Consider the following 124980-nt stretch of genomic DNA (forward strand, 5'->3'; position numbering starts at 1 on the left):
AGAGAGGGATAGAGTTGGGGGAAGGGAAAGTTCACAGTTTTGGAAGGAAAGGAGCTCTGGCCTCTGGGAGTGGACGACAGTCCAGGTCTTTGCAGAGAGGTCAGAATGTCGGATACTCGAGCTAGGAACAATATTTTTTCAACTGGACTATTTTGTCCCCATCATCAACTTTTTACTCGTAGAAAGAAAATTATTCCTAGAACTTTTATAGCTTAAAATATTGTTATACAAGTAAGCTTATATTTTTTAAATTTTATATATCATATTAACTCAAATTTATATTTATATTTTTTTATCGAGTTGGATTTTTAAGTTCACAAAAAAATTATTTAATATCTAAATAAGTTCGAGTTTACGAGTTACTTCACTTTATATTATATTTTATAAATTTATTTAAAAATTTTGGTATATTAGTTTTGACTTTTGACTAATATTTTCTAAAGTTTATATATACATATATCAATATGTATACTAAAGTTTAAGTAACATGTTTAATATTATGATTAAATACAAAATTATTTAAATTTATAAAAGTCGAGTCGAACTTTTATATAAATTGTGTTAATTAATAATGGACTGTAATTTTGTGTTTATGAACAACTTATTAAATAAACGAATCAAGCCAAACTCGAGTTTAACATAGTTGCTCTCGAGTAGTCTTATTTATTTACGACCCTATTTCAAGTGCCTCTCTTTTATTTTTGACAATTCATAAGTGCTTCTCTCTATTTGGTATGCATTATTTTTATATATATATGATTTTTTTTCTTTTATCACATTTATACATTCATATATAAAAAAAAAAATATTATTATTATTATTATTAGAACATTGTATTCTAATAAATAGAAAAATAGTCATGATAAAAGTTTTGTAAAACATTAAAAGAGGAATAACATTCACAAAAAAGAAAAGGATAAACGATTCTTTTCATTTTTATTAATTTTTCATTTTGACAATGAAAAAGCGTTGCAATCACGTTAATGTATGAAAAGATATTTAAAATATTGAAAGATTTGAGAATATATTATAAAAAAGGCTATTGATTTTTTCATATGGTTATATATATATATATATGTATATATATATTTTGGTATGGAAAGGCATTTTCTACCATCAAATGGGATTGCCAATTATGATTATGAAAAAATAAATGGCCTTATTATTATTTTTATTCAAATAGTTGTTTCCAGAATATATTTAAAATATATTATATTAATGGGTATGATTTGAAATAATGAATCTATAATAAAGAGTAGTAAGTAATTAGTCTTGGCAAATAAATAAATAACTTAATTAGGGTATTCATCAAGATGCAATAAAGAATACAATGTCTAGATTCCACAGAAAGACCCCTAAAAACTCAGCAACAAACTGCCATATTCCTTACCCATTAACTGGAAGAAGTATCAAATTTAAGAACAGAACGATCATTTCACGATATACAACACTATTCTTATTTGAGAAATACTTTAACTATAAAAGAGTTACATAAAAATAATCTTACAAATTAACATATCTTGATATGATTCGTCATATTGTAACATGACGAAGAACAAAAGAACAAAAAGCAAAACCAACAACAATGGTCCATTGTCCATTCTACCCAATTAGATAAAATGTATAGGGAATTTAAAGAGAAAACATTCTTATATTACCCCACATTGGATTAGCCACTAATTAACTTCAATGAATTTGAGCTAATTATATGTTATTTTACTACCCGGCAATCATGCTGAGTAGATAAAAAAACAAAAAACAAAACAAAAGAGCGGTATACCATTACATATTACAATGTATATGTTTCGAATTTATAAACATAAAATCTTTATATAATAAAAAATAGCCTTAATAAATAAATTTGTATCCAGAGTGTGTTTCTGTTTTTTTTTTTTTATTAATTTAGATAATATATTGTCAATGCAATTGATGACCAAAAATAAAAAATAAATAATAAAGTGGACCAACTCAAGAGCTTGTAACTAATTTCATGTATATGCAGCCACATTTAAACAAGAGGAAAATTTCTATGGTTCATGTATTAAATACATACTGCCACACAGACTAGGCAAACTAAATCCACAAATATCAGTTCCAATCCCTTTCACACCCTGTCTTTTTCCTTCAGGTATTGATTTGATTTGCATTTTGTTTATTTCCCCCAACTTGGAAGAAAATAAAAGGCATTTCCCTATGAGAATAGAAAGAACTCGACAAACTCCTCCCCTGTTTGTCCACCCATATTTATTTAGCATTTAGTAGTCTCATTTCATTGAGTTTTTTTTTTTTTTTTTTTTTTATTTACCAAAACTTATTATGAAATTACAAAATAGTTATATATTGATGTATCCAAAAATTAAATATAGATATCTTATAAAAATGAGTAATGTTATATACAATCGTAAAGTGCACAAGTGTCATACAGTCACTTTGAAAAAAAATAGGATCCACTATCAAAAAACTAATTTTTTTTATGTGAGTCTAATATTTATTCATTTTTTTCAAAGTGATTATACGACGCTTGCACACTCAAGACTACAATTATCATTTCTCTATGAAAATAGGGTTTCAAATAATATATCTTTCTAAATAAACATAAGACTAGCATATCCTAAAGTTGTTCTAAAACTCCATACTGGAGAAGTAGTTTATAAATCTTTATTCTAGTCTTAGAATCAATCATCATAAACTTTTCGATGCAAAATGAGTCATACAAATCTTGTATATAACTCTTGAGGAGTAAATGCCGTCGTCCTTCATAAAGGGGTTGCCGTACATATAGTATGAAGCTAATATATTAGTCTTTAACCATGTAAAACTGTTAAATAGAATAGCTAAATTCTCTTTAAAGGATTTAATGGTTTCATTCTGAATTTTGCTTGCATTCTAAATTTCTGCTTGCATTACACAACTTGTTGGAAGTCAATAATCATAACATTTTGGGTGTTGTTATAGGAATTTCTTTAAGAACTATTTCTTTTTTATAAGTAAAGGAATTTCTAGAAGAACTAATTATCATACTTATATAGTTATGTTTTTTTAGCTCTATTGAGACTAGAGCTCATTATGTTGAGTGTTAATCGTTATAATCCAGATTTCTGTTCAGTGTCGGCACTTTATGTTTGATAGATGGAGTAGATATGCTTTGGAGGTGTCTATGAATACTGTTATTGCATTAACAAAGGATTATTTATGCTTTTCATATTTTTCTTGTGTTTCTCTCTTCAAATGCATTTCACTGTATAATTTCCATGGTTTATTTTCCACTTTCTCTTCTCCATTGTGTTGTTGAACTGTTTGAAAATGGGCTTCATTGAGCAATTTCATATTATATGGGTAATTATTAGTATTTGATTATTTATTATATTGTGTTTGGTGATTTTTATTACTTAATAACAGATGGAAGAAAATTCTGTAAGTTGTAATGTCGGTGCAACCTAGAGGGTTGGTAGTGACTCCTCGTCTATTCCAGCGGATGTGGAGAAGCATAAGAGTCTTCCAACCACTTCATCCACATATACACAACAACCTACCTATTCCATCTCAGCTTTACCCAAGAAATAAAAAAAAAAAAAAAAAAAAAAAAGACCTAGTAACCAATAGATGGTTTGGGAACACTTTACTAAAGTGTAATCTATTGACCACGATAACTCAAAAGCTCAGTACAATTATTGCGCTAAGCTATACAGTTGCCGGCCACTACAAGAATAATACTTCATTTATGATACACCACGTCTAGAATGCATGTGAAACTTCCCCTCTCAAACTTAAAGGAGTTAGAAAAAATCAATCATCTAGTGTTAAGAGAGATAAGGATGGAAGAGTGTGTAGCCCACAAGGTCTAGTGAAGTGATGCAAAAAAACTTAGGGTGTCAACCGCTAAGTTTTTTTATTAGGTATGAATTGCATTTTAGGCTAGTGAAGCACAAAGGGTTGGTTGAGTTCGAGTGTGAGGGGCTGGTTAACAGAAAAGAAATAGATAGCCTCTTTGAGGGGGCTGAGTCCTCCTAATACGAGTATTGGATAAAATTCTGGATACCTTTTCATTCATAATAACAACTTAAATAACATTACAAATAACCAACAGCCCACTAACTTACAGAAATTAGGTAACAATTAACAACCCATAATTAATAACTACTGCGTAAAAGACTCTGACTTAACAACCCAACAATTAACTGCATATCCCAGACTACAATGACTACCCAAAGACTCAGGCAACATTAAAACTAAACTTTTCACAGAAACGACTAAGTCCTATGAAGCCAAGCCGAAGGCCATACATCCAAGACCCACGTCCAGATCACCTATGGCCCACCCCACGACCTAACAGACCCATGACAATCCTTCCCCCATCAGAAGACCTTGCCCTCAAGGTTAGGGAAGTCTTTTTGCAGCTTATGAAATTCAACCCAGGAGGCATCGTCGATTTCTAGACCTTTCCATTTGACCAACAGCTCACTGATGGCTCGTCCATTCTTCTTCCTGAGGCGCCGCTGCAAGATTTCTTCAGGCTCAGCTTGTGGCCCACCCCCAACAGCCATGGGAGGAATCGTAGCCACCAACACATTTTGAGCACCCAGCTTCTTCTTCAAGACCGATACATAAAACACGGGATGAAGGAGGGAGGTGGAGGGAAGATCCAATCGATAAGCCACACTACCAATCCCCTCCACAATCTGATAAGGACCATAAAATCTGGGTGAGAGCTTGAGATTTTTGCGCTGCACAACTGAATGTTGTTTATATGGTTGGAGACGAAGGTAGACCCAGTCTCCTATTTCGAAATTCCTTTTAGTTCGTTTTAAATCAACAAAGAGCTTCATCCGTTCTTGTGCCACTTGTAGGTTCCCCCGTAAAAGGCACAAAATCTCATCCCGGCTCCTCAATGTGTCCTCCACCGACTGAACCACAGCTGTTCCCGGTGAATGTGCCAACAACGGTGGAGGTGGGTATCCATAAACTGCCTCAAATGGTGTTATTTTTGTGGACATGTGAATATTTATATTATACCACCATTCAGCAATAGGCAACCTCCGAGACTAATCTTTTGGTTTATCACCTGAAAAACAACGTAAATACTGCTCCACACACTTGTTAACGAGTTTGGTTTGACCATCCATTTGTGGATGATAAGCTGAAGAAAATTTGAGCTCAGCCCCATGCAACTTGAACAATTCTTTCCAAAATAGGCTAGTGAACACTGGATCCCTACCACTGATAATAGAACTAGGCATGCCATATAATTTAAAAATGTTGACAATAAAAATCTGTGCAATTTTAGAAGCTGAGTAAGGGTGCACTACTGGAATGAAATGCGCATATTTACTAAGCCTATCCACCACGACCAAAATCACACTAAATTTGTTAGAAAGAGGCAGTCCTTCAATAAAGTCCAATGAAATATCTGACCATACTTTAGTAGGAATAGGCAACGGTTGGAGGAGTCCCACTGGGTGAATATTTTCAGTTTTATTGCGCTGGCACACATCACACTCCTGAATGAATTTCTTGACATCTGCTTTCATACCTTTCCAGTAATAATTGGCTTGAGCTCAATGGAGAGTTTTATGAAGCCTCGAGTGGCCTGCTTGAGGACTTCCATGAGCAAGATTGAGCATCTGATTTTTTATAATAGCGGAATCACTAATATACAGCCTACCCCTGTAAAACAACAGACCATCTTTCATGTGAAATTTAGACTCATCCAGGAGTTTAACTGCAAAATCAGAGATTAGTTTCTGTATTTTAGGATCCTCAGAATAGGATATACGCAGATCTAAAATCCAACTAGGAGAAGGAAAGGACACTGCAGCCAACTGGGCTGGTGCATCTTCAAATTTCCTGGATAGAGCATTTGCTACCAGATTCTCTTTTCCTTTCTTGTATTCAACCACAAAATCAAATCCCAACAGTTTAGTAAGTCATTTATGTTGCATTGGTGTTCCAACCTTTTGTTCAAGTAGGTACTTGAGGCTTTGATGGTCTGTCTACACTTTAAAAGTCTGCCCCAAAACATAAGAACGTCATTTCTTTACTGCCAACACTAAAGCCATTAATTCATTTTCATACGTGGAGAGGTGCAACGCATTTCCATGAATTGCTTGGCTCATAAAGGCAATGGGCATGTTCTGTTGCATTAATACAGCACCTACACCACAACCAGAAGCATCACATTGAATAGTAAATGGGTTAGTGAAGTCAGGAAGAATTAAAACTGGGGGATTGGTCACAGCTTCTTTAAGGGCAGTGAAGGTTTCTTTGGCAATAAGATTCCATGCAAATGAATTTTTTCAAAGTAGAGAAGTCAAAGGAGCAGCAATAGACCCATATCCCTTTATGAATTTGCGATAATACCTCGTAAGACCTTAGAAACCCCTTAAGGACTTAAAGGTCGAAGGAAAAGGCCAATTTAGCATTGATTCAATTTTTTTAGGGTCAGCCCGGACTCCATTGCTTGAGATTAAATGACCAAGATATTCAATCTCATGACACCCAAAAGCACACTTTGATTTTTTTGCAAAAAGATGGTGTTGTTGTAAAATTTCTAGCACCGTGGTCAAATGATGCCTATGCTCTTCAAGAGTGGTGCTATAGATAAGTATATCATCAAAGAAAACTAAGATGAATTTTCACAAGAAGGGTTTAAAAATATGATTCATGAGAGATTGAAAGGTAGCTGGTGCATTCATAAGGCCAAAGGGAATTACGAAAAATTCGTAATGGCCTTCATAAGTACAAAATGTCGTTTTTGGGACATCATCGGGATTAACCCGAATTTGATGATACCCAGAACGTAAGTCTAACTTGCTGAAAATAGTTGTCCCATGCAATTCATCTAGAAGTTAATCAACAATAGGAATTGAAAATTTGGCCTTAACGGTTTCTTTATTTAAAGCTCGATAATCAACACAAAGATGCCAACTACCATCCTGTTTACGAACTAAAAGAACTGGAGAAGAAAAATGACTATGGCTAGGACGAATAATACCTGAGGCAAGCATGTCATGAATAAGTTTTTCGATCTCAGTTTTTTGAAAATAGGGATAACGATATGGACCAACACAAATGGGTTTATAATTAGCATGAAGGACAATATTGTAGTTGTGGTCACGGTTTGATGGGAGTCCCGTGGGTTCCTGAAAAATTTCTTGAAATTGGTCAAGCAATTTTGTAAGAACGGGGTCAATTTCTAGAGTAGAAATGTTAAAAGCTGTAGGATGAAGAAGCTGTAATACCAAACCCCGCTTGTCTTGCTTCATAGCCTTTCCAAATTGATCCTCATCCATTAATGAGACCTTGATTGGGGTGATGCCCTGTAAAACATGCTTAGAACCCAAGAGATTAAATTCCATATGCAATTGAACAAAATCCCATAAAATAGGCCCCAAGGTACTGAGCCATTGAACTCCTAACACAATATCACATCCACCCAAAGTCAAGACATAAAAATCTGTGTGATAATTGTTACCCTGCACCTAAAACTGAACATCCACACATTTGCCCATACTAAGCAAGGTGTCTCCATTGGCTACTCTTACCAAAAGTCCTTGTGTTGATTGTGAATGCAAATGCGCTCGATGCTGAATTGAGGGGTCCATGAAATTATGGGTGCTTCCGGTGTCGATGAGAATCACTACAGCACAACCGTTGACATGCCCTAGAATGCGCATGGTTTTGGGACTTGGTGAACCTGCCAGGGCATGGATGGAAATCTCAGGAGCTGGTTCCAGCTGCACCTCATCACCTCCGGTTGGGCATTCGGTTTCTTCTAGAAGTGGTGGTTGTTGAACTGATTGTGGTTCCTCCTCCTCCGAGTTAGCACATTCCATGATAAATAAACAGGCTAATTTGCATTTGTGGCCTGGCCCCCATTTCTCGTCACACTTGTAACATAAGTCATTCGCCCTCCTTTCCTTCATTTGTAATGGGGATAAATGTTGGACCGGAACAATCACCCTTATATCCGATGCTGGGAGATTGCTAAATGGGCGTGTGGGAATAAAGCTTACTTGTGAACCCCGCCAGAAGGCAGCGACATTTTCATCCTGCATTTTCGCCATACCAAAAGCCATTGTAAGGTTAGAGGGATTAAGCATACGAACCATAAACCGAATATCCTCTCGTAAGCCGCTTAAAAAATAGCTGAGCTTGTAAGGTTCTGCCAACCCTTTCAACTGATTAGATAAGACCTCAAATTGGGATTTGTAAGCCTCCACTGTTGTATTTTGCCTTGGCCGTGTAAGATCCTCCATCGGATCATCCAAAATGGAAGGACCAAATCTGGTGAGCAAGGACTGTGTGAACCCGTCCCAACTTGTAATCCCACCCGAAGCCTCCAAATCTTGGAACCAAGTGAGGGCTTTACCCTCCATGTGAAAAGAAGCCAAGAGGACCCGATGATGAGGGTTAGTTTGATGACAAGTAAAAAATTGATTAGCACGATAAATCCAACCATTAGGTTCTTCGCCATAGAACTTGGGAAAGTCTAGACGAATAGCCCGTGTTTGAATGCCACCATGCTCATCAAACAAAGAATTCCCAATTTGAGATGTTGACCCAAATTGAGAGTCTTCATTATGCTTCCCTTTCTGAGGAACCAAGGTCTCCACATTAGTCACCACAAGTTGTAATTGTGTTGTCAAGCCTTCAACCGCCTGTTGCAAGGCCTCTTGATTTTGTTGTTAAATTTCTTGAGTTTGTTGAACTGTAGCCAAGGAGTCAGCAAGGTGGGAATAATGTGTATTATGCCCTTCAGCCATGGAACGACTAGCTCTGTATACCACTTGTGAGGGGTTGGTTAACAGAAAATAAAATAGATAGCCTCTTCGAGGGGGCTGAGTCCTTCTAATACGAGTATTAAATAAAATTTTGGATACCTTTTCGTTCATAATAACAACTTAAATAACATTACAAATAACTAACAGCCTACTAACTTACAGAAATTAAGCAACAATTAACAACACATAATTAATAACTACTGCGTAAAAGGCTCTGACTTAACAACCCAACAATTAACTGCATATCCCAGACTACACTGACTACGCAAAGACTCGGGCAACATTAAAACCAAACTTTTAACAGAAAAGACTAAGTCCTATGAAGCCAAGCCGAAGGCCTTACATCCAAGACCCACATCCAGATCACCTAAGGCCCACCCCACGACGTAACAGTCCCATGACATCGTGACTGATTTAGAGTCTCAATTTACTTTGTCATCCCGAATCATTTTAAAAATTGATTGTATTAAGCTGTATAACAAAGTGAAGATACAACTAAAGAAATTGTTGGATGGTCAAAGAATCTGTCTAACCACTGATACTTGGACATCGGTGTAAAATATAAACTACATGTGCATTATTGCACATTTTATTAATTGCAACTGGAGATTGCACAAAAAAGTAATAAAATTTTGCCAAATTCTCAACCATAAGGGCGAAACTATTGGGAGGATGTTAGACTTAGGGTTACATGATTGAGAGATTAATAAGATTTTGACCATCACATTTGATAACGCCTCCTCTAATGATGTTGTTGTTGATTACATGAGTAGGAAGATAAAAGATAGTGATTGTACCATATTGGATGGTGAGTTTCTTCACATGTGATAAGCTGCTCATATATTAAATTTGATTGTCATGAATGGTTTGAGAGATATTTATGAGCTTGTAACAAGGATTAGAGATGCCGTCAGATATGTGAAATCTTCACCGTCAAGGTTTGCCAAGTTCAAGGCTTGTGCGGTAATGGAAAATATTAGTGCGATGATGATTTGCTTAGATTTTCCTACTAGATGGAACTCCACATATTTGATATTGAGTACCACTGAAAAATACAAACAAGCCTTTGAACACTATTATATATATGTGGATAATGAATTCGTGAACCCCAATATTGATAATTGAAAAAAAGCACAGATTTTTGTAAAGTTGCTGAAAATATTTTATGATGTTACATTGAACATTTCTGGTTTTTTTGTATGTGACGACTAATGTATACTTCCAGGAACTCTGCACAATTGAAGATACGTTAAATGATATGTACAATAGTCATGATATTATCACTAGGACCATGGGCATAAATATGAAAAGTATTGGGATGGTATTGATCCACGATATAAAATGATGACAATGAAGTTTTGGTTGAAACAGTGCAAAGGGGATGAGTTGGCAGATAGGATAGAGGCCAAAGTTAAACTCTTGTTAAGACACTTGATTGAGCAGTATAACAAATTTTGTATGGGTAGTGGGGGGAGTTCTAATGTGGCTCAAGGGAGGCCAAGTACTACTTCTACTTCTACTACTACATCGACTAAATTTGATATCAAGTTATAGAAATACCTTCAGGAGCAAGGGTTTATGGAGTCTAGATCAGAACTAGATAGGTATTTGCCAGAGAGGTGTGCACAAAAATCACCCAGTTTTAATATTTGGGATTGGTGGAGAGTTAATGCCACCAATTATCCTATCATTGCTGAGGTCGCATGTGATGTGTTAGCCATCCCTATTTCTATTGTTACCTCGGAGTCCGCATTCAGTACTGAAGAACACATCTTGGATCCTTTTAGGAGTTCATTGTCTTCAGAGACTGTCAAAACCCTCATTTGCACCCAAAATTGGTTAAGGGCTAAACCTGTCGACATCCGTGAGTTTGAAGAATATGTACAGTCCATGGACCTTGAAGGTAAATTTGAAACTTGAAAAAATATTTTTTTAATATCTATCTATCTCAGTTTATTATATATCTAACTAAGTTTTTAATATTTTTTTAGATGACCATCTAGCTTCATCTTCAACAGAGATTGTTGTGAGTCTCCCTTCCCATTCATGCTGAAAAAATCTAGAGTAAATGCTTTCTTCTTGCATAATTAGCCAACTCTTTTATTTGCATGATCAATATATATGTGTGCGCATTAAAAGATATATGTTGGCTACTATCTATTTTAAAGTTTGCTTCTTTTTTCAGGTCATACAAATCTTATATATACCTCGCTCATTTAAGAAGCCATGAGCAATATGAAATATGGAATTGGGTATATTTATTTTGGGTAAGTGGTCCATTTTGGGTAACTAATCTGTTTTGACAGACTTACAAAAAAAAAAACACTGCATTATAAAAATGTGAATTGTAAATAATACTTGGTAGCATTTCTACTTTGCATTGCTGCTTGTTGATAATTCTTTTATTTGACAAGTTAATTAAATTATTATTCTTTTTAGGAGATTGGGGAAAAAAGGGCAAAAGGAGAATTCGTAAAGAAGAATGCACCACAGTTTTGTGAGGTCACCATTATTGATGAAGGGAAGAAGGTAGTGGAAAGTCAAGAGATTTGGAGATTGAATGTAGAAACTATTGAGCTTATTTTGTTGGTTTTAAAAGTAAAACATTTCTTAGAAATCATTTTGTTTTTTCATGTTCCTTTCTCATGACATGTAAATGCAATTAGTAAACACTTCAAGGGCACAAAAGCAGCCGAATAGATGGTAGTTTCAAAGTAGTTTCAAACTTTCAATTAAAGCATTTTGTAATTTTCATATATTATAATTTTGTATTTTGTAATGTAATCTAATTTAATGTAATATGTAGTGAATTGCATACATTTTACATTATAAATATTGATTTTTTTTAAAATGCATTTAGTTAAAAAGGCAATAATTGTTTTAAATATAAAAATATGCTTTTCAACATTTTTTCTTAAAACAATTGTCATAGAATATATGCTTTTAGATTAAAAAAAAAAAAGCTTTTCAGCATTATTTTTTTCCTAAAAAAAATTTAATACAATAGGCTTTTATTAAAAATTAAGGAAAAAAAAACCGGTTTGAAGACTCCCAACCTGGATTTCCGGGTTGTAAAAAACCCAGCTTCATCCGGGTTCCAGCACGGGTCATAACCCAGATATACCCAGGCTGAAACCTGGTCCGGGTTTGAAACCCGAGTTCCAGGCCGGGTATACCCAGCCCAGAACCAGGATGAACACTCTTAATTAAATCCACAAAGATCAGTTCCAGCAAACAAAGAGGAGGGAGGGGATTAAAAAACCATGTTCAAATCATATAAGTAATCCTTATCTGCAGAATAGATGCGAAAAGAAGTGTTACCTGGATCATAAAAAGACTAAAGATAAAACAAATGAAGTTAAATAACATCCTGCAGAGACTTCCATAGTCACACCTTCGAGCATTTCATGCTGCAGGAATTTAAGTATTTGAGATAGAAACCACTAGAAAGTAATTTTTTGCGCATCCGCGATCATAGAAGTCTTCCAAGGCAATGTAGTCACCAAGACAACTTCTTAATGCTCTGATAATGATAACTAGAATAGATTACAGAAAGGCAATAGGTCATAACTCAGAGCAAATTGAAGTTAAGTAAAACAACACACTAGGCGCATCCAGAAAACAAAATTCACCGCAACCACAAATCGGTTTAATAGTACAAACAAATAAACAAGAGTTGCATACAACAGACAACTGGGACCAGTCAAAAACATAACCAGGCGGAACACCCATGGCGCGACCATGAAGGCATACCATATACCAGCAAAATTACAATGACATGGACAGTAAGAACTTGACAAATAAAAGTAAGACAAGTGCAGATGGAGAAGTGGCTAACGACTTCCTCAGGGAGCAAGCATGAGAAGTACTCCCAAAAGGACTGCTGGCAGGGGGAAATCCAGGAAGTGAACCAGTCGTGGTCGGAACCACTGAAGACTTGGGTGTTGTTCCAGCACCATCAGACAGAGGTGAAGGCGAAGGCGAAGGCGCAAACATTGACTCCCGCACCACTGAAGTAGGTGGGTCTATAAGTGTAGGAAATTGCTGGCCCCCTGAATTATTCAAGAAAGTAACGCAAACACAAGTTAAGAGTCACAACAATCACATGGATGATTTCCTACACTTGTAGATGCTTTAATCAGTCAGATTGCCCCAACCTCGTGCTTTACATGGATGCCTTAATTGAATTTTCACATAGGAATGAGATTTATCAATTTTAAATCAGTATTTAAACTTGATTTTGCAATTTATTGATTTCCTATGACCCTGTTTAGAATAAATAGGTTAATGTTTGCATAAATGCTTGGAAACCCAATTGATAGGAATCTCAATTTGAACTGCAAATTTCCACTATGTAAAAGGCTTTTCCAGAATACCATTCTTGCCAAAATGAGTAACAAGAAGAACTTAACCGAAAAGCTTGGCCCGGGAGGGGGGCTATCTAATTAAGGGAAAAAAAGAAAGACATTCATATTCCACGGGTAGGTAAACAGCAAGTAACAATCAATTACCGGGGCATCGAGGTTGAAGATATGTAGACAAACTGCAGAATGAAAAAGACTGAATCAGCTAAACTTTCAGACACGGCTTCAATATGAGTTAACATTTCAAAATGAACATATGAAGATAAAAAATAAAATGAATCATCCAATTATAAAGGATGGCATACCTAGTGATAATGGACCCATTGACATAGCCACCATAACTACAAGAAGTAACATTGCACCCACCACTAGTCTGCTGCACCGTGACATTTCCAAGCATGAGGTTACTGTTTCGACATTGCATGCTTGAACAAGAAACAGCTAACGAAGCAGGCATGCAGTACAATCTGTGTAAACACACAAGAAAGTCGATTAACACTAGAATCTAAGAACCTTAGATTGTTAAGAAGATCAAACTTAACAACAAATTAATAAAAATGCAATCAAGGTTGCTAAATTACTTGAGGTTCCCAGGCCCACAACTGCATTGCACACAATGACTCCCTGTAATGGCATAGCTTCCATTTGGTACAATCAAGCCATAATCCGAGGAATATCTTGGAAAATTAGATGCGCAGGCTGTAACACAAGAACCGAGCAGAACACCTTACTACCACGGCCATTTCTTTCATAACCACCACATGAGAAAGCACAAATTTTGTACAAAACCAAAGCTCCAACATGTTTAAGGGGAAGCACAAGTGAAGCTATCACTTTTCTTTGCTACCAAAACAGGCAAATTCATTACATCCAAACTAATTTCAGAAGACATAAAAGGTACCACCTGTGAAAGCACAAATTTTTGTACCAAACAAAAGCTCCAACGTGTTTAAGACCAATGGAGCTCAAGTTAAGTCGTCACCCATTCTTTGCTACCAAAACCTGCCAATTCATTATATCCAAACTAATATGGAAAGATATAAGGTACAATAATGCCGAGCTCTTAACACAAGTTCCACACAATAGAGCATCAGCATTAAATGAATCTATCTGAGATAGGCAACACTATCACCTTACTTTAAAGCTGAAAATCTGAAAATTAAGAGCAAATGTTGGCATTTAAACTAAAACCCCTGAGCCCCATACAAAAATTCACATCAAATTCAGTTAACACAAATATAGAAAGTTATAGCAATGCTAAGTACCAAAAACAAACAGTTGCTACAAACAAAAGTAAAATGACAACTATACCTGGCAACGGAACTGCAAGTATATCTCCTGACTTGATAGCTGCACCCCCCATGGCATTCACATTCATCAAATCAGTAATAGTAGTCAAATACCTCGCCGCAATCCCGGTTAATGTGTCCACCGGCCTCACCACGTACGACAAATAGATAGCGGGCAGGGCATTGTCGGTCCCGTTGAAGCAAGTACACGGGAGCGGCACCACAAGGGTCTGCCCCACGTCGAGAACAGACGGGTCCGTCACCGAGTTGGCTTCCCCAATCTGATCGGCAGAGACCAATCCCGAATATATGGAATCGGCAATGGACGATAGCGTGTCAGAGGGGCGGGTCTTGTACTTGGTGGAGACCGATTTGCGAATGCCGTCGACGCAGGAACAGGCGATGGGGATTTTGACGAAGAGCTGGGAGGGGAGAATGTGGTTCTCCACGTCCGGGTAGGAGATATCAATGGCATTGGCGGTGAGGATAGCAATGGGGTCGACTTGGAAAAGGGAAGCCACCTCGGAGACCTTGAGGTCGGTGTAGAGGGTGTAGCCCAGCAGGGCGTTGCACGAGTCGGAGTTGGAGCAGGGCTCAATGGTGGACTTGGAACTAACAAGGCCTACATTGGCCAAGATTGAGAGCAAAAGCAGCAAGCAGAGAGTGTTGTCGGAGATGGGTTTTTGATCTGGCATCCTTCCCCCTAACAGAAAAATGGGTTCTTTTGGCTATGTTAAAAGAACAAGTGCATTTGAGAGAGAGGACTGGAACTAAAGATGAGTTCTTTCTTGTAGTTGTGGAGGTTCTTTTTTCCAACAAAACAGCAAGGAATATAGAGAGACGGGTCTGAGATTGGTACGAATTTTGGCACCAAAAAAAAGATGTGCTTGTTCTTGGCTTAGGTACTGGTAAAGAGAATTTTGATGAGGTTCCGGATTTCTTTTAGGGTTTGGGTTATGCTTTTTCAGTTCTTCCTCCGCACCGAGAGAGGCGTAGAGTCGGGGGAAGGCAGAAGGGAAAGTTTTGAGAGGAAAGGAGTTACTGGAGTGGACAACAAACAGTCTTTTGCATAGAGGTCAGATTGTCGGAGCTATGAACTTTAATTTCTTTTTCTTTTTCCTTTTTTTCTTATTCTGAGCAGAACATTATTTTTTTCAATGGGACTATGTTGTCCTCTTCAGTTACTTTACAGTTTACTCCTGAAAGTTCCCACATTAAACTATTTTCGGATTCTATTATATGCTTTTCTTCGTGCATGCCCAAAAAGATGTCTGGTTTTGTAGATGGTTGAGGGGATACATATATTCTTGCAACTTAAATTAGGGTATGTATCTTTGGTCTATGATGGATCGTAAAAGTTATTTTTTACGATTTTAATAAAATGAAAGGTAGTTATATAAAATTAAAATTAGATAAGTGTTACGATTAAAAAGATTTTGTAAAAATAATCTCACAAATCGATATGATTTTATATAATATATCACATCAAATCACGTTAATTTGTAATTTTATTTTTGTGAGATGTTCTTTGACTAAAGTATATTTCTCTTAAAATTATTTTCAATAAAATGGCATAGATTAGTTATTAATTAGCTTAAATGATTTTTAGCTAATATATTATTTTACTGCCCGAAAATCATGCTGTATAGAAAAAATAAAATACAAAAGCATACCATTATTTATTACAATTTAAATATTTTCGAGTTTATAATCATAAAGTCTCTATGTAATAAAGAAAAGCGTTAAATAAATTTGTGTGCAGATTCATAATATATTTCTGCTTTTTTATTAATTTAAATAATATATCAATCATTGTAATTGAGATTTTAAAGGTATGACAATATCTTTATTTTCCCTTTCAACAAATAACCTGTCCATGCATGCCTTGCATTATTTTCATTTCGGACACACATGTTACACAACAACACCAATCAAATTAACTAACTTTGGCATGAATTCCCTCTCCAAGATGTAGTATTTCATACACATTGATGACTAAAAACCATAAAAAATAAGGTGGACCAACTCAAGTATCTACAAATTATAAGGCGGTATACTGCCACGTCAGTTTATTGGATATTTTTATGAGATGGCTTTTTATTTGGAGTGTGACTCTTTTTATTAGTATTATTTGTGGAGCTCCATGACCAAATAGGCACAAACACAGCATGCAACTCGGAAGTCTTTAAATCCAGCTGCTGTTGCCAATGACCTGAACTCGGGCTCTGTTCTCTCCTTTCCAGCTCCAAGCATATTGAATACTATATTGTCACTTTGTGTTGCAAACTTGCAGAAGTTGGTTGCCTCTGGGGCTACAGGCAACACTGGATCGATGATAATTACCTTTCCGGTTTCCGGCAGGGCTTTGTAGCAATTTTTCAGTATTTTCAAGCATTGATCATCGTTCCAATTGTGAAGAATAAGCTGTCATCATTAATGCATGTATAGACAAGTTACAAAATTATGAAAAACACTTGTTTATTTTTGTACAATTCCTCTCAAATTCATCCAAAGCTGCATGGTTTAGATTTAAAACCTTACCTTCAACAATATGGCATCTCCCTTTGGGACTTCTTTGAACATATCTCCTCTGACATGTTCTATGCCTGTGTGGAACCATCACTCAATTATCAGGTTAAATATAAATAAGAGAATTGCTAGCTAGATCTGCAAAGTAATTTTACTAAATTTATAAACTAATGTAATTTGATACGATGTGTCAATATACTTTATCGTAGAAAATGATTTTATAATATGACATACAATGTCAAACAGTGCCAATTCGTGAGTTTATTTTTGTGAGATCGTTTTATTTATGAACGAAACAGTTCTCTGGCTAGGCAAAAGTTTCTATATCTTAAAATGTAATACATACCATTAAGAGGTGGGGCATTGCGCAATACTTCAGGCACATCAAAGTTAATGCCTTTAATGGAAGGGTACTTGGAGATGATCAAGTTTAGGGTCCCTCCTATTCCACCACCAACATCTACAAACGTTGACAAGCCCTCAAAACCCATGTATTTCTTGAGAATTTGTTTGACCACAAGGATGGAGTATTGACTCATGGCGAAATTGAAAGCCTCTCCAAATATAGGATCTTTGTCGTTGTACTTGTAGATCGACATTCCATGAGCTTTCTCAAATGGGAACCCACCTTCAAGCACTGCATCCTTCAAGTGAAACCTATATAATCAAAGTATATAGTATTACTGTGACGCCCCGACTCCCACGTACAAAAAAAATAAGGGAATCGTGACGTCAGGATGGTGACAACACGGTCACACATCCCAACGAAGTGCCAGTGTGTGTACATGCAACAGTGTACAAATAAAATAACGCAGCGGATAGTCAAATAAGTACCAGAATTTAAATACAAATATTTAACACAATTTATCTTTAAAAAAATAAATATACAGTCATCCCAAATATAATACAAAAGGTAAATACATAAATTGATAAAAACACATAACTCACTAAACAGGAGCAATCCCAGATCACTCCTCCAACGGAACCAAGCTAAGGCTCGTCATCATCATCTGCATCAAAATCTGCGATACCATAAAATGGTACCACAGGTAAGTATAAACCAAACAACTCTTGGGATAAAAATACATTAATGCAACCAACAAAATAGCAAAATACATTTAGCCATAAAATATCATTTTTTCCCAGAAAAATGATTATTTCCAACACACGCCAAAAATCTCATTTTGGCCCAAAATAACCGTAAAACATTTTCTCATAAAATGATTCACACAAACAATCCATTTATCGGACACTGTAGGCGGGAATCGCAGGCGGGACTCTACCACCGTCCCTGCTTACCACCATCCCTACCGCGTGCACCGTAGGCGGGAATCACAGGCGGGACACAACCACCATCCCTGCTTACCACCATCCCTATCGCGTGCACCGTAGGCGGGAATCACAGGCGGGACTCTACCACCATCCCTGCTTACCACCATCCCTACAGTTCCTTTACACACAATGAATACTTAACAGAGCACTGTAGGCGGGAATCACAGGCGGGACACAACCACCATCCCTGCTTACCACCATCCCTACAGTCTCTTTTCCTTTTACTCATATGAAAATCCAATTTCCAATAAACACATGAACATGTATGCAATCATGCGAAAACCCAGTTTTCTTTACAAACATGATCATGCATGCAATATGCGATGTACGTGAACAAGTCATAACCAACAACCAACAACCACAATTCATAATGCAAACAAACACACAACTCCGTCCACAATCCATCCGACCCCCGAAACTCCTCGGACTCAGTCCGGCAAAACAAACCAATTCACAAATAATATGTGTTAGTGCAAAAATATATTTAAATCACGAAAGTTCTTTAAGGAAAATACTTACAGTGCAATATAATAATTTCCGGAGGATCTCGAAGTTGCAAGTGGTGATTTCTGAGCAACACCACAGTGTAAAATACACTGTGGCCGTGGGTCACAGATACCCACTTTTCAACGAGGACAAACGAAGACCCAAAAATGGTAGGGTAGGGCCTAGAGAGGTCGGTGAAGCCAATGGTGGCGGTGGTTTGCCGTGGGTGGCGGCGAAATGGGCGGTAGAAGACTAAAATGCCCAAATCGAAAATGTAGTTGGTGGAGCTTCACCGGTGACGGATCGGAGGTGGGGTTGGGTCCAATGGGTTGCCAAGAGGTCGGGGATGAAGTGGTAGGAAGATGGTGGCCAATGGCGGTGCGACGGCGGCGCAACGGCGGAAAGAGTGCCGCGGCTTCGAAGAGCTATTGGTGGTTAACGGCGGCACGGATGGAGGTGAGGTTGGTGGGGTGAGGTCGCCGGCGGCTGGGGAAGCTAGCGGGCTGGGCGGTGAGGACCACCGCCGGCTCACGGGCGCTGGCGTGAAGGTGGCCCGCGGCTTCGTGGGGGGCGTGTGGGCTACTGGCGGCGAGGTAGGGGCTGAGATTTGGGAGGTGAGGTCGCCGGAGGGAGGGGGAGCTGGTCGGCTGGGCGGTGTCGACTACCGCCGGCGGACGGCGGCGCTGGGAGGGGACGATGGAAACGGGCGGAGGAGAGGAGAGGAGAGAGAGAGATCGCGCGGGAGAGGAGAGAAAATAAAGAAGAAAAAGAAAAGAAAGAAAAGAAAAAGGAAGGAAAGAAAAATGGAGGGAAAAGAAATGAGGTCCAATCCTCATAACTTGGGTCACAAAAATGATCCAACGGAGATGATTTTAAAACCACAAGTTAAATAAAATAATTTAAACGTAATGGTAAAGTCAACTTGAAATAATTAAATCCCACGGTAATTAATTTAAATATTAAAAGCAATTTAAATGCATAACAATAAATAAATATTTGGAAAGCACATAAAAATAATTTTCACCAAATTAAAATCATAGAAATAAACTTACTAAAAATCCAATCAATTTTAAAATAAGAGAATAAATTTTTAAACAATAAAAAATAATCCTTCAATAAAAATACACTGAAATACGGGGTGTTACAATTACTCAGTGTCGGTCCAGTTCTCACTGTTTCTTTCTTGCATACTATGATTATCACAAGTGCAGGTAGGTGAACAAAGAATTCAAAAAGAAAGATAATACCTACTGTATATACGTACCGCATGTCCATAATAGCCTGGTGACGAGTGAGGAGAGAAAAGGGAGCCATGGATCCTCTCTCCTCGCTTCTCAAAAAGCAACTCCCAGCAGAAGTGAGACCATAACGTCTCTGAACTCCTCCACAATCTTCGAGGCTCTCCACAGAGCAAGTGAGGATATTGTAGCTAGCAAGTAGATACAACATGCGGTCCAGCAAAACAGCCGGCGCATGATCTGGATTATTATTGCGAATTGGAAGCTGAGCAGCAATGGCATGGGACGAGAGTTGGGCGCCTCGGCCTGCTTTGTTAATGATCTCAAGCACGTCGAGCTCTATGCATGCATTAAACACCATTGGGAAGATGAAAGAGCTGACCAATGCACCTGCATATTCGACTCCTCCATCTTCTTCGTCAATTGAGGGGTTGTTATCATAGCTAATTTGGTTTGCAGGGGAAGCCATTTTTTTGTTTTGAGGAAGTTGCTGTGGCACTAAGACTTATTTATAAGGGAAGGGAACGCCCCAGTGATGGTTTGGGGTGGCTCATGCATGACTGTCTCTCATGATACCAAAGATGAAAAGTCTAAGATGACGTTGGAGTCTTGGACTAACCAAATTTTGAAAAGTAGCCTTGCTCTGTCTCAATCCCTGGCCGCTTTGGGTACCAATTGTGTACCGATCCCTAACGTGGCTCTTATTATATTTAAAAACAAAAAATAAAAATAAAAACAAAACACGAAATCGGAAGAGAAGAAGACATGCACAGCAAGACCGGAGCTCTTCGCAGAAGAAATCCAAGTTAAAATTCAAAACTGCAGTCTCTATTTTTTTTCAATCACCAACATGGAAGTCAAGGGTTACAACAGTTGTTCTTTAAAAAGTTCTAACCGATTTTCATCTTCCCTATTCTCAACTCGCACCTCAAAGAAAATCTTTAAGAATTAATAGCAACTTAAGTCCTTGACTCCATCCATCCAGGCAAGCTAAGTTTTTTAGTGGAAAAAAAATTGACAAGGATCGGTAAGCTGCCTTTGATTTTTTAGGCCTATCTGCACTTGTTCCCAGAAGCTCCTAAGGCAAATGATTCCAATCCATTGAGGAAAAGAAAAGCAAGCTTCTGGAAAAGAAAATCACGGAACTAGAGAAACTTAAACTAACAGATCTTGAAGTATCGTCCAAGAAGAAAGTCACAGGTAGTAGAAAGAAGAGACCCCAAAGGGGATGGAATGAAACTGATATCCATTTTTTCCTCTTCGAAAAAGCATTTTTTTCTGCTCAGTAAGAACCATTTGGTTACTTGACAACCCAGTAAGATGAAATTGAAAATAAAATTATGTTGTGGTCCATCATCCCTTATGTAATTTCATGAAAAGGATTTTCAATGGCATTTTTGTGAGAGTCCATTGAGAACTGGTTCATTTTTAAAAATGGGTGTTTTTCTTGAAGTAAAAACAGAATATAATGCTATGCTTTTTTTTTTTTTTCGAACAAAATGCTATGCATTTCTAGTCGCTCTCCAACAAGTCATTCCAAAGATAGAAGAAAGATCGATATTGGCTTAGGCCAGAAACGATGTTTAAGGGAAAATTTCCCCTCAAGCATCCCCTTCTAAATAGATATACTTTTATATATACAATTTTTAACTTAAATCTACAATTTACTTTATTTATTGTAGGCATGTGCAGCGTTGTCTTCCAAGTTTGATCTCATGCCGTAGCTTTAGCGAGAGGAAGAAGAAGATGGACCCTGCCATAGCGGTTGTTGATTAAGCTTTTGGTTTGCAATGCCTCCGGTACAGGATAAATAGATGAATCCAGGTTCTTTGATATTTGAGGATCACAATTTCTGAACTTCTCTGACTTCAAATTTCCTCAAATATTGTTGTAAAGTGTGAGATAATCGACGAAGAAGTCCAGGCTTTAGATCTGTCAAGCGCGGTCCCATGCCTGACGGGTGCGCAAAGGTGGCTTGCGTTTAGAATTTTTCAAAGACGAAATGTGTTTTTATTTTGTGGGTCCCATGCCAGACGGGTGCGCAACGGGTGCGCAAAAGTGGCTTGCGTTTAGAATTTTTCATTAATTTCACTATGAAATTCAGGTCTTCTGCAGACAAGCGCCACTGCACAAGCGGGCACGTAATCGGGGGAACGTGGCATCTGTAAGGGGAAAAAAAACAGAACAAAAATAAAAAAGAAAAGGACAAAAAGCAGACTTTTACGTAAAGTAATATTCAGTCAATGAGTGCGAAGTGTGTCTAATTATTTTTAAAAAGTGTATGATTTATTATTTAAAAATTAATTAATTTTTTTTATTTAAATATTACATTTTTTCAATTTTTTCAAAAAAATTTAGAAGAAGAAAAAAAAAAAAATTGGCCTTTCTATGAAAAGCATTTATCTCCCAAGGAAACCAAACCTACGTCTAGAAGTCATCTCTTGTCGTGGCAGAAAGAGAAGGACTTGGATGGGATCGAACATCAACACCAACCTCATTATTATTTATAATTTATCTTATTATAATTTATAATCTATTTCAATTCCCTTCAATTTATTTTCGAATCTAAACGATATCTTGAAAAAAATCTTGTTCTGAATTTTCAACGGTAAAGGGAGAAATTTTAACACTTGAGTTAGGTGAAACTTGGAATCTTGCTTGCATCGAAATGGACGGAATTGGTTTATGTCAAAAAAAAGAAAGAAAGAAAAAAAGATAGGCAATAGCATATGTAAGGATGATATTGTTTATCCATTTTCTTATTTAGGGAGAATTTGTCAAGATTTTATAAAATAAAGATTATTCGTAAATATTTAATATTATGTCTATCTCTTTATATTATTATTATTATTATTTTATTGGAATGAAACACAATGAAATTGGAGGGCTCTTTTACAAGAACACAACATTACTCTTGTATACATATTATTTCCTTTGTTTAATGATGTATTTTCATAAAAAGTAATATTAAGTACAAGTCTCAATTAGATAAGTTTTATATAAATTTTTTATATAAAAAAATAGATCTCACTAATTAATAATAATTTTATTTACACAAGTAGAATTCACTTTTTTATAATAACTCATATGAAACTTATCTATTTAAGATTTGTACATATCGTTTCTCTGTATACAATTTAAAAAACTATATCTAATTTACCATAACTAATTTACAATTAATCAATGCAATTATAAAACTTAATTAAAAATAAATCTTAATTTTATAAACTTATACTCTATTATAGAATTGTTTCCACTTTATCTTCATAAATTGGATTCGTTTTGTTTGTATTCAGAAAATGAAAATACTACTCTTTTTTACATTTTTATTTGACCGTTGGTCAATTTTTTTTTCTTTTTTTTACTTAATAATTAAAAAAATAATTCTAAATATATTGATATATTTTTTTTTATTTTTTAAATATATTTAAATATATTAAAAAAAAATTACGCTAGACGGTCAAGATGGGCGGCATGATAGCCGCACCCATCAGAAAAATGTAAAATATTCGGATTGTAGACTTGTAGTAGCCAAACAAGGCTAGTGTGCAGAGCACGTCATTTATATTATTTATAAAAGATTTAATTTATAAAATTTAAAATTTAGAACACAAATGTCGTAGTTATGTCGCTCTTTACTACTTAGGAGGCAGGAGGTTGAACACTAATTTGTCTGTATTCTGTATGAGTCTTGCTATACCATACCGTAATTTTTTATTTTTTATTTTTTTAAAAAAAATTTTATTTTATTTTTCTTAAAAAAATTAAATTATTTTATTCATTATCTATATATCACATATTTGATAAAAAAAAATTTTAAAAAATAATAAAAAGAATAGTATATTATATGTGAGGCTTAAGAATAAAATTTTTCTCTATCTTTCTCACTTTTTAACATTTGAGGGGCTTCATGTATTGGGCCCATTTCTTGAAATCTAAAACATAAGAGGATGGAAGAAAAAATATCATGTTGTGGGCTTTTTATTTCTCTATGAAGCCCATGCAGTTTGATTGTATTAGATGAACAATGCTATGTTGGGTCATTATTTTGGGCCAAACTTCACAACAAAGGACTCAAAAAGTTTCTTTCAAGTATCCATATATTTTTATCGAGCACATGACACGTACACGTGACTCACAGTCCATATCTAAATGGGCTCACGAGTGATTTTATTTCAACAAATCCATGGCCGGCTCAAACCATATTTGGACTCAAAGATCCACGGGGCGCACAAGTCACATTTAGTCATATGGGTTTAACCCGAAAAACTAAACGGGTCAAACATAATGAACCCAAACCCGACATGCTTATTTCCCAAGTTGACCCAACATGACTCATTCAAAAATAAAAACATTCAAAAGAGAAAAATGAAAAAAAATATTCCCCGTTTTAAATCATGCATTCATACTATTGGATAACAAGATACAGGCTATACAAGAAGATTTTAAGAAAGAATAATTTTACTTATCATCTTTACATATCACACGTCACAATTATTTTAATTTTTTTTTTATTTTTTCTATAATAAATATGTAGTGTATGAATAATAAGTAGAACAATTAAATTAATTTAATAAAAATAAAATAAAATAAAAAATAATTTTAAAATATATAAATCGTCATGTGTTGAATGAGCAGTAACATCACCTTTAAGAAAATATTTTAAAATAAGTATTATATTTTTTTAATTTTAAGTTTAATTTCTGATTAAAATTTATGGCAGGTCAATCAGGTGACATGGCCCAGACCTGAGTACCCCAAATAACTACAAAAGTTATTATTATTGCATTATTACCGCTGGAGTTGCAAGGGCGTTAGGGTCATTTGAATTATTGGTTGAAGCTTTGACTGAAATTATTATTACTATTGAATTATGGCTGCTGAATAATTTTTCCACTTTATTATTTTCTCATGATGTTCCACTTTAGGGTTTGAAATCCATGTAGGCCCCGATCTTAACAGCCTGATACCCACTTTTAATTATTGTTATTTGGGTTTTAGACTTTGACTCCCCCAACTGAATTTGAGCCCCTGCAACCGCTCATTCTCATTCTTTCGGATAGTGAGATAAAATATTTTTAAAATTTAAAAAAATTAATTAATTTATTATATTTTACGTAAAAATTTAAAAAATTTATAATGATGAAATGAGATGAGATAGATTAAAAGTGTTTCTATATCCGAACGGGATGTCAATCTCTGCCACTCAGACAACAATAAATTAAAGAGACCCTTCTAAATTATATAAGGGATATTAAATGTGTGTGTGTAAGCCTTGCTAAATTAGTAGATAAATATAAATATAAATATAAATATATTTTTTAAGAAAAGTTATTTATAAGATTTGAATTATATAAGGTTGCATTTGGAGATAATAATTTAAATTTGAATTTGAAAAGTTATTCACATTTTATTATCTTATGTAGTTTGAAATCTAAGATTTTAAAAGGTTAAAATCTTGTCTAAATTTGTCACAAATTCAAATAAAAAGTTTTAATTTATAATTCAAATATGAGAGTTGAATTTGGAAAAACAGAATTCAAATTCAAACGTCCATATGGTCCCTAGACATTGCCCTTTTTGTAATTTTCTTTTTTAAAAAAAAAAAAAAAAAAAAAAAGCTTTGGATGTCAAGAAGCCATAAAATATATCGGCCACAAAGAGATACTGCAAATTAAAATAAATTTATAAATTGAGATAATTTCATATGATACGTTATATCTACTTTACAATAAAATTAGTTTTATAATTTAACGTACAACAACAAGTCACGCCAATTTGTAAGTTTTAATAATTATTTTTTATTATTTAGATGATATAATTATAGAGAGATAAATACATCATATAATTACTATACATCATATAATTTTTAATGTTGTCATGATGTATAATTTTTTATAGAGAAATGATAGTTGTAGTCGTGAGTGTATAAGCGTCATGCAATCACTTTGAAAAAAATGAATAAATACGGAATTCACATAAAAAATTAATTAATTTTTTAACAGTATACTTACTCTTTTTAAAGCGACTGCATGACGTTTACGCACCCCATAACTATAGATAGCATTACTCCTTTTTACACGGGTCACCCACGTCGATAAGGGATACACAATAGCAACTGTAAGGATGATATTGTTTACACATTTTCTTATTTACGGGAGTTCTTGTAGACATCAAGATTTTATAAAATAAAGATCTTTCGCAAATATTTAATATTGAGGGGTTACATATATACTTGCAACTTTTTATAATTGTTTACCATTTAACTTAGGGTGTATCTTTGGTCTATGATGAATCGTAAAAGTTATTTTTTAACTATCCAGTCACAAACCAATACCTCCTGAGTTTACTATGATTGTGTATCAAATGAAAAGAAGTAATATAAAATTAAAATTAGAGAAGTGCTACAATCATAAAAATATCTTATAAAAGTAAATTCACAAACTGATATGCTTCATTTGATGCATTAGATCGATTTTACATAAAAGTTATTTTAATCCACCATCTTCGAGGGTCTCCACAGAGCAATTGAGAATATTGTAACTAGCAAGCAGATATAGTATGCGGTCCAGCCAAACAACCGGCGCAAGATCTAGATTCCTATTGCGAATTGGAAGCTGAGCAGCGATGACATGGGACGAGAGTTGGGCGCCTGGGCCTTCTTTGTTAATGATCTCAAGCACGTCGAGCTCTATGCTTGAGATCATTAACAAAGCAGGCCCAGGCACCTGCATATTCGACTCCTCCATCTTCTTCGTCAATGGAGGGCTTGTTATCATAGGTAATTTGGTTTGTAGGGGAAGCCATTTTTTTGTTTTGAGGACGTTCCTGTAGCACTGAGACTTATTTATATGGGAAGGGAACGTCCCAACGATGGTTTGGGGCGGCTCACGCATGGCTGTCTCTCATGATACCAAAGATGAATGGTCTAAGATGACGTTGGAGTCTTGGACTAACCAAATTTTGAAAAGTAGCCTCGCTCTGTCTCAATACCTGGCCGCTTTGTTAGACCATGGATTAGTCAAATTTGAAAAGAATATTTTGAATGAATATAAGATAAATTTAATTTTTTATTATTTTATTTATATAAATCTTTATATTAGAATAATTATTTTTTTTATTATATAATAATAAAATAATATAAGATAAATTTAGTTTTAATTATTCACATCAAATCTCCATATTAAATTATCTATTTATTCATTATATAGTAACGAGCAACTAATAATTTTAAAAATATTTAATTTTTTCAAGTATTAACTTATTTTATTTTATCATATTTTACTATTCTATCTATTATATATTAATTAATAATTATATTCTAATTAAATTAATATATCAAATTAATATATCAATTGTGATAAAATATGTAATAGAAAGAAAGAAAGAGAAATAATTGATAAAATATATATTTTATGTATGTACAATAATTTTTAAATTTAAATTTTTTTAAAAAAATTAATGTAAAAATTTAACTAATTTATTATGAGTATATTTTATTTTTTAATAATTAAATACTCAATAAATTTAATTTTTAACTACTCGATTAAGGATGCTCGAAGATATTATGAAATGGGAAATTCTTGTTGCAAGCATGTTCGTGCACTAATTCGTACACTAATATTAATATATAATATATATGTTTAACAAAATGATGTGAATTAAAGATAAAAATAATTTTTATAATATAGAAGATTTTTTTCTTCTTTTAAAATATATTTTTTTATTTTTTTTAAATTAAAAAAATTATCGATACGTGATATAGTATACAAACTCGTTTGTATCTAATAAAATTCGAAATGAAATTCAGGTCTTCTGCAGGCAAGCGCCACCGTACAAGTGGCATGTAATCGGAGTGACGTGGCATCTGTAAGAGAGAAAAAGAAAAAAAAAAAGAAAACAGACCAAAAAGAAAAAAGAAAAAGACAAAAAACAGACTTTTATGTAAAGTAATTCTATATTCAATATGTACACGTGTGTCTGGCTATTTTGAAAAAGAGTATTATTTATTATTAAAATATTATTTTTTTTTTATATAAATTTTTCATTTATTTAGTTTTTTTTAAAATGGATTAGAAAGAAAAAATAAAGAAAGAAAAAAAAAAAAAAAACTGGCCTTTCTCTTAAAAGCATTTATCTCCCAAGAAAACCAAACCCACGTTAGAAGTCATCTGTTGTCGTGGCAGAAAGAGAAGGACTTGGATGGGATCGAAGACCAACACCAATAATAAGAGTTGGAAAAAATCATGTTTTGGATTTTCAATGGAAAAAGGAGAAATTTTAGCACTTGAGTTAGTTGAAACTTGGAAGTTGGAATCTTGCTTGCATCAAAATGGACGGAATTGGTTTGCGGCGAGGAGGGTTGAGTTCGTTTTCAAAAACCAATAAAAATCTGACATGTCACATCATTTTTTTTTTTTTTTTTTATGTAGTTTGAAATCTAAGATTTTCAAAAGGTTAATTTATAATTCAAATAATATAGTTGAATCGAAAAATCTATTTTACCTCTCAATTTAATCGTTCAAGTTGACTGTTTAAGAAATTTTATTATTATTTTTTATTTAATGATTAAAAAAATAATTTTAAATATATTGATGTATTTATTTTATTTTTTAAAAGTATTAAAAACATATGAATAAAAAATAAAAAAAATACAAAATACCTATCAGTCAAAATGAGTAGCCCGACTCATAGTTGAATTTTGACAAATTCAAATCCAGACATCTATATGGTCCCTAGACATTGCCCTTTTTGTAATTTTTTTTTTTAAAAAGCTTTGGAGGTCATGAAGTCATAAACTAAAACAAATATAAAAAAATTTTACAAAAATAAATCTACAAATTGAAATAGCTTCATATGATACGTTATATCTATTTTATAATAAAATTAATTTTACAATCTAACGTATAATAACAAGTCACACCAATTTATAAGTTTCAAAAATATTTTTTATTATGTAGATGATATAATTATATATATAAAAAAAGAAGAAGATAAATACATCATATAATTGCTATAATATTTAATGTTGTCATGTATGATTTCTTACACCAGGCCACCCACAGACCAAATGAAAAGGGATACACAATAGCCAACTAGCATGATGACACAAGATCCACGTCTTCAAAATGAGATTATGGGTTCGACCTCCCTCCCCCAGCATATTAAAAAAAGAGTAGTATTATGTGTACTTACAGTTTTATTTATATTTTTACTTACAAGACTTATTTTGTTAGTTTTTTTTTTAAATTCAAATTTTAAATTTTAAATTTTATAATTTTTAACATATCAATAACTGACATGTGAAGAAGTAAATTCTCCTTTGTTTTCAAGAAACTTATCAACTCATTTCATCTCATCTAATCATTACAAATTTCTCAAATTTTTATAAAAATAAAATAAACAATTCAACTTTTTTAAATCTCAAAGTAAAAATAATATTAAAAATATATATTCTAACAATATTTTATTCAATTTTTTAACTTTAATTTCAACTCATCTCATCTCATTTCATTTGCAAAAACAAACAAGGCAAGTTTTTATAAGTTTTATTTAAGTACATTTATCATTTTTCTTTAAAACAAAAGATACACAATAACATATCTAAGGATGAAATTGTTCATCCATTTTCTTATTTAGTTGGAGTTCGTCAAGATTTTATAAAATAAATATTTTTTTGTAAATATTTAATATTGTGTCTATCTCTTTATATTGTTATTATTATTATTATTATTTTGGAATGAAACACGGTTAAATTGGAGGGCTCTTTTGCAAGAATACAACATTACTCTTGTATCCGTATTATTCCCTTTGTATAATGATATGTTTTTATAAAAAGTAATGTTAAGTACAAGTCTTAACTAAACAAGTCTCATTCAAATTTTTTATATAAAAAAATAGATGTCACTAATAAATAATAATTTTATTTACATAAATAGAGTTTATTTTTTTATAATGACTCGTATGAAACTTGTCTATTTAAAATTTGTACATTTTTCATTTCTCTATATACAATTTAAAGAACTATACCTGGTAGTACTTAAAATCTTGACACTTGAAGAATCCTTTCGTGCCGGCTTGCTTCCATGTGATGTTAGATCTTTGCATTTTGAGCGGCCCATGCCATTTATAACTCTGGAATTGCATTTGTGGTGCAATTAATTGAATCAGAATATATATATATATATATAGATTATTTTTTTTAAAGGAAAAACAAAACAAAAACGTTAAATTATAGGCTGTGAGGTCAGTTTTCATTGCTGTATTGGTATTATTTATTTATTTTCCATCTGACGACTGAAGGCTGAAGAAGCAAAGACAACTGAGAAGTTGTTTTATTGGAAAAATAATTATATTTGTACTGTCCTTCTCAATCTCAACTGGCTATAACATATCAGCAACAGAACCAACACAGAAAATATATCATAATTAAGACAGGCAGAGTAACGATAGATAGAAATTTTAAATAGATAAATTGTAATTTTTTTTATATAAAAAAAGTGCATTTTATTATAAAATATTTATTTCTTTTATATTTTTTTTAAGGTGAGATCTAACTTTAATAGAATTTGTCTATTTAATACTTATACAAATCATTTATCATATTGGTAAAATGTGACCAGAGGGAAACACATGTATCCTACACTTCATAACATTATTTAATTAATAATGTATTCTTTCATTTTACATCTGGCAATCATCTATATGATAGTATCATGTCATAAAAAATATTAATATTTTTTTATTTACATTTTAAATTTTACATAACTGTATTCAAATTATAAATAGAATCATGTGTCACACAATGTCATGGCCAATGATTCCTTGTTCTCTCTCTCTCTTTATAATCAAACATTCATTAAAATAACTTAGAAATACAAGAGGGGAAAGTGGGATACCCCATACAAAAACGCTATTACAATGATTGCAATGCTCGGAGGGAAAATTACAAAAAAATGGCAATGAACCATAAGTTCTGACCCATGTTCCTTAGTTGATCCAAGAAGGAGACTGCTGAAGCCAATTTGACTTACGTTGTGTTTTAGTAGTGAGGTATTCTGAAATATTTTATGAATAATAATGAAAAAATAATAATAAAATATCAAATAATAATAATAAATAATAATAAAATAATGAATACCTGAGAATAATTCAATACCCAAACTAAGCCTAATTCAAAAGGGTAAAAAAACACTATGCAAATGGAGAGCTAGAATACTTCCTTGCTTTTATCTCCATGGAAAGTAAACCACACTTTCCAATCCGACCTTCATTAACTTCCATTATTTTCATCTATTTCTTAAAAGCTCTTGATAAAAGAAAAATTACAAAAAGATTTGTATATATATCATTATTTAGAAGTTTAATTAATTAATTAATTAATTATACGTGGGCATGACCTATCTTTGTTTCAAAATGAATAAATGAAACAATACTGTTATTTGCGTGCGTGCATGCATGGATCAATCAGGATGACATGGACAAACAAAAAGTGAGGGAACTCCTGCACTCCTTGTGTGGAATCAGGATAAATCATGATTGATCAATTTAAACAAATTTAACCTGTCTCATTCAAAGCTGGTGGATTTGGGTAGTGAAGTATTTCGGGATATTATATAAAAAAATAATAAAAAAATAATGATAAAATATTAAATAGTAATAAAAAAATATGTGAAATATAATAATAAAATGATAAATAATTGTAAAGTATTCTAAAAAATGAGATATTGATAATTTGATATAGACCTAATGACATGACATAAAAAAAACTAGACAAACTGAAAGGCAAGTTCTACGTAAGGCTAAACACACAGCCAAAGCAATTCCTTCATTTAACCTCAGATGAAATGAAATGAAAGATCATGATGGTCACATCAAGAGTATGCAATGCTGCAATGGTAATGGGATTTGAAGGATCAAGATGGAGCACTGTATATCATGTGCAACTTGTGCCATGAAATAACACTTCAATATGATTCTGATTCCCTAAATCATTGCAAATTGGATGTACATAAAAGTGAAACTTCAATGCAAAAGATCTTCTATGGGAAATTGCTTGAACATGCAGATTGGATACGTGTCCAATGAAAATGAGGTCTAGGGACTTTTGGAAAAGGGAGGGAAATTTTCCTCGTTTGCCCTGCCATTTATATTTATATACATATATATATATATATTACCATAAATGAGGTTAATTAATTAAATTTACCTTTTTTATTAAAAAAAAAAAAAGAAAAGAAGAAGGAATGGTGTGTTTATTGTTAGAATTTCCTTTACAGATGTGGAGAACCTGAAAAATTGAAAATTGGACAAAAGAATCTGAAACTGAATTGTTCATCCTTCAAACAATTTTTTAAATTTTTTAAATTTTATTTACCTCCTCATTTTCATTTACTTTTACATTTCAATACAAATTCTTTTTATTGTTCATCATTTAAAACACCTGTATTTTATTTTTTTCTAAAAAATATATTCGAAATATTATTTATCTAATTTTTTCATATTTTGAATTTATTTTTAATTTTTATTTGGCTTAAATATTTTTCTTTTGTGTGTATAGGACTGAATTATATTACATTGTATATAACAATATATTGCAAATATAAAAAATTATATGAATATTACAAATTTATTGGTAAAAATAAAATGTTTAAAAAGAATAAAAAATATTATTTAAATGATATGAAGAAAAAATAAATAAGTTGATGTATAATATATTGTAAAAGTTAATACGTAAAAAAATAAAAAAATAAAAAAAAAAGTTTGATAATATATTTTAAAAGGATAAGATGAACTGAATGCTCTTACATACGTGGGATAACCTGAAATTGAAAATTGGGCAAAAGAATCTGAAACTGAAAGGATGCAAGAGACGTACGAAGAATCCAGCGTTTCATCATCAAAAGAGATCGTAGTGATTGTTTACCAGATCTCTCCCCGACAAAAAGCCTTAACTAGGCAGGGATTCCCGTGATACTTTAACCTGCTTAATGATCTTTATGCCAAAAATCGAAGGCATTGCATCATCACTTCCCCCACCACTTTCTACTCCTTTAACCCCCACCCATCCCTCTTTCTCTCTCTCTGCTCTCTCACTATAATAATCATACACAACTCCCCATTTCATTTCAGCTCCAAACCCCCCCCCCCCCTCTTTCTCTCTCTAGAATTCTACTGCTAGACCTCTACTGTATCTTCAGTTGTTCACGAACGTTGGGCAACCGGTTTGGTAAAAATGCCAGGTTCAGTTTCCTTTCTGAAGCAGTTACGTGGAAGAGAGGCTTGGAAATCAACATCCAGCAGGTGGGGTGGGACAAACAAGTATAGTGCTGGTGGGAGCTGTGGTAATGGCGGATGTGAGGAAAGTCTGAAGCAAATGGAAGGGTTGAACATGTATGGAGGAGGTGATCATCAGAATGCAGGTGGGTCCTCGGTAACGAGGAAGAGAGTGATGGTGGTGGTGGATCAGAGCTCACATTCCAAGCATGCATTGATGTGGGCACTCAACTACGTAGCCAACAAGGGTGATTTTCTCACTCTCCTTCACATCATTCCTGCAGCTGCTTCCAGTAAGGGTTCTGAAAGGGCCACTCATGAGTCCTCTTCTTGTTCTCCTTACCTGGCCAACTCTCTTGGCTCTCTTTGTAAGGCTTGCAGGCCTGAGGTACGTGTTTGTGTTTGTCCTCTTTGAAAGGGTCATGTTCAAGTGAGTATATTGTATGTATGCTTTGCTCATATCTTTTTGGGTTTTGGAGTGAACATTAGAATAAATAAAGAGCTAAGCTCAAATGGGTATAGCATTCTCTTCTCCTTCTTGCCTTTTCTTTCTGTTTTTGATAGATCCCATGTGTTGAGAATTAAAAGAGAAAGTTATAGGGGCATCCTTGCTGTATTTGATAGATCTTGCTGGTCTTCTTTTACCTTCCAATTCTTTTAAGGGGGGCATATTTTCATCTTTTTTAAAGTTTTGTTTTTGCTTTTGTTTTACCTTTTTTAACCAAAAAAAGAAGGGGAATTAGATACAGATTTCATTTTTCAGATGCTTTTTTAGTTTTCATATCAGTTGCCTTCTTTCTTTTCCAGAGCGAGAGAAAGAGAGATTGGTCTAGAATTTCAAAGTCTTCTAGCCAGAATTGAGTTTACCTGCTTGACTGGGTGTAATATTTCAGGTGGAAGTAGAAACACTGGTTATTCAAGGCCCAAAACTAGCAACAGTGATGAGCCAAGTGAAGAAGCTGGAAGTGTCTGTGTTGGTGCTGGGTCAGAAGAAGCCATCTCTAGTTATCAGCTGGTGGGTCAAATCCAACCGTCCGATCTTCTTATTCTTTCTTCTTCTTCCTATGCCCACCCTTTGATGTTTTGATCTCAAGCTTATAGATCTTGACTTCGTTTTTTATTATCATTTATTTAATAATGGCGGGATTTGTGCAGCCTATGTGGGACCAGCAGCACAGAAGAGTTTGTGGAGCAGTGCATTAACAATGCGGAGTGCTTGACTCTGGGAGTAAGGAAGCAGAGCCGAGGCATGGGTGGCTACCTAATCAGCACCAGATGGCAGAAGAACTTCTGGCTCTTGGCTTAAGTAATTATTATGTCATTAATTAAAATTAATATATACGAGAAGGTAGCCATCTAATATTAGCTGCCCAACTTAATGCCCTGTAACTGCTAACTACTAGATCCTTGATCTTTGATCTTTGTTTGTGATAAGATCCTTCTGTGAAAAATTAAGAGACGCCCCCCCCCCCCCCCCCCCTTCTTTCTCAAACGTGAAACGTGAAACTTAAATTTCATTTTTATTTTTAGATATCAAGATCTATCGAGAGGCTTCAAGAGAGATTGACATATAAATGAGTCATAAGGCCGGTTTTAGATTAGGGGTGAGCAGCGGGATGCCCGTCTCGCTTCTGCTCCCCCCACGCATGGCGGGGCGGGCAATCTCGCTCTGCCCATGGGGGGCAAGGCCCCCTGCCCCTCATCTAGGGCCCCTAGCGCAAATTGTGTATATATAAATATATATTACAATTTGTTAGACTTGTTCGTAAAATATGCATTAGTAAATTTAAAAATACATAGTTTAAAAATTAATACACTACAATTTACACAAAATATACAATAGCAAATTTAAAAATTATATAATTTTTAAATTATAGTCATATTTATAAAATTTAAATTTATAATTTTTGTCTAAAAATATATTTTTAATTACTTTTGTACTTAGAAATAATTTTTAAATCAAATAAAATGTAATATTTTTTTTTAAGTAGAAGGAGGCGAGAATACCCCCCACACCCCGCCACTGGGGTGGGGGACGGGGTTGAAAAACTCCCGTAGGGGGCGGATAATACCCTTAGTTTAGATTCAAAAATCACTCTAACTCATCTCATTATTAGAATTTTTTTAAAATTTTAAACAAAATAATAAACAATTTAATTTTTTTAAATCTCAAAATAATAATAATATTAAAAAATAATATTCTAACAATATTTTTTTAACTTTCATCTAAATTCATCTCATATTATTCAAATCTCATCTTAAGTTTCGTTTGGATTGAGAAGTGATCTCAACTTATTTTATCTCATCATTATAATTTTTTTAAATTTTTATATTAAATATAATAAATAATTTGATTGTTTTCAAATTTTAAAATAATATTTTAATAATATTTTATTTAACTCATTTAAAATCATCTCGACTCAATATTCAAATTGCACCTTAATACTTTCTGAAAAGTTTATAAAAACTCTACTTGCAACTGGCTAGGGAAACCCCTACTTAACCAGTTGCATAAAAAATTTTATTTTTTCACTCTTTCATTTCGTTCCCTCTCTCTCTCTCTCTCAATTTTTTTATTATTTGTTCAGTACTCGTTGTCCCCTTCTGATTTTTTTTCCTTCTCCCTACTCTCTTATTTTCTCTTTCCCCCAGCCATCGACATAGAGGCTCTTCCTTCTCAATTTTCTCTAGTTTCAGACTCTCTCTCTCTCGATTTCTTCCCTTACACTGCCACCACCGTTAGCCTCAAGCCATGGCAAGCCGAGAACCACTCAAGTGCAAGTCGTGCTCCACCCATCTAGAGTCAAGCATCCCATGGCAGCAAGGCCACCAGAAGCTCCATTTCCTCATTTCTCCCTCGCTCTCCATCTCCTCTGTGCCTAGCCATAAGCCTCACTACATTTCTCTCTCTCTCTCTCTCTCTCTCTTTCTTTTCCTCAGTCAATCTCTCTCCCAATCTCTGTTTGGATTTGAAGCAAAAATCCATCAAACTTGACTAAAAGAATCCAGAAATGTGAACCATGCAAAAGGAAATAAATATGTTACATTAGCAAAATCAATTTTTGCTGAGCAACCAAATACCCAGAAAAAAAAATCTAATTCTATCTCACTCATTTGAGAGATGATCTTTAGCTTCTTAGAGTCAAGAGTCACATTTGGCTGAGAAATTGGCACAACTATTTTTTTCTTTAACAGGTGGGTGTGAAAATTTTTCCATTGCATCTACTATAATTTTTCCATGCTCTTTGAGAAGGGCTTCAAGAAATGGAATTAGGGCTCTAAGTTGCTTCGCATCGAGCCTGGAGGGTGAAGAAGATGAAGAGGCCGGCAGATCCCATGGAGTTGGTCTCATGGAGTTGTACTCGTACCGAAAGATAAAGAGAGGGGAAGCAGTGGTGGTCCCTCTCTTTTTGGTGGGTCTCCTTTTATTTTAATCCAAGAAAAAAAAAAAAAAAAAAGCAGCCGGTTGCACCGCGGTTTTCACACCCGGTTGTACCTAGCAGAATTGAAAATTTATAGACAACAATAAATATTGTAATTCAAGTACCTGAACAATAGCTACGTGCTCTCTCTTTCCCTCTCTCAAATTCTTTGTGCCAATTTCCACTATGGAATGGGTGGTAAGTGGATACAGTCATGAGTCATAGGAGCCTTTTTTTTTTTTGGAAGGCTAAAAAGCATAAGAATGAATGGCAACCCATTATCTGAAAATTTCAGGCCAAAACCAGGACCAATGAGAAACTGAAGAAATTTTGTAGTTCTGTGACCGGAAAAAAGAGCATTAAGTTAAAAAATTTCAAGTGAAATGCACGTTTACACAACAAAGTGTGAAGTTTCTCTTTTACTTTTATGTACCTTTTTTAGTCCCCCTATTATATATATCCCCTGCAAATAACCTCACATTCAAATTCACCTCAGCATCAGACTTTATCATCTATTTTATCATTTACAAGAGGAAGCAGCTCGATCAGATTCCGTGGAGTCCGGGGTGTTTGAGGGGTACCCGGTGGCTGTTGTGAGAGCATGTGTCGCACATATCCGTAGAATGTACATCCAACAAGTGTTATTGCACATCCAACGGCATTCAAACCTGAAATCGGGTTTCGGAATATCAGCCATGATACGAGAACAGCAACTGCAACCTGTACATAACATGACATCAATCGTTAAAGTTGAATAAGGAAGTTGACTAACGAAATCAAACATATTGGTTTGCATTAGATGAATACCAGCAACAATCCAGTTGAAAAACCAATGAGTACATGCAACATCAAGTCATAGAAAGTCTCAAGAATTCATTCAAGCAAGAAGATGCAGTAAAATGAGGGTAACAAGATGAAGTTCTTAGTTGGAAAATTCAAAAATTCAGCAAGCGAATACAAGAGGCCTTGAAGACAAGGAATACAGCATTTAAGTAAATATCACCCATGAGATAGATAAAAGAGTTAAATACTAAATTAGTTCTTGAGGTTTGCCCTATTAGACCAATTGATCTCTATACCTTAGTTTTGAACTTTCTATTTCTTATATGGTTTCAAATTTGACCAAATCTATCATTCCGTTAATTACCCAATTTGGCAGATCCCACGTGTTACAAAAAACAAAATATAAGGAACTCAAAATATTTAAAATTAAAACTAAAAACAATTTAAATTAAAAAATATTAAAAAAACAAAATTCAAGAGGGGAGCCCTCCCCCTCCCCCTCTTGATCAAAAGGGCGATCGGGAGGAGCCCTCCTGATTTTACTTTTTTTTTTTATTAAAAAAGAAAAAACTTTTGTTTTTAAATTTTTATTAGTTTTTTTTATTCATGACACATGGCATCTAATGTGGCATGCCATGTAGCACTTCTAATGGTTAATTAACACGGGGTTAATGGAAAGATTTGATTTGACCAAAATTGAAACTAGAGAGTAAAAAGTTCAAAACTTGTATAGACAAACATTATGCTTCTAGACTTGCAAAATAAAGAAGAAACACAAAGCGCAGTGCATAAAACAAAACAATGACATCAGTAATAGCAAGAAATTAGACAGTTCAAATTATCTGAGTCCGCTAAACTGATCTCACCTTCAGGTTTCCAGCAACGTTAAATGTGACAGCAGTTGTGGAGTGAATCACGTAAAAGATGGAGAAGTTAAGACAGAAAGCCATCACCCCAGAGCTGAAGATAATTATGAGGGATGAACAAACAGATTGGTGGGTGTGAAGCCATTCCAATACCCCATTACCTTCGAGTAGCATTGCAGGTATTGCCAAGATCATGGTTGCAAAAGGTGCCATGTAGTACACCGTGTTTATGCTAAAGGTTACAGCCAAAAAAAAAGCTCAAGTTAATACATAAAAAATTTAGAATCAATCATGCACTTATGAAGCCAGCAACAAACCACAGTCGCACGCTCAGGCGCACACATGCAAGTACTTAGTCTCACACACTTAATTTAAAGCTCTTTTATTGACTATGCAAGCAAGGGAAGAAGACCAATGATATCACCACACATGTTCCCAAATCAGGGAACAGGAGAGGAAGAGAAACCATAGCGAGTAAATAATAATATAATAATAATCTTCATGATTCACTTCATTGCAGAAATGACGGGGGGAAGAAGAGATTTTCAAAATGTGCTCACGGGTTGGTGCTGGAGTGACAAACTCCCCACCTCAAGTATTGGACCATTAAGTGTCCCTCAGACTGCATCAATCCAGTATAATAATACTAATGTTTACATAGCAATACATTGAACAAGAAGTTACACAAAAGAAATCTAAATATAGAAAACACCATTAACATTGTTTATAAATTCAGATTAAGTTACTTCCAGGCATTGATATTGCCAGTAATTTTTTTTTTTTTTTTTTTTTTTTTAATGACTAGGGAACCATCCCACAGCAGAGCCCTTGGGACTCACTAAGGGAACCTAAACCCCCGGGGAGACTAGCACAGCAACCCACCACCATGGCCTCCTACTTAAATTGCAGTTTGACCCCAAGGGGAATCGAACTTGTGACATGGGGCTCATGCACATTGGAGTTAACATACTTTGGCAAATGGAACTATCGTTGTGGCAATAGCATTAGATTTTCACGAATCCAGTCACACTAACTAAATACAGATCAAATGCTAGAAATGCTGCTATAGGGAATCGAATAGTAATTTTCTAGAAGATAATAATGAATCCTTTCAAAAAATGAGATGGATGAGTTCCTAATACTAAGACAAAAGAAAAGCCATGTCATCCTAATTCATGAACATCAAGAAATATAGGAAAAATTAGTGCAGTAGGGAATCCAAAAAGGCCCGATGTTTATAAAAGTGTTCCCATCCCCATTATCTATCCCAATCCAGGCAAGGTATAAAATAGAATGCCATCAGTTAGGAACATCACTTGCGCGAACACCACAAATCATAATTCTTTATCCATTAAATTCCATATTTTCATTCACATATACCGAAATGGATCAATAAAGCAAACTCTATACTATTTGTGACAGTAATTTTCAAACTTAATATAATGTCAGTACTGGCCAAGTTGCTCCAAAATCTACCTGAATCCATTTTAGCCAGTCATTGCCAGGCTAGGAGGCTGGTAATAGGTTGTGTGAGGCCACACCAAGTTTTGACCAATATTAGAAAGAATTTTTCACTACACTGAACCCACATGGAAGCACAAACATTGATGGTACCATTCTAAAGACATCCAACTTCATAGTACAACAAGACAAGTCAAACATCACTTATCATGCATATACGGTTTATGGTAGTTTATGGAACTGAAAACAATAAACAAACAAAACATTAATGTATATTGGTTACAACTAAAGGAAAAAGTTGACCTGGACGATTATTCTAAAAATGGAAAAAAGTAAGAAACAAAAAAATGAAATCTAATAGTAAGGAAAAGCAAAAGGCCACATCAAAGACACTACCTGTCAAATTTGTATCCATGCAACAGAGACTCTGCAAGGATAGTTTTTGTGGAAGTAGCGAGACAGCCAAATAAGGCAGCACAGAATCCAAACATATTAAAACTAAGCTCCGTAACAGATGTAAGAAGAATTCCTCCAACAATGGGTACCAGAGAAAACCATATTCGCAAGTCGAAGTACTTTCTCCAAACAAGCCACTGCAAAACAACTGTTCAAATTGATATATCAGATGCAGTTAAGATGCAATTTAAGAATTATGCTAAAAAGCAAGGACAGAGGTGTTGGGAAATTTCGTTATCATACTTGAAACTGACCTGTAGTAGCTGGAGTGAACGATTTAATTGTTTGCATAAACGAAACTGGGATGTAACGTAGGCTCACATTCCCCAAAACAATGTTTATACAGAACACAAATGACATGGGAAATATTCTCCTCCAGCGATCTTCAGGATCAACTGCTATTAGTGGTTTAAGCTTCAGCACCTTAATCATGAGGTACGCTCCAATGGCCGAGCAAATGAAATGAACACATGATACTGATAGAGGAAACTTAAAATCCAGTTTCTGGAAGAAGAAATTAGTTTATTTTCACATCAGCTATGGGTCACCATGCAAAGCCACAAACATGTCAAGGTCACACCGTTTTTCCAACTATTGTTGGGAGTAATGACTCAGATCATAAGTTGATGATAAATGAGTGCAGAAACAATGATTAAATTTTAAAATGGCATAAATTGTAATAACCAAATATAATGGTGACACCGGTGCAAGCAATATAAGTTCCTTTAATTGTAATTATCAGAAATTCACCAAAATAGTTTTCCAAACATATAATATTCATAAAGTAGAAATATTGACATAATTGATAATCCTATACATGTGGAAGGTATGCACATTAGTTGAGCAATTGAAGACCTCAGATCTAGGGGGCCTGGTACGTACGTCGCTTTCTGGCATGTCCACCAAGTTCTTTTTAAGAGAGGAAATCCCTCAATTGAAAGCTTCAAGATAACTTGCAGAAAACATTCTTTCTTGGTTTGTTGCGGTACATGTCTTGTTTCAACATTCATCCACAACAATTCTACTTCTCTCCACACAAATTTCAAAAACTCCCGTGGTTTGAACTCATTTCAGAATTTCTATTAAGTAATAAAGAAAAGGAGTCGCATATAGCATTCTAGTCTAGATCAAGAAACTATTCAGCAATCACTCCAACCCATCAAATGTGTTCAAAAAGCAAATAACCATCCCGCCTTTCCATATAACTAAAATTACTAAACACACCAACCTGAATTTGAACGTAAATCTGAATCTCTTTGGATATAAGTAAAGAAAACCCAGTGACAAACATCATGCCCGAACGTTTATGTAACAAAGCCGCGTGACACACACACACACACACACACACACAACTCAAACAGTTTTGACATAAAAGATTCTCCCCTATCAAAACCTATTTTGGCCTCCTCAGCAAATTCTCTTTTGACGTAGATACCTTGTAAAGAAAAATAATAAATTAGACGAAGACTCTCAGAGGAGCCAATGATATGATTTGAAACTACATTACATTTTGTAAAATCCAGTATGTCCAACAACAATAGATTATATGTAAAAGTAAAACTTTTTTGATAAAAGAAGGCATAGCTCAAGTACAGAGGAAGTATACACATAATACACCTAGTAACCACCAATCTATTCATGTATACACAACAATAGATTAATATTATTATCAGGTTCTACTAGTATGGTGGGAACCAACAAGTGGTCCAGAAATCTTTCCAAAATTGGGATTTCCAAGGTTTCCAAGCTGCGTGTTAAGCTTAATTAAATGAAAACAAGGGCTTCTCATGATTTTATTTCATCTCATCTTTAAAAGAAAAGATGCATAGTCTAAGGCTAAGCAATTCAAGTTATTCAACCTATCAAGTTATCAGATATCAGAAAAATGATAATAATCAACTGCTCCTGAAACACAAATGTATACAATGCATTATTGCAGCCAAAATCTATGACTTATCTGTATGGATTGTCTGTTACAGAAAGAATGTAAAGAAATGAGTACAACTCCAGCAGAATCCCGAAACAAATATTAAGACAAAGAACAGTCAGACTAAAATTTCATCAACAAAACTTTTCACGGTCCCATACTAGCTACCATCTTCGCATGACATGTATAGTGGGAGGCAAAGTCAGGACTGTTGCCAACATTAAAAGAATATGAAGAAAAAATCTAAAGAATTACGCAGATGTCTTGAGCAAGTTGTCTCTCTAGGAACTTTCCTCCCTTGTGAATTTTGCTTCATTAGCCAGGTTGCTTCATTAGTAACGTACGGGAGTGTTAACAAAAATATATTACAGATATTCAACCCAACAAATTTATATCCACAGATCTGTTCATACTTATTTTCAAATTCGCAGATCTGTTCTCCTAATTCACACACACACACAGGCAGAGCCAACCAGTCAGCTCAAAGATAATAAAAAGCGACTGCCTTGCAGTAGATAGCATTGTTAACCAAAATGAAAGGTAACCAATTATTTTGTGAAGATAAGCTAGTTGCGCCAATAACAACATAACAATGACAATGATGGCAAAGGTAGAGACTATAACCAACTCCATTGAACCCCAATTCCGCAACTCCCCCTCCCCTTGAGAGATTATAACGTGTCAATAAACAGTGTAGCAGCAGGTATGCTGTCTATAGAAAACCACAATGTATGTATTGTGTACTCCACCTACTTACCTAATTTAATCAACTTAGTGACTGCGCATAGAAAATTCTACGACACTCGGATTTCAGAAATAACTTTATCGAGAAAAAAAAAAAGACAAAGAAACAATGATATAGAAATTTTGTCTACCGAAACAAACAAAAATCGTCTAACTGCTTGGGCCACAAAACACAGCACAAATACGTCTAAAATAAGTAAATTTAAAGGGAAAAACCCAAATCCATAAATGAAATTAGAATTCACAGCACAAGCGTGAAAATAAGCAAACTAAATTAAGAGGAAGGAATGAAAAAAACCAAATTAAGAGAAATGTAAACGGACCTGGAAGATCCACTTATTCATGATAATTACAGTGACATTGAAACCCCACCATTGGATAATTGCCAACAGAGATCTAAACACGCTCCACTGCCACAACTTCTCCTCCATCATTCTCTCTCTCTCTCTCTCTCTCTCTCTCACCAGATCACCAGAGAACCTGGATCAGAAGGACTCCAGTTCCGAAATCAGAAAGCAGCCCCCTCCCCCCCTACAGCACTGCTGGGAATGGAAAGGCTAAGCAGATAGAGAGACGCACACAGACGAGAGAACTGGGTCGAATCGGGGCGTCTCTTTTGAAGTTGTCTAGAAATGTGAGGGAAGCTGTGACGGTGGAGGTGGCTCTTCCACTTTCACGTAAGATTCGTGCTTATACGCATGTGTTCTCTGTCTCTCTCTCTCTCTCACTCTGTTCTACTTCTACCTAAAACATCTCTCTCTCTCTCTCTCTGCCTTCTCTCTCGTCTCTACGCAAACTGCGTGTGCCTTCTGTAGGAAAGGACCCCACTCCTGTGGGGCCCACAAGGAGTTGATCAGAAAATCGCAGCCGTTCAAGTGAATGTAGTTGAGATGAACGTTGAGGTTTGACCCGAATACATGAATCAAAAGTCGAGGTTTACTAATTGAGTTATGCTCCACATAAATTCTACATTTTGCCTATCAGTTAAAAAAATATGTAATTTTACTATTTTATTCTCATATTTTATATTTAAACTTTATGAAATATGAAAATAAAAGAATAAATTTACATATTTTTAAATAATATACATAAATGTAAGACTTATATATAAAATTTTTATTATTAATTACTATGGAAATTTATGCGGCCGAAAGGGTGACCTTAATCATGACCTCTCAGCCTCCCCCCAATTAATTCCCCCAAATCTTAGGTGGGTCTTTAAATTCCCAATAATTCATTAAAATAATAAAAAATATATATATATTTGCAAGCTTTGGATGACATTTTTTTTTATAACATTTTTTTTATCAACTCAAAAACTCCTAGATTACTAACCCAACACCAGATTAACTTTCAGCATCAATGATTACTCGATTACAAATAAAATCTGAACAGCTATTTTACCATTGTAAAGTATCATCAATATTCCGAGTAAATCTTGTCAATATATGGATAGCTTCATTACCTTGTCTATTCATACAAGAAATTTCAAAAACTAAAAATAGGTGAAGAAGTTGAATTATTTCCAAAACAAGAAGCCTATGCAAAGTTAAAGATAAATTCTTTTTTTTTTTTAGGGTGTGTGTGGATATTGAAGTGAGTTGAGTTGAGTTGAGTTGAGTTATGATGATAAAATATTGTTAGAATATTATTTTTTAATATTATTATTATTATGAAATTTAAAAAAGTTGAATTGTTTATTATATTTTGTATTGGGATTTAAAAAAGTTGTAATGATGAGTTGAGATGAGTTGAGGTGAGTTTGATAACCAAACGCACCCTTAATATCTTCAACAACTGTCTAGGAATCCCCTTCTATAATAATAATGTGGAAACTCATGCCAAAAACCATTTGCAAGAAGAATCAATTTCATCTACTTCATAAACACCCTCTTCCTTTAAGCTTAAGGCAAAAAGCACCCTCATCCACTTCATAAATTGTGGATGACGTTTAGTAAATTGTTTATATGACATAATTTATTTTAAAAAATAAATTTTAAAATTTAAATCTTAAAATCAAATCTTTCTATTTTAGTGATGTAGTTTGTGTGTTCTATACGCTGGTTTGAAAATAAAATAACTCTTAAATTAATTAAAGAAAAAAGCTAAACATAAATTTTATCAAACTAAACTCACAAACTAATTTAGCTTTATGTGATATATTAGATTTAGGGTCTATTTGAGATTGCGATAGGAATATTAAAAAGTGTTTCAATAGCATTAAAAGCTTTTTAATGGAAAAAATAGGTTGTTTGAGTGTTACATATCAAAACACTTATAATTTTAAAAAGAAATATAAATCTTAAATGCACATTATATTATTATAATTTTTAAATACTTAAAAGAACCGAAGGAAATATCATTTTTGAGTCACTATAATTATTTATAAATCTTGATTTTAGTTGTTAGCCACACAGTGAAAATGTTCGGGTATTGAGAAACAAGGCTCCGTGCAAGACATGTATGCCCATTGTATGTGACTTTTGGTTGGAGCAAAAAAAAAGTCTTAAAATCTCTTCACAGAAGTATATGATAGTAACAATTCATTAGATAAAAACTTTTTAAAAATAGATTCTGAACAACACCTAATTAAAAACACCATTATTTACATCAATGAGCCAACATATAAAATCATTATTCAATTAACAAGCTTGTGAGAGTTGCATACGAAAATGCCAAGTTTAAGAACACAATTTTTTATATAAATTTGATTTCACTCACGCCGCCTCAAGGCGTTGGTGTAAGGATCTCTAAGATCTTACTTATTTCCTTTTGTTAAATCGTCTCATCACTATTTTTTTATTTAAATAGATATTGCATAATACTTGTTTCGTCCGATTTGGTGTTTATTAATAGTTAAATCGTTCCATCGCCAATTTTTTTAGATCTAAACATATATTATATAGTGTTTATTTCGTCTGATTTGATGATTGGGTTCATCCAAGTTGATGCATGTCTATTGATCCCATTATTTCGAATGAAAGCTAACCCAAATTATACATGTGAGTTTTCTACACAACTTCTAAAAATCAAAGAGTTTCAATTGAAAATAGAGACGAAGAAAACTCATACTCACGTAATGGCGAGAAGGCTTTTAATATATAAGGGAAATCTTGATTAGTCTCGGACGTATACTCCTCGTTAAAGATAGGAGTGATACTATGTGACACGACCCTTGAATCCAATACGAACACGGCATTAAATTAGTGGGTTTGTGTTTGATGTTAACGAGTTCGAATTAAAACGAGTTGACCTGTTAATACATGATTTATAAACAAGTCAACTTACTTAATATGAAAACAACCAATTTTAACATGTTTATAATTTATTTTCAAATTAAAATTTTATTATTGTTAAGTTGTAATATTGGTATTTTTCAGTACGCTTATGTTTTTATTGTAGTTTTAGACTTATACTCATATTTGTTACTATATGATTTGTAATATTGATTTTATTATATGTCAAAATCTGAAAAATATTGATATGTATTTTTTAAGATATTATGGTTATAAATAAATAGAGATTTTAACTTTTATGTAAAATTATGTTAGTCAGGTCAAATGAGTTATGTGTTTTAGTTCAACTCATTTACATGAAACAAAAGGGTTTAAATGAGTCGTATTGTGTTAACATATTTCTAATTAATTATTAAATGGATGACACGACATAACATGACCCGATATCTAAATGAGTTGGTTAAGATTTGAAAATTTGACACGTTTAGCTTAACGGGTTGGGTTCAGATTGACTTATATAGTTGAATATTTATGATTTGACACAACATGGACATGATCCAAAAACATGATTTGCCACCCCTAGTTAAAGAGTTTTTCGTAAATGTATATCAAATAATTTAAGAAAAAAATTTCCTTATTGCTATGGGTTCAAGAGTATGAATACATAATTTTGAACTTAGATCATTTTGTTTATACAACTTGTTGGCGACATGTTTCGCACACCGGGTATGGGCTCAGACACCTGTAACACAGAAAAGGTAGGGGCACAGGGTTGTGTGTAGCCTCTGATGTCTAAGTCAGTATTTTTCTTCTTTAGAGATGATTTCAGTAAACAAGAGAGCATGAGGGTTTGTTTTGACTTAATGTTTGGCTTTTATATCGCTAGCCGAGGTAGTCCCTTGTATCCCCATATCAGAGGTACCAGTCTTCGTACATAACATTACATTATCGCCTCTGACAGGGCGTAGCCTTCTTAGGTCACATCCTTGCGGCAGGTTGGTAGGCGCGACCACTCCCTACATGTTCTTGTCAGGGACAAGGAGTCATGTCGCACGCCCTATCGGGGACAAGGTGCCGCATTGTGACCCTTGCTAATGCGTGTGTCAGTTCTTCTACGACATGACCCTATCACTACGAGGTTGTGTAGAGCAGTGTTAGGGATGTCAGTGCCCCGTCACTCTGTTATTCGCTTCCCTACCATATGGGCCCTAGGCTTCTTCTCACTAAGGCCCTGAGCCTCTTACCCTTCATGTAGCCCGTAGATCATTGAGGGCTCTAGGTAAAAACTCAATTCAGCCTGTGAGGGGCACATGTATTTCTCTCAATTAGGCCCAGCCCAATAAGGAATGCAACGTCCCTTCCACGACTTGTCCTAGGACAACTACACCGCCCCTTAAGATAGGTGTAAGATCACCAAAGTTACGAATCACAATCTGTGGATGGCATCTTGAAGTTATATATCTCATGAAATTGGAAACAAAAAAAAACTTATTATTTGCCCTTTTTATTATTCAAGTCGATGTCAGCTTGAAAACAAGGTTGATCGGCATATAGTTTGTTTGTTGGTGCATTCCAATAGCAAATGAAAATGGATCAATAGACACATACTTCAGCCCAACAGGCCATTATGTGGTACACTACTACTATTTTGCATGTCGTTGTCAAATTCCATTACTTTCGCAAATTCAAGATGTGAAAGTCTTATATAATTTTTTGTTTGCAATAAGAAAAAAGTGAGTTTAAATTCTACTATCTAGGAATTCATGTGATTATTTGGATGAAAATGGTACTTTATAGATCTCATGTTGGACTAGGATGTCCTTGCTACGAATGGTGATAGACCAATGTGCCCTTGCAAGAGATCTGGGTTAGGCTAAAACGCCTGACGTATCTGAACTAACTAAAATACAATAAATATCCCATCTTTATTTATTTTTGTCTGAACTTCATTTTTTTTAATTTGTTTTTATTACAAATTCATTTTTCATCGTACCTTTATTTTCTTTATCCTTCTATCATTTTTCGTTGGTGACTATATAGAGAGCACTCTCAAGAGATTCTTCATTTATCTTTTAAAATACATCACTAAAATCCATTTTTTTTTATTTTACGTAGTGACTTTTATAATATATCACACATCAACTTACCTATTTTTTCTTTATATCATTTAAATATTATATTTTTAATATATTTTATTCATTTCAAATAAAGTTTAAAGTTTAAAGTAGATAAAGAAATAAATAAAGAGTAAAAAATAGAGAGAGAAATGAATTAAATATTTATACAAGTGTAAATAGTATTTCATAGATATAGAGATGATACTGTATCAAACTGGATATTAGTTATAAAATACATAATCTATTGGATGGACTATATTGAGCTATGAGTAATTCTACTCAACCACCCACTATTCATACATCCTCTACACACCAATTTTTTCTTTTCTTTTTTTTAAACATTGTCGTTTTACATCTCTTTCAAATGTTTTCTTTTCCAGGAACCCACCCCCAACGTCCTGCGTCTTCTTCCCCCCTCCCTGTGTTACTTGCCCTGCGTCCTTCCCCCCTGTCGGCATGCGTTGTCTCACTACCCCACCAATCCAGCTCATTGTCGCACCAGACCAGCATTGTTTTATTTTTTCACTAGGATAAGAAATGAAAGAAAGCATTTTTTATTTTTCTCTTTTAGTTTTGTCTCTCCATTTCTATCATTTTGTGTGTTTTTGTGTTCAATGGATATGTGGGTTTGTATTTCTTTTTTTATATGTGTTTTTGTAGAGTTTTGTGGGGGTGTTGTGTTCTGTTTTAGGGGCTTTGTGAGACTTTTTGTTCTATTTTGTGGGGGTGTTGTGTTTTATTTTAGAGGTTTTGTGAGGCTTTTTGTTCTATTTTGTAGAGATGTTGTGTTCTGTTTTGGGGGTTTGGTTTGTTTTTGAAAGTCTAATCTTGTCTTCAAGTTTCATCATGGTTCAATAGACAACATGGCCCCCTTTTAGCTCAAACTTGACATATTTTTGCTTTTATTTCAAGAATATAACCATGAATAGCCTTTTAGTTGCTCAATGGGGGACAACCAAGATGATAGAACTAGGATTTTGAATCAAGGGATGCCAGGTATAACTCAAATATAAAATAGAGAAAAATAAAATGATGTGTCAAACATTTTAATCTCCAGCTGTTTTGAATATTCAAATAAATAGAGTTTTTCAAGTCTCCATTTAGGTCCAAAATTCTTGTTAATGGGATTGATAAAAGGTATGCACGTACTTGTATTTTGATTGTTTGTAGCAAGAAGCAAGGATGGTCAAAACTTTCTTCACAGGAATCCAAGAAAAATAGAATATACGTTAAATCTTAAATGCTCAAAGGCAGACAGCCTACCACTTAACAGCCTGTCTTTGCTCAAAATAACTACAAATTAAATTAATTTAAGCTCACATTAACTTGCTTCCTTAAAAAACGTAAAATAAAAGTAAAATATAGTCAAATCTTAATAGTAGCCTCGTTTTCATTACAATCTAAGTTTTGTTCTAAGATAAACATTTTTTTTTTTCCGAATGGCACATCAGTATGATTTTTTATTCTTTTAAGAATGCATGATTGGCATAATTTTCATTTTGGTGTAAATCTATAACATATAAAATTTTCAAGGTAAATGTTTTTTTCTTGATGAGCCATGTCCTCCATTCATTCTTGTGTTAAATGTCCATGAAAGGTCATGTCAATAATTATTATGCAATGTAGAATTTTAACCTTTTTATGTTTGTGTGTGCAGTTGAAGAGGTCGGTGTTAGTCACCTGTAATTAACTTTGAGTTAAATAGCATGATGGGTAAATGAGAAGATATAAGGTCACCCATGCCTTCAACATCAATTTTACTGAATCAGGTATGATACACATTTTTAGTTGAAAATGTTGTTAATGTTTTACATTGTAGCATTAAGTTAATGCATTTTTTACACTTTATTATAGGGATACCATGATCCATTGATTCCATACTACCCACCATATATGCTGACATCAAATACATATCCAAATCCATATCCATACGCTTGGGGAAGCCAGGTAGACAAATTTTTTTTTTTTTACTAAATCTTTTTAGTTGCATGCGACAAAGTCTCTATAATGGAGTCTTTCTAACACAGTTGCTAATTGCAACATCCGACAATTCTACCATTGAGACCAACTATGCCTAACCATCATTCGAGTAATCCGAAAGATTTGAGACCAGTTGAAGATATGATGAAGGTAGTATGTTTTTATGTTTGAGAAATGTTTTATTGTACATGTATGCACTATTCGTTCTAACTCAGTGCATATTTGCAGCATCCGGTGATGCCACCATACGGACCAACTATGCCCTACCCACACTACTGAAGTCATTCATCAACTATGTCAGTTAATGCTGGAAGTGAAAAGCATGTTGGAGGTACGTCACAACCGAACAATCAACACTTGTCATATTATTTTAGCCTATTACTTATAACAAAAATGCTAACCTAAACGAACGTAAATATGATTTTCAGAAACTTCATCCGATGTCAACATAAAGCCGGATGCGGAGGAGACAAATGAAGTATCAAAAGATGATGAAAGAATTGAGCCTCCAAAATCTGAGATGGTGTTTACAACTGATAAAAATGTTTTAGCCTATTACAAACAATATGCCAAGCAAGAGGGTTTCGGTGTTATCACAAAAAGGACAAAGAGAAAGGTAGATGGGAGTGCGAAGTATGTGATGATTGGATGTGCCTGTGGTGGTAGGTACTATCCTAGCCACAACAATTTATCAAAGTCACGACCAACAATTAAAACGGATTGTAAGGCGAAGATATGCCCACTTGGTGAATCGAGTATGGGTCTTGACCGTTGTTGATCTTGTACGTAATCATAGTACTGTGAGCCCACAAAAGTCTAGAGTTTTTAGATCTCACAAATATTTAGATGAATACAGTTAGAGGATGCTCGACTTGAATAACAGAGTGGGTATTCGGATAAATAAGAATTTCTAAGCACTTGTGATTGATGTGGGGGGTTTGAGAAGTTAGAATTCCTAGAAAAGATTGTTTGGATTTTATTAAGAAAACTAGACATTTGAGGCTAGGTAAAGGAGGTGGTGAATTATTGAATGACTACTTTAAGAGAATGAGGGTGATGAATGATGGCTTTGTGTTCGTCATGAATGTGGATGATAAGTGCAGACTCAGGAATGTTTGGGCTGACGCATGAAGTCGAGCGGCATACGAGTATTTTGGAGATGTTATCACATTCGATACGACGTACCTAACAAATAGGTAAGGGATGCCGTTTGCTCCCTTCATTGGTGTCAACCATCATGGACAGTCCATACTGTTAGAGGCAAGTTTGATTTCAAGCAAGGATACGGGCACTTTTGTTTGGTTGTTTGAAGCATGTCTAGAGTGCATGAATGGATAGACATCCAAAGCAATTATAACAGACCAAGACCAAGCAATAAAGAATGTTATTTCCATTGTATTCCTGAACAACTGCCATAGATATTGTCTCTGACATATCATGCAAAACTATCCAAAAAATTAGGATCACACACTACATACGACTCAGGGTTGAAGATTGCTATTCAGAGTGCACTATATGATACACGAATTTGAGGAGAAGTATGGACAATTACTTCATAAGTATAACATTATTGATAATGCATGGTTGCAGGGGTTGTACAATGAAAGGTCATTTTGGGTACATGTTTACTTGAAGGATATATTCTGGGCTGGTATGAGCACTACACAACTGTCTGAGAGCGTGAACGCATTTTTTTTATGGGTTTGTGCATTCCAGCACGATACTAAAAGAATTTATCGATCAATTCGACAATACTTTAAGGAAGAAGGTGGAGGTGGGGACGACGACTGATTTCCATTTTTACAACCAAACGATACCATGTGCATCCACATTCAAGATTGAGAATTAGTTTCAATCATTGTACATGAATGCGAAGTTTAAAGCGGTCCAACGAGAGGTTTGGGGGATGATTCTGTGTAACCCTACACTCGTCATCACACAAGGTTGCATTTCCTCCTTTGATGTTTTTGAAAAAATTTTCACCTCCAATGAACATGTAAAAATTGTCACGTTTCAGTTTATTACAATGAAGATGAGTGCGAAGCTAAATGCACATGTGCCCTATTTGAGATGAGGGGGATTGTTTGTAGGCATGCATTTATAGTTTGTCAGATGAAGTATATCCATGAGCTGCCAGATAAATATGTATTGGATTGATAGAGAAAAGACTTAAAAAGGAGATACACATTGGTGAAGAGTATCTATGATGACTTGGCGACGCGTGTATCCCCAAAGTGATGAACATGTGAATGCATTCTTGCACCATTTGGATGACTTTGAGCACGAGTTTGCAAGATTTCAACTTGAGTTTGGTTCAACCAAGATGAAAAAGAATATAATCACGGGTAAGAATAAGAAAATATTAAGCCCTCATGTAGTTCAGGGGAAAGGGAGGTTGCCAACAAGAAGAAAGGTACCGCCAGTGGAAAAGGCTACAACGAAGAGAAAGAAGAAACATGTATTATGTTTTATTCAAGTACTTGTATAAATATTAGATTGCAAGCATGTTACTTTCTAACATAAATTTTTGTCAATTTAGACTTGCAGGAAACAATATAATGACCTCCCCGAATCACAAGTTGGTGGTAGTCTTGACTAGACTGTTATCCCAACCCAATGTAATACTCTAACACAACCAACGCCACTGGTTGAGTTTTTTGAGCAACAATTGGTTTAGATGAATTACTAGAAGGGGTATTTGTAAATAGTTGAATAAGGTATGAAAAATATTTTTAGTATGGTTTCCATACTAGAGGGGGTGTGAAAATTATTATATAATGATTGAATGAAGTATGTAAATTATTTTTGTTGTGACTAAGAGTAGCAGGTATGGAAATGATTGTAAACAAAATAATTATAATTTTTGTTGTGAATTGGTATGAAAATGATTGTAAATAGGCATGTGCAGATTTATTGGATGAATGTGGTCTTGTCTTTTATAGATTGTCTTTTGTCTTTGGCAGATTTACTGGATGAAGGTGGTATGGTCTTGTCTTTTACAAATTTTGTTGTAAATGATTGTAAAAGTAGTAAAGAAAAGGGTACAAAATGGATAAGCTGTGTTCTTAATTTATTGAAGTACTTGGTAACGTGTACAAAATATTTAGGAAGAAAAGAAATATAAAAAAGCATCTATGATGGCATTCAAATGCTTTCACTCGCGAGCCTTTTCATTTTCCATGCACGTGCATTTCTTTGACAAAAAAAATCAAATAATATGGTTATTTCTTTTTTGGACAATTTAATGACCAGTGAGAAATAAAATCTCACATGAGAAATACAACTATTATCCAAATCATGTCCAGAGTTATAAATTACAAGTAATCAACATGAGAAAAAAAGATAGATCTTTTGCAGTCCATAAAATCTGAAGTTTAGGACACAATTACTGTAACACCCCATATTTTAGTGTATTTTTATTGAAAGATTATTTTTATTAATTGAAAAATTTATTCTCTTGTTTTAAAGTTGTTGGATATTTAGTTGGTTTATTTTTATGATTTTAATTTTGTGAAATTTATTTTGATATGCTTTCTTAATATTAATTATTGTTATGTATTTAAATTTCTCTTTATTTTAAATTAGTTTATTGTTGGGTTTAATTATTTTATTTTCATTTAATCACTACGTTTAAATTATTTTACTTAACTGGTTGTTTTGAAATTTTTTTCATTGGATCATTTTTGTGAACCAAGATGTGAGGATTGGACCTCATTTCTTTCTCTCACTTTTCTTTTTCCTCTTTTCTTTGCTTCTTCTTTTTTTTTTTCTCTTTTTCTTCTTTTTTTTTTTTCTCTTTTTCTTCTTTCTTTTTCTTTCTTTTCCTCCCCTACTTTCCCTCCCGCGCGCGACACCTCCCTTCTCCCTTCTCCCGTCCGTGCGTCTCTTTCCCCAGCCCGGCGCCGTGCGCCACCGTCCAGCATCACCGCCCACCACCACAGCTTCTCCTCCCGCTGACCATCATCCCCCACCAAGCTCGGCCCCTAACTCGCCGCCGTTAGCCCCTACGCGCAGCTCTAAGCCGCAGCCTTCCTTATGCTCGTGCGCCGTCGTCGCGCCACCTCCAGCCACCATTTTCTCACCACATCATCCTCGACCGCTTAGCAACCTAATGCACCTATTCTTAGCTTCGATCTGTCACCGGTGAAGTACATCCAACTCCATTTCCGTTTTGGGCTTTGTGGTCTTCGACTGCCCTCTACGCCCCCACCCACGGCCAACCACCACCACCACTAACTTCACCGACATCCCTAAGCCTTACCCTATCAATTTCGGGTCTTGGTTTGTCCCCGTTCAAAAGTGAGTTTTTGAGACCCACGACCACAGTGCATTTTACACTGTTCTGCAGCTATGTTGCCACTTCTTGCAGCTCTGTGATCCTTCGAAAATTATTATATTGCACAGTATGTATTTTCTCAAAGAACTTTCGTGATTTAAATGTATTTTTGCACTGATTCATTCTACTGTGTTCTGGTTGGTTATGCCGGACTAAGTCTAAGGACTACGGGGGTCGGATGGATTGAAGGACATAGTTGTTTGTGTGTTTGGTTTGTATTGAGAGTTGTTGGTTGTTGGTTGTTGGTTAAGGCGTCGTTTCATGTACATGGCATATTTGCACGGATGATCATGTTTGTAAATGAAATTGGGTTTTCGTGTAATTGCATTCATGTTCATGTGTTTATTGAAAACTGAGTTTTCATGTATTAAAGGATTTTTGGGTGCGTGTATATCACAACCCTAAGTCGAGATGAGGTATTATCTCGGTGGAGCTCATCTGGTCACTCGGGAGCGGAATATATTGAGTGGTGTCCCCTGGGTTGTCACAGGGCGACAACGGGATCGGACGGGATGGTCTCGTGCCGACTCCGTGGCCCCTCTACTATCAGGGCTTAGAGGATGCTTGGCCATGAACGCGCTGGGCGTGGAACTGGGCATCGCTTGTTGCGTAGAGGATGCTTGGCCATAAAGGCGCTGGGCACGGAATTGGGCATCGCTACGAAGCCAGGACGTGCGGATGGTCCCTAGGGGGAAATCATGGTGCATATGGTAAAATAGATTAATGGACTATTTTCTAAGAAAATAACGTGTGTTGAATAAAATGATTTTTATGTGATTCATTTTCTGGGAAAATGATGTTTTATTGATTTGGGTCATTTTCTGGAAAAATGACGGATTATTATTTTTGGGCCAAAATGAGATTGTGGCGTGTGTTGGAAAATATCTATTTTCGGAGAAAATGATATTTTGGGTTTGTCACATATTTCTTCATATGCATGCATGTTAGTGACATTAATATGTTTTTATCTCGTGGTTATTTGGTTTATACTTATCTGCGGTACCGTTCTATGGTAACGCAGATTTTGATGCAGAGGAGGATTCAGGTGAGCCTGAGAATTCGGCTCTGCCCGAGGAGTGATTAGGATCACTCGTATTTGGTTTGAGATTTGTATTATATTTTATTGGGGATGACTGTATAACTCTTTTAATCATTTTACTTATGTTAGTTTGTATTAAAAATTCTAGTACTTAGTTGACTTGTTTATATTTATCCGCTGTGTTGTTTATTGTACACTGTTATATGTACATACACTTGGCACTATCGTTGGGATGCGTGACCTTGTTGTCATCATCCTGGCGTCTGATTCCTATGTTTACTTACATGGAGGTCGGGGGCGCCGCAATTACTTAAAATAAGGATTGTTGGGACCAGAGAGGATAGGAAAGACAAATTAACACCAACCCATGTCCTATAAAGCCTATCTACATTCTAACAACATTTTAACAACAATTTAACAAAAGATTATATTACATTTAGGCTACTGGCTTCAACATTTTAACGTGTTTCTCCAGATCTAAATGTTTCAATACTTCTTCCTTCTAGTCACTCTTCATTTTTCCATGTAAGGGTTGGGGCAGCTGTAACTTCAAGATTTGCAAAAGCAGCATGAAGCTGGGGCAGCTGTTTAGATTGTTCAATTACCAGATACATGAGATACATTTTGCCCCTACTTCTAACTCTTCCAGCATCATCTGTAAAAGCAAAAGTAATTAATAGAAATATAAAATTTACGAGGAAACAAAAAGCTAAATTACAAATTTTAAGAACACGAGGGATCCAAATATTTGATCATGAATTCAATTTTGTGTGTGTGTGTAATATACATTGAAAGAATAGCACAAAACTTTCCAATCTACAAAACCACATCTTGATAACATCCAAATATTATATGATCTACAAGGCAGGTATCCCTTTTCCACTAAAAACCCTCTATCTTTCATGCATTCTAATCATGAGACCCAGAAATTCCCCCAAAGAGAAATAAAAACTGATTGTCTCTCAACAAATATATCCAAATTAGAAGAAAAACAACAGTGAACTTGGTGACACAAATGAAAAACATATCCAGATTATATAGAACATCACCAATAATACATAAAGCAACCAATAAGTTTTTATAAGAAAAAAGATTTGTTAAGTTTTTTACCATGACCATTTCTAACATTAATACAAATATCATAAATACAACCAAAACAAGACAAACAATCCCATGAAATTTCATCAACCTGGGCCACTTTCTACTAGAACCACAAACTCAATTCATGCCAAAATATGATGTTAATATTTAGTTAAGGCAAATATCTCATACAAATATTTCTTTTTCCTCTTGATTAAGAAAAATGTAGACGTACCTAACCTAATCCAATGTAAGAAAAGTTCCAAATTGACAGAAACAAACATAAATCTGACATTAAAGAACAATAAAAAAACCAAATGGAGGTATAAATAGGAAAATTAGTGTAACACCCCAATGGAAGACCCAAACCACATGACATGTACTCTAAAATGACTAGTCAATGATATAATTGGAGTCGTGCCACCTATAATGGACAGGCCCAACGAGGACGTTGAGAATTTAAGGGAGGTAGATTGTGATATCCCATATGATATGGATAAGGGTAGGTGGTGTATGAGATCTCACATTGTTTGTAAATGAGAAGTTCTTGTTCTTTATAAGGTTCCAATGAGACTCCAATTGTATCATTGACTATTCCTTTTGGAGTATAGGCTATGTGGTTTGGGCATTCCATTGGGGCGTTACAAATGGTATCAGAGCATATCCCAACTAGAAATGTGGGACTTGAGCCGTGTCACCTACAATTGACAGACCCAACGAGAACGTCGGGAATTTAAGGGGGGTAGATTGTAATACCCCATATGATATGGATAAGGGTAGGTGGTGTATGAGATCTCACATTGCTTGGGAATGAGAAGTTCTTGCTCTTTATAAGGTTCCAATGTGGCTCCAATTGTATCATTGACTAGTCCTTTTAGAGTATAGACCATATGGTTTGGGCCTTCCACTGGAGCGTTACAATTAGATTTTAAAAAATGACTAATGGAAACGGAGAATGAGGGGTTACCAATAGGAACAAGAGGGTTCCTGACGCGCTTCTTCTCTTCCAAAAGCTTTTCCAAGTTGAGCTCCACAATACCCATCTTCTACGCAATATATTTGATATCTATCAAATTATTTTATAAGCAAGTATTATACTCAGAAAAACAAGCAGAGGGATCGTCGAAGAGTATGGAAGCAAAACGCCCAATTGTTATATAGGCTATATAAATTATGGAAAACAAATTCTAAACAGTGTTCAAATCGACGCTATTTCTGGACGCAAGGAGATTTGAAATTGACGGAAGCATGGGTGTCGAGTTTGCCGTCAATTCGACCTTGCCGCTTGATTAACTCCTATGAGTCAAGTTTGCCCTAGATTCACTGTAGAGAGGGAGAAGACGCGGGACGTAATGAGGGTGGTTTCTGGGAGAAAGAACATTTGAAATTTCAAATATAAGAAATGATAACATTAAAATAAAAAAAATAAAAAAAATCACGTGGATTGGTGTGCGGAGGATGTACAAATAATGGGCAGTTGAGTAGAATATTTCTTGAGGTATTTCTTTCAAATTTTACAAAAACATAAATTTTATATAACTCATTGAGAATGCTCTACTTAACAAAAACTAAAAAATATTGAATTTATAATTAACTTTTTTGTACCCGAATGACACTTAGTTTATGATGGATTGAAAATACTTTGAAAACCGCTAAATAATTACTCGTGTACCATAATCAGTAGCATTATGGGCAGGTTTGGAACATGAAATGAGACATAAAATTTTTATCTAATTTTATTTTATCTTTAAATATAATTCAAATATCAAATTTTTAAACTAATTATTATAACTTTTTAAAATTAATTATTATAATTTTTTCAAAATTTTAAATAAAAAACAATTCTAACTTTTTCAAATACTGAATAAAAATAATATTATAAAACTATATTTCTATAATATTTTAATTTTATAATATTTTTTATTTAATTTTTTTTTATTTTTTAAAATTTTATAAATACTCAATTCAAACTATTTCGTTAATATTCATAAATTATTTTGTTAGTGTTCACAAAATTCTCGTTCAAATGATGCCGACCACCAAATGGGAAGTGGGCTTTGAGTTCGCGAGACTACACATTGCTAGACTATTTTTAAGCAAATTCGCAATCAAACCAATTGATTGCTTGTCCAACAAAAACCAACCCAGCCTGGTCTCGATCTCCACGCGCCGCTATGAGCGAAGACGCTTCTTCTTACCCTCCGATCGAGCCGACCACCTTCGACCTGATCGTCGTCGGCACTGGCGTACCGGAATCTGTGATCTCCGCAGCCGCATCCGCCACCGGAAAAACCGTCCTTCACGTCGACCCCAACCCCTTCTATGGCTCCCACTTCGCCTCCCTCCCTCTTCACCAACTCTCCTCTTTCCTTAATTCTCACTCTACCTCTCCTCCCTCCGCCGCATCCACCGGCCACGATTACACCCCAGTCGCTCTCACCCGTAGGTCCCTCTACTCCGACATCGAAATTTCCTCCTATTCCCCCGAGATCATCGGCGAAGAACACTCCAGAAAGTTTAGCATTGACTTGTGCGGGCCTAGGGTTTTGTTCTGCGCTGATAAATCCATCGATCTCATGCTGAGATCCGGATGCAGCCAGTACGTGGAGTTTAAGAGCATCGACGCCAGCTTTGTGTACGAGGAGAATGATAAGAAATTGATGAGCGTGCCTGACTCTCGAGCAGCGATATTCAAGGACAAGAGTTTGGGGCTGACCGAGAAGAACCAGTTGATGAGGTTCTTCAAGCTGGTTCAGCAGCACTTGGCTGGTAGTGATGACGGTGGTGGTGTGACTTCGAAGATTTCGGCGGAGGATTTGGAGAGTCCTTTTGTCGAGTTCTTGAAGAAAATGCGGTTGCCGCCCAAGATTAAATCGTACACATCAGTTTGCTCTTCTTCTTCTCTAACTGCTACTGCTAGTGAGCTTCTTTTTGGCTATATTTATTTTTTTCTTTTTCTTTATCATAATTGTTAATTTACATACTATTTTTTGAAAATTCTGATTAATTTTGCTCGTTTAATGATGGATTGTGCTGCCTATTCTGATGCTTATATGTTTCTCACGTGCTGTAAATATAATTGTTTTAGGATGGATCCATATGTGGGCGTATCTTATGTTTCTATTGAGAAGTTGTACTGTTCTTGCTATCCAGGATTATTCTATATGCTATAGCCATGGCTGATTACGATCAGGAAAACATGGAGGTTTGTGAACAAGTACTCAAGACAAAAGATGGTATAGATCGTTTAGCTCTCTACAATGCATCGGTTGGCAGGTTAGTTCTTGTACTCTATCTCACAGTTAAAACGATTATATTTAGTTATATATTTTCTTTCTAAGGGGGATTGGGGTATGGGGACTCGATCTCCAGACATTAGACATTTGACATTAGGCTGTAAGGCCATCGGAGAAACAATTTATTAAGTAATAGTTTTGTGTAATAAAAACAATTTATTAAGTAGTTTTGTGTAATAAGGTCTTCCTATTGCTACTGCGTCTACCTGCTACAAGTGTAATATTGGTTCCCTGTAATTGTGTCCTTGTTTGGATAATGGGTTGCTTTTTGTTCTGATGCTTTGCATTTATATTATTTATCTTTGAATCAAGAACGTTGGGATTGCTTTGATTTTGAGAATCAAGGTGGGATGAATATATGCATTACAGTTCTGACCTATCAGGTTTTCAAATGCACTTGGGGCTTTGATTTATCCAATTTATGGTCAAGGGGAACTCCCACAAGGTTTTTGCCGTCGTGCTGCTGTCAAAGGTTGCATTCATGTAAGTTATATTTAATGGATTTGCTACTTTATTTATTTTGAAGCAACATTACTTGTTGATTCCTGTACATGTTTTACATCCTGCTGAGCACATGTGCCTTGTGACTTTTGTTCATGAGTTCATTTTCATGTAAATTAGGTACATTTATGTTCATATTTATCTGATCTTATTTCAACGCACAGTTTTCCTTGAGCTGCTTGCTTGATGGTGTTGAGAATAAATTTTCCGCTGTTTGATTCAATAGAATTTTTTTTTTGATAATTAATAAGAGAAATTTTATTCCAAGTAAATAGGCATAGCCCAAGTACACATGATGTATACAAATGAGAAACCTACTTACAAGCTAAAACAGAATATAACTAAAGCAAAACATTACAATCATTCCCATTCCTTACAAGATTCTTCACCCAAAAGATTAAAGTACTAAGGAAATACTCCTTAAGTTCCCCTATAGAACATTCAAAATTGTCAAAGCACCTCCCATTCCTCTCTAAACCATAAACACCAAAGTAAACATGGGGATCATCTTCAACACTGCAGTGCTGTTACTTCTCCCCTCGATACCTTGCCAACATGCAAAGAAATCCGCCACATGCATAGGCATCCCCCATAAAATGCCAGCCCTTGCAAAAATTTCATTCCACAACGATGTCACTACCTCACAAAAAAGAAAAAGATTATCAATAGATTCACCTTCCTTCTTACACATAAAACACCATTCAACCACCTGGAAACCTCTCTTCCTCAAGTTTTCTGTGCTTAATATTTTCCGAAGGGACACCAGCCAGCAGAAAAAGACAACCTTACCAGGCACCTTGGCTCTCCAAATACATTTCCAGGGATAGTCTTTGACCCCATGACTGGTTAACACCTTATAAAAAGAACTCACTGAAAATCTGGAATTAACTGCATGCGCCCACAGCAGACTGTCCTCCCTGTTCTGATCAAGCTTCATCTTATATAATCTTTCTAAAAAATCAGAAACTTCACATACTTCCCAATCCTGCACATCTCTAATAAATTCCACAGACCAGCAAATCAAATTGTTAGAAAAGTGATAGGAATCAGCCACTGCAGCCTGTTTGTCTCTAGCAATCTTGAAAAGGTTAGGGTAAACAACCTTAAGAGGTGAATCCCCACACCAGGTGTCATGCCAAAAATAGATCTTTGCCCCATCCCCCACCTTGAAATTGGAATTCTTGACAAAGTCCCCCCATCCCAGCCAAATAGACTTCCACAAACCCACCCCAAACATCCCTCTAACTTCAATTCATGCACCAACTCCTCCACATCCTCCCATATTTAACATCCACAATATTTCTCCAAAATGGATTTCTCTCATTATGGTACCTCCAAAGCCATTTCCCAAGGAGAGCTTTGTTGAAAAGTCTTAAATTTCGCACTCCCAACCCTCCACAGGAAACCGGAAGAGGCAAGCGGTAAACTCTGGTTCCATTCTACTTTGAATAAGATTCCATTTATGGTTAGCATAAGGATAAAGGTGGCAATAGATTTTTGGGATAACAATAAGTTTTTATTGCTCATAAAAAAATTTTTGGGATAGTACCTATCTGGAGGATGTGGCTTGTTGGACTTACCCCCTTCTTGTTCCGTGTTAATATTCAACTCGAATTGGACATCTAGTGTGCTGATTATATTTCCTCCCTTTTCCCTTCATATCAAAGAATGAAAAAGGGCAAAAAACTCATGTTCTTGCTTTATCATGCTGTGATACTTATCTGCCTCCAAAACTTCTAATATGCAGGTTCTGCGGATGCCAGTGATTGCACTGCTTATGGACAAGGTGTGACTATATTTTTCATTCATTATTTTAACATGTGTTTATTTGACATTATTGCACCTGTATGAAATTCTATTATCGTTGTATGGAAATTTTGTAGTGTACTGGACATTATAAAGGAGTTAGATTATCTTCGGGTCAAGATTTATTTAGCCAGCAACTAGTCCTGGATCCATCCTACATAGTTTCATTGCTATTCGCTTCATCTCCACCAGAGCCTCTGAAAGAAAGTCTTAAAGTTTCAGATACAAGAGATGTTAAATGGAAACTGGCAAGGGGAATATGCATCACAGGGAGTTCCTTGAGGCCAGATACATCAAATTTGCTGGTGGTATATCCTCCTAGATGTAAGATCACATTCTAGTTCCATTCCTGTACTTTGTTGATGAAGCAAGGAAAAAAATAAAGGGGAGAGAGAGACAGAGAGACAGAGAGAAACTGACATATTCTCCTCTCTAGCTTTGTATCCTGAACAGGTTACCCCAATCCGTGCTCTCCAGATCAGTAGTGATTTAGCCGTTTGTCCTTCGGGCATGTAAGTTTGTGAGTTTTTTTATTGTGATTTACTAATTTTTTCTGCTTTCGATGTTTTTCCGTTAGTATGTCATGATGACACTGTGTTCTTGACTTGAGCATCACAATTCTGAGGCATTCGTTTATGCCCAATAAAACAAGTGAGGCCTGTTGCATTATGAAACATGTATAATTTGCCTAAGATCAACGAAAGTTGGTCCTCAATTCCTAAATCAGGAGCACACTGTTGCCTCTCGAAAAGATTTGGAAATAATTAGCCACTTGCCACCTCCATCCTAAGATCCAGTTTCTTTTGTTTCTTGTTTTTCTTACATTATAAATGTTGCGGTTTGATACTTTAAAAAAGTTAATTCTGTTGCACATTCATACTTAGGGACATAAATGTTAGATCCTATCGTGAGTTAATTCAAGTTTTAATGGGATCTTGATTTTGAAAGTGAACAGTGGATGAAGGATCTCCTAATAAGAAAACTTTGTAAGTCTATTAACATGATTCTGTTGTTTTAGTGAGGGTGATGTAACATGAGAGAAGCAGCCAAGATCCTGCCCAAAAAGAAAAAGAATTAAGTAAACAAGAGTAGAAAAACATGCTCTTGCTTCTCAACACGATTATGGCTGTGCAATTGGTTGCTTTTGGTTCTTTTCATGAGGTGGAAACTTGGCGCTAATTGTCGAGAGATGTGTGCCATAAGAGGGTTAAATGATATGTTTGTTGTCTCCTTTCTCATCATGTCATGTGACTCTGGCATTTATGGTACTATGTTTTTATGTGGATTAATTATGCCTGTTAAAGTAAGTTGATGCCCTTCCTTTAAAGAGGAACTTGTGAAATGTGGGTTGACACTATTTGCTTCTCTTGTTTAGGTTTGTATTATACTTTTCTGCTTTGTGCAAGGATGGCAACGAGGGGAAAAGGTTACTACATGCAGCAATGGATGCTCTTCTCGCACTACCTGAATCTGAACGTCCTGAAAGTGGTACTGCAGTTCAAAATGAGGTTGCAGCAGAAGTAAAGCCCACCATACTTTGGAAAGCATTGTATATTCAGGAGCTTACCGTGGTGTGCTTCTTGTCACAATGTGTACATCTTTAGATTTTTCTTTTATAGACCCATGGATATTTTTTGTGTATCTTCAGCATTATGGTTGACGTGCTGCCATCTGAGAGAACTATATGTTAATTCCAGGATCAATTTGAATCTATCAGCACCACTCCTATTCCGGATGGAGATCTTAATTACAATAATCTGTTAGATGCGACTTTGAAGGTACTCCATTTCATCTTTTATTTGACCAATGATGGTTTAGGATTAAGTATTAGACTAATGTTAGATAGCCTTATGCATCCTTTTACTAGGACTAAGTTGATCGGTACGCTGTTCCGTTGATTATTTTTGTCTCGACTGACTAGAGTTTGGTGGTGGTTGTGGTAACTATGGCAGCTATTTCAGAAGATGTATCCCCATGATGAAGTCTTTCCAGAGACTGCATCGCCTGAGAATCCTGAGGATGATGATAATGAGTTTAGTCTGGAGAGCTAATGGTGCTTTGCTTGATTTGATGACTTAATCTATAAGCTTACCAGAACTCTGAATCATCTGGAGCCTTTTACGCCCACCAATCTTTGGTTCAGGGAGTTGCTGAATTGTCGACGGTGTTGAAGTGCTGCTGATTATACTTGAAAAAGATGTAATTTACTTCCTTGAATGCGCAGGGAAGAAAAAAAAAACTTACTTCCTCAAATTTACAAAAAAGAAAAAAAAAAGGGAAAGAAAAAACTTGGGATGTTTTCACTATTTATTTTTACCTAAAAAGGGTACATCTAGCTTTTCATCTGTATCGTTATTCAAGTCTTGCCTTAACTGCCGTTCAGTGGCTGCTATGGCTCCTGTATTTCAGTGTATAAGAACAAACATAATCACATTCGTGTAGGATGTCATGGTTCTTGCAATTTTGATATAAATGCTTCTTCTATCTTGGCTGTTGCTACTCTTAGGGCATGCAGATGAAGGGATGGATTAAAACTTTGTGATGATGTCAAGGTGGCAATTGGAAAGGAATAATGCAAATACAAGTTCAAAGTCCCGTTCAAGGTTTTTAAGAATAAATGAGTGTTTTTTTTAAAGATTATTATATATTTTCAGAATATAAATGACGTGGTACTTTTGACCATGTTTAAGATTGTTTATGTCACTAATTTTATAATAAAGTAGGAGCATCATTTGTTGACAAGAAATGTTAGTATATTGCTTGAATTTACTCTCTTATTTTAACTGTTTATGTATTTAATTTTTCTTAACTTAATGATTAAAAAAGTAACTTTTAGTGTATTAGTATTTTTTTTAAATATTTAAATATGTTAAAAAAATATGAAAAGAAAAAGAAGGAAAAAATAAAAAGATAAATTTATGCTAGGCGGCACGCCTAGCGGTGATTGTTGAGCGGTAGCCTAGCACTACTATTTGTCAAGTAACAAACAATTACCCTTTTTGGGGTAATTTTCATTTTTTCCTCCCTCAAAAGGATTACAAAGAATTTGCATATTTTAAACTTGCTCAAATCATTTAGAAAAATACTTCTTCTATTAATGTAAAGATAATAAACACAAAAATGAATGTTATGCATCAGTTATTATTCATTTCTGCACTCCACATCTATAGTTTTTTCATAAGGTATGGGGTGTTTTTTATAGGGTGTAAAGTATGAGATGGTGAATAGTGGCTGATGAAAATAATTTTTCTAAACACAAATTATATAAAAAAAGTTGGTTATTCAAAAACAAAATAAGTTTGGAGGCTGAGCTTTAAGTTTTTTTTTTTCTTTTTCTTTTAAGAAGGTTGGATAAATTCTATTTAACTGATCTAAAGAAATTATAAATCATTAGAAGTTTCGGCCAAATATCTCTTTTATTAGGGGATATTTAGGTAGAGGACCTTTACCAAAATTTATTTCCAATGTTAACGGAAAACACATTATCAAATCCAATATTACCATGCACATTATCCAATTTATTTATTTTTTCTTAAAAATTTCAATAATATTGATAAATAAGAATACAGTTTTTTATAATGTATAATTGATATTATATTTGAAGAAATATAACAAAATAATGTAAGGATAACATGGCTACCTTGTTGTGGTTAGGGTAACAGCCACCACGAGTTACCTTACAAAATTTCAACTTAGTTTTTAAAGAAAACTTAAGTCTCGTTTGAATTCAAAAAGTATTTTATCTCATATCATCTCATCATTATAACTTTTAAATTTTTACATAAAATATAATATACAATTCAAATTTTCTAAATCTCAAAATAATAATAATATTAGAAAATGACATTATAATAATATTTTACTCAACTCTTATCTTTCATTTAAAACTATCTTATCTCATCTCTGAATCCACACCAGTCCTAAAATAAATATTTTAAATTAAAAATAATAATTTATACAATTTTAAAATCTGTAAATTTTGCGTAATTTATTTAAAAATAGTGACAAACAACTAAAATTTACATTAAAAATCTAATTTTTTTTTTCCATGGACTAACTATTTTCTTTTAAAGTGATTGCGAAAGATTTGCATATTTTAATTTTGAGAAAGAGTGGTGCTACACCAACTGGTGGATTCTACCGATGGATGCTACCGACAAGGCCAAATGGCATTTTTAAATTTTTTTTTTTTATATATATATATATATTTTTTTATAACTTTTAACATTAAAAAAATTTCACAATATTATTAAAAAAAATCTCTTAAACATTAAATAAATAAAAAATCCGATGGATTCTATCGGTGGACTAAGGAGTGATTTGGATTCAGAGATGAGTTGAGATGGGTTGAGATGGTTTGTAAATAGTAGAATAAAAGTTGAATTATTTATTATATTTTGTGTGGGAATTTGAGAAAGTTGTTTTGAGATTTGAAAAAGTTGAATTGTTTATTATATTTTATGTAAAAATTTGAGAAAGTTGTAATGATGAGATGAGATGAGATGAGTTGAGGTGAGTTTTGAATGCAAACAAGGCCTAAGCATTACTCTTCGGGAAAAAAACTTGGCCAAGAACTTATTCTGTTCCCGGTGAAGACTTGCATCGACCTGCAGCCAAACACTGAGTCTGCTGCCCAAAACTCCTACTTTTTGGACTTTGGAGACTCCCGAAAGATCCGAAACCCGCATATGAAAGCCATCGAGCCACGCGCTCATCCCCTTCATAATGCACAGTCGCTCGCCATGGCCAGCTACAACCTGAACACCGATTCTCCCATCTCTCGTCGCATTGTTCGTGCCTTCTTCGACTTCCTCAACTCCGGTTCTCTCTCTCTATCTCTCCCTCTCTCTGTTTTTGTCTTCTAGTTCTAAACTAATGAATCTCTAATCAATTATATGTTTAGATATTGACTTCCTTTCTGGTTTTTGTGCATTCTTTAAAGGTATATTTTTACTCGAGTATGATCATTTATTCTGATATTATTTCCAGAATCATTCTTCGGGATTATCATTCTAAATATAGTTGCAAAATGGTACTTAAAATCTAGCTCATCTACATACTACAAGCCTTTCATTCGGAGAGATTGGAATAGATGCTAGAGCGTTGAGACTTTAGTGCCTTATAATGAGCCATTGTTGTGTCACTGTGTGCTTCGCCGTTTGTGCGACCAAATTTTCGTTGATCGTTAAGAGTAGACATCTCGCTTAGAGAAGTTAAAAAAAAAAAAAAAAAAAAAAAAGAGCCTTATCTGGAGATATACATATATTTTTTCTGGTTAGTGGGTGGATATGGCTTTGTCTTTTTTGTCTCTTTACTTTTATATCTTTTCTTTGAATGAAAAATCTCATCTTATCCTTTTAGATGCCTATTTTGATGGTGGTTTGTTACCTTTAGGACAGTTGAACCTGCTCCTGGTGTTGATCTTGAAGGTCTTGAAGTTGCTAGGGAATGTTTAACAGAGGCGTTTAAGCTCAATTCATCTTCTGTTGATGACCATATAAGGCCCAATTTGTTGGTCGACTTATTTCATTCATTGGAAGCAAATGAGCATCATGAAGCTCGAACTGATACTGCTCATGGCACAATCTTGGAGGATGCTCGAACTGATACTGCTGATGCTAAGCTTTCAGAGGCATCAAATTCTGTGGTTCTCTCTTTCTCTCTCTCATGTGTGCGTGTGTTGTGCATGCATCATGTTATATGTTTTTACACACACACATTGTTCTCCTAGTCTGCTTTTGATAATTAATCATCCTAATGTGTGCCTTAAAGATGTTTAGTTTTAGGTGCTAGATTTTTTTTTTTTTTTTTCAAAACATGGGAGTAAAATGGCTTGTAGTGGAGCTTTGAGCGCTCATTAGAAATAGTACTGATGTTTTGAACCATTTCTTGAGGCAATGCACATGGAATTCTATGATACTTAAGTTTAATTACTGTTGATTTGAGGAGGATATGATGGACTCTAATTTGGTAACTGTATTTGTTGTTAGGCCTAATCGACAAAATTGATATGATTATATAAATTTTTCCATACTTTAATACATTCATGAAATGGTAGAAAGTTCCCTTGTCTGTTAATATGTTTATAGGTGATATTTACCCTGTCTGTAATGTTTTTTGTCATAGTGTTGGAGGATTTGAATTGATGTACTATAAATGTATACATTTGGTTGATGATGTTGTGGTGTTAAAATTTGTGTCTTACATTCTGCTTGTTGATTTTCCTTTCTTTGGTTTTATCTGAGGTTATAATTTTGATGATGCTGCAGAGTTGCATGCATTTGGAATTAATTTTGTTTCTGTTATCATGCAATGCTTCTTGAATTTGAGTTGTGACTTTGTTTCATGTTTTCCAACTCAAGCAGGGTGAGGTTGGGACGAGGAAACCTCTATTATCGGGTAGGTTAATGTCTTCTTGTTTTGATGCTGAAGTTGTTGCTTTCTGTATTGATCTTTCTCTTACTCTGTAGCTTTCTCATTGTATGGTATTTTAAGCTATGACTTTGTTATAGAATTTGCTGGTTTTTGTAAAAAAATCTGACAACACAAAGCCCCTATAGGAAAAACTGTGTTGCATTTTTTTTTTAAGTAAGAAACTTTTTATTAAGAAGCACAACAGGGCAACCCAAGTACACAGGTGTGTTGCATTTATAATGCCTTGAATTTTTTTGGTCCTAAACAGCCTAGCTTTGACAAGCTATCAGAAACACATTAATTTTTCTGAATACTGTTAGCAGTCATATGAATTGACTATTTTTATGTGTTGCACATGGGGCTTAAGTAATTTTTTCTTGATAAGTAGAAAATTTTATTCATAATGGAAAAGTAGGCTTCGCTATTTTGTGAAGAAAGAGGAATGGTTGCAGAAGAGAAAGTTAGATTCAAGGGATTTTTCTGGATATTTAAATATATCATTCTTATGTCTAATTAAGAAGACTTGGGGGGAACTAGCTAGGAATAGTATTTTTTGTAAGTACTGCAAAATTTATTAAAAGTGCAGAAATCCAGTTACACGAGAAGTATATAAAAGGAGACACCAAACTAGCAAGAAAAAGATGAAGGGAAAAAGTCCTTAAAAGTCTAGAAGGCTAGAGAAGTGGGAGCTGTTGTGGTAGAGATTGTTCTATATTATGGTTTGTAACTCTGTCACCATCCTCTCACGGTCTTTAAAAGTTTGGGCATTGCATTCTTACCAAATGCACCATATTAAGCCCGGCGGGACCATCCTTTAAACGTTTTAATTTTCGTGACTTTCCCAAAGATCTCACCAACATACCAATGACTCCATCACCTTTGGGGGAATAACTCACTGGATCCCAAGTGTTGAATATTGCTGCCCTTTAAGTCCTTAGCCAACTCATAATGTAGCAAATTTCCCCATTTTGTCCTTTAAACGTTTTCATTTTCGTGACTTTCCCAAAGATTTCACCAACATACCAACGACTCCATCACCTTTGGGGAATAACTCACTTGATCCCAAGTGTTGAATATTGCTGCCCTTTAAGTCCATAGCCAACTCATAAATTTCCCCATTTTGTTTGTACATGCAACACCACTCCATTACAACAATATGCCTCTTTCTCAAATTTCCATTGTCAAGATCTTTTTTAAGGCGTTCATTGGTTCATTCAAACTAGAAAATATCCTTGAAGTTGTAGATGGTCAACCGACTCTCCACTCTTTTTGCACATACAACACCAATCCATGACTATGATTTGACGTTTCTTTATGTTGTCTAGAGTAAGGATCTTCCCCAAGGAAGCCGTCCATACAAAAAATGTTGCCTTTATCTTCCAAATTCCTCTCCATGGGAATGGATTTGTATTGTACATTGTCATGGCTTGGTAGAAAGAGCAAACTGTGAACTTCCCTTTCTTAGAGGGCACCCAATCATCTTGTCTTTGACTCCTCCCAACAAATGGGTGGAGTACACTAGGTCATAGAACTCTGAAAAAGCGTCAATTTTTCAATCTTGTGCATCTTTGAGGAATGTAACATTCCATTGGGGAATATCATTAGAGAGTATTAAGAGGTTTGCAATTGAGGCTTCTTTTATTCTTGCTATACGATAAAGGATAAGTTTCCTTGAGAGCCTATCTCCACCCTATACATCATGCCAAAATTTAATTTTGAATCCACCACCCTCCCTAAAGCAGATATTTCTTGAATGCGTTGCAACCTCTTCTTATATGCTTCCATAACCCCACACCGTAAGGCTCACTCACCTCATTGAAAAACCATTGTCCCCCTGGTTCACCATGCTTTAATTCGATGACGATTTTCCACATGGCCCCCCTTTCATTGTGGTATCTCCATAGCCATTTGCCAAGCAAGGCTTTATTGAAAAATTGCAAGTTCCGAACACCCACACCTCCTTGAAGAGAAGAGCATATTGTGGTCCATTTCACCAAGTGAAACTTAAACTCGTTGTTTATCCCCCTCACATAAGAAGTCACGTTGGAGATTCTCCATGCGATGAGCCACCTTGGTGGGGAGTGGAAATAATGATAGAAAGTTGGTTGGCAAGTTGGAAAGAGTACTTTTGATTAGGGTGACCCTTCCACCTTTGGATAAATCCATCCTCTTCCTACTAGCCAATTTCAACTCAATTTTTTCTAGAACATTATCCCAAATAGATATCGATTTGAACAAAGCACCCAACGGGAGGCCAAGATATTTCATAGGCAGTTGAGACATCTTGCATCCCAAAATGGAAGCCATACCCTCCACATTAGGAACATCCCCCACCGCAACTACTTTGGATTTGGCCAAGTTCATCTTCTATCGTGATACAGCTTCAAAGCATAAAAGGAGAGTCCTCAAAGCTTGAAGTTGATCGTGGCAAGCCCCACAAAAGATTAGGTTATCATTGGCGAATAATAGATGGGATATGTTGAGAGTGCCAGTATTTGCCTCCCCCACTAAGAAACCATATATGAAACCACCCTCCACGGTGCTTGAAATCATCTTGCTAAAAGCTTCCATCACAAAAACAAAAAGTAGCAGAGATAGATGATCACATTATCTCAAGCCTGTGAGCTTTTAGAGAAACCTTTTGGCATTCCATTCACCAATATAGAGAAGCAAGTTGTAGATATACAAGGATGGATCCATGTACATCATTTCATACTAAAGCCACATCTCTCGAGCATGAAAAGCAAGACTCTCCAATTTACATGATCATAAGCTTTTTCCATATCTAGGTTGCACAAAAGTTCCGGCTCTCCAGACTTGAATTTACAATCCAAGCACTCGTTGGCAATAAACACCGAGTCAAGAATTTGCCTACCTTTGACAAAGGCAATTTTGGGCTATGATATTAACTTCTCCATCACCTTGCTTAATCTTTTTGCCAAAACTTTGGAGAGAATCTTGTACATCCTGCTCACCAAGTTAATAATCTTTTACCTCTACAAATTTAAAATGGATTAAAAAAGACCAACATTTTGTTGCCTAGGGTTGGTACCATTTAGGGAAACTGCGCAACCATCAGATAAGAAGAAATTGTTTGATGCCCCTGTATTATTTGAATGTTTTTGTATCTATTTTGTTTTGAGGTATTGCCGAGATTTTGGTCAAGAATACTTTCACAAATAAGTTGGTGGAGGTGTTCATAGATGTTAAGACTTTATTCTACAATGTAATTGAGCTTGAGATTGGTTTAGAATTCTTCCCGCATATTTATAAATTTTGTGCTAATGTTTTTTTATTGACAATGTTGTTGGTAGGTATGTCTAAAGATGAACTTTTTGGACAATTCTTTGCTGCACTTGAGAAAATCAACTTTTTCAGAACCATGCCTGATGGAAATGATGACCCAGTCCAATTGGAGAAAACAACCCGTTTATTTCAGGATGCTTTATCTGTATGATTCATTCTCCTGCAAACCTACATATGTTGCATTCAATATATGGATTTGTATGCTTATGCTGCTTAAGATTATGGATCAGCTGATTATTTTAGTGTAGTGTGTAGTCATAAAAATATTGTTTTTGATAAGTATGTAAAATATAGAACTACAAGGGATTTTGCAAGATGTTATTCCGTGTGCCTTGGAAATTCTACTAAAGCAAAGTGACTCAACTTCCCTGCACAAAACTATGAGAATGGAAAGGTGTGTAGTCTCAAAAGCATGATAATCTAAAGGTGAGATCACTTCATTGTCATGACCAATAGGAATTAAGGGAATTCATGCCAAACAGTCTAGTGATTTTGGAGTTGTTAATATATATTTCTCAGACGTTTATTGTTATATCTTATGAAAAATAATATTTATTTCTTAGACGTTGTGGGCTTATCTTTGGAAAATTTAGGAGTAGTTGTCAAACATATGAATCTTGCATACCATCTCAGTTTTGCCCTTGGGTTTTAGTCAACTTTAGTGTTGGGTCATCCCAGTTCCCTCATGCAGTATCTCAATAGAATATCCATGCTTTGGATTCGCCACGACATACTAAAAAGCTGCTTAACTGTAAATCACATGGTTGGAATACATAAATTGAGCAGTTCATTCTCTAACAATATATTGGTTCCTAAAAAACTGAGTTGCAGCCCAACAGTTAAGCTCATTGCTATGGGATGGGAGTTCCTGGGTTCAAACCGCCATCCAAGTATTTATCCTAAAAAATTTACCTATAAAAAAAAAAACAATATATTGGTCCCTCTTTTTTGGTGAATTAAAAGGATGTTGATGGGAGTTCATATTTTTATATGGAGGACGTTGTGCTGTGATTTTTCCCCTTATATTCCCTTGGTGGCTTCATTATTCATGGGCCTTATTGATTTATAGAGTTTGCCCCTTTCTCTGGCTTCTTAGGGTTTATACATCGCCTTCCCTCAGATCTCGTCTCAATGTTTTTATGTCGCTAAAAATAGAGAAAAATGTTTTAAAAAACACAAATCCTGCTTCATCTTACCTTCTCTACTTTGTCGGTTGAAAGGCTTTATCATCTGGTCAGTGTGGATTCAATTCAGTTCCCACATTACTCGTTCCTTTGAAGCAATATTAAGTGTGTTGCTTCTTTTCAGAATCTCTTCCTCTGTCTTTTCCTCTTGTTTCTTTGGGAGAACGCATGAGCAACTATATTTCTCACACTTTTTCAAACAAAAAGGATGGAATCTTATTATGTATTTTTTAATTACCTATAAAAAAAAACTATATCCTCGGGCTAATTCTAATACAATTTGGGACAAAGTCAAGTCATCCCTTTCCTTTATGCATGGAGTACACATGTGTCTATACAACCTAGAAGTGAGGATATGCTAACATGAGAATTAATATATTTTTTTGGCGAATCCTTATTTGGTTGCCTGTAGCCTTTTGTAGTTCTAAAGATCACATACGCTCTTAACGTCTGGTATCAGGGCCTTTGTATAGAGGAAAAGCATATGAAGTCCTCCTTCGCAGGAGGGAGTTTCAGCAGAATTGAAATAGAAAGTCGCTAATGGATTATTCTATTAAAGTGTACGCCCATATTCTCATTGTTCTCATGGGTGATGTGTCGTGAGCATCTTGATGAAAACATTGAGGAGTGTGATTGTGTAACGATCCAGCTCAATAATTCTAAGTTCGGAATATTGATAATTTTTATTAGGTCTAAATTATATTTAATGGGCTATATTGGATAAGCCCACGGGCAATAAATTATTGAGGTTGATTAGGAGTTTTAATTAGGCTCAATAATTAGGTTAAATCTCAATTATTATTGAACAAGTTAGACTACTTTTAAAATTTAAAGATCACCCATTAGAAATTTATTTCAATTTAAAATCATCACTGATTAAAGTCCTTTACGCAGTCTTAGTCACTGTCAATCCTACATTGAATTAATTACTAGATCATGTTTTTAAATTCAAATTCTCTTCTTAGATGATCACGACTGAGTGTTCAGCAATTAGTGTCACTACATGTATTGACTGAGTCCAACTCAAACTTGTCGGCATCCTCTCCCAAATCTCTCTATAAATATCTCTCTTCCGTGTGTTATTTGGAAAAAACCAACACCTCTATAAGTGCAACAGCCGAACCCAAGATATCCAATCCAGCACCGTGATCGATTGTGTCGAAAATTTTAGGAAGCAACACTACAAGGTAAGTAGCTTGATCATAAATTAGGATTAATATACGTTAGCTAGTTATATATATTATTATTAAAGTCAGTTCTTTGGAAGCCAGTGTTTATGTACCACGCATGTCATGATATTTGCAAACACGTCATTCATCATGTTTCATTCCACATATTATAGTTATGTATGTATTATGCATCTCATGCATAAGACACGTAAGCTTTCATAAGATCAAGTGTAAGATAAACTCGTAACAATTAATTAGATAGTCATTCAGATGCATGGCACCAATGCAATTTTTTTTTTGATAAGTAAAAATATTATATATATCATGCAATTTAAGGGTGGATGTGCAAGCCACAAATATAAGAGTGGTCCACCATAGTATGCTAGAATACTATTAGCGGCTCCCTTGCGGCCGCAAGATGTGGGGTTGGTGCACAACCTTGCACACAGAGTTAAATATGATAACTTATATAAGCCAAGATAAGTCATGCATGTCATAACATACGTATGAACAATCATGATTTTAAGTTCTCAGCACGAAATATTTTATGAAAAACTTTATATTAAGTATGTATACGTTATGATTTTCTTATTGAGTCATCGACTCATTTTAATTGTTTTATATTTTTAAACCACCCTAGGTCAAAATATTTATGAAGCTAGAGTTGCAGGACGAGACTTAGGCCTCGTTTGTTTTCAGAGATGAGATGAGTTAAGATTTAAAGTTAAAAAGTTGAATAAAATATTGTTAGAATATATTTTTTTTAATATTATTTTTTTTTATTTGAAAAAGTTTGAATTGTTTATTTTATTTTGTATGGAAATTTGGGAAAATTGTAATGATGAGATGAGAAGTTTTCAAAGTTTTGGGTTTTAGTCTTGAAAGCAAACCAGGCCTAGTCCAGGGAGGTGTGACAGTGGCCTAGATCATGTATAGAGATTTGAAGTTATGATTTTTATAGTACAAACTTCGAGAAATTTTAATAAATGCTTCCTCACACTCTCTTTTATGATTTCAGTATTTTTAATAAAGAACGATTTTTATTTTTTGTGGAATCTTTGTATCTGGTGTAATTATAAAAAACAAATATATTTTTAAATTAGGTTCAATAGTAGCACTCCGGCTCCCGAGAATTTTTAAAAGTAATTTTATTATTAACCATGGGGAGCGGGATGTTACAGGTTGTTAATGCTGTTTTTTCATCTATATTAGTTTCCCTTTTGTTGAATGCAGTTGAATTGTTAAGTGATCGGAAATTAACATGGCATGATTGCCAATATACTTTTTTGTTGCTTGTTTATCAAATCAAGTAATAAGCTATAGGCTATAACATCCTGGGTTCGATTATGCATAATAAGTTCCTTTAGATTACCTGATACACGACTTTGGCTCGTGGGGTTGTGTATCTGGGATTTATTCCCTAATGGCGGGATCGAAGGACTTTGCCTATGTGAGGTTCCACATCATAACCATTTGAGAACCTGATTTTATACACGGTTCTTGTTGAGTCTACCAATCTTTTTCTTCCATTTTGATCCTTTTGTTGGTTGGTTTCCAATATTTAGTAATGTACTTATTATGTTCTTTTTTAATGGTTTTCTGCTATTTTTATTCCTTATAAACATGTCATTTAGGTTATGTAATTGTTGATTTCCTAGTTCTTTTTATTCTTTTTCCCCTATAATACTTTATTGACAATTCTTTTCACTTATCAAACAAATAATACTTTATTGACAAAAATTTTCTCTGCCACATTAGGAGTTGGAAAGATCCGGATGCCAGACATTGGATATCGACAACCTAGCTGAGACCTTAAAATCACAAGGTGTTTTTAAGTTTGCAAGCCTATGGTTGTGCTAGCTTGTGCTTTTCCCTCGTTGCTATTGCATAAGCTGTGCTAACTCTCAGTTACATGTATTTCCAATGAGATATATGCCATGAAAAATGCTATCCAAACATTTATATATGCCTTTATGAATGTGAACCTGGGGGCTTTTTTTTTTTTCTTTGAAATTATGTTTTGGTCCATCAACATTCAATGATATTGCTCTCCGTTCATTGTGTTGTGGACAATATCTACATTATCTGATTAAGCCATCCGCTTGCTAGATTTATTATGTAAAGTTTTCTGTGTGCAGGTAACAGGGCCATGCAGTCAAAGCTGTATTCTGATGCAATCGAGTTGTATACTTGTGCTATAGCACTTCGCGAAAATAATGCTGTCTACTACTGTAACAGGTGCTCTACTACTGTTTAGATTTACTAATCTTTATTGTTTTAGTTCTCACAGAGTGGCTCACATTGAGTGTTGTCCTTTTGATTATGTCTGTATGTTTGTGTAATTCTTCAAAATTTTATGCCTGGAGTATGGGATAAACACAATTTACATCCTCAAACTACTAGGAGTTTTGCTGTACCCCAAACTACTAAAACTGACACTTTGCACCCTACTATCAATATTGTTCCACATGACCTATTTTTCATCCATCTTAATGTTCAACATTGAAGGAATATGCAAAGTGTCAGGTCTTGGTAGTTGGAAGGTGTAGTGGGTCAATTTTTGGTAGTTTGGGGTACAAAGCTCCTTGTAGTTGGAGGGTGTAAAATGTACTGGTCTCCTAAAATATAGAATAATTTTCAACACCGTGATGCATGTCAACTACTGTTGTTAAAACTTCATGGAAAAATCCATTCCCCAGCCAACCGCATCTTGCCCAGGAAAAAGAAAAAGTCCATTCCCCAGCATCAAATCTAGATACCAATGAAAGGTAGTCTAAATTGGGGTTTAGGTAATATTGATGCTGTATACATAAGGTTGTTCAGGTCGTATACAATGCCAAATGATGGTAAAGTCTGTTGTAAACAATGAGAAAAATAAATATCTAAAGGTGAATTAGAATTCTAAACCCAACCTTCCACGTCAAGGTGACCCAAGTCATCACACCATCTAACCTCCTCCCCCACACCCCTCCATCCCTCCCTCCTCCCCCACAACACACACCAGATGAACACAGGCATACTTTGGGACCAAATTCAATCTATTGTAATGTTCAATATATCTCAATTACGAAGAAGAGAAAAAAATTCAAAGGACATTTGCTGTTCACTTGATGACATTTAGCAGGAACTTTTCTTCAAATGCTTTAAATTTATTGCTATAATTAGACAGTCATGCCTTGCTTGTTGAACATTATTTCTTTTTATCTGTTTTTCATAATTTCAAACTTATTAGATTTTTGTATTCTTTAGAATGCAAATATAGATTCATTAACATGATGTGTGAAACTCAGAGCAGCTGCTTACACTCAGATCCACCAATACACTGAAGCAATCAGAGACTGCATGAAATCCATTGAAATTAACCCAAGTTATAGCAAGGCATACAGTCGTCTGGGTTTGGCTTATTATGCACAAGGGAACTACAGTGATGCTATCAATAAAGGATTTAAAAAAGGTTGGTGACAGATTAATTTCTTAGTGCCAGTCATTGCGTAGTACTTTTTTTTATAATGCTTTCAGTTTTTTCCCTGCATCCCTGTTGGAGAAAAGTAGAGGTTGAACTATAACAATTAAGACATTTATATGCATCATGCATGCATACTAATGTATCAGTTGGGGGTAATTAATAAAGGGATTTTCCATTGGCGGTGGTGGACTCTCCTAGCATACGATGGTGGAATCCTTATAAATCCAAAACTGTTCAGATAAAGTCTGCAAGTCTTAATGGAGGACAACTTCAGACTTCCTTGAAATGATTGAGCAAAATGATCTCTATCTTCCCTTATATTTGAACAGTTAACAGATGAAAGATAAAATGCTATGCTTATTTTTTGAAAACAGAACTCTTATGCTCATTTTTTATTAACAAAAATTTTGCCTATATTTTCATCTTGTTTTCTCTAGGGGCGAACGCAAGGAAAGTTATGCCAAACTTTGGTTCTTTGGTTCTTTGATGCTTAGTTTGTTTGTGTGTCATTTGTGTTTGGGCTTGACTCAAGCTCAGATGTCTCTGCTTGAGCTTATCATTATCGTGAAAAGGGTATTGAAAGCTTGAACTTGATTTTAATGGTGTAATTAGGTAGTCTCTCTTCTTCTTCTTGTTTTCCCCCTTCTATTGGAGATATAAAGAAGAAATATGTCAACAGTGCATAACACGACTAATAAGAAAGAAGGGGACAAAATATACACATGTACAGAAGTGAAGCATGTGACCTATTCGTTTCCCTAGTAACTGTGCGACTTGAGCTGGTGATGAGTTCAACCACCTTGTCAAGTGGCCTAAGACCTGCACTTTAATTCATAAAGCAGTTCAAGGATTAAAAACTTAGTCATGTTTAACAAGGCAATTTTGGGCGAATGGCTATGGAGGTACCGGGTATGCCATGGAGAGGGAAGGCCTTGTGTCGATCAATGGTGGAAGCAAAATTCGGTAGCATGTGGGGGAGGATGGGCTTCAAATGAGGTTAATTGCCCTTTTGCTTGGAGTGTGGAAAAATATCAGAAGGGGATGAGGAGATTATTCTCGTTTTATTAGTTTTGAGGTGGTGTATGGGTTGAAAGTTAGATTTTGAAATATGATGTCGGTGTGGAGATCAACCTATGAAGATGGTGTTCCCGGTATTGTTTAGTAATTTTAGCTGTAATGAGGCTTCGGTTGCAGCACTTGAGCAGTTGGACAATATACCACGATGGAACAGTACTTTATCGGATCAGCATTTGATTTGGAGACGTATTTATTATTTTATTGAGAATATTTTGTAAGGATAGGGAGGGAGGGGGGTAAAAATTGGTTGGATTCCTACCAAAACCAGTCCTTTGAGGTTAAATCCTTTTACCGTACGCTCAACCCTCATATACAGTAGATAATTTGAGAAAGGGATGGGTGATAATATGGACTGGTGTTGTATGTGTAGGCGGAATGATCACTTCTTTCATCAACTTTTAATGGTGGTTGGACCCACCTGTGGTTAGCCCAAGTGGTAAGGGTGAACTTGTTTGCATGTGCCCCATGTCATTAGTTTGATTACCCTTGGGATCAAACTGCAATTTTAGTGGGAGGCCATAGTGGTCGGTTGCTGTGCTAGTCTCCCCGGGGTTTAGGCTCCATGGGTGAGTCCTAAGGGCTCTGCCGTGGGGTGGTTCCCCTGGGTTATACCCCAAGGGGTCGGTGGACATACTGGTAATATCCTTTGCGAAGACGATATCATTGAAGTGTGGAGGATGTTTCTGCATATGCCGGGACCACAATGCTAGAACCTTTGAAGACGGAGAGAGGACAGTGTTAGATTTAAAAGCCATTATGCTCAAATCCCTTCATAGATGGATGGCTACTCATAATTTCTCTCAATTTCCCGCTCTGCTACACATTCTTTTGTTTTTGTTTTTGTTTTTTTTTTTGAACAAGTTCATCTACATATTAAAAAATGCTATCTCCAGAATAATATTTGAATAATCCTTTAACTAGGTAAAAGACATGTCGTGTTTGTATAGTCAGTAGGGTTCCTCGTCATAAAAAAAATATTAAGAACAATCCTTCATTGGGTATCAAAATAGGTCTCATTTTTAAGTTATCGTTTTTGGCTCGATTAAGAACTGTAGTAAAATTATCTCTAATTGTGAGATTTTGCCTTTTCAGCAATGGAATTAGATCCTGATAATGACTCTGTCAAGGAAAATATTCGGGTTGGTTCTTCTATTCCTATTTCTTCTTTTTCCTCTTCAACTTTATCTTTATCATAGCATTGTTGTTATCAGGTTGCGGAGCAAAAACTGAGGGAAGAGCAACAACGCACAGAACATGATCAGGTACCTAGTTTCTCAACTAGAAAAGAATTGCAGGCCACCTAAAAATCATTATTAAATGACGCTTTTTTGGATGTAGGATATGACATTTCTCTAGTTTCTCGACTAGGATGTGATATTTTTACTTAAGCTTATTTGGTGTACTTCTACATATATACTGAAGTTCTTTGGCCCTTGTTGAACTCACTTAAAGCTATGTCTAAATCACCTCAACCCATCTCAAACTAATCATTGATGAAACTCACTACTTTTTCAACTTTCCATAAAAAGTTAAAATCAATTTCAACCTACTTCATACATTCAAACACACATCTCAATGAGACTTACAAAACATTACAATTCACAAATCAACTCAGATCATCTGAGATCACCTTAGTATCCAAACGCAGCTAAATCATGCTTCTGCACAACTTTTGACATCAACGACAACACAATGGTTCCTTGGGATCTCTTCCAAATGCTTTTCTGAAACACATTTAAGCATTTGTTGTCGTCCTTTGTTTGTTTTGCTAATGTTAACCATGTTTCACCAAGTACTGTGGAACTTATCCCGTCCCTTATCCTGCACAGAATACTTCTTCAACAAGTCGTGGAGATCAAGAATCCGAAAACCAGTCTACAAGAGGGCAAAGGAGTAATGCTACACCTTCTCAATTTACGTCCATTCCATTTGGCACTACTGCCTTCCCTGCTGATTTTGCAAGCATGTTTATGAACATGGCTACAAGTGCCGCAAATGCATACCAGGGACAGAATTCTCGAGACGGGCACGAAGAAGACGGCCATGTAAATGGAGCCGATGATCCTGAAGTAAGAATAGGGGGAATATCAATTTGAATTTTGGAGAACAAATGCCTGAGGAACTAACAGGAGCTTTGAGATCTGTGATGGAGATGTTCACAGGGGCAGCATCCCAACATAATTCACAAGATACCACGGAAGGAAGACCGCCACAGAACTAAAATCTTCTTCCAGAGTGTCTTCGAACTGCAAAATTATTAGGTATTCTCAAAGTACGGATAACGTGGTATTTTTATCCTATCTCTAAAATTCATCATATGATAGAATGAAAATACAACGTCTTCGAGCTTTGGAAATATCTAATAATTACTCTTCAGAACTGTATAAGCAAACTCAACTCTCACGACTTTTTGCATCGTTATGATTCTTTTTCATTTTCTTTCTAGTACGAAATTATGTCAAATTTGACGGACAGGCACCAACCGTTCAGATGAAAGCAGACCATTATATATAATTGTCCTCATTTTTTGATGTATATAATTCGTTCTTTTTCGGCAACCCATCATGCATGCTTGCTTGCTTGCTTGAAGGTCGTTGCGTCCTTCCACTCTTTAATTAGAGAATCAACCGCAAAATCTTTTCCACTTTGTTCTTATGTGTCGTTTTCTTGTTGGGAGTGTGGGTTCACTTCTTGGACTATTACCCGTCCCAGTCGTGTCCCCATTATAGTCATTAAGCAGCCTCTAATGCATGCCTCTCTCTCTCTCTCTAAACACGGCAAAATGCAGGAATTAGAGTACTATTCGGCTGCTGAAAAATACTACATCTTTTAGTCATGACTAATAATTTTTCAATCATTTAATGTTATATATATATATATATATATATATATATATATATATATCAAGAGATGGTGAAATGATGATAGTACAAAAGATGATGATTAACATTATTCTTAACTGATACTGTGCTGACAGACTATTACTTCTTTTTTTCTTAATTTATCAACTTGTTTTTGCAGAAGAAAAGGTATATAGGGAAACACAACGAACCAAACCATAAATAGAAGATAAATGTTGTTTTTTTTTCCTTAGATTTTGTCATTTCTAATCACATTTTAAGTGGTTGTATGTTTAAGTAATATATATATATATATATATATATATATATATATATATATATATATATATGAATCCAACGAGCAAATATAAAATGAATAGAAAAATTGTTGTAAAATGAAGTAACTGAAGCAAGAGAGATGATGATGTCATATGAGGTGTGACAAAACAATGTGCCTATCTCCACTTCATATTTGGTGGATGAAAGGCTTTGCTTGCTGGGTCCTCCCTCGCCCACTCTACTGATCTTTCCTACCCTCCTTACCCACAAACTCTCTCTCTCTCTCAGAGATACATGGTACATCCTTTTTATGCCTCCACCACTAGTGCTGTGAAGTACCATAAAAACATACTAATGTTCTTTTATATATATTTTCACAAGAAGTACTGCAGCACGCACGTACGATGGTGAACATATACATTTTAAAAGTCACTCCTAAAAAAGAAGTCAATTAATTTCATTTGCATTCTCAAGTTTATTAGGAATGCAACGTACAGCTTATCAAAATAGTTATTGACTGCATGAAATTAGAGCACTCATTCGTAAACTATAAGGTCATGTTTTACACTTTGCACTATGAACCTTTAAAATTGATACATTTTCACCCTCAAACTACTAGAAACAGGAAAATTAGCACTCTTCATCCTAATCTAATATAAGCAAATGAGTAATATATATATATATATACACAAAAAACCTCATTGCATGGTATAATGAAACATATATATTGAGCAAGAGTACACTAATTGTAATTTTTTATCTCTGCCTGGCCTCTTGATCATCTAGCTCCCCTAAAACTCTTAACTTCTCGCACTCTTTAGGAGGGAAGAATCAGAACCCCTTCTCCCTAGCTCCCACATTCATTTATCAACATATATATGTTGGATTTTGAATAAAATCTGAGAACACCAAGATTTCTTGTCAAATCCATGTAGAAAACATAATAAAAGTGCGTACCTATAGCCATTGGATGGAAGAGCGCAACGGTATGATCTTCCATGTCCAATATTCACTTTCTAGTAAAAACTCATAATGATAGGATGTGTAAAGTAGAAAAAGTGAATTTGGAGTGAGGACCATAATCTTATATAATACCCAGAATTTCAGTTTTGCCCATCGTAAAACAATGGAATTATATAAGTCCTTAATGAGTTTTTATACATGAATTGTGCCCGTATCACTTTATGCTCAAGAACTAACCAAAATCACGGGCTTCAAGAGATGTGTTGGCCCAGTTATGTTACTTTATTGATTACATTTATTTGGCCTTACAAACATTAATATCCAAACTTTATATTAAGTAATTATACAATGTGAAATTTCTAATCTGTGTAGGTCTATTAATTTAAATAATGCTAACAATATATGCATTTCTTTTCATATTTTCTTGCTTATTTTTCTCTCAACGTACCGACGCATGTTGAGTTCATCCATCGACAAGAGATCATGATGGAGGGAGAGCAGTCCTTCCCATCTTTCCTCCCTAGCAGCCGGCTTCCCTTGTCGGCCCTTCCATTTTCTCTTTAGTTTTCCTTTATTATATTTTCTTTGAGAATTTGGATCATCTACACCTGCCACGTGGACCATGCATGCATCGCCTTGTCGAGTGATGTTTCTTTTACAGATTATTTCATGTAATTCTCCCCTTCGTTTTTAGTTTTGGTCGAGTGGTATTCCCAACGACATTAATCATCAACCGGCCGGAATTACATCTTCAGAACTATGTATATATATCTAGAGTGGCTCATCTTTTTTGTTGCATTAATATTGGATCGTGTTCTCACTATTCTCGCGCTCATATATGCTAAAATCTGATCTTGTACTGGGCTTTCAAATAATATCCAATTAAAACTCCAATATTAGGGTAACTCTTCCATTTATATATTATATGCTGCATGTGTTTAATATATGTATATAATAATATCTTAGAGAATAGGCCGTCTTCTTGTGCGCGCAGTTGTTGATGACATACATGAAGTTGGGTGAAGATTCATGTCCTGTCATTTTCGTCCACTCCATACATACATATAAGATCGCTGTTCGAACCTCCGATGCGGTCCTGTACGTAGCAAATCAATGGTCCCAAGACTAGCTAGCTAGAGCAGCGTGCGCTTGTTTACACTTGGGACAAACTACCCCAAGTAAAGGACAGAAATAATTAAACAAACAAGTTAACCTAGCTAATTGAACATTTGCACATAAATTAATGACCATTTTCTAATCCATGAAACATATCATTTATATAAATATATATATAAAAGCAAAAACATTCGATATGGCTCTCTGCACTTCCTGCATTTTGTGTGTTCAGAGAAGAAGGAACAAGATATTCTCCCACCGAAGACAACGATACGACAAGTTTTCTAGCACTGTTTATGGGCCATTGTTCTCCATTTGTTTCCCACTTTGTTACACCTAACATGCATGCTGCATGCTCGGTATATCCAAAATAACTCACAGCTAGCTTATAAATGCTTTTTCTGATCTATACATTTATATATATATCTACCTTTTGGCCATCCATTTCTGAAACCGGAGCACATTTCAACATTCCTATTACAGACTGTCATCTGCATTAAAAAAACAATGGAATTAAAAGAGACAGCGGGAAAAGTAAAAGGACCCCCACAAGATTTCAAAGCAAAGAAAAGCACATTTTTGAGTGATAAAGTTATATTGACTTTACCATCTCCACAATATGTATATATAAATATATATATATATATATATATATGTAGCTTTACAGTCACATTTGAGCATCAACCCACATCCATCAAATTGGTATGAGAGTGTGAAAAGAAATCGACTGTTTTCACTTCGTACAAAACCTTTAACCTGCTTTATTCCATGGTGGTCTTTCTCTTTGTCAGAGTCCTTATCCAACTCTTCCTGATCACCTTCACTCCCTCCACCTTGCTGCTCACGTGGCACACATTGCCCTTGTTGGACCTTTTCCATCTGATGAGCTGGAACAGGTGACCAATCCTCTTCCGCCACCTGAGTGAGGCACGGGGTTTCCCATGTTCTACTACAGACTTGGTGGTTGCCGTCTCCTTGGCTTCTTTGGTGAACAAGGCCGGGTGATTCCGAGATATGTTGCAGTTCTCTAGAGGGACCTTAGAAGAAAGTACTGGATTCTTCTCCCACGAGGCCGCACCGTTGTCTCCAAACTTAATTGATATAAACGAGTCTTCAAAAGCTAAATTGCGAGTGTGAAAATGGATGCCAAAACAAGAAAAAATATAATTAAAGAACTTATACGTACAAAAACAAAATCGTTTCGTTCATATATATATGGAAATTAACTAAAAGATATACATGTTCTTTGAACCCAAATGTGGTAAATCACGACCTGAATTGCACAGATCCAAATAAGTTATACCTGCATTTCATGCTATTATTTACTGTCAATAAATATTATATATCTAGGCTAAGGGATATGGGTCATGATCCGAGAGGGATCTCTCCTAGATCTCATTGCATATATATATATATATATATATATGTATGTATAAATCGGCAATAGAATGTTCTTGCTTGTCTTCACTACTATTTTGTCAAAAACCCTGAATTCGAAGCGCATCGATGATTTCAAATATCCTTCTTTACAAGTCTCTTGGTTTGTATTTTCAAGATTTAGCTAGCAGACATGATATTTTTTTTCGAAGTTGGTTAAACTATCATGATTTCTCAAAAGTCTCTCTATATGTGAGTATATTCCTATTATTCCATAAATTTCAGACCCAAATTACTCCTAACACGCACAATGCCATTCAAATTTTCTGTTTGCCACACTATCCCTGTGCTGCTTTGCTCTGACCATAACTTTATCAGTATACAAAAAGATAAACTCGCAAATACAGACGCAAACAAAGGTGGGAAATTTTAAATCTGCTATATATAATGGTAATGGAAACTTGTGATGATCGTAAGTTAACAATAGTAGGAATGATAAGAGGATCAGTAGCAGTACTAATTATATAGCAATACCTTCTTGACTAGTGGAGGCATCGTGATCTGAGTGCTCGGATTTCCAATGCCGGAACTCGAGTCGACTGAGAAGAGAGCCTCCGAGAGCAAAGATCTTTGGAAGAGTGATGTGTGGCATTCTGTGTTTGGAGGAGCATTGTGCTGATCTACGGGTGCTGCTTCGAGCTGTAGAAGAAAGGTGGCCTTGTTTTGAGGCCAAGATTAGGAGCCTCTCATTCAGGCACAAGGGGCAGACCCCTATTTCCACTTGGTTGGGATGAAAATAGCAGATTAACGAGTTTTCTTCTCTGTAACCATTCATGTTATAGTTGAGGAAAGGTGAATAAGAAAGCACGTACAGTGGAGAACACAAAAAGAAAATATTTGAATCTAAAGGAGTGATCAGTGACTGAGTTCTGTGAATTTATATGGTGGAGATTCATTTTATAGTATACAGAAAAGTTGAACATATATGCTTATGGCCCACAAACAAATCAATAGCCCATCGTGTAGTAATAATAATAATAATAATAATAATAATAATAATAATAATAATAATAATAATAATAATAATAATAATAATAATAATAAAATGATATTTTTAATTTTTGGTGTTGCATTCTTTAAAAAAAATTAAATAAATTTGAAATCTACAAAAAATTATTTTTATAAAAAAATAAAATTTAAGCATTTTAAAACTATATATACCATTATTCTAATATAATATATTAGGTAGTAACAAAGTGTAATATTGCTTAGGTTATTTTCTTTCTGGGTAATGCTACGGAGACTGATAATAAACTGATGAAATTTTTAAATATTTTTAAAAAATAAAAAAATATTAATTCACTAATAATCACTTCTTTAATCCTTAAATAAAAAAAATTATCAGTAATTTTTAACATTTTTCTTTAGAATTTAATCTGCCCAAGTATTTTCAGAAGAGAAAACAGAAAGAAAAACAAAAGAACTGCCTCATCATGTACGTATTGAACCCTTTTTATCTTGACTCAGTTCTCAAAGCAATGGTGAGGGTGAGAGGTGTCTGATATCCAGTGGATAGAGAGGAACGAGTTCTGAAGAGTATCATTTAAAGAGGAATGAACTTCGATTGCATTCCCTGGTAAAAAGAGAGAATAGATACTGTCACTCTAGTTAACCTTTTCTCTGATATCGAACGTATGGAATTATGGACCACGGTTTTGTATACAGTCATGAAATTATTTTAGTTTTATAAAATACTGTAGGTTGTAATATTCTATTTTTTTTTTTTCTAATGACGTTACTTTTAGTTTTTACCCTAGATTTCATTCATTCTTAGTCATACTTGCTAAATGTATTTCGCCTAATTTGTTTTTATAAAATTTTTCAATTCATTTTATTTAATTATTATAATTTTTTTAAATTTTTATATAAAATAAAATAAATAATTCAATTTTTTTAATTTTAAAACAAAAATAATATTAAAAAAATATATTTTAATAATATTTTATTCAATTTTTAACTCATCTTTTCTGCAAAAACAAATGAGACAAGTTATTCACCAGTCAGCCATTTAAACGAAAAACTATTTAAAATATGATGCTCATCACTGGAGATCACACAAATCAAAGTAAGGAAGGATATTTCTCAATATTTTTTTATATATTTATCTTACTATACTTATCTCACTTGAGAAATGATTCATTCAAAAAACAAAAAAAAAAAAAAAAACCCCTTTTATGAATAACCTCATAAATTGATGTGTCTTAATATTATACGTCAAATTGTAAAGTTCTTTTAATTATAAAATAAATCTAACATATCACATCTAGATATGTTAGATTGTGAGTTTACTTTTGTGAAATCTTTTTGTGGATCTTAATTCTCATCTCACTTTAATACTTCTATAATACAGTAAGTTTTATAGTACATAAAAAAGATTAATATATAAGTGAAATATAACAAACATTTTTTCAATAAATTGATGCGATACAATGGGATAATGAAATGATTAATAGCATTTCTCTTGGGGATATAAGCCAATAAGTGGAAATATTATAAGCTAATTGTTTAAAAATAAAACCACTCCAAGTAGTTGTAATTGGAGATGACAAAATACAAAACAGAAACAATTAATATTTTTCAATATGGATATATGGAAAAGGCAGGAAGGACGGCAATGGGACTGTCCTTGAAACTTCTTTGAAGGCTCCAAGTAGTAATGAAGGAAACAAATAAGCCGATGTTCACATGGGAGAGACGGGTGTGGGTGGTGGATTTGCCAAATGGGTTAGGCTTGGCTTCAGCTTTCAAAGTCAGGCTCATAATCATGGACCAGAGCTGGATGTGGGTCTCCCCTCTTGCCACCTGATTGTGTAGTCTTTTCCAGACTGAGTCACCCCTTTCCCACACCCATTACCCAGTTCTCTTTCACTGTACCATAATCTTCCTTTCTTTAAAACCTTTTCAGTTATCTGCAGTAGTACATGGGAATAATATTCTAAAAGGAGCTGTTCAGTCTATTCCCATGGACTATGGAAAGAAAAATAATATTATTCTTTTACTATCTTCAATCACATCAATGGAATGTGATTGATTTATGAAGTCATTAAAAACGTGCAACACATCTAAGGAGGAAGAGTAGATTGCTCTTGCAAGGATTTTGCCAAGGCTGCTGGTGGTAGGCTCATCGATTTGAAACGGAAAAGAAAGAAGGAAAACACTTGCACCAACTACATGAATACAAAGCTTGCCTTGTCAGAACATGCAAGACAACCCCATTGCAATGGAGAATTTCCTTGTTTTTGGATGGTAGCTCTTTGCCTCTTTCCCCTACTTTCACAGTAACCTGCTGCTCACATTTGTATTGTCTACATTGTTCCTTCCTTTTTTTCCAAGCACAAAATTTAAGATATATTTGAAAGCTTGACTGGATACAAAGTAACCTGCTGTATGTGATTCTGTTCAATTCATCTGTGGTAACACATCCACGATCTTCAGATTTTGCTAGGGACTACCTTTTGAAACAGCAACAATAAACATGAAAATACACTGACAAAAATTGGAGACAATTGTATTGATTCTAAGTACCCAAAATCAATACATGTCAATTTTTCCTAACAATGATTCCCAGCATGTTATAAAAATATAAAGGCAGAAACAACCTCGTCTCCTCTTCATCCCCGGCGGCAATTAAAAGAAGGAAAAAGTAAACCAGCCCAAGTTTTTCCCAAGAATCACGAGGCATATAATTTAGAGAGTTCTTCAGAGAAAGCCTTTCTAATAATCTCTCTCTTGATCTTGAAAGCTGCCGTGACTAGGCCAGATTCAGGAGTCCACGGCTCAGAAAGCACTTTGATTTTTATGGGAATCTCAAACTTCTGCAACCGTGCCCGCTTTGCTTCCTGTAATCATTTAAGTATATAACAAAAAAAGATATGAAAGTTAAAGCAAGTTGAACCAGGTGGATGTTTTAGTTTATGTTGTTGGGTGTTGAGACTCATGTTATTTTTCATATCAAAGGCAATGAGGTGTCCCAGACCCACTTTTAGTTAATACTAGACAATACGTATTGAGCACTGGGACGGTCTCTCCAAGAGTTCTGGTTCCTAAACCTTGGCCAACTCAACTTTTGCATTATCTCTTTCGACTCAATCCCAAATTTTTTAACCATCCATCTCGGATGCTGGACATAAACATTCCCTCCCAAGTATATTATGTATTGAGTCTTGAAGTTGCAAAATGGGTAGGAAACGCATAATAATCATAGAAGGGCACCCTCTTCAGGACTTGAAGTTGAATTCCTAAACATTAAGCTAAAGTCAGATTCATATGGATTTGATCCACCATAGATACCTTTTGGATTGATGCAAGAAGTTCCTTCTTCGTTTCGGCTTTCTCACACAAGTCTGCAAAGTCAGTAAAAGGAATTCCTTGCTTCGAAGCCCAATCTTCCACCGTATGCTGAGAAGCTACCACCAGAGCCACACAGTAACTATGAAAGGGATCAGCATGCAACATGATATTGTCGACATAGGGGCTAACAAGAAGAGCGGCTTCAACCTGTAGGGAAAAACTTTAGCCCCTGAAGAAGGTTCAATGAAGAAATACATTTCATTTTGCACATACCTTGCCTAGGGAGACATACTCCCCATGCTGAAGTTTGACTATGTCTTTTTTGCGATCAATTATCTCAAGGCAACCATCAGCATGAAACTGCCCTATGTCACCAGTATAGTACCATTTCATTCCTCTCTCATCGACCTTTCACAAGAAAAAATTAAAGAAATGAACAAATAAAAAAACGAAATGCATAATTCACAACTTCCAATGTATCTATGGCTACAGAATGGAAACTTTGAACTCTACCTTGTATAATTCTTTTGTTTTTTCTTCATTTTTGAAATATCCAACTGTAACATTTGGACCACCAACCACTATCTCCCCACGAGGCATTGGTGAATCACTGGTTAGATATCCACCTTCAGGCCAATCAATTAACTGAGATAGAAAAGACCAGATGTTGATATGAATAGATACTTCCCTGAACATAATGATCAAGTAAAATGTACATCACAAAGGAAAGTTCTCATTGGATACCGTTAGATTGATCGTTGTTACACAGATAAATGAGATATAGGGTATATGTGTTGCAATAATTATCATAGTCAACATAGAAAAATTTCAATTCTTACAAAGTTTCATGATGAGTACCCAAAACAAAGAATTATAAGACAATAAAAAAAGTTCAAAAAAAGGCTGCCCCCAGCGAATGGCCATGCAAGCTATGACGACCTTATATACTTAATGTATTACTTCTGCATGTAAATATACAGTTGTCATTCGGAAAGAAAAAGAAGAAGAAGAAATAAATTTTGTGTGTTTGTGGGGGGGAATTGAACCAACTAAAAAACATCATTACTAAGAAAGCTAAGATTAGAAAATAATTTCGAAGTGAGTGTATCACAAAAAAATATCATGGAGTTAGAACAATAGTAAGGCTTTTGAGAACTCGCCTCAGCATCTGAGGCATATCCTCAGCTCTTAATAGACTTATAACATGGTTTTGTTAAAGTATTTAGTTACAGGACACATTTGATAAGTCTACCTATATGAGTGTCAGGAGTGGTGCTACCTCCTATGCAAATTAGGCTTTGTCTCTAGAGCACTCATGAAACAAGCATATAGACACAATGCCAATCCATGTGTCAGCTTTTATGAACTACCCAAAGAGAAGAAAATTTATATGTGAGATATATCCGGCCAATCGTATAGAATCGTTAGTTCAAAGCATGTCTACTATGCCATTCTGATTAACTTTGATGTATTTTTATTATGTGAAGGTTCAAGTCCAAAAGACTATGTCTAAGTTTTCCTATTCTAACCAAGATATATTTTGAAAATGGCGGGAGATTGTTGAAAATATTTTCAAAATAATTATATATTAGATTTATTATTAATATCATTTTTGGGATTGATTTTGGAAGATATGAGTTATTTTGGAAAGAGAGAAATTATAACGAAACTGATCTAGCCTAGTGGCATTGATGCCTTTGTTTAAGCCACATGGAAGAGTCAGCCCACACAGGTTTGGGCGTGCGATCCATGAGCCCAAGGTGCCTTAGGAAATTAATGTAAAAATTAATCTTGAAGGACGCGTTGGCTGGGTTTCAAACCAGTACAAACTGATTGGTGGAAGCGCACATGACCGTTGGACCAAGTCCAAGTGTCGTGTTGCTTGTCAGCAGGTGTAATATATGTACGTATTAGGAACAGATTTATGAAAAGGTGTAACTTTTCATTCTTATCGTTTGGTCATCTATAAATAGACCCATTGGCCAACGAATTAGACAATCTGACAAGCCAGTTTCAAAGTTCTCTCTCCCAAAAGTTTTCATTTCTTCAAAACTTATCATTAGGATCTATTTATTCTATAGAGAAATTTCTAATATCTTGGTTGAATAAAAGAATCTGAGGGTATTTGGGGTCTAATTTCGTATGTGCATAACGCAATTAGAAAAACTGACTTGTTGAGGCTTCCTTGTATCTTGGAGACAAATTCGCGTATAATCCGTGTGCATACCGTTATTGGTGGAGACGAATATTGTCTTAAGGAAAGCGATATTGTAACATGCCTTGAAGCAAACTCTTTTCTCTCACTATTTTTTGTTTTGCAGCCCCTTTGCACCAACAGTTTCAACTATCAGCAACATACCAACTCCATTTCAGAGCTTCGATGCTTTTGATCAATATTCCTCTCAAATTTCTAATATCTTGGTTGAATAGCAAAATATGAGGGTATTTGGGGTCTAATTTCGTGTGTGCATAACGCAATTAGACAAACTAACTTGTTTTGGACTTCATTGTATCTTGGAGGCAAATTTGCATGTAACCCGTGTGCATACCGTTATTGGTGGGGTCGAATATTGTCTTAAGGAAAGTGATATTGTAACGTGCCTTGAAGCAAACTCTTTTCTCACACTATTTTTTATTTTGCAGCCCCTATGCACCAACAGTTTCAACTATCAGCAACATACCAACTCCATTTTAGAGCTTCGATGCTTTTTATCAATATTCCTCTCAAATTCACACACCCCAGACACACACGTTTAAGGGACTTTTCCCGCAAAACTTTCCAAGGAATTTCTCACTCTGTATGTCTAAAAAGTTCGTGATTGGATGTAACTGTCGAGATTTTATCAACCACAAATCTTACTTGCAAGTTTATAAACTTCAAACAGTTTCTCTGAGATAAATATTTTTCTCAATAGATCTCTTCTCTTTCCTCAATCTACTGAGACCGTGGCATTCTATGATTGTAAATTCTTTGTTTTGAACATTTCCTGAAAGTACGCAACCTTACAAACATTTGATCGAAATACTTGCCCCACCCGGAGATATGAGGGAAGGCCGATTCAACTTGAATCCTGGACCTAATCTTTAATTCTAGACTCTCCACCAGTGGTCATTTAAAAAGAAAGAAGGACGAGTGCATGAAGGCTACGTCATGCCTTGAGGCTCATGTTTTGGATTCATGTGCTTTAAAACCTATTTCATAAGCATTTTCTATGGAAGATGAAAGTTGGATATATTGACACTAAACTGAAATGAAGAAATGCATTTATCTAACATACCAGTAGCCACAGTTTTAAATTCACACAAAATTTTGAAAAATTTGCATGTGTTGTTCAAAAGGTTTTCATTTAAGCAGATAAAAGTACTTTTAGTTATCCATTACCTTAATGAATGAGCAAGGAAGTGGAGCTCCAACACGACCAACAGATGTATCATCGACCTCAGAAAATGTCGCACCAGCAGAAGTCTCAGTAAGACCATAACCTTGACCTATTGGAGCACTGTAAATAGCAATCTAATTAGAATGTTAAATTAGATAAAAAAAAATTATAGTGGATAGTTATTCTTCACACGGTCAAATATAAACCTTCTCAGCAAAGTGTCTCATAACATCACAAATGCACTCTTTTATAGTATTAAATTCAGCATACATAGAGGTACCAACTAGAAAGGCCAACCTGATGGCCTAATTTCAATAGAGACAGTAACTACTGGTTTTTCCAGCAGCTTAAGTAATAAGGAGAAAAATTGTAATTACGCATTTTATGATGTGTTTCTATTAACATCAAATAGGACATTCAGTATCACATGCTCTTGTTCATATGACTCTAATTAGTTCTGTTTCAGGATTTCAGGTCTTTCAGAGGATTAAATCAAAGGAAAGGAGGAGCTCAATATCTAAGCTGTGTACAAAAATTCAAAATGTGGTTCAACTAGAAATGAAAGTTTGCATAATTCTACAGTGGTTTACTTTTCTTCGTGACATTATACACCTCTATGTTATTTGTTGTGCATGAGAAAGAGAGTGCTTAGTCTAATACTCTAGAAGGAAGCAGTGACTCCTACACTAGGTAGGAAAAAATTATTTTGCACCTTTTAATTTATAGCAAGTTTGAAGATTGCAGCATGATCATACCTTTATTTGGAGGTTCTTAATTTCAATTATATGTAATGATAACTTAAGTTTGCTAGGATACTAACCCAAGACAAATGTTGATGAATCTCTGAGTATCACCGGAGAGAGGAGCACCTCCAGACAGCACAAAGCGGATGCGACCTCCCAGAATTGCTCTGACCTTTCTAAACACAATAAAATCCCAAACGGCCTTTTCCAGGCCAAAAGCCCCAAACCAACTACCATTTACCGCAGACAACCTACGAGCATATGCCAAGTCAAACAACTTCTTTGCTAATCCACCCTTTGCATTTACCTGAAATTTTGGAGGGATCAATAGTGGTGGAAGTCACCTATAATTTGGAAGTTTCACACAATCTAAAAGTAGATTTGCAGATGCATACAAACACACATTCAAATGCCTTTAAAAATTCCCATGCATTCATTCATGCAGGTACCATACACGCAAAACAAATTTACAAACCTTCTTGAGTACCCCATCACGAACGCGGTCAAGAATTGCTGGGACAGCTGTCATTAAAGTTGGCAACAGCACAGTGGCATCCCCCTTTGTTCCTTTTTTTATCTTGCTTGATGTATCCGTAAGCGTCAAAGGTGATCCATATCCTATAGCACTTCCAACAGCAGCAATCACATTCTACGACAAGAAGAGTGAAAGTTTTTGAAAGACACATTAGAAAGAAAAATAAGAATATAATAACCTACTGTAATAAATGGATGCAAAATACCCATTGAACTTCAATAGTAATCAATAGAACCACTTTACAGAATCACCGTACCTCAGCAGCTAATTCAAGGATATGAGCCATGGGTAGGTATGCCATGTAAATATCCTTGCTTCCAAGGCCAGGAACAATTGTCATGACGGCAGAAACTGTAGCTAGGACATTGGCATGTGTCATCATTACACCCTGTATAAGGTGTAAAAGCAAAGGTGAATTAGCACTAGATACTCTTATCTGAATTGATTAACCCTTGTCAGACCATTGAGCATTTAACTATCATCTAAGAAGGAATTTTTTAACATCAGCAAGTTTAAGACAAACATTGCTCATGAATAAAATTCATTAAAAAGACACAAAGAGATATGACTGAAGTATGAAGTACACAAGAAGTATATGAGGAACACTGATTTAAAAAAAAAAAAAAAAAAAAAAAGACTTTGAGAGAAAAAGCCTAAAGAAATATTTTGATCAGTGAAAAGCCTAAAGATATATAGGGACAAGGGATCACCCACCCAACAATACAGGGAGAAGATATGTAGATTTTGAATTCATAGTTAATGGAGAATCCTCCAATCCAAACAAAGTGATACCAGGATCTGCCAAAATGTTCACGAACCAGTTGTTCAGAACCAACACTACATGAGAAACCTACAAAGCCCATCATTCCCTCTCTAATATGTAAAAACTAGTTTTCTGAGTATCATACTGGACCAGCCATTTGAATTGTGAAGATCAGCAATGAGCAATCTGCCTCAAATTGTCTGGTTTCCACTTGAACTAGCAAATACAGAAGTGGCTCCACTTGTGACAGCATTCTCATATTGCAGAGAAATGTAACTATAAACCATACCGAGGAAATTCTTAATTCCCATCCATCCAAGTAGATATGTAGATAGGGAAAGACAGAGAAACAAGGAGGAAAATGCAATGGACAAAACTTTTAGAAACCAGAAGAATAATGATATAAATCAGATGCTTCTAACCTTAGGCAATCCAGTACTCCCACTTGTGTACATTATAACTGCAATATCAGCTGGAAGTGGTAAGTCGGCGTCAACAGGATTTTCTCTGCCAAGACTTTCCACATCTACAAATGAGGTAATTGTCCAGCTTTTGCCCTGCTCAACGTATGAGGCATTAGAGGGGATCTCATCATCCATACATATCACACGTTTAACCGTGTCAAGTTGTTCACTTATCTCTATGAGTTTCTTTAGTTCTTTGCATCCACATATCACAGTAGTAACCTCTGTCTGGAACAAAAGAAAAATAAAAATAAAACTAATCAGTATTGAGTAATAATGCGACTTAAGAGGCAAGGAACTAGTTTTGAACTACCACATTAACTCCACTTATTAAATGCCAGAGTTATTCATTGGATCGGATATAGGAAATAACCAGCTGCAGAAAATTGTAACATAAATTAATTGAAAAGTAACTTGTTAATTGCCTAGCCCATCTTTTAAGCTGTTTATCACCAATATAGACACTCTTTAACCATGCATGCATAAAGAAAGCAACGACTCAGAAAAGAGATTTGTAAACTTAAGGAACTAGAGTTCACATTTCACTAATATGTGGACAAAATAATTATTAAAAAATGATAGTTTCTAGAAAGATGTTTGAAACGCGTCAGTGTAAAAAATGAGGTCTCCAAAACACGTAACTAGATTCTTCATAAGAACATAGGGATACAACCTTCAGATATGTTTTCAATAACAAGTCCTGTGGCACTCAATACTTTGACACAAAGAAAAGAATTGTTTGCTTCTTTTGGGATGATTCAGACAAGAAAATCAAAAGTGAGAGAATATATCAACCTGGGAGACATTCCTTGCACAACAAGAAGTGCATAGGTTGTAAGATTAGTTTTCACCTAAATCTACACTTAGGTTACAATTACCATCCGGAAATTCCTGTAATCTTCCGAATGAAGTTCTACTCGTTTTAAAATACCAAAAGTGATACATAGTACAATGAATATGAAGAAATATACTATTTAGAAAGCAATACATCTCAATTACGAAAGTTATACCATTACATGGGGAAAAAGATAACACGCATAGCTTTGTCTTTTTTTCATGTTTAAACTTAAATTCTGGGATGGGCAATACAAGCAGGGAGTTGAGTGCCTAAAAAGGCATTCCAGCTTTGTAATGCAATATAAAACACCAGCACAGAGAGAGAGAGAGAGAAGAGAGAGAACCTCATTTAATGAATGACATAAAGCCTCCTCCCCCAAAGATGCATAGATAGTCACAACAGTGACATTGCGCCTAAAGCAACCCTGATATTGAAAACTGTATCAGTTACATCAAACCATTGTGAAAGGCAGGGGCACTATGGAGGACATCTTTGTCAATATTATGAGAAATGTAATGCCACCATCATCATTAGATGCACGTCACTAGAGGAGATACTTCTGGAAAGATATAGCGCAGACAAATTAAAATCAAATCATACATGCAACAGAACATATTTTCATATAGACAAAAATCCTGAAAATAAGGATCATTATATTCCATAGGCATGAAAAGACTGATCCGTTCTAAATGTAACTGGACTCATAAGACAAGCACCTGCAATGCAATGAACCATTCTTCTCTTGTGTCAGCAAAGATTGCTGCACGTTCTTCCTTCCTGTGCCCAAGTTGAGCTAAACCAGACGCAAAGTTGCACACAGCTTCAAATGCTCTACCATAGGTTAGCCACTCGTAATCTCCCAAATGAAGCTTCTCAAAGGACCTTCCATCTTCAGTGACTTCAACCTCCCTTGAAATCAACTCCCTAGTTCCAAGTAAGTAATTATCGCGGTACTGCTCGCATGAATGCTCAAAAAGTTCTGCAAGAGTTGAGATACCTTCCCATGCTGTTTGCACTGGGGAAGTGAACCGATGGTTCCGGATAGCATACCCAGGTTCCCCACCAACATCAGCGAGCAACCCCCTTTTCTTTGAATTCTTTGCATTCCTAAGTAGAAGAGTAACAACGAGGGGAACAAGGACACCAACAATATAGGCACTCATATTTGGACAGCTATATGGCCCCAACAGTCCACCAATTTAAATCCTGAAACAGGATTAAATCCACTCAATGATAAATTCAACCCAAAATCCAAGTCTATGACAAACATAAAACCAAATGTTACAAGTAAAAATCAGATCAAAATGCAAATTCAACTAAAATGTTGATATTTGTAAATCATAACAACGAACTAGCAAATGTCAATGTCACCCTGTCAAAAAATTTGAATATCTAACGGATCTATAAGTTCAGAAACGAAATAGGGAGTACAGCATAGAACCTTAGATACGAACACATAAGCATTTTCTTTCAAAGATAGTAAAATATCTCAAACTGATTGAGTTACAGAAAGAGGATATCTTGGATTATGATGCTAATGAACTTGAAAAAATACGAATAAAATAGTCGATGATTCATGAAAAATGTTGAGGGGGAGACTTACGCATATATCACAATCAATCGACACATAGTAAGGCAACTTTCGAAAATCAATATAGTTTGATGGACTCCTTGCAGATATATACAAAGGCCAATATAAGGACAGGGGGAAGATAATAATCACAGCAAACATGAACTTAAAACAAGATATAAACAAATCCAATGCGCTTGATACTAAAAAGAAAAAACAAATATTTTCAAGGAGCAAGCAATGTAAGTAGCGCATAGAAAAAGAAAAAATAAAAATATAAGAATCATAAGTTGCAGGAAACCACGAAACATGGGAAACTCATTTCAGAAAACAGATTAGTGAACCTGAAAGTATCTTCAGTTCTGGGCTCTGAAGCGGAAGAGCAGAAAAACAAAAACATGTATCAAGTGATCAGCATTGCGAGAATTCAAGCAATGAACTGGAAACCAAGAGTTTGAATAGGAATATAAAGGGCCCAGAGATCGAAAACGGTGACTTACTAGTGCTGGAGTAGGGTTGGAGGCGGATAGTTGAGGCGGACAAATCGAAGGGAAGAAGGTTTGGAGTTTCAGAAGGAGCTGTCTGTGTACTGTTTTTTGTTGCCAAAATATACATAACATAAATACGCGGTCGAGAGAGTGGCAAAAGTGTAAATTGTGGATCATTGTTGTTGTTGTTTCTGGAATCTGTACACGTGGTGATGTGTGTTTTTCGTTGGTGGACATGGGCCGTTCAATCTGTGTGAAGGAAAGTGTAGGATGTGGTGCTGGTGGCCCAGATGGCATACAGATTTGGATTCTCAAATCATAGCCGTCCAAAAGGAGAGACAAAAAAGCAATGTCTTTGGTTACTCAGAACGGCAATCCCAAGTGTCAATTTCACGAAGCTGGAGGTTGTGGTTTCTGTTTTTTATGGACCACCAGATTTCTAAAAGATCTCCAACCTAATACGGCAACCGATAAATATATTTGCACTTATAAAGAATGTAAGTATTGCGTATTTTTTTTAAAAAAAATAAATAAATATAAGATATATATGAAAAGATTAATTTTTTAATAGTAGATTTGACTCTTTTTCTAAAGAAGTATACGGTGCTTATACAACTCATGACTGTATATAATATTACTCAATGTAACATAGACCAGGCTTGATTTGTTCAAAGAGAAATTCTATTTGCAATTTCCAAAGGATTGCATGTGCAAACCTTACATTAAATGAAAAAAAAAATATCATTTTGATAAGAATATTATTATAATTTTAAAAAATTTAAAGATAAAATTGATTAAATTTATAATGCAGTCCCTATTTAGGATTGCACGTAGCATTGCTCTTGTTCAAACTGGCCCAATTCCATTTTATTGATTAGATTTTCTTATAGTTTTAATAATTATTATTAAATTCAAACGTCGAAAATCAAGTTCATAAATTAATATGGCTAAGTACTAGTTTGATTTTACAAACTTTTTAAACTATCTTATCTCATCTCATTTTAACATTCAAATATCATTCAAACATAAACATTTTCTAATTTTGAATTTGTAGTTTTTTATCTAATCATTACCTAATTATGATAACTTTATCAAACTTTTAAATAAAATACAAAAAATAATTTAATTTTTTCACGTATCAAAACAAAAATTATATTAAAAAATTATATTTTAAACTTCTTTTAACTTTATAATTTTTTAATTCAACTTTTTCTCTATTCTTTTCCAAATTTTCATAAAAATCTTAACTCAAATCATTTTATTACTATTTAGAAATTTATCATCTCATTTCATTTTTATAATCAAACGAGATCTAAATATGATACATTACTACATTAGATTTATTTTATACTAAAACAAATTTAATAATTTAATGTATTACAATAAGCCACATCAACATATAACTTATGTAGAAAAAACATTCTTTAAGTAGAATCTAAACATTTAAGTTGTAACGAATGTTTAAAAAAAAAAAAAAAGGCTAGATAATAGAATACCTTATAACTTATGTGCGATGTACAAATAATGCATGTTTTTATTTTTCTAATTATGAAAAATATTTAAATAGAGAATTGTAAATATCTTGATTTTAGTAGCTACAACTATACAAGGGGTGTTGGCCAGTTAATTCGAAGCACCATTGTAGTTAAATATTTCACTTGGTAATTATTCTGCATATATCCTAATCCCGACCAAATTATTTCACTCAGAATTCTTGAGGAATAAGATGAAATGAAATAATAAATTTGTGAATAATAATGAGATAGTTTGATATAGATTTAACACTTTTTCTTTCAATCAATTTATACTTCTACAAACGCATGACACCTATTTCCCTAATCTCTTTTGTCGAGATTTGGCATCTGGCAATACTTTCTTCAACCATTTATGTATAAGATAATGGGAATGAAGTTAACCTAGGCTACAAGAGAAATAAGCACCTTTTTTATTCCATGTCGTCTGTTTTTATAACACATATCATTTCATATCATATCATCTTATTTAATTATTATAATTTTTTCAAATTCTTACGTAAAATAAAATAAACAAAAATGTTAGATACAAGCGGCATGTAAAACTGCTGTGCAAATTGCAAACGGTGCCTATGTGGAAAATGAAACTGTTCGTTTTGGACTTGGATGAAACGGTTCGTTTTGACTCTCATTCTCCCTCACTCCTTTTTCATCATGCCCAGATTTATCGATGCATTACAACCCACTGCAAAAGTCACGCAAGAACCATTTTGGCACAGATTCCTCTTAAATTAGTGCTAAAATTGGCAACAGAAATTACTTGTTAATTTTGATACTTGCAAAACCAAACACTCATTCACTGGAAGGGCAAGTGTTTCACGATGGTGCTATCCCCTCCTGTTGGGAAGATTGAAAATGCCATCATGATAATTTGTTCACACTTCACCGGAGAGATACAAGAAAAAATAGAAGTCCCTATTGAAAGTTCATCACCAACTCAAAAGTTGATATGCATTTATCCGAAGACAAATCTGGATATCCAATGAACCTTGGATGAAGCTGCCCACGGAGAAGACCCACACGAAGCTCTTACCAGTGCGCACCGACTTTTATGACAAGGAGAGATCTACCCAGTTTGGAAACAGATGACGCCGAAGACAAAGACGACTTCCAAATCCAGTTTTTCGCCACTTTTTTTCAATGCACAATGTGAAGAACACACGGAGAAGACGGCCACGGAGAAACACACGAAGCCAAAGCACAATGTGAACAAGCTCTAAATCTCTGTTTAAAGAACAAGCCTCAGATCGCATTTCATCTGCTTGAAGAACAAGCCAAAACCTATGGAGAATCTCTTTTCAAATTTCTCTTTCTCGCATTTCTTCTCTCTCTTTCTTTTTTAAATGTAACCCACGTCAGTTGCCAATTGCCAACCGTTTGCACGGTCCGATTGTCTTTAGAATAACTGTAAAATAAATAATTTAATTTTTTTAAATTTTAAAATAATAATAATAATATTAAAAAATACATTCTATTAATATTTTTTTAATTTTTAATTTTTATATCAACTTATCCCATTCTATTTTATTCATAAAAATAAACGAGGCTAATTCTATGTAAAACAGTCGGGATGCAATTCTATTCTTTTCTTTTTCTTTTCTTTTTAACGTGAACGCTGAACTCCCAAATGAAGCTGAAGCCTCGTGATGTGAAGTCCACGTGTATAAATGGATGGTTGACACTTGTAGAAATCCCATAGATACATGGCCTCCCTTGTCAATCCCTCCCAGCATGACATTGAATGATTGTATCTGTATTCCATGGATCCTAACAGTGTAAGTTAGGCTGTGTTTAGATATTAAATTGAGTTAATTGAGTTGAGTTGAGTTTAGGTAATAAAATATTATTAAAATATTATTTTTTAATATTATTATTATTTTAAGATTTTAAAAAATAGAATTATTTATTATATTTTATATTAAAATTTAAAAAAATTATAATAATAAATTGAGATGAATTTAAAAAATAAATAAAGCCTAATAACTATTTTAAATTATTTTATTATTATCCATAAATTATTTTATTATTATTTATAAAATTATCTCGTCCATTATAAAAATATCTATCTCATTATAAAAATATCTAGTTGAAAATCTATATTTTAAGCAGCTATATGGAGGAGCATTCCAGAGTTCCAAAGTTGACCATTTGACCTGGATATGATTACAATTCCACTACTTGGGCGAGCACAAAGGTCCAAAATGGGAGGAAATTATGAGCCTAGCTACAGTACAGATTCAGCAGAAAGATTCAAACCAACAAAAAAGGGGAGAGTCCCGTTGTGTTAGAGCATTGGCAAGTCAAAATTTTGGTTACAAATTAAGGTTTTAGTTAAAATCAAAATTATTGAAGATATTAATTTATATTAAATTATTTATTTTAAAGTAAAATAATAATATAATATTATATATTTTAATAATAATTTTTTTAATATATATTTTTATATTTTGTAAATACTATTAATTAATAATTTAATTTTTATTTAAAATTATTGTTTTCCAACTATTTTTTATATCAACTTAATTATCCAATATAATATAACCTTATTTACAAAAAATATTTCCAAACTGGATATAATATAGCCTTATTTACTAATGAAAGTTTTTAAAAAAATTTAATAAAACCTTTTTAATTATTTGTGAATAAAATATAGGTTTAATGAGGTGAATAGTAAATCTCCGACTTTGAAAATTCATTTAGAGTTACCGTAGCTCAAAATTTAAACTAAAGAATTTTAGCTTGTCTAATGCAGGTCATTTATACAAAACTTAACTATATTTTAGATTTCACTGACATTTGACTAGTCTAATACTAGTGCTCTTAGATTTCGATAAAATCTCCAACACATAATCACAATAAAGATAAAGCTCAAGTTCCTCTATCATCCGCTCCAGTTTAGAGAAAAAAAAAAAGGGCAGCAAAACCAATTTAAGGCTCCACCAAACTCAAAATCAAGCCATATAACTTGTTCAAAAATATCACACCACTCTCTTTGTTTAGCTCTATAAATACAAAATTTTCTCAACCAAAATCCCTTCAGTTTAAGCACCATTTTCTTTATAATTCAGTTATTAGAAACTGTTATGTACATGTAAGCATACAGATAAGAGGGGAAAACACCAAACAAATACAATACAAAGACAACACCACCTTTAGATAAATAGGCTTACAGGAAATTTCTAGGCTTGGTTGCTGCAGATATTTCTTCGACAAGAAAAGAACATATAAAACAAGCTTGCTCGAGCTGCCGAGCATGTCACGTGAAAAACGGTGTACCATTTTCTTCAGAAGATGAAGGCTGTAAGGCACGGATTTTGATGTCATATTTTCTTCCACTTGAAACTTCATTGCCAGAGGAAGAGTCGGATGCATCAGTTACAAGAGGGTGCAATGACGTACTATCATTGCAAGCAATTCCAATCGGGTTAGCACACTTGCGGCAAAGAAGTTTGGTTCTCCGGCGGATCAAACCCCAAGAGTGCTTAGAAAAGTGGGGTATGCATTGGATTTCATCAACCTGAGTAAATCTGCTCTCGTCAATATAAAAGAAAGATATGATCCCTGTCTTTATAGATTTCCCGTATTTTGAGCCAATGGTTGAGGTGTTCCGATCGCCAGAGCTTAGGTTCAGTTCATACCCACAAGAACCACAGCTGCACGAAATAGACTATTGTCAATGCCATGTAAAGAACCATCTTAACATCTGTATACTACTACAACATAACAAAGACAAAAGCAACCAATATCCACGGGAAAATCAACATTGTGTCCCTCTCAGCTTGAAAATGACGATGTAAGTCACTAAAAACAAGGTGATGAGACATTGAGAGATTAAAAAACTAGTCAGACTTTGATGATATAACAGAGATAATTTTAGAGATAACGGCATCATAAACTCAAGAGGGGCAATGTTTCAAATTTTGTACAGTGGATTCATTCTATTCTTGTAATGGCAGAAACCTCCCCTGGACATGTATTCTATTTGTCCAGGGAGGGGAGCATTGCAAATGCCATTTTCAGTCCAACCCCTTCTTCAATTACAATATGCCCAACGATCAGTAAGATAAAAAGAGAAAACATCGTTCTTATGTAGCTAGCATCATTTTGTTTTGGATGGTAACCTACCGAAAAAGTTGACAATAACCCGTAATTAGACTAAAGTTTGTTTGGATAGAAAAACGGTTTAATCTTATTTTATTTTAACATTACAATTTTTTTAAATTAAAATATAATAAATACTTAATTTTTTTTAAATTTCAAAACAATAAAACAAGTTATAGTAGGAGATGAGGACGCCAAAACCCTCTCCTTCTTGAACTGAAATTTGAAGCAAATTTTCTAATTAAGGATGATAAGCATCAAAGTGAGCGACGGAAATGTGTGTTCAGCCACCAATTGGGATTGGTTCTATAAACGTTTTAATCACGCAAGTCGTAAATAGTTTACTATAAGTCTATAACCGATTAAAAAAAAAAAAAACCATCAAATTTGTGTATTCCGAGGGGAAATTAAAGAAGAAACTTAATAAAGTTGATTCTCCATGATCTTGCTTCCTATCAGCATCAACGATTATCAAACAAAGTCAATCCACAAGTGTTTTTCAAATGAGAAGATTGGAAATTATGCGAAAATCAGGCGTCCCCAAGAAAAAAATCCAATTAAAAACAAAATTTATATTTAAATCTGCAAACCAAGAGGCAATTAAGAGAGATAGAGAGGTTGGAACCTATAAGAAACATCCCTCCGAGAGGGATTAGGACAGGAGGAAGAAAAGGAAATGTTGTGGTGATTTCTGTTCAGATATCCGTCTTTGACAGACGTGGGCTTCTCCTCCATTTGATGTTCTAAGCAGAAGATCACTGCGATCGTGCCTGTGACCGTGACGGTGAGAACCACCTCTTCGAAGCTACGGTTCCCCAGAGTGAAGAGAGGTGACCAAAGTTTGATCACCGATCCGGGTAACTTGAACGAATCGAGTTCTTAATTCGGATATCGCAGATGGAGCCGATGCGAAGCAGTTGAGAGAGGGAGAGAGAGAGAGAGAGAGGGACTGCAAAAGAGCGGTCGAATAAGAAATGAAGAAGGTGACCTTTCTCCGGGTAGGGATGGGTTTGTGCGTCTCCTGTGACTTTATCATCCTTATCCGACGTGGCCCAGCCGAAAGTATTAGCACGACTACAGTAATTTCATTTACACAACATACATTTTCGTAACATAATCTAATTTAAAAGATATATTACAAATTCATTCGAAAAAAAAAAAGTAGAGAAAGTACAGTATCCACGAGCAAAAAACTAACATTTTCATGATAAAATTTATTTTTTTTAAAAAATGCAAAATTTATATATTTTAAAATTGTATTTAATATTATTTTATATTTAATTAATTAACTAAATATGTAATTTTATTTTAAAGTTAAACTACGACAAAAAAATATATGAGAAAGGAAAGGATCTTAATATTATTATTTTTATTATCTTAAGTTTTATTTGTTTGATGTGCATATAAAATTTATTACTATCCATAAATGCTTATTTCTCCCGATTTTTCCTAATTTAAACGTAAAAAAGGAGAGGGTGGATCATCCTTAGAAGAGGAGAGGGAAGCGAGGGATGGGGCCGGTCTAGATAGAATTAGCGGTGGGAGCCCTGGTGACCATAGGAAAAGGAACTCGAAAGGGGGAGTACCTACTAAACCAGACTCCTTGGAGGGCAAGTCGAAGGTCGTCACCAAGCCAGTAAGAGCTTGCCCCATGAGCTCATTGAAGTCGTCAAGACCTGATGAGGTTAGGGGTGGCAACATGTGACACGACCCGTTAATTTAATACGAATACGACACGATAAAAGTGGATTAGGGTTTAGCCTTAACGGGTTTGGGTCAAAACGGGTTAACCTGTTAATACACGATTGCTTAACGGATCACTAACGGGTCAACCCGTTATGACCTGTTAAGAAAATTAAATTTACTTTTATACCCTTAAACCTAAAGGGCAAGGAGGACGCTCCACTTCCTTATTCAAGTTCTAAATTTGTTTAGATTTGTGTTTTTAATTTTTTATTATATTAGGGATTGTAACATTAATATATTTACATTGTATGTTCTGTTTATTATATTCAGATGTAATTTTAATAATGAATATTATTACAAATTGTGTGGATCATATTTGTTTAGATTGTAATTTTAGACTTGTAGCTTATTTTTCATTTTTTATAGATATTATTTATATTTAAATATTTATATAAAATCAATCAAGTCAAACGGGTCATGTCGTGTCGTATCATATTTGTTCAACCCATTAACGTAAACGGGTTGAAACAAAACGGATCGTGTCATGTCATGTCAATTTATTTCTTATTCATTAACGGGTCGTGTCGTGTCAACCCGTTATCTTACCGTGTCGTGTTCGGGTTTGAAATTTTGACACGAAATCCTTAACGGGTCGTGTTCGTATTGAACCATTAAGTGTAATGTACATATCTTGACATGATACGAACACGACCCATTAACACAATTTAACACCCTCACAAGAGAGGTCTTGGGTGCCTAACTCTCAACACCAACTTTAGAATTAAAAGCCACGAGCCCTTCTGATTCCACTTCCACCTACACAGCAGGCTTTGTAATTTCACCCTTGTCGCCTTCACTGCGATGAGGGTGTTTTTGAGATGCTTAGCAGACGAAGGAGCACGCCTCTTTGCCAGAAGTGTCACGGCCTTAAGTTTACACCCCATTACGTGGGCGCAATCCGACACCACGATGAACCTATCAATGTCGGTGGTGGTCAAGAGGTGCTTGGTCCCCAGACCACCATCATTTTCTTTAGCCCAGTTGAGGACTATATCAACACGAGAGCATCCTTTATCAATTAGCTCTAACAAGAGGCTTTTGTCGTAAGAGACTTTACCCCAATTCGCACAAACGGGAAAATCTTGGATGTCCCTTTCTAAGGCGGGAAATTCCCAACCTCCACCAAAAAGAAAGAAATTTTTTTTTCTACCATTGTTTGGCATTATAGTGGCGGGGCTCAAACGCCACCAGGCGTTGTGAATAAACACAAAAGCTACAAATGTTACCTCACAGCCCCTTTACGAAATAAAAGGAGTGGAATTCATTGGTGGTCAAATCTGGATATGTCTCCCCAAGGGCTCCAAGGTCATGTGAAAAACTACACATGAGCACAGTAGAACACACCACGCATGTGAATAAAGTTGAGCAGGAGGCAGAGCCAACCCTATAAAGTACAAGATATCGCGAACTAGACGAATGAAGGGGAATCGTAGGCCTTGAGCTTGGTCATAAACTGAGAGGGCAATAGATCCTATGTACCCTTCCTTATCAACGCATCCTCCCTCTGGAATAGAGAGCTTTACAGAATGTGGGATGTAATAGGTGGACCTCAACTTCGTTAGGTCCTGCTCAATCAGAGTGGAACGCCAAGTGAATCCTTCAAAGAATGGAGGGGCTAGGCCATCAGAAGACTCCGCGACGGCGTGGGAAGAGGCCCTCGCCAAATTATGGGTCAAAGGTTGGTTATGGGTACATGAGGAGCCGTGATTAACCATGAGAGAGGATGTAAGAAACAAAATGAGAGAAGGTGTGAGAAGGAAAATGAGAGAGAATGTGAAAAAACAAGAAGAGATACGGCACATATAGAGGAGATAGAATGAATTAAGAAAATGAAATAAAGGGTAATGATGAGGAAGTTCTTGAGAAGCCAAACGGGTGACAACACCGACAGTTACCATTCTTTTCAATGGGAGAGAATAAAAGCATGCACAGTTATGTGACCACATTTTTGGGTACAACGACAAGTTTGGACCAACACCTTAGTTAATGTGGATCCTCAGTGGGGTAGAAGGGAATGGAGTCTGATGGGCTACCTACCTAACCCAAGCTAGCGGGGTAAGGTGCCTCCATAACCCAAGCCAGTGAGATAGGGTGCCTTCACACGAATTAAAAGAATATAAAATAAATTAATTATCTTTGTGTCAGCACATAGGAAATTAGCGGGATAACTGAAAGGGATATTTAGGTCCCTTGATTATAAGCCCACGACTAGTGAACAAGTTCAGCCTATGGGCTCGAGACTGGGGGACCCACTATCCAAGAGCCCATGTGACCCACGGGTTTAACCGTGTGATATGATAACAATGATAGATCAAGATGGTTATCTCATCCGCTTATTACGAGATAACTAGTGCTTATCTATGTCCTCCACATCGTTATAAATAACACCTAAAGGTAACACTAAACTCTAACTTTGGCTTATATAAGCATATTGAGATCACGTTTCTCTAACTAGGCATCGGAGCTCCCCTGGGCGAGGGCGACTAGTGCTGCCCTCTTATCTGTTGCAGGTCATTCGAGTAATTAGTGGTGTAAAACACATCATTTACAACTAGTATATTAATAAATTTACCATTGATTATATTTGGTGATTGAGAAAATTCTACTGTTCCAAATAGATTCTACAAACTTTACTTAAATTAATGAGAGTTAATTGGTGTACTTCAGTCATGGACGAGGCCAAGGGCAACCCAAGCTCTGAACTATATATATATATATATACACACACACACATACTATAAAAAAATTATTTATTTATGGTCAGCTGTTTCCTGTGAAAATAACTATTTTCTATCAAAAGTAATCTGTTTTCGTTGTAAATAATTCATTACAAATGCTTATTTTTCTTTTAGTGATATATAATATAACATTGTATAATTTGTATATTTTCTTAGTTTTTGATATTTTTACTTTTATTCTTGTCCACAATTCGTAAATGGTATGACCAATGCTTTTAAACAATCAGCCTTAAGGGATGCCTTACAAATTATCAATAATTTTTTAATAGATCATTCTTTTATATCATCGAATTAGAATTCGATCTCATTTAAGATTTTATAGTAACTACATTTCGTTTTCAGATTTTATTTTAAGAAATTAAATTAGAATATAAGATTCACATTTAATTATTTCTCTTTTAAAGTTTATAATTTTCGGAATAAAACATATTTAACAAAAAAAACCCCACATTCATTAGATAGACGCAATATGCAATTCCACTATTTAAAAACTTTTAAATATATGATGTTATTGCTAAACTGTACATTATTGAGCAAAATCCAAAACATAGTTTATGGTTTACATATATTACCTATTTTTTATAATTCCTACATAGATCGTTTCCATAGTTTAACATCTTCTCTTAATTGCAATATATGAAAAGCTTAAATGTAAAATTACCAGTATTTATGGAAGAATCTAAGTTTTATTTTTTTTTTTTTACTCGGTTTTTTATCAATATGTTAAAGTATTCCTAAAAATTTTCAATTCAACTATTTATTCTACATCTAAAAGTATCTGGCCTCTCCAAATTTATAATCCTTCCCTCTTTGGGAGCTGTGAATAGTGATACATTAACATTTGCATATTCGATGGAAACTAAGGATTTATTTTGTTAATATATATATTATTATATTATATAAGAGTCTAGATATAATTTTAAAGTGTATAAATTTTATACATTCTGTTTAAAATTTAGGGAAGATAAATCATTATAGTAAGGAGTAGTGCCACTATGCCTCCTCAATTTGTACACTTGGTGTGCCTCTAGTGCAAATTACATTTTTTTTATTTTTTTTAAAATTTTTTAAACATGTTTAAATATTTTTAAAAAATAAAAAAATATATAAATACATTAATAATCACTTCCTTAACCATTAAGAAAAAAATTAAAAAAATTAAATATATAAGTGATTAAAATAAAGAGACAAATTGATCAGACATTATAACATTATTTTATAGTAGTATATGAATCAAGGACATGTTGTATTTTTCTTTTTGAAAAATTCTATTTGTAGCCTTTAAATGGAGATTATATGTGTAAGCTTTTTATTAAATAAAAAAAAATTATTATTTTAATAAAGATATTATTATAATTTTAAAAAAAATTTAAAAATTAAATTAAATAGATTTATAATATAATTTCTATTTAAAGATTGTACGTAGTATTTTTTTTTTTTTTAATTTTGTGTGGAAGTAATGACACTTTGGAAGATCATGGAAGAAGGAAAAGAAGGGAAATGAATTATTGATATGGAATTGGTGTCGTGTCAGTTTGCATGAAGAGTCCTTTGATGTGAAAAGGTCGTCTGGAGTCGGCCATGATTAGCAACTTTAAGAAGAAATTAAGCCTGCATGCATGGATTGATTAACAGCCGCCACGTCGTTACGTGGGAGAATAATTATTTATTTATTTTTTACTTATTATTTTATGCATTATTTTCTTAAGATAATACGCATGATAGGCAAAGCTTCAATAGACAGGTGTCAGGTCCTGCACCACCGACAATCGGATGATCTAGCTTTAAATTCTACACCGACCATCACCAAGTTAAGGCATTAATCAATGGTCAAACTAGCTAGCAGCTCAGAGTTTATAGGATACGATTGCGATTTTTATTTTGAGCTATGCTATAGCGATCGAAAAAACTAATCCGAAAATATCTCTTGAATAGTATTTTATTTTAATGTATTTTTTTAATCATTATAAATATTTAAAAAATAAATAAATAATTTATAATATTATTAAAAAATACTTCCTTAATTATCAAATAAAAAAAAATCATTCAGTACACACATTCAAGATCTAAATTCGAGATCCAAAATATTTCTGTTTATTTTTATTTTTATAATTTTTTGTTTTAAATATATATCTTCAATATTTTTGTAAACTACTGTATGCAGTAAACCAGGATACTATAAGTTAATTAAGGCATTAAATACAATAGTTTTTACTATTCATGAGATGAGATGTTTTGTTAAAAGTTAAATAAAATATTATTATAACATAATTTTTTAATATTATTTTTTACTAGAAATACTAGATCAGAGTACACAGCGGAAGCGATATTACCTCATCGTAAATATCTAGGATCTAGTGCGGTTGTTCCACAGATTCTTCATCATCGTCGTTGTTCATTCACAATCTCTCATATCGATGGTGGAGTGTGCTACGTGGCAATACCAGAGCAACACCCACATATTCCACAACCTAAATGCCGAAACTAGAGAGAATCATTTGAGAGAGAAATTTCATATTTTTTTTTTTTTATGCAAGTCTTTTTCAAAGGGGAGTAAATAGCCCCTCTAAGTGTAACCCCCGACTGGCTCTTAATGGCCAGTTATTAAGTCTCATGAAGTGGTTTAAGAACCACTTCATAACCACCAAGAGAAGGTGAAGGGGTGCCCACTATGGGTGCCCCTTTCTTACATTTTTATTTTAAAATTTGAAAAAATTGAATTGTTTATTGTATTTTATGTAGAAGTTTAAAAAAATTGTAATGATTATATAAAACGAGACGAGATAGTTTGATTTTGTATAACCAAATCAATCCTAAATAAATAGAGATACAAAGATTTACATTGTTCAACATATATAAAAGTTTAATTACATAGATGGTTTGAGAGTGAAGTCTACTATATTTAGTGTTTCTATAGTTTCTTATAGTCTCGTATTGACTTAGAGAAATGTTACAAAAAAGTGTTATATACGCTTTTACCTAATCAATATGTAATTTATTAATTTTATTATTTTATTTAAACATACACATTTAATTAAAGTATACATACCGTCCCGATTGAAATTTGGAGAGAGAGAGAGAGAGTCCAAAAGAAAGTGTAGAGATTATACCCACGTTTGTAGAGGTCGTCTCCTCTTCCTTCTTTGAAGTAGCTAAGCCTTATTTGCTAATCACGTCACTTTTATCTTTTTATGTGTAAGTTAATTATTTTGACTTTATCCCTTTCTTACCTTATTTTTTCTTTTTAATCGTTGTAATACACTTCCAACGGATTGGACCTAGTTCGTTTTATCCGCAAGTAATATTAAATACAGTAGGGTCTACATGTTGTCTTTTTGTTGAATTATAACAAGTAATTGGATAAAAAAATAATTTGAATTCAGAGATGAGTTGAGATAGTTTGTAAATAATAGAATAAAAGTTATTTATTATATTTTATATGAGAATTTAAAAAAATTATTTTGAGATTTAAAAAAATTAAATTGTTTATTATATTTTGTGTGAGAATTTAAGAAAATTATAATGATGAGATGAGATAAATTGATGTGAGTTTTAAATACAAACAAAATCAATAAAAAATATTTGATTCATGTATCAATCATTCAAAATAAATATTATACAACAAATATAAATATAATTAAGGATGATAAAATTTAGATGGAAGATATGTACTTTTTTAAGCAATCATAATAGTACGACATTTTAATTGCTTTGCTCTGCTGTGATCAGCATGTTAAATCCAAAGTGTTTGAGTTCCGTATGTATTGCCGGCTCGTTTGAATTCAATTTCTATATAAAATATAATAAATAATATAATTTTTTTTAATTTTAATTCAATTTTTTTAATTTTAAAATAATAATAACATTAAAAGATAATATTTTAATAATATAATTTTTATTTTTATTTTTTATCTAAAACTATTTCATCTCATCTCTAAATCCAAACCAATCTCGAAATCATACAAAAAGGTGTTACATACAGCATTTGATATTGCACTCACTCAAGTCTATATTTCCAGAAGTCATACAGAGTGATATTGAGGGCACACCCCAATACAAACCTTAAGGTATGTTTGGGTATTGAGATGATAATTTTATGAATATTAATGTAATGGTTTGTGAAAAAGAGAAAAAATTAAATATAAATATTATAAAGTTTAAATATTGTTAAAATATAATTTTTTAATATAATTTTTATTTTGAAATTGAAAGTAAAAGTTTAGAAAAGTTATAATGATTACGTAATAATTAGATAAAAAAGTTGAAAATTTAAAATTAAAAAGTATTTGCAGTTGAGTGATTTTTAGGAATGAAATTATGAGAATTTTTTAGATGAGACGAGATGAGATCATCTCACTTTCCAAACAAGCCTGCAACATCCTTGTTGCTTAGAAGATTTGAAAGGACTTGATCTGTTATAAATAATAATAATAATAATAATAATAATTTCAGTATATAACCAATATATACAAAATAAGTTGGTTCCTATTGAGGGATAATAACTCCTTTTAGCCATTTTATTTACTTCTCTTCACTTTTAACAACACCCAACTCCCAAGTGAACTCATTTCTAAAAGCATCAGAATCTTTTGATTATGGTAAAACAAAATTGCAGAATGGATTATGCAAAGTTCCTGAAAATAATTGAGAGGGTAGGCGAGACATCATTATTTTTTACATTGAATGAAACACAAGAAACTTCCTTACAAAAGCATAAGTAGAAGCTACTCATCTTCCTCATCTGTAACAAATGTACCAGTCCCAGGATTCAATGCAGCAAAGAAGAAGAAGATAACATTGAACAACACAAGTGGCTTAATCTCACTGATGGGAATCCCTGTCTCGATGTTTAGTTGTGCTAAAGCTCCTTTCCCGGTAATGATTTCTCCAATCAAAGAGAAAGCAATACCCAACTGGGCCAATCTTCCTACAAAGAGCTCGTTGGCCTTTGTGAATCCAAATAGTGGACCTTTCATTCCAAAACATTGGCAAAAAATGTCAGGATATATGCTGAGCAACATAACATGATATTTATGCATAAAGTAGAAGAACAAAGAAGCACCAAAATCAACATTCAAGTATCCTGTTTCTTGATCCTTCGTTATGTAATCGGATGTCTTGGTAATTTTGTTGCCTGGGTTTGGTTTTTTTATTATAATGTATCCTCCAGGTATCTTGCTGTAATCACGGTTTTCTTCCGTCATAAGTGAAGGCTATCAATAAAATTGAGATACCGTCCTATTCTTAAAAAAAAAAAAAAAAAAAAAAGTACCCTGTTTCTTTAGTAAAAGTAAATGTCCTAGAATGGCAAATCACCTCCAGTTTGTGGGTCGTCGACGAATTTACCACGATCACCCAAAGCACCTATTGCTCCGAGCAGGGTGAAAAGAATGAAGAAGAGAAGAAGAGGCTCAGCTTTCATATATGGGAATTCCAGTTTCTAGATTCAATTGTGCTAGAATTCCTTTGCCAGTGATTGCTTCACCCAACAAGGACGCCTGCAGAAAAACACTTCAACATTAAGAAACTTTCCCATAATTATATCAGGAAGACATTAGAAACCTTTATTCTTCTTGCAGTGACAATGTTATTATGTGAGTAAATAATGGCTATGACTATTTAAATTATTCTGCAAGTCATTTGAAAAGTAGCAACAACTTGAATATATGACAAAATACATCACAAAGAACCAAAAGCAGGGGAATTTGCTTGAAAATTACAGAAGAGAAGACAAGGATGTTTACTCACAGCAAAGCCAATCATGGCAACACGACCCACAAAGAGCTCATTCTGCTTGGTGAAACCAATGACCCCAGAGGTGCCAAAGATGCCATCTTTGGTTTTGGCGGTGCAACCTTTTTAACACAAGTGAAAAATCAGAACAACTCTAGGCATTTTTTGGAAACTCATACATGACTTTCCACTCTGTTTGTTTTCTTCTTTGAAAGTAGTAAAGCGTAGTGTAAAAGGAAATGAAAACCTTCTTGGGAGGGGCTTTGGTTTTTGATTTGAAGAGAGCAAAAGTGCTACAAATGAGAGAGAGGCTCAGGCCTCAGCTCTTGAACTTGGGAATTTGAGTAAAGGGTCTCTCTTCAAATCCACCACACGGCTGCCAGAAACACCAGACATGAGCAACATCGTTTGAGCCATGGCTTGGCTTCTGTTTGACATCTTTTTCTGATAGTGAGGCTGCAAAATACCTCTATACTCTTTCCTTTTAGTGCAAGTAACTTTGTTTTTTAAGGAAAGGTGTGTCTCTGAGAAGGCACGAGATCATGAGAGATGTGGATAGGGTGTGAGAGTCATGAGCAATGTTTTGAATATCGTACCGGACGCCGTACCGGTCAAGGCATTGGAACGAAATATTTCGGTATCGGTACCGTTTCGAGATAGCGTTTCGGGATAATGTTTCGGGATAGTTGATATATGAATAAATTATATATATATAAATATATATAAAAATTATATTCTAAAATAATAGTCTATATATAAATAAATTATATATAAATACATATATATATATAAATTATAAATAGTCTAGTCTGAATTGGGAGTTAAAAAATAAGCTTGTAGTTTGAAAAAACGAAAAAAAAAAAAACACAGGCCGAAATATCGGCTGGTACAGGCCGAAATTTAGGCTGGTACGGCCGATATTTTGGCCGATATGGAACATATATAGTACCTGTACCGACCGGACGGTCGAAACGAAAAATTTTGACTGTACCGATTAGTACGATACGAAATTTAAAACACTAGTCATGAGGGGGGCAACAAGAGTGCCCACGTACCTCTCTGTACTTCGGTATTTTTGAGGATAAAATTTTTCTGCCTGAAAGCTTTCAATTCAAACACTTCAGCCCCATCTGCCTGATCTCCCGAAGTAGATTTTACTTTCTTGAGAAAAACACATTTTGCACCGACAAATTATTGTGATATCTGCCAAATTTGAGGCATGTTATTGTTCGTCGATTAACACATTTTCTTCATTTCATCATTTAATGGGTTACATTGACATAATTTTGAGTCTTGACTATCACAATTTAACAGTGTTAGAAATTATAATGAAAATAAGGAATTACGAAGGCAAAAAAATAAAAGTTTGAGCTTCAAGATTCAATCGTAACAACGATTTTTTTAGAATATATTTTGTTCATCTTTCACGTGCTGTAAAATATGGATAAAAATGTTCTCAAGATACGATGAATCCCTTTAATTCGTTGATCTAAAGTAGCACTTTTTATAGAACAACTAAAAACTCCATTTTTATGAGAATTCTGAGATAGAGAGATTTTTTAGAATGAAAACCCACTTATTATTGATCATAATTTGCATTATAATGTCTGGTTTTAAATTTCAAATTGTAAAATAGTTATGTAACAAATGTAGACAAGACAACACTTTATTTTCAAAATGATTGTAGAACTTCGACTATGCGTTCGAAGTGCTATGTGCTTAGTGTGCCTTATAGCGCCAATTGTCATTGCCCACGGCTTATGTAGCTCTATATTTCCTTCACTTCAAGACGATATTATAGTGAAAATGATTCAATATAAACTACTTATCTACATTTTATTTTATCAATATGGGACTGACATTTCTTTTTTTGTATATTTTAATGAGTTGACATTCTCCATCAATGCACATACAAGATAATATATATATATTTATTATTATATAAGGAATACCCAAAATATATATATATATATAAGGAAATAAGTATATTTATTTGAAATACTCAAAATATTTTTTTTAAAATAATAAAATCTAACAAATAGATGGTTAATATTATAATTTGTTAGTAGTTTGAAGATGAGTATCGCATGCAAATTGAGTATCATAGTGTTGTTTTCTTTGCTTTCTCCCCTCCAAAGTTTTCTCTTTACCCATAGCCCGTCATTTCAAAATGTTGCACACCCCTCTCGACTATAACTTTTAGTTATAAATTTATAGTCTATTTATTAGGCTATATTAAAATCATTTTAAAGCGACATCCTCTTGTGGGATTGGGTTGGAATCAAGCTTTTGACTTAATAACATTTTTTTTTTCTATTCTACTTTTGTTGTGTTTGGAATGATTGTTGGGGATTCTCACCCCACTGAATCTTGTATCCTTGTAACCGTTTAATTTATTTATACAATACTTAACTTGCTGTGAAAAAAAAAATTGAGTATCAATTTGAGGGTGTAAATTGTATTTCAATAAAAAATCAATAACTCTGTCATGGCAAGTCTCATTAGCTTAATATCATACCTAAATTTAGATTATTATTTTTTATAGAGAAATGACGTTCTTTATTTTTGAATTTATCATCCTTAATCACATTATATATGTGGCGTATTATAAATAATTTTATATGTTAACTACTTAAATTAATAGTCATTTAAAATATGCCAACTTAACAAGGATGAAGAGTAGCGATGCTCTTGTTTCTATATACAAGAGTTTATACATAAACAAGATAATTTATTTAAATTCCAAACATTTAAAAGAAAGCCCCTCAAAATAAAAATCCTGAGTCCAACTTGTTCTGAAATGAAAAAATGTAAACAAGATCTCTCTATTGTATTGGTTAAAGTAAAAATTAAGCGTTGGAAAATTCTAATGATAAAACTTAGTTCAATTGAGTTGCAATTAGTTTTAAGATAAGTTTGTTCGATGTCACCTAAAGGGTTAAATAGGTGTTTTCAAACATCACAACAGAAATTAAAAAGCAAACAGATCAAAATATCTAAGCAATTACAAATATCAAAAGCAATAAAACCAATATGCATAAAGATTTTGGTATAGATTCTGGGTTGGAAACTATACCTCGTATAATTATTATAATTTTTTTAAATTTTTATATAAAATATAATAATTAATTTAATTTTTTAAATTTTAAAATAAAAATAATATTATAATAATATTTTATTTAACTCTCAATAAAATATCTCATTTTATCTCATTTCATGTGAACTGCATAACCAAATGAGACGATTTACAACCAAAAGATTTAGACTACGTTTAGATGTTGAGCTGAACTTAGCTCTTTATGAATATTAGTGAGTTGAGTAATGAAAGTAGTTATGTGGAGCCATCTAAACTAAGTTTAAAATGTGTTTAGATATTAAGATGAGTTTAATACTTTTTATGAGAAGTTAAAAAAGGTTTTGGATCCCATGTATAAATATGTATTAAGTTGAAAAAGATTGTGAGTCCCATGTGTAAGGAGATTTTGAGTTGAGTGTTTGAATATTAGACTCAGTTTAAAATTAAACTGAACTCAGCTGAACGTTACTGCTCTATTTGACCGCTTGACAGATTTTTTTTTTTTTTTTAACTTAGTGATTAAAGAAGCAATTTTAAGTGTATTGGAATTTTTTTTTAATTTTTTTAAATATTTAAATATATTAAAAAAATGTGAAAAGAAAAAAAAAACTAAAAAGCACTTGAGGGGGCTATTCTGAACGGCAGAGTAACCCGCCTTGTAGACAAAAGGATGTTGCTACATCCACAGAAGATTTCGGTATAAATCTTTTATTGAACACTATAAATCTTTTTTTTATATATTTTTTTATCTTTTCTTTCATTATTTTTTAAAACTATTTAAATATTTTTTAAAAATAAAAAAATCACATATTCATTTAAAAACCCTTACTTAATTATTGAGTAAAAAAATAAAATTTAAAAAAATTTCGATAAAGAGTTTTGATGGATATTTTTTGTGGACAGTGTTTTCCTCGACAAAATGTGCGACTCAGTGAATACTGCCAATATGTTTGGAATGTGCACCACACATCACACTTTAACTCGTTTATATTTAAAATTCACATCAACTCATTTTATCTTATTTCATCATATCATTATAATTTTTTTAAATTTTCATATAAAATATAATAAATAATTTAATTTTTTTAAATTTTAAAATAATTTTTTTAAATTTTCACATAAAATATAATAAATAATTCAATTTTTATTTCACTATTTGCGAATCATCTCCCATAATTCAAACCGCTCCTAAGTTACTGACTATAACACCCATCCTCCCAAAATACGAGCTGGAACGAACTTACTGAAGCTGACAAATCTTGAAGTGACACCACAAAAAGCATTGCTCGCCGGCCCTATTAGATTCGAGATTCTTCTTGCCTATACACGACAGACGGACAGAGCATTCGAAAAGTCATGATTTCCTGATCAGCATGATTTTGACTTATTTTATAATAAAAATAATTTTATAATTATTCGTATTATATCAAATTATATAATTTATTTTTATAAAATCTATTTATAATTAAAATAATCTCTTTAAAAAAATTATGCCCTCTGCAAATATATATAGTTTTCATGGGATTTTCTCGACCTCTAGTACTGCAACCCAATAACAACGTACATTTGAATTAAATCAATCTATAACCAACACCCTGTTAAGAATCCAGCTATTTATTGTTTGGATTGATGAAAACGTAAAGAAAACGAAATAAGAATCGTTAGGATTGGACCAAATTTGCCGGTGGTCAACCTTAAAGAAGAGAAAATAATTAGTTATATATATTTGAGAGGCTTTTAGCCTTCATCGTCCTAATTAATGTAAGGGAACACTTGAGTGATTCTCACGGAAAGATTTTATTTTCTATATTTCAACATTAACCATGCTTATCTTATCGACTTCTCACATTTTAAATAGTTAAATACGCTAATAACTTAAGCCGTATTTGGATTCAAATATGAGTTAAGATAGTTTTAGATGAATTGAATAAAATATTATAGAATATTATTTTTAATATTATTATTATTTTGAAATTTGAAAAAATTAAATTTTTTATTATATTTTGTGTGAAAATTTAAAAAAATTATAATAATAAGATAAAATGAATTGAGGTGAATTATAAATCCAAACAAGGCCTTAAATAACAGTATCAAAGAGAACATTCATGTTATGAACAATTAGCCTTGTTTGGATAGTGAAAGTGTTCTATATAATCTCATCTTAATTCATCATTACAATTTTTTTAAATTTTTACACAAAATATAATAAAAAATTCAATTTTTTTGAAATCTAAAAATAATAATAATATTAAAAAATAATATTTTATTCAACTTTCATCTAAAACCATCTCATCTCATCTTACTATCCAAATCGCACCTAGAGAAAATAATAAAAAGTAGAATCAATCACACACGATATAAAAATTATATAATTTGACAGTGTGACTACGTCTACAAAGTTGTAGCGAGTTCTATTTCATATGATAATAAAAAAAAAAAAAAATACAACAATTGATGCAGGGAGATTCGTGTCTGATGATGCTGAGTTGGCAAATTCCACGTTGAAATCGCATATAAGAGTAAATATGACATGAAAAAAAGTGAAGATTCATCAGATTGTGATAATTCTGCACGTGTCAGTATTTTAATCATAATTTTGGTTACGTATATCATAATTGCACATATAACCCCAATTCGAAAAACTCCTTTTGACACGTCCTGGTCACCACACTATGCCTGGTGGTCCCCATTTCAACCTCGAAACCAATCTTTTTATTTTTCCAAATTGTCAACTTAAGTTATTTTTTCCTTTTTATAAAAATGTTTCTCCTTCACTTTTAGAGATAATTTTGATTTTGATTTTGATTTGGGCTTATTTTTGGCAAGATTCTTATTTTATTATGTATTTTATTTTTATATAATAATTGAAAATTTTCCTTTTCAAGCAAAATTCTCACAATTCCATATTTTCTTAGCTATTTGAGCTGGCTTGCGACTTTCACTAAGATTTTTTTGAATTATATCAATAAACATTTTCTCTTGTATCGATTTCAATCCCTAAGTTCTTTTAGTTAATAAGCCGTGAGAATAATTCTTATTTTGCCTGATGATATTGACAATACAAGAGTATAATATAATATATGAGCAAATCCTAATTAACGGATTGGGTTGGCAATCTGCCTATCAGCCCAAGCCTTCACTCTCTGACTATGACACAAGTTTCATTAAGACTGTATTTAGATGTTAAGCTGAGCTGAACTTAGTTCTTTATGAATAGTAGTGAGTTAAATAATAGATAGAGTTATGTGAGACCTATCTAAAATGAATTTAAAGTGTGTTTGGATATTATTATGAGTTTATATATATTTATGGGAATTTGTAAAGTTGGTGGGACCCATGACTGTTCACTGGCAATGCTTGTCCCCATCACGCCAACCTATAATGATATTTTGAAAACAATAAAGCTAGTCAACCGCTTTCATTTGACTGCTCCAACTTACCCCTTGATGTTGATGCTGAGGTGTAGATCTTGATGTGGCATGGTGAAAAGAAAAAAGAAAAACAAATATGATTCCCTCCCTCCCTCGAGCTCTACCGAAAAGAAAAAAGAAGAAAATCATTTCCCTCCCTCGAGCTCTGCCGTCTCCCTCACGATGTCAGGCGGTTCATCTCTCTCTCTGCTGAAATCAACTTTCTCTCTCCGTCGAAATAAGCTCTCTCTCTCTCTCTCTCTCTCTCTCTCTCTCTTGCGTGGAACTTCTCGCTCTGTAAGGAGAAGAACCCTTCTCCCTCGCATCCACCTGCCCTCTCCCTCACGACGCCGACCACCATTCTTGGCCCCATATCCGATGGGTTTTTCATCTGCACAGAAACTCCACGCCCCCCGATCCGATGTGACAACTTGACGCGCCCCGTGGTTCGATGCTTGGTATGTTCGAATTCGCCCCTTGATTAGATTCCACGTGACCGTAGTTCATCCTCACCACCATTCGACGCCTCCATGAGTCACTCCACGCCGGGCACCCAAGGTAGAAATTATAGTTGTTTTTGAAAAAAAAAAAAAAAAGTCTTTCTCTGTTTGCAATAACTTAATGCCTTATTCAGAAGATGAATAAAGAACAATAATGTGAGCATTATGGGCTTATGTTTGCAGTAATTTAATGCCTTATGCATTTGTTGTTACTAAGTTTATGTGTATTGGGTGGATAATGTTATCTTTTTGCTGGGATTTTGGGTGGATAGTGATCTATGATGCATATGTTTTGTTTTTCTGTGATTTTGGATGGAGTTGCGTTCTTGGTGGCTCTATTTTTTTGGAATTTTGGATGGATAATGTGTGATATCAAGGAAAAAATAATATTATGAAAAATCTTAATTTGTTCTTTTAAATGAATGAGCCTCGAGACATTTTGGGTTCTTTCATATATTTTTAAGTGGGAATGAGAGATCACATTTTAGTATTTTATATTTTATAGCGGGGGCCATTGTAACAAATACACAATGAGACTTAAGAGCTATTATCTTTCAATGTGTAAATCACCGTTTATTTTTAACTTACATCATGAACTATAATTGGGTATTTGGACTTTTAGCGAAATGGAAATTTTCACTTCTAATTGTATGATAATTGTTGAATGTGATGATGAAATTTTTTATTAGTGGCTCATGTCAATAATATGAAGAAAATCAAATGATATGCTAATTCAATTATCGGATACTAATTATAGGTTCTCCAAGGTTGAGTTGATATGGCTTCATTTGTAGACTTATCGGATAATGAGTATGATGAAGTTGTGGTTGATGATGGGCCTGATAACGACAATGGTGTCGAAGAACCCAAGGTTGATGATGGTGTCGACGAACCCAAGGTTGGAATGACATTTAGTGAGGAAGAATTCAGGTCTTACTATATGAAGTATGCTAAGCATAAAGGGTTCGGGATGCGTAGAAGGAATTCTAGACAAAGCGACGATGGGAAGATTAGATGGTTTACATTGGTATGTGTGCGGCAAGGCACAACAAACCCAAACCCTTGTGGCATTTCAGGACTACATACCCTTGTGGTATTTAAGTTCTTAACAAATACAAAGAAATTCCACAAAATACAAAGAGCTTCCATACAGGATTACATACCCTTGTGGCCTTTAAGTTCTTAACAAATACAAAGAAGTTCCACAAAATACAAAGAGCTTCCACACACATACACAATTGCCAAGTTGCTGACTTCCTTAACTTACATTAACTTTTTCCTTTGAATCAACCAGCAACCATAATTGGATATAAGTAACCCAAAAAAAGAAAAACCATTACAATAAAATTGTTAGAACATAGGTAGCCTTCTCCAGTTGCCTCTTGCGCCTCTCGGCCTCTATTTCTAGTCGATGATTCAAGGTTTGCATATCCATTGATGCTTGGATCTTTTCAACTTCAACTTTTAATTTATCAATAGAGTGTTGTAATCGTTTTATAGTCTTTTGGTAATACATTGGTATTTCTGGATCATACCAGCAGAAGTATCCACAAGACTTCCCAGACTGCAAAAATCAATTCTCACTTAAATTTTGGCAAACAACACTATCAATAAGAAAGAGATATGAGGACAAAAAGAGAAAATTTCACCATATAGTTTTGACATCCAAAAAACCGCCGCCCCTCATTTTTCTCTGTGTGCGCAATTCTTTGACAAGTTTTAATTCCACATAACACATGGGGTACTCAACTATTGACTTTCCTAAACTTGAGCTATTTCCACTATGTGACTCAGAGATTGCTGTTCATATACAAAAAGAACATGTACATTTTAACAGATTCACATCCACTCATTATTTTTTAGTTAAAGTTGGGGTGGATAATAGATAGAATTAGAAGGAACAAATCCATATCGTGTTTCTGCTAGTAATCTAGTAGTTAGGAAATTAAAAGAGGTTTTTAGTTAAAGTTGGTTGGGGTGGATACTGGATCACATAGAGGTTTTTTGTCTTTGAATCTCAAAAAGAATAAGTTTTGAGATTTGGCCTCATCTATCTCATCGTCACTTTTTTGATAATCTTTGACATGTTGGCATTAAGATTAGAATGGACTTCTTACACACAAACACTCAACCGATCGAGCATGATAAATAAAGACGGCACTTAATAAAATACACAAACGAGAAAGATAGAGAAAAGTATCCTGCATAAGGTATTTAACTTAATAATATATTTTATTTAATTTACATGGATTGATGATATGCAACCAAACAAGATCGCCAACTTTTCTATATTCACATTGTAGTCCTAGATTTATTACATGAATCACTTGCATTTGTCATGTTTTGCCGTGTATTTCAACACCAATAGTCATGTGTAGAACAATTGCAGAAGAAAAAAGTTTGCGAATAGAAATAAAGGTCGTAACAACAAACTCAATAGAAAAAAATCCATGGAACCCAATTCATTCCAGTCGCTTAATTCATCAAAACAAATCCATGAACAATAGAAAAAAATTCACTAACCTCCACCAAATGTCAAAACTTATTCAAAGCTAATTTTAGATTTAAAAAATAGGAACAAACCGAACCCCCTAAGAAGCAAGTCAAAAGCTTTGAGAAAAAAAAAATAAAAAAAAACAAACCCTTACTTGTGAAGAGAAGAAATAATGCATCTAAGTGGTGGAGGTTACCATATATTACCAGAAATAAATTTCACTTGAAGAGGGAGATGAGCTTTTGGCGACGGAAGGCAACAAAGGCACTCGTGGAAGAGGATAGAAGCTCTGCAGCGTCCGTCACTGTGCGACGGAAGCCACTCTTCGACTGAAGCCACTTGGCGATGGAAGGCAACGAAGCCACTTGGAGACGGAAGCCACTCGTGACAGTGTTCAGTGACGGGACGACGAGGGGACGACGAGGGCAAAGGTGATTTTCTAAAATGTGTTAAAAAACAAATCTGATTTTCGATCGGTTTTGTTTTCGTTTCGTTTCATTTTTTAAATAAATATTATATACCACGTGGCATGCCACGTCAGGCGGTCATCCGGAGCAATACTGTGCAAGCAGCACAGTAGCACGACCCTTTTGAAATAACAAGACTTATGTTGGCCGGAAGAAAGAAATAAGAGAAATAGAGAGTTGATGGCTTGTCAAAGAAAAATAGAGAGATGATGCTTGTCAGCAGAGAAAAAGAGATAGAGTTGATGACAGAGAGAAAGAATTACGAAAAAAAGAAGAAGTTGTGAGATCAGCTTTTGTCAATCCATCTATATGAACAAAACTCACCGAATTCATGTATGAAAGCAGTTCACTTGGTTGTTTGGATAGTTGAATGAGTTTAAAGTAGATAGAATTCAGCTGAATTTGGAAACCAAACACAACTTAAAAATCCATAAAAAAAAATTATAACAAATCATTATCAAATTGGATCAGGTCATGTCATCATTCGTGTGGTCATAAACAAAAAGCCATTCTCACAC

At 34.3% G+C, this 124980-nt stretch overlaps 11 protein-coding genes and 1 long non-coding RNA gene across 19 annotated transcripts in view; 3 read left to right on the top strand and 9 right to left on the bottom strand.

The window, feature by feature from the left end:
- The window catches only part of LOC121258540 (lysM domain-containing GPI-anchored protein 1-like), a 2962-nt gene extending 2845 nt beyond the window's left edge, over window positions 1-117 (bottom strand). The window contains exon 1 of the mRNA XM_041160077.1: window positions 1-117. This exon is cut by the window's left edge and continues 996 nt beyond it. The gene's annotated coding sequence lies outside the window, so the exon portion shown is untranslated.
- A 12290-nt stretch (window positions 118-12407) lies between these two features.
- LOC121258539 (lysM domain-containing GPI-anchored protein 1-like) lies at window positions 12408-15543 on the bottom strand. Its single transcript, XM_041160076.1, has 5 exons — window positions 14456-15543; window positions 13726-13843; window positions 13450-13611; window positions 13292-13323; window positions 12408-12832 (listed from the first exon to the last, which is right to left on the bottom strand). The coding sequence occupies exons 1-5, from the start codon at window positions 15126-15128 to the stop codon at window positions 12549-12551; spliced, it is 1269 nt and encodes a 422-aa protein (XP_041016010.1). The 5' UTR covers window positions 15129-15543; the 3' UTR covers window positions 12408-12548.
- Window positions 15544-16369: 826 nt separating this feature from the next.
- LOC121258541 (caffeic acid 3-O-methyltransferase-like) lies at window positions 16370-26834 on the bottom strand. The gene is made up of 5 exons (XM_041160078.1): window positions 26747-26834; window positions 20045-20408; window positions 17309-17619; window positions 16975-17039; window positions 16370-16857 (listed from the first exon to the last, which is right to left on the bottom strand). The coding sequence occupies exons 1-5, from the start codon at window positions 26823-26825 to the stop codon at window positions 16561-16563; spliced, it is 1116 nt and encodes a 371-aa protein (XP_041016012.1). The 5' UTR covers window positions 26826-26834; the 3' UTR covers window positions 16370-16560.
- Window positions 26835-33032: 6198 nt separating this feature from the next.
- On the top strand, window positions 33033-34710 carry LOC121258542. The gene is made up of 3 exons (XM_041160079.1): window positions 33033-33681; window positions 34187-34308; window positions 34449-34710. Exons 1-3 carry the CDS (start codon window positions 33253-33255, stop codon window positions 34597-34599), a joined length of 702 nt encoding a protein of 233 aa, XP_041016013.1. The 5' UTR covers window positions 33033-33252; the 3' UTR covers window positions 34600-34710.
- A 2346-nt stretch (window positions 34711-37056) lies between these two features.
- On the bottom strand, window positions 37057-43785 carry LOC121257815 (UDP-galactose transporter 1-like). 3 transcript variants are annotated; one of them, XM_041159060.1, is made up of 5 exons: window positions 43276-43785; window positions 40536-40785; window positions 40222-40429; window positions 38365-38596; window positions 37057-37435 (listed from the first exon to the last, which is right to left on the bottom strand). In XM_041159060.1, exons 1-5 carry the CDS (start codon window positions 43384-43386, stop codon window positions 37214-37216), a joined length of 1023 nt encoding a protein of 340 aa, XP_041014994.1. In that variant the 5' UTR covers window positions 43387-43785; the 3' UTR covers window positions 37057-37213. The 3 variants fall into 3 exon arrangements, with proteins under 3 accessions (XP_041014994.1, XP_041014997.1, XP_041014996.1); XM_041159063.1 differs by having other exon boundaries at window positions 43325-43751; XM_041159062.1 differs by lacking the exon at window positions 43276-43785 and adding an exon at window positions 41510-42251.
- Window positions 43786-58787: 15002 nt separating this feature from the next.
- LOC121257915 (rab escort protein 1) lies at window positions 58788-64827 on the top strand. Its single transcript, XM_041159187.1, has 9 exons — window positions 58788-59615; window positions 59894-60016; window positions 60420-60519; window positions 62285-62323; window positions 62421-62667; window positions 62780-62855; window positions 63719-63914; window positions 64041-64121; window positions 64296-64827. The coding sequence occupies exons 1-9, from the start codon at window positions 58915-58917 to the stop codon at window positions 64392-64394; spliced, it is 1662 nt and encodes a 553-aa protein (XP_041015121.1). The 5' UTR covers window positions 58788-58914; the 3' UTR covers window positions 64395-64827.
- Window positions 64828-66905: 2078 nt separating this feature from the next.
- LOC121257799 (small glutamine-rich tetratricopeptide repeat-containing protein) lies at window positions 66906-81494 on the top strand. The gene is given in 12 exon segments (XM_041159034.1): window positions 66906-67164; window positions 67743-67990; window positions 68709-68742; window positions 72072-72208; window positions 76175-76241; window positions 76555-76654; window positions 77707-77870; window positions 80052-80098; window positions 80171-80221; window positions 80789-81035; window positions 81038-81248; window positions 81299-81494. Coding segments are annotated over 11 exon segments (1371 nt in total). The 5' UTR covers window positions 66906-67031; the 3' UTR covers window positions 81181-81248; window positions 81299-81494.
- Window positions 81495-84266: 2772 nt separating this feature from the next.
- Window positions 84267-86471, bottom strand: LOC121257046. Of its 3 annotated transcripts, XR_005939146.1 has the most exons (4): window positions 86069-86471; window positions 84918-85277; window positions 84588-84648; window positions 84268-84493 (listed from the first exon to the last, which is right to left on the bottom strand). XR_005939146.1 is itself a non-coding variant. In XM_041157908.1 (3 exons), the coding sequence occupies exons 1-2, from the start codon at window positions 86367-86369 to the stop codon at window positions 84919-84921; spliced, it is 660 nt and encodes a 219-aa protein (XP_041013842.1). In that variant the 5' UTR covers window positions 86370-86471; the 3' UTR covers window positions 84267-84648; window position 84918. The 3 variants fall into 3 exon arrangements, 2 of the variants coding, with proteins under 2 accessions (XP_041013842.1, XP_041013843.1); XM_041157908.1 differs by having other exon boundaries at window positions 84267-84648; XM_041157909.1 differs by lacking the exons at window positions 84268-84493; window positions 84588-84648 and having other exon boundaries at window positions 84672-85277.
- Window positions 86472-88562: 2091 nt separating this feature from the next.
- On the bottom strand, window positions 88563-98826 carry LOC121257693 (long chain acyl-CoA synthetase 9, chloroplastic-like). Of its 4 annotated transcripts, XM_041158849.1 has the most exons (13): window positions 98678-98809; window positions 98522-98546; window positions 97324-97813; window positions 96951-97031; window positions 95728-95997; window positions 94799-94930; window positions 94483-94656; window positions 94085-94314; window positions 93267-93384; window positions 90398-90529; window positions 90158-90292; window positions 89885-90091; window positions 88563-89433 (listed from the first exon to the last, which is right to left on the bottom strand). In XM_041158849.1, exons 3-13 carry the CDS (start codon window positions 97768-97770, stop codon window positions 89266-89268), a joined length of 2094 nt encoding a protein of 697 aa, XP_041014783.1. In that variant the 5' UTR covers window positions 97771-97813; window positions 98522-98546; window positions 98678-98809; the 3' UTR covers window positions 88563-89265. The 4 variants fall into 4 exon arrangements, with proteins under 4 accessions (XP_041014783.1, XP_041014784.1, XP_041014787.1 ...); XM_041158850.1 differs by lacking the exon at window positions 98522-98546 and having other exon boundaries at window positions 98678-98826; XM_041158853.1 differs by having other exon boundaries at window positions 88563-89055; window positions 98522-98765.
- LOC121257694 lies at window positions 91838-93260 on the bottom strand. Its single transcript, XR_005939263.1, has 2 exons — window positions 92619-93260; window positions 91838-92294 (listed from the first exon to the last, which is right to left on the bottom strand). It is a non-coding gene; the product is annotated as an uncharacterized LOC121257694 (long non-coding RNA).
- Window positions 98827-103232: 4406 nt separating the features above from the next.
- Window positions 103233-105300, bottom strand: LOC121258239 (uncharacterized protein At4g08330, chloroplastic). The gene is made up of 2 exons (XM_041159670.1): window positions 104924-105300; window positions 103233-103850 (listed from the first exon to the last, which is right to left on the bottom strand). Exons 1-2 carry the CDS (start codon window positions 105031-105033, stop codon window positions 103454-103456), a joined length of 507 nt encoding a protein of 168 aa, XP_041015604.1. The 5' UTR covers window positions 105034-105300; the 3' UTR covers window positions 103233-103453.
- Window positions 105301-113506: 8206 nt separating this feature from the next.
- On the bottom strand, window positions 113507-114932 carry LOC121258634 (photosystem II 22 kDa protein, chloroplastic-like). The gene is given in 6 exon segments (XM_041160179.1): window positions 113507-113751; window positions 114055-114087; window positions 114090-114198; window positions 114200-114280; window positions 114531-114637; window positions 114848-114932. Coding segments are annotated over 6 exon segments (660 nt in total).
- Window positions 114933-124980: the final 10048 nt, after the last annotated feature.

The sequence above is a fragment of the Juglans microcarpa x Juglans regia genome, chromosome 3S (genome assembly GCF_004785595.1).
Source record: "Juglans microcarpa x Juglans regia isolate MS1-56 chromosome 3S, Jm3101_v1.0, whole genome shotgun sequence".
NCBI lineage: Eukaryota > Viridiplantae > Streptophyta > Magnoliopsida > Fagales > Juglandaceae > Juglans > Juglans microcarpa x Juglans regia.

Coding starts and splice junctions, on each gene's coding strand:
- LOC121258539 (XM_041160076.1), bottom strand. CDS start 15,128: ATGCCAGATCAAAAACCCATCTCCGACAACACTCTCTGCTTGCTGCTT. Junction 13,844..14,455: donor ACTTGCAGTTCCGTTGCCAG/GTATAGTTGTCA, acceptor CTTGTGTTACAG/CCTGCGCATCTAATTTTCCA. Junction 12,833..13,291: donor TCTTCAACCTCGATGCCCCG/GTAATTGATTGT, acceptor TGAATAATTCAG/GGGGCCAGCAATTTCCTACA.
- LOC121258541 (XM_041160078.1), bottom strand. CDS start 26,825: ATGGCTTCCCCTACAAACCAAATTACCTATGATAACAAGCCCTCCATT. Junction 20,409..26,746: donor TGGAGGAGTCGAATATGCAG/GTGCCTGGGCCT, acceptor TCGAATATGCAG/GTGCATTGGTCAGCTCTTTC. Junction 17,040..17,308: donor CAATGCCCCACCTCTTAATG/GTATGTATTACA, acceptor GGTTCCACACAG/GCATAGAACATGTCAGAGGA.
- LOC121258542 (XM_041160079.1), top strand. CDS start 33,253: ATGCCAGGTTCAGTTTCCTTTCTGAAGCAGTTACGTGGAAGAGAGGCT. Junction 33,682..34,186: donor GTAAGGCTTGCAGGCCTGAG/GTACGTGTTTGT, acceptor GTAATATTTCAG/GTGGAAGTAGAAACACTGGT. Junction 34,309..34,448: donor CCATCTCTAGTTATCAGCTG/GTGGGTCAAATC, acceptor GGATTTGTGCAG/CCTATGTGGGACCAGCAGCA.
- LOC121257815 (XM_041159060.1), bottom strand. CDS start 43,386: ATGATGGAGGAGAAGTTGTGGCAGTGGAGCGTGTTTAGATCTCTGTTG. Junction 40,430..40,535: donor GTTCACTCCAGCTACTACAG/GTCAGTTTCAAG, acceptor CAATTTGAACAG/TTGTTTTGCAGTGGCTTGTT. Junction 38,597..40,221: donor CATGGATACAAATTTGACAG/GTAGTGTCTTTG, acceptor TGTAACCTTTAG/CATAAACACGGTGTACTACA.
- LOC121257915 (XM_041159187.1), top strand. CDS start 58,915: ATGAGCGAAGACGCTTCTTCTTACCCTCCGATCGAGCCGACCACCTTC. Junction 59,616..59,893: donor TTGCCGCCCAAGATTAAATC/GTACACATCAGT, acceptor CTTGCTATCCAG/GATTATTCTATATGCTATAG. Junction 60,520..62,284: donor CTGTCAAAGGTTGCATTCAT/GTAAGTTATATT, acceptor TCTAATATGCAG/GTTCTGCGGATGCCAGTGAT.
- LOC121257046 (XM_041157908.1), bottom strand. CDS start 86,369: ATGAATGGTTACAGAGAAGAAAACTCGTTAATCTGCTATTTTCATCCC. Junction 85,278..86,068: donor TGCCTCCACTAGTCAAGAAG/GTATTGCTATAT, acceptor CTCGCAATTTAG/CTTTTGAAGACTCGTTTATA.
- LOC121257693 (XM_041158850.1), bottom strand. CDS start 97,770: ATGAGTGCCTATATTGTTGGTGTCCTTGTTCCCCTCGTTGTTACTCTT. Junction 94,931..95,727: donor GGAGTACTGGATTGCCTAAG/GTTAGAAGCATC, acceptor CACCTTATACAG/GGTGTAATGATGACACATGC. Junction 93,385..94,084: donor TTCATCAACATTTGTCTTGG/GTTAGTATCCTA, acceptor TGCTATTTACAG/TGCTCCAATAGGTCAAGGTT.
- LOC121258239 (XM_041159670.1), bottom strand. CDS start 105,033: ATGGAGGAGAAGCCCACGTCTGTCAAAGACGGATATCTGAACAGAAAT. Junction 103,851..104,923: donor CGGAGGGATGTTTCTTATAG/GTTCCAACCTCT, acceptor TATTTCGTGCAG/CTGTGGTTCTTGTGGGTATG.